Source organism: Xenopus tropicalis, chromosome 5, assembly GCF_000004195.4.
Source record: "Xenopus tropicalis strain Nigerian chromosome 5, UCB_Xtro_10.0, whole genome shotgun sequence".
NCBI lineage: Eukaryota > Metazoa > Chordata > Amphibia > Anura > Pipidae > Xenopus > Xenopus tropicalis.
In genome coordinates, this window is record NC_030681.2 from 93183253 (window position 1) to 93327431 (window position 144179).

At 38.0% G+C, this 144179-nt stretch overlaps 1 protein-coding gene across 2 annotated transcripts; it reads left to right on the forward strand.

The window, feature by feature from the left end:
• Positions 1 to 37568: 37568 nt before the first annotated feature.
• On the forward strand, positions 37569 to 117530 carry col9a1 (collagen, type IX, alpha 1). Of its 2 annotated transcripts, XM_012963497.3 has the most exons (38): positions 37569 to 37655; positions 38348 to 38421; positions 41836 to 41913; positions 43204 to 43336; positions 47014 to 47410; positions 64154 to 64237; positions 64968 to 64988; positions 66105 to 66179; positions 66577 to 66612; positions 66697 to 66759; positions 74582 to 74635; positions 74742 to 74777; positions 76100 to 76123; positions 77894 to 77947; positions 83674 to 83727; positions 85480 to 85506; positions 85595 to 85651; positions 86787 to 86840; positions 87988 to 88041; positions 89072 to 89125; positions 91665 to 91718; positions 91966 to 92019; positions 92191 to 92244; positions 93661 to 93714; positions 94514 to 94567; positions 96111 to 96155; positions 97191 to 97244; positions 97407 to 97460; positions 102307 to 102360; positions 103451 to 103522; positions 107449 to 107484; positions 108119 to 108163; positions 111048 to 111080; positions 112552 to 112698; positions 112783 to 112837; positions 113612 to 113800; positions 115157 to 115234; positions 116421 to 117530. In XM_012963497.3, exons 1-38 carry the CDS (start codon positions 37642 to 37644, stop codon positions 116615 to 116617), a joined length of 2772 nt encoding a protein of 923 aa, XP_012818951.2. In that variant the 5' UTR covers positions 37569 to 37641; the 3' UTR covers positions 116618 to 117530. The 2 variants fall into 2 exon arrangements, with proteins under 2 accessions (XP_012818951.2, XP_031758037.1); XM_031902177.1 differs by lacking the exons at positions 37569 to 37655; positions 38348 to 38421; positions 41836 to 41913; ... (2 more) ...; positions 64154 to 64237; positions 64968 to 64988 and adding an exon at positions 64753 to 64931.
• Positions 117531 to 144179: the final 26649 nt, after the last annotated feature.

Consider the following 144179-nt stretch of genomic DNA (forward strand, 5'->3'; position numbering starts at 1 on the left):
TGGACTTTAATGAATGGGCCCCTATGTGTCACCTTTGTATAATCACATAAATAGGTTATATTAATGATAATTTGTTAAAGCCTGAGTGGTCTCACTAAGATCCTGGTGATTTCTAATACCCTTTTAATTTATCTGAAAGGATGTTTTTCTGTGAATGAATCCTGTGACATAGTGCCTAATCAGCATGCAGCTGAATAGAAAGAGTGTGATATTAACTAGATAAACCTTGTATAGTAAGGATAACAATGACTATCTGATCAAACAGTGTTTAGTTAAGCAGCATGTATAGTGTACGATAAGTTTACAAATGTACATTATAATTTAATGTTAGTTATCGTAATCTGTCTGTATGAACAGCAATAATACAGGAAACTGTAAAAACAAGCATACAATATATATGCTTATTTGAGCTTTCTTTAAGCTCAAATAAGCTCAAATTACTTTGTGTACAGTTCATGCACTGTGTCATTCTGCAGGCGTTACCATGGATTTGTAAAATGATTATATGGTTGGTAATGGTAATACTATTGTGACTATAATAGAATGTGTAAAATTATATAAATTAAATGGTATATATATATATATATATATATATATATATATATATATAAAGGTTTTTATTATTTCTCTTACAGCCTGCAAATGTTTGCTACATTCTCTTAGACAATAACAATAGCTTATGCAAGATTTGAGCTGTGACAACTCACAAAGACATCCGGGAGGTATAAATATTTATTGTTTAAAAGAACTGGTTGGAGTGTAAGTCAAGGATTTCCAGTTTTTCTTGATGTGACAAGGGTTACTAAGCCTAATTAATTTGAATGTTTTGTCACAATACTTTACATGGTGAACATATGTGTTTGTTCTTGATATGGAAAAAATTAAAAAAAAAAAAACGTATTCTGTCAACTTTCATCTTAAAGCATGTTTTTTGGTTCATATTTATAAAACAGGAAAAAGCTTTGTTAAAATACATTGACACTAAAGTGATGGTGCCACGTTCCTATCAAACCGATAGACACATTTTAGTTATGAGAAGTGTCCATAAGAAGCTTCCTTCCCAGCATTACACAAAAATGTGATCTGCAGAGAGATCCAAGCCATAGAGAGAGAGAGAGACTATTCCTTCCCTTAGGCTAGGGTGTATGTAAGGCAGTACTTCCATAGTCTGGAGTACAAATATAAACAGTACTGCAGCCTAATTATGAATAGAACAGCTTCCAGTCCAACGTAAGTGATACTGTGGATCCTGCGTTCATTGGTATCTACAGTACATCATCTCAGAATAAATACTGCAGACTGGGCTGAGGGCAGCTTAGAACACAGCAGTGAAGGACATGACCATTCTTACCTATCTGTTTTAGGAAAGTGTTAGTATCACTTTAAAGCAGTGGTGCACCATGCAAAATCTCATATATTTTTAATGCTGTGTAGTTATTTTTGTGCCAGTGTAAGTTAATGGCTTCATTTTCATTGTTCATATGGCATAAATTAAACTACACACCTTTATAAATGAGCAAATGAATATTTTGTAATGGGTTACACCTAAAGCAGTCACTAGAATAATAAGTTTTACTGCATAATGGTGATTGAAAAATGGAAATGGTATAAACCTTGGAATTAATTAACCTCCCCAGATAAGTGGTGAAATGTTGTTTAGTTCATTTGGGTCAACTGGGGGCAATTTCAGATATTTTGGCACCCAAGATATTTAGTAGCTTTAGAAGAAGCCTTAAATTGCCCCATTTCCTGCAAGCATTGTTAGGCCATTGGTCTGGCCAAATGGTGCTCATTGTATGTTTGTATATGTATGTATATCTTTATTTATAAAGCGCTACTTATGTACGCAGCGCTGTACAGTAGAATACATTAATACAAACAGGGTATTAATAAGATAATAATAGATAAATACAAAGTATAACAATAAATACAGATAAATACAGTTGCAATAAGTTAAGAGTCGAGGACACAAGAGGAAGGAGGTCCCTGCCCCGTAGAGCTTACAATCTATATGGGAGGGTAACTAACAGACACAAATAGGCAAATATAAGTGCTGTAGGTCACAGTGGGTGACACTACAATATAAGTGCCAGTTCCCAGTTTAGGTGCTGGGCGAGTGCTCCAAAAGGTAGTCTTTAACTTTAGTTTTAAAAAGACTGGGGGAGGATTCTCTCCGGAAGAAATCAGGGAGGGCATTCCAAATGTAAGGGGCAGCAAGGCAGAAGGGTTTAAGGCGGGAAACCGCAGTAGTAGTGGGGGGGCGCAACCAAGCGATTGCTCTGCGAGGAACGAAGGAGTCGGCCAGGAACGTACGGAGAGACAAGGGAAGAGATGTAGTGAGGAGCAGAGGAATGGAGGGCTTTGAAGGTTAGGAGAAGAAGTTTGTAAGATATTCTTTGTTTAATAGGAAGCCACGATAAGGACTTTAGCAGGGGAAGGGCCTGAACTCTCCTGGATGAGAGGAGGAGAATTCTGGCAGCAGTAATATATTTAATATAGACTGTAGGGGGGAAAGATGGGAGTTAGGGAGGCCGGTTAATAGCAGGTTGCAGTAGTCCAGTCGTGACAGGATGAGAGCATGCATGAGCAGCTTAGCTGTTGCAGTAGAAAGAAAGGGATGAATTTTGGCAATATTGCGTAAGAAAAAGTGACAGGTTTTGACAGTGGTGTTAATGTGGTTAGAAAAGGAGAGACTGGAGTCAAAGATCACCCCCAAACAACGCGCCGAATCGACGGGGTTGATGAGGGTGCCATCAATAGAGATAGAAAAGGGGGGAGTAGGACCAGGCTTAGGCGGAAAGATCATTAGTTCAGTTTTTGTTAGGTTGAGTTTGAGGTGGCGTTGGTTCATCCAGTTAGAGATGGCCAGGAGGCAGTTAGAGATTTGAGTTTCAGTTTCAACTTTTAACGAAGGGGTCGACAGATAAATTTGGATATCATCAGCATACAGATGGTTTTTGAAGCCAAATGAACGGATAAGATCTCCCAAAGACAGCGTGTAGAGGGAGAACAACAACGGCCCAAGTACAGAGCCTTGAGGTACCCCCACATTAAGAGGAACTGGAGATGAGGTTTTGTAAGGGTAGGAGACCGTGAAAGAACGGTTAGAGAGATAAGAAGAGATCCAGGATACAGCCTGACTACGGAGACCAATCGAATGCAGAATTTGCATCAGGAGGGAGTGGTCAAACGCAGCCGATAGATCTAGGAGGATTAGTATGGAAAAGTGACCTTTGGCTTTGGCAACCTGAAGATCGATTGTAACTCTGCACAAGGCTGTTTCAGTAGAGTGTGCAGGCCGAAAACCAGATTGCAGAGGGTCTAATAGATTATGGGCATTAAGAAAGTTAGTGATACCGGAGAAGACAATACGCTCTAAGATTTTGGAGGCAAGCGGTAGAAGTGAGAAGTGAGAATACACCACTAACTGGGTCAATGCTGCATTGCTAAGAGGTGGGCACATAGGCATCCCATTTTTTCACCCCTAAGAAACCCCTAACTTATGGGTCATTAAGATTGCGCCTCCTGGTGTTGTGCCTTGCTGGTCTTTCTGGATAAAATCATTCAAGGCATGTCGTAAGTGATAAGGCGCTTGTAGACAACATGTTACTTGAACAATGGCTTCTTAGGCAAGGCCAAAACTGCAGGGTGAGCCTGTAATGCCATCACTTGCAAGAAATAAAGGCACGTGAAAATAAATGCAATCAGCTGTTACATAGTTACACAGGGTTGAAAAAAAGTCCATCAAGTTCAACCCTTTCAAGTGAACCACACACATACATACATATACTGACCTATCTTTACACTCACATTCATAAATCATATATACCAACATCGATGCTAATTGTAGATTTTGAAGCTTTGGATATTATGCTTGCTCAAGTAATCATCCAAGTCCCTCTTAAAGGCATTAACAAAATCTGCACACATAACACGGAAGGGCATTCCACAACTTCACTGCCCTCACTGCGAAAAACCACCTTCACTGCCCTTAAAATACTGAATCCTGTATTGTTCTTTAAAGGAAAACTATACCCCCAAACAATGTAGGTCTCCATAAAAATATATTGCATAAACAAGCTCATATGTAAAACCCTCCTTAATCTAAATCAGTGATCACCTCGAGAGCAACATGTTGCTCACCAACCATTTGCATGTTGCCCCCTGTGGCCTCAAAGCAGCTGCTTATTTTTTAATTTCTGATTAGGAGGCAAGTTTTGGTTGCATAAAAACCCAGTGTAATTGCTAAACAGAGCCTTCTGTGGGCTTACAGTTAACATGGGGCTATCCAATAACCAATTCTAGCTCTCACTGGCACCTCGGGTAACTTTTTCATGCCCTCCAAAACTTTTTCCATTTGAACATGGCTCATGGGTATAAAAGGTTGGGGATCCCTGATCTAAATTAACAATTTTCATAAAAATATACTTTTTTTAGTAGTATGTGCAATTGGGTAATCCTACATCGAAAATTGCTATTTTAAGAATTAAGGGCCGCCTCCTGGGATCATAGGATTCACAATGCGCACAAACAAGACAAGGCACACATACAGTACATGCCAAGCCACACCGGCCAGTCTATGGAGTTCTGCTTTTTGCCATAACCTACAAATATTACCATTTATGAACAGATGTTGCATCCTACCACAAGGTGAACATGCAGTGAATAGTACTGCTGAAAATGCTTCAGACATAAATGAAACCAGCCCTCTCTAGATAAGCTACATAGAGCAAGGCCATTATGCGCCATTTTTCTCTGCAGGTATTAGAGCTGTGAGGTTTCTCACAATGCTGACAAAGCACGTCACCAGAAGGCAGTCTGCTTATCTATAGCTTGGGTATTAGTTGCTTTAAATTATACCTTCCAGCTTAGGCTATTACCCAAAATGCTAAATGAAGCATACATTCATATGATTTCTTTAAAACATGCTTATCCTCCTTCATCCCCATTTGACTGTTGTTCAACATCCTGGACTTGAAATAACTTGTCCTTCTATTGCTGCATCGTTGCTCTAATATTACTAGTTTAAATGTGTTCTCTGCAGTTTCTTCTGATGGTGACAAGGCATACTGTGCTTTTAGTGATTGGATTTGTTGGTAATGTAAAACCATATGAAAAAGCCTTGTTGCTGAATAAAGTGAAAGTTACAGAAATCTGGCATATATTAAATTTAAGGCAGAAGGGCTTGATAAAGATAATATATATTGTGTAAAAATATAGTACATATATGTAATAGTTTAAATGTGGTTCTAATAATAATTTGAGAATTTACTTAGAATCTGAAACATGTTTCATACTTTCCAAACCTGTATTGTTGACCAGATTCATACACCCTGCTAGACAACCTTGTACATAGTAGTCTCTGCAGAACAGCAAATATAGCAAATATATTAGGGCAAAATGGAGATGGCATGATTTGTTTGCAACAGAAACACCTATGTTACCCAACATGCCACCCTTCTGTTGGTGTTGAACCTTCCCAGATCCACAGACAGCTGGGTTTTTGGGCCAGGGTGGTGCTCAAAATTATAGTTAAGCAACAGTTTAAGGACCATAAGTAAACTGCTGTCTTTTCCTGAGCTCAGTATTAATTTGCAAGCTGGCAGTGTGCCGAGAAACGAAATGCTGCTTTAATCTTTTTGGCTCGTGTGAGTTTAAAAAAAGGTTTATGGCACTTTCACTTATTCAGTAGAATGTATAAAAGGCCATAAAAAGTAAATCCTTCTCATGCAGTATCTAAAGCCTCCCAGTGCAGTTACATAATCATTGTGTGACCATGAAAATCGCAGTAACTAGTCTATTTCCAAAAAGAAAGATACTGGATTACATTTACATTACATCATACTATTACACAACAAAAGAAAACCATATCAAATAGAGTTAATTTGGACTTTCTAATACGAACAATTTAATCATCACGTCTTGGAGTGGCACTAATTTATGATGTTCACACACAAATGCCCTGTAGGAAGGGAGGTGACAGAAAGAACTGGAATTGTGAATCATCTGGATCTATGAACACTTATGCCTGTCTGCCAACAAAGCTCTATTGAAGGGAACCTAGGTGACTCTTCAGGTGACTGAATTGTAGGACTGAATCCCCTTATTTTATTTTTATAACAATTCTTTCATATACAGTGCAATACAGTAGTAATACGTGTTGCTATTTTTTAACAATTTAACTAAACAAATTGTGGTGCTTTTTCCATTGTAAATATGTAAAATAATAAACATGTGGGAATCGGGAGACTCAATTATTGACTATAATTTTATATATTTGACCATGAGGTGGGGGGGGAGTACATTTTTTATTTTTACAATAGGTGGTTATAGAGGGGTCCCTTCTTCCCATTTCCTAGTTATCAGTGTAGTAGCAGGGAATCAGGAATCATGATTGAGTCTATGCTGTCTTGAACCATGTTTTGTAGGTATGTGAGGATATTAAAATACCAATGCCATAGGGATGTATAAGGCGTTTTGTTGCCCTTGTGAAATCACCTCCTGTGTGGATGAGAAACTCTCAAAAATACCTTTGTTTTGCAGACAATGTGAAGCACCGCTTGCAAGCCAGGCCAATTGCATAATCATGTGAAAATGTAAAATGAAGTACATAGGGACTACTGAGATCTCAGTCTCTGGTACTAAATTTCACTTCTCATTCCACCTCCTGACACTACCCACAGGCTGTGACACTATATCAACTCAGGTTCTCTAAGGGGCTGATTTACTAACCCACGAATCCGACCCGAATTGGAAAAGTTCCGACTTGAAAACGAATATTTTGCGACTTTTTCGTATGTTTTGCGATTTTTTCGGATTCTGTACGAATTTTTCGGATCCAATACGATTTTTGCGTAAAAACGCGAGTTTTTCGTATCCATTACGAAAGTTGCGTAAAAAGTTGCGCATTTTGCGTAGCGTTAAAACTTAACGCTACGAAAAATGCGCAACTTTTCGCGTAAGTTTTAACGCTACGCAAAATGCGCAACTTTTTACGCAACTTTCGTAATGGATAGGAAAACTCGCGTTTTTACGCAAAAATCGTATTGGATCCGAAAAATTCGTAAAGAATCCGAAAAAATCGCAAAACATACGAAAAAATCGCAAAGTACCGATCATTACGAAAAAAACGCAATCGGACTCCATTCGACCCGTTCGTGGGTAAGTAAATCAGCCCCTAAGTGTCTCTGGATTATAATAATACTTGATTTTGAAAAGGTTCTGATAAAAAGTTTTAATAAAGCTGTGGCTGAACTTCACCCACTTTGGTCTTAGTGTGCTTGATTTCCAACTAGGTATATGTTGGAGTGGGAGGAGAAGAGATTGGGTCCCCATCTCTGCAGTCTTACATTAGTTACTCTCTACAGACAGGTTTGTGAGATATGTTTTTTTTTCATGTAAAAATCAGTTGGTTTGATGGTTAAATGGCAAATCTGTTTATTCATGGATTGAATTCTGTACTTGTCCCAAACTTATATGGTGTTGTGGATTCAGGGGAATCAGTAGCTGCCTGCAGCATAATGTAGGGGGGCAGTATACCACCCTGTTTAACATGAGTGCAATGAACAGTGCATGTGCTGAGCATATTTTAGCCTACTGTTTTTATCACGTGTATCACAAGTTTTTTGTTATAGCTTGAGCTAAATAGGTAGACTGAAGCTGCTCCATATTTGGTCCTTGCAAGAAGTCATTATATTACCAGCATAAATCCCCTTCCCTTGTTCCAAAATAACACAGTTGTTTGTGACTAATAGATTAGGCAAAAAGTATGTTCAGTAGAAGACCTATTCATTGCACACTATAATTGCCACTCCAGGAGGAGAGAAGTTTTGATTAAAACTACATTCTTATTTTACTATATTAAAGCCATTCTTGTTTCCTTACAGAAAATCATTTATAATAAATGATTGCAACCATCCACTCACACTCAGTTCAGCACTGCCTAAAAGTCTAATTTTCTAAGAGAGGGAAAAACAGTTCTGCAAAATTACTGAAGAATATCATCAATTCGTACATACCCATTTGCAAAAATCCAGATGAACAACAAAATACACTATTTTCATGTTTCTTATGTAAATATTAAAAAGCAGTGATGTCTTATTAAGCTTATTAAGTGGAATTTACCTTAAGTTTTTTAATTTATTGGTGGTCAGATGAGTTTGGTCTTGCAAAGCTTCTCTGCAGTGTTTTTTGCTTGCTTGATATGCAATTTTCATAACTTTCGCAACAGTACCCTCCCCCCCCGATGGTGGCCCTTGGCAGGCATATAAAGTTTAAATGAATTAAACACCTAATAAATTAAAACATTTAAGGTAAATTCTATGGACCTCCAATGAACTGACTGACTTATTAGCACAATAATTAATTGACCTATTTATATGAACTACTTACTATATAGTAAGACCAACTATATATTTTGGGGGCTATTTGCTTAATAATATGAGCTGTCACCTACATGAACTTTTAAGCAGTGGAATGACTAGGGGCCCCAGAGAAAATTCATTGGGCTCTTAGACTTACACACTTTACAATAAAACGTTTGTTAATTTTGTAGAAAAAGCAACATGGAGCAGCATGACAGGGGCAAGAAGGAGTGTAGAGTTGAAACTTAGGGCATACTTCACTGACCCCCAATGAATTAATTAATTTCACACTGGGGTTGCCTAACATTTTGGGACCCCCAGTAAATAAGGCTTTCATTATCCTTTAATAAATGGTTGCTATAAGTGTGCTGGTTGTTACACAGGCATATAACTAACTTAATAGTTTCGACCTCCACATAATGGAAAATCTATTAAGATAAAAAATTGTATATGTAGTACCACACATTTAATTACAGAAGATGTAATACAGTATATATATAACAAAATGTGTGTAACTTAATGTATTACTTTTTGTTTTTCTACCTACAGATGGCAGTGCCTAACAACTGGTCCCTGGAGTTAATGAAAGAGTGGGTAAGTTCTCTGTTCTAGTAGTTCACTCTTTGTAAACAGGATGACAAACCAGGCAGTTGTCTAATGATTGGGGCTGCAGACATTGACTCACTAAAAAAAAGAAGAGACAACGCACTTTTGCGTTTCACTTTGTTGGGACTTCATATTAGACAGGGGAAAATCACCTGTGTATTAGGTAGAGCTGGACAGGCTTAGAATTTTGTTTCCTGTATTTTGTTTTATTTTTTTCTTTGTAAAAAGCCTTACAAGGGCCAGTTACACTGCAATGAACTGTTATCCTGCTTTGAATTATTGGGAGGCCATCTCCCACAGACTCAATGTTAACTGAATAATTCAGATTTAAAGTCTTTTTTCTGTGAAAATAAAACTGGTGCTTGTACTCGATCCCAAATAAAATTGAATAAATCCTTATTGGTGGCAAAATAATCCTATTGGGTTTATTTAATGTTTAAAGGGATGCAAAGTTAAAATCTTTACTTAAACTCCATAATTTCTCATTTTATTTTCAAATTCAACTAAATGAGTTTTCCCAAATGTCTAATTTGCTAAAAAAATTGTTGCATGGAAAGGGTTGCAATGAGAAAAGTCATAAAAAACTTGAAAATCTCAATTTTATCACTGCAACAATTAAAAAAAGTCAATTTTTTTGCACAAAACCCAGAGAAATCTGTAAATTTTTGAGACAAAAGAGAAAAGGGAAGGGACCTTTTGCATTGACTTCTACATGAAATTGGCAAATTGAATCTGCCGAATTGTCGAATTCAGATTTTTAGCCATTTAGACGCATAGTAAATCTTAGAAAAGCCATAGCATTTTTCTCTGTAATTTTTTTTTTTTTAATTTAAATTAAAACTCAATGGTTATTAAATAAGCCCCATAATATTTATATATAGCCCTTAGATAGGAAAGGACTACAATAAACTTGTTCTAAAAAATCAGATGGCAAAGTATTTAAGATCACAGCTAATGGAGCTCTGTATTCCTCAGTGTCAGCAGCAGAATGAGGAGTGGGCATGTCACTCTTTCCTCATGTTTCACTTCCTTATCTGTGCCTGACTTGCTTATATCAGCAACTGACCAATGACAATCCAGTAAACAAACTCCTGTGTTTTTTTTATCAAGTCTGGTATAGGACAGTCCTTGTTTTTGTTTTCAAGTCTGGAAAAGAGCAGTCCCATGGTTTTTTTACATCAGGATGGCCACTAGCCCTGTAGGTTTCCAGGAGCTGTGATCAGAGCTCATTTCAGGAAAATAGCATAAGGTGCAAAATACAAAGGCTTCTAAGTAAAAGAACCGTAAAGAATTTTTAATGGCTTTATATTGCAAATGTATTTAATTTGGTCTAAATAATACATATAAGGTTTATGATATTTGACATTATATCCCCTTTAATTATTTTTAGTAGACTTAAGGGCACATTTACTAATCCACGAACGTCCGAAAAGCGTCCGAATGCGTTTTATTCGTAATGATCGGTATTTCGCGATTTTTTCGTAAATTTTCGCGACTTTTTCGTAGCCGCTACGACTTTTTCGTAAATTGTCGTGACTTTTTTGTAGCGTTACAACTTGCGCGAATTGTCGCGACTTTTTCGTAGCCATCGCGCTGAGTACGAAAGTTTTGGATTCATTCAAGCTTCAGTATCGTGACTTTCCTTGGGCCAGGTTGGAGCTGCAGAGTGCCATTGAGTCCTATGGGAGGCTTCCAAAATCATGCAAAAATCTGAAAGTTTTGCCCGCCGTTTACGAGCGCTCAATACGAAAAAGTTGCGACAATATACGAGCAAATCGTAACGGGTACGAAAAAGTCGTGACAATTCGTGCAAGTCGTAACAGCTACTAAAAAGTTGCGACAATTTAGGAAAAAGTCGTAACAGCGACGAAAAAATCGCAAAAAATACGAAAAAGTCGCAAAATGTTCGTTTCCAATCCGAATTTTTCCCATTCGGATTCGTGGATTAGTAAATCAGCCCCTAAATGTACGGTGACCAAAATTACAGGTATAAACCTTATCTGGAAATCCCCAGGTCCCAAGCATTCTGGATAACAGGTCCCATATCCAGGAAACCACTGTCCCACTACTTGAAATATACAGTGCATATAAGGCATTATTTCCTGCATATGTAAAACCGTTTGGTAGGAAATGGTCCATACAGTTAACGTGTCTGCTAAGCGTAAATAAAATGTAGAAACAGTAACTATGTAACTGAACTGTAACCCAAGCCTTTAACAGGCTTTATTATTTCCTTATTGTTGGCATGTAGTTACATGCACAGTATATCTGCTGACAACTTTGTAAACAGCTACAGTTTCAGTCTGGGTTTAATAATGAGGGAGATTTTTTGTGCATAGCTTATTAATAATTATGAGAGAGCTTATTAATTCTTTAAAGGAAGAATACTATTTTTATCTAGTTCTTTTTTCTATTGGAGCATAAAGTACCTCACTTCCATGAAGGCTGCTATCTTATTTGTGTTTGTATTATGTGGGGACAGCAGGGACATGGCCAGACTACAAGATGTTGACACAGAGGGATGCAAATCTTTTGTCTCTTGTCTAGAGATCATAAGTCAGAGCACATAACTTCTAGTACAGCCACTCTGTATTTAATATTGTAATATGGCAATGACTTTGCCAATGGATACTTGAATAGAAGAGAAGCTGCATGGGTAAAACAGAGGGGTCGCTGGCTGCATTTCCTGGAAAAATAAAAGCTTGCTGATCATAATACACACAGATCAGATTACTGTATATGTGTTTGACGAGCAGTCCTAAAATTGCTAATATGTGTTTTTACCCTATTTTGACCTAAAAGGTGTAAACAGTAGTAGTAGAAGTAGTTTTTTCACCAGTATTTTATTGAAATATTTATTGAAAACTTAAAGGAACAGTAACACCAAAAAAATGAAAGTGTATAAAAGTAACTAAAATATAATGTGCTGCTGCCCTGCACTGGTAAAAGTTGTGTGTTTACTTTAGAAAGTCTACTATAATTTATATAAATAAGCTGCTATGTAGCCATGGAGGCAGCCATTCAAAGGAGAAAAGGCACAGGCACATAGCAGATAACAGATAAAACACTATTGTATTCTGCAGAACTTATCTGTTATCTGCTATGTAACCTGTGCCTTTTCTCCTTTTTTCCAGCTTGAATGGCTGCCCCCGTGGCTACACAGCAGCTTATTATATAAATTATAGTAGTGTTACTGTAGCAAACACCCCAGTTTTACCAGTGCAGGGCAACAGTGCATTATATTTTTATTACTTTAAAGCTCTTTCATTTTTTAGTGTTACTGTTCCTTTAAGCTGGCCATACACGTGGCACGTCGCACGAAACATCGTCAGATCCGCCACACACCATTCAGGGCTGAATCGGCAGGTAAGGAGGTAGAAACAATAGGATTTCTACCTCCTTCTGCCGATTCAGCGCTGAAGGGAGATTTTGGTCAGGCGCCTTCTATGGCACCCGATCAAACTGGTCCGGTCGGCCGATATTAGCAGCTTCCTGCGATATCGGTCGACTCGCCAACATACCATACACGCACCGAATATCGTACGAAATATCGGTGCATGTATGGCCACCTTTACAGCTATAGTAAAGTTGTATTTGTACTAAAAAAAAAATAATCTGGGAACTGTATGTCTCTGTGGGAAATTTCATGATGAAATGTGAATGAAAGTTACTTTGTATTGCCGTCAAATAACTGTTTTGTTTTGTAAATTGCTCCCCCATGACCACTAGAGGCTGAAATGAACAGTAGCAAAAATGATAAACAGCTGCCTAAAGTGAGTGCTTTTTCATATATCTTATATGACATTAAAGGGGATTATTTATCAACATTCATATCTTTTCCCACAATTTAAGTTTTATTGTGTTAAAAATCAGGAAGTTGCATAATAATTAAAAACACAAATTTTTGATTTTTATAAAAAAAAAAAAAAAAAAAACAGCTGTAAAACATTGACATCTAAAAGCTTGGGAAGTCATGTAAAAGGCAGTGGGATCTAACATTTTAACTATTTAGTTAATTTGAATTTTTTTAACTACGTGAAAATTACATATTCAAGTTTTTTTTAATGGTTTTATTTATTCACATTTTTTAGTTTGGATTTTTAATATATAAGGTAACATTCATGGTTTTTTAAAATTCGAGGTTATTCAAAGTAGGAAAAAATAATTACACAAATTGGAATTTTGATGATTTACATCCCTAGCAGTTCCCAGGCCCCAATTGCATTAGCTTAGCATCATATATAGTCACCCTATAATGACTGCATGTATAAAACAAGGCTTACATGCTTTATATAAGGATAGAAATGAGCAAAAATAAAGATCCTTTCTGATGTTGTGCTCTGTTTACTCTGCAATCAAATAATGAGCTTTACAAGCTTTAAGCTGGCCATACACGTGGCGATCTCACGATGTTTCGTACGACCGTCGGTCGCACGAAACATCGTCAGATCCGCCACACACCATTCAGGGCTGAATCGGCAGGTAAGGAGGTAGAAACAATAGGATTTCTACCTCCTTCTGCCGATTCAGCTCTGAAGGGAGAATTTTGGTCAGGCGCCTTCTATGGCGCCCGATCAAAATTTCCTAACTTGGCCGATCGGCGAGCTTCCTGCGATATCGGTCGGCTCGCTGACATGCCATACACGCACCGATTATCGTACGAAACGAGGTTTCGTACGATAATATCGGTGCGTGTATGGCCACCTTAAGCCTGAATTCTGGCTGAATGTTTACCACCATAAAATAAAAGGAGTGTCTGTTGGAGGGAGGCTTGAGAAATAGTAAAGTGAGGCATTCTGAAGGCAATGTATGAAATTGCTGTAAAATATAAAAATGGTAAACCGTAGATTTATAGCAAGAAATATTTGCTTGCTGATCCCATATAATGTCTCAAATTGAAAGACAATTTCAGCAGGTTTCAAGCAGGATTTTAGGGTAAGATGCTGAGAGCAGAGCTGCTACCACAAATTACTGGCCTATATAAAGTAAACAAATTATTTATCTTGGCCCCCCCTCTTGGGGGTTCTAATGGTTAAAAAACAAAAGACACATTGGTGGGGAGGGGCTCTATTGGTTAAAAAAAGCACATGGGAACCCTAAAATATACTCAGAGCCTAGGGACCAATTAGTGGTATTATTTATGATGTTCGGTGTAAAAGTGAAGCAGGGCACTAAGGGAACTGGGGAGCTATGAATAGGTGGGAGAGAGCAGTAAAGATGGGGACATGGGGGTGAAGATGGTAAAGATTATAGCAAAAGGGAAAGAAGTGAGGGAGAGGATGAGAGAAAGGAGTTGAGCTGAAAAGAAAAAAGTGGGGGAAGAGTAGTTGTATTATGCACATGATGAGAGCAGTAATTAGAGGTAATATCACCCCCTCACCCCCCACAACCAGAGGCCACACAAACACATTAGCCACATGCTATATATATATATATATATATATATATATATATATATATATATAAATATATATATATAACACACTTTTTTATAGCCTCACCAGCACACAGAAGTCTCAGTCTCTCCTAATCACTAGGATACCTCCCTGCATTTCTTTGCCTTACACAGCTCTCTGTTCTGCTCATTGTCTTATAAAGTATAATAGAGCTGCACATTCCCCATGCTGCTCTACTGGGGCTTAAACTTCATGAGAAAACAAGCAGGGCAGAGAGCTATCTAGGGCAAAGAAGATGCCAGGACTCCTGCCGCTCCCTACCTGGTTGAACTGACGGAAAGAGGGAAAGTGAGTACAGCACGGTCCCCTTAAGACCCAAAATATGGTGAGTCTATACCAGGGTACTTGGGAGTTTCTTTTCCAGCCTTTTCTATACAGCTAACTGATAATGTCTTTTGCAACTTTGTGCATGAACATACTGTACCACAGAAAGCCAGTATCGAAGCAACTAACAAACTTGTTACATGGTTTTCACCTCTCATGCTGCATTTACTGTCACTTTACACACCTACATGAACTTCAACGCCATGCTAGTTACCCTGACCATATGTCTCAGCCCTCCCTTTTAGAATGTAAGCTCTTGCGAGCAGGGCCCTCCCCCTAGTGACTCCGATCCTCATCCAATGTAACTGCTAACCATTTTTGTGAATTGTTTCTATGTACATGTTAACTGTTCTGTCTTTTGTACCCCTCTATTCTGCCCAGCGACCACCCAAGTGGGGGGTGGTGGGCCATGGCTGCCGGCCAGTGAGCTGGGAGCGTTACTAGGCAACCCCTGTACCTATCACCATCCCTCCTCTAGTACCTCATGTCAGAGGAAAGTGATTCCTGTCAGGGAAGAAAGTTTTTCAACTTAGAAAAGTTCCCCACCCACCCACCCTTCTTCAAGTGTTGATTTGTTATTATTGTGATATGTTCTGTTTATGTTTATCGCATGCCTAGGTTCTTTATTGTCACAGCTTTTATTTGGCGGATGGCAACATCTGACAGCGTAGTCTGGAGAAATTTGGTGAGTTAAGCGGCTGGTCAGCAGCTTACGACTGGGGCCAGCTGCAGGAGACTCCTGGTACAGCGGGGTTCAATTCGTGCCTGCCGGGCCCCCCGGCAGTTGGCATATTTTGTTATGTGGTTTTTTCATATATATATGTTTAATAAAAGCTGTGGCCGCTAATTTATCCACACAAATGTTGTTGTGTCGTTATTATGAATGTTTGAGCGGCCACAGTGGCACTCCCAGCTCATCTGGCCTTTTGGCAGCCAAGCACTGTGTAAATTGATGGCGCTATATAAATAATAATAATAATACATATAACATAAAGTAGCATAAAATATGTACAAGAGAAATATTGGCAATAAAATATTAGAAGATGTGGATAGGTATGGTAGGTGTGATCAATTACACTCTTATATTCAATATTATGTAAAGTAACCAACTAATATTATAATACTTTTTTACTAAGAAGCTTAATAACATAGACTCTACATTACACAAGTGTAGTTACTCAAAGCAATTTAAAAATAGATATACATTTTCAGAAAGATGTCATACAACTGAACATTAATTCAGAACATAAACATTTTTGCATTCCCCACTCCTACCCTTTGTCTGTACAGGAGCAAAGAATGTCCTTTTTTTCATTCTGTGGTACCCACCAGTGGTGTCTGCTTCCTCCATTGCTGCATATAAATCTCTGATCCATCCTGGCTCTCAGGTAGGAGAGCAGGTGGGGATTTATAAGCAAGCGGGTAGGGAGGACAAGTCAGGGGAGGGGGACTGGGGACAGAGTCTTCTCTGCTCTGGGGGCCCAGCAAAGAATAGTTACACCACTGGTACCCAGCATGCACAGTGTTAGTGTTAGAAGGCTAACAAGTCAAGGCAGTCAAGTTCTTGGAAACAGCTTTCTCATTCTTGTGGGGAAAGGATCAATTGAAGTGATTATGCCAATTCTGTCCTGGTTTCTTTAATTGGGGGGGGGGGGGGGGGGGGGGGGAGGTAGACCAATGTGTTTACTTATCCTTTGGAGCTATAGGATCATTTTTAGAGCCCCAAGAAACAACATGCTATGAGTGGTGGAACCATGCTAGTAAACATAAGTGAACATGATTCCACCACTCAGTTGCACATAATGCACATTATTGCTGGGAACTCAATGATTGAAAATGCCATGATCTTTATCCTTTTATGACAAATCATCCCTTTATATTAATCCAGCAACCAAAATGTAAAACTGGTCCATGGTAGGAAACAATTGAAAATAACTGGCCCAAACTATGTTCAACTTTCATGTTATTTGTGACCAGTGAAAAGAGGTCTTATTCGTTTGCTATACATGGCTTTTTAGATTATGCAGAGTGCAATAATATATTTTGCTGTCATCAACTTTGGAACTTCTCAGACCTATAGGATATATATTAAGTCTAGGTAAGCAACTCTGCAGTTTTTCATAACAGCAAACACTACTGTTTCTCTGTACATCTAAAGAGAGCGTACCTTCACAAAGTGAGGCTCTGTGTGAAACCAGACAAGTTTGGAGATTTCCAAGAATTTGTTCATAAATACCACAAGCTTGGCAATTTCAGGTATGCCTGAATTCAGCATTTCATTTCTTTAAAAAAAGATATAGTAAATTATGTATAATTTTAAAATGTGTATCTTTGGTAGGCTCTAGGCTCATCAGACTGAAAAGAAGGTGTTGAGAATTTAAACAGCCCTAACAGGGCAAAATACATGTTAGATACAGATCTAGATTTTAACACAGTGGAAGGATGCTTGCATACCCCCATAGAATAGATGAAACAGATTAAAAGAGTGTGACACGACAGACAGACATAATGTGGCAGCCCAAAACATGACTTATTGCATGTTGAGGTTTATTCGGATATGTTTTTCAACATAAGCAAATTCACAAAAATACGTTCATATTTCCCACTCCAGAACAGCTTGTTATTTGGCCATCTATATATTCACAGAACTTGCTTTGAAAAATCCATAGCTACTTTTTAACTTATTTAAATCAGAACAGTATGAACATTAACTAACAATTTTCCCCTTACCTTTTTTCAGCTGCACGAGCCAAACCTCACTTCCTGCCTCCTATTTCCTGGGCAGAGAACTCACCCAGAGCCAATCCCCTTTTTTATAGTTATGCAGTCATTTATTCCAGAACTGTCTCTCCAAAAGAACACAGCTCCCGTTATGCTTCTCATCTGCTGTTTTTCATAGAGCATCCTGGGAGAGACATACCTTCTTTCTAGGGCTTTACCATCACCAAATAAATAATGTTCCATAACAGGAATCATCAAATGCCCTTACCTAGGTGACTCCTAGCTAAACAACTAACTCCTGGTTCCCTGCTTTGGTAATAATATTTGGACTACTAGCCCTCCTTTTCCCCATTTTAACTCATCTTGCTTATAGGCTTTCTTCTTGACCCTTATTGAGGCCAAATGTACAACAGGCTCTTCAAAACTCAAAAAAATAACCCTGAGCCAAAGCTTTACCACTGCCTAACCTTTTTATGTAAATTTGAATTGTATGATGTGCCATTTACAACAGTATTCCCCTCCTCCTACAACATGCCAGCCCAAAACATCTTTTGGACTATCCTAAATCTAACCCCTTAGAGCAGTGGTTCTCAGACTGTGTGCCACTGCCCTCAACCTGCTGGAGACTGGAGCAGTAGCATCATGGTTTCAGCCTGATGGCCACCTTGGATGAGATGTGGAAATAATTCCTATTTGTTCTCCTATATATACTGGAAAGCCCAGCTTGAAGGCAAAGTTGGAGTGACATTTGTGGTGCATTCTTGCTGTCCTAGATATTATTGAAACAGCTAAACTGCTGATATATTAATGTTTTCTTATATCTTTATCCTAGTTATAAGCTAAGGGTAGCCCTGCGCAAAGGTTGTACCTTCAAGGAATGTCCAAAAAGGTCTAACAACCATTGCCCTAGAAAATCCTACTACTACCTTAAAGGACATGTAAACCCCACACGCAAAAATGTAATCAGTGAACAACTTTGAAATCTTTCAATATCTGCCACTCTGATTGTCTAGAGGTTAATAGTAAGGCTGTAGCATCCCCTTAATCGCTTAGATTTCCTTCTCCTCCCGTAACCTACTCAGCCCCCTCTCTCAGAAATTTGTTTTGACTTATGGCTTGTGGGCATGCTCAGTTGTTCTAAGCTCAGATTACTAAACACACCCTCCAGTCTAGCTGCCAGTGAAGAGATGGCATTTCTGGTTTCCATGGAAACTCAGCTTTATCTGTCTGCTTCAATTTTTTTCTCCTAACTTTCTCTCCTGAACTCAGCTCAAACAAAGCAGAACTTTTATTAGACAATTCTGCCTGTGTGAGCTTGTATTCTTGATGAAATGTATGCTGAATAAGGGTCTTTGTGTGTGCATGCTGTTTGCAGATTTAAATGTATCTGATTATGTATCAGAGGAAAAATGGCCACCAGGTGAAAGCTGCTATTTCTTTTAGGAAAATGTGATGGTGCTAGCAGACAGAGGGGATATATACAGTACAAATGATGCCATTTGGGTGGGGGAGACATGCCCAACTGATATACATTGTAGGCAAATGTAGGCTTTACATGTCCTTTACTGTATTATTATCTTGTATTGATACAATGCTGGCACATTTACATTTAAACTTTTCTAGCAGGATTCTAGTCCAAACATTAAAGTAAAAGGTTTCTTCCTTCAAGCTCCCTACTACTTCATGACACATTTACAAAAAGCAAAATAGTAAAAATAAAAAGCAAGACACATCTTTACAGGTGGACACTCATTGATATTAAACTTGAGCTTTTATTTAGCTGCTGTTAAAATTAGAATAAAACTAACGAATAATCATAATTAGTAGCAGGGGAGAACAAGCTGTCAACATTTGGAAAAGTTCTCCTAAGCCAGGGTTCCCCAAACTTTTTTACCCGTGAGCCACATTCAAATGTAAAAAGAGTTGAAGAGCAACACAAGCATGAAAAATGTCCATGGGGATACACATAGGGACTCTGATTGGCTATTTGGTAGTCCCTGTGTGAGCTAGCAGCCTACATGAGGCTCTGTTTGACAGTCCACTTGCTCATTATATGCTTGCGTGTGACCAAGGAGTGGTGTATGCACCTCACTCACCTACGTCACACGCATGATCATTATGAGTGAGTTGTGGCTTGTTATGCAATGGCTTGTGGCAAAACATGGCTGCCTGCACCAGGAGCTCATTCTCAGTGCAAAAAAAATGTTGTTTCCCCCAACTGAAGTACAGGTTCTATTAGCCTCTACCTCTTTAGGGAGAAGCAATTTCTGGGTGATAGGTGCCCTTTAACAAGCTTTTTTTTTATTTGAAGGAATCTTCTTTATTGGTATGGGATCTGTTATCCAGAAACATGTAATGCAGAAAGTCCATTTTAAGAAAATAGTTAAAAATTTTTAAGAATACTTACTTTTTCTCTGTAATACGCAAACAGTACATTGTACTTGATCCCAACTAAGATATAATTAATTTACATTGATGGCAAAATAACCCAATTGGGTTTTTTCCAATAATTTCAGCAGGCTTAAGGTATGGAGATCAGAATTGTGGAAAAATTATTTTCCAGAAAACCCCTGGTCCTCAGTAATCGGGATAAAAATTTCCAAGTTCCTAGAGAAGGTAGTGTTTCTTGCCTTTCTGTGTCATTTTATATATATAACTGTCCTGCCTCTTTGTGTAAGCTGATATTACTTCCCTAAATCAGTTTACTGTATGTTTGCTAGGGAACAAATATACATCCCTTTTCTGCTTTTCACTGTAGATGTGCCAAAATCATGAATTTAACCCCAGGCCATTATTTATTTATTTTTTTCTGTTAATACAGTTTCCTAAAAAAAAAAACTCTTTGTGAGATTTCACTTAAATGCATTTATTCTCTTTGCTCTAGGACATCAGTGCACACAGAGCAGATCATTTCCTGCTGCCGCTTTCTTGCTGTCATGCAATGTAGGCATTAGCTTTGGGCAGCAGCACGCATTTGAGCTTTGAATACATTTTAAAGCTGTAAATACAGGTACATGAATGAGAAAGTAGAAAGACAAAAAAGCAGAGATAAACATGTTATTTATGTCTAGGTCCACTTAATCTCATATACTGTACACGTCTTTGAATGGTTCTTATTGTAAGGAGTGTTAAAATTATATTTTAAATGCTAGAGTGGAGTGCAAAGAGTTGTACTTTACTCTGTAGGCAGTGCTACCTGTATTTAGTAGATCTTACATACAGAATGGGGATAGATAGGTGACACAAGAACCCCCCCCCAAACACCCCTAATTTATGTGGCATTCAAAATAGTTAAGCTGGGGGAGTGATGGGGGACAGAAGGCACTAGTTACTCCTAGCAATATTATACACACTCCTCATTGTAAGGCAATTGCTATACACACTTCTTTTTATTAACTGCCTTATGACAAGTACCTTGCTGATGATTGTTTAATATCATGCAAGATATGATACAGGCAGATGTGCTTCTGTATTTAGGTTCGCCACTTGCTGGAGCCATATTATGTTTATTAGGAGAAACAAACAAAAAAAGTGGACCTTTTTATGAGATTGTGAATAGGGTGTCAATATTCTGGTCTTTGGGTACAAATCCATATGGCATCCCTTATCTAGAAATCCAAAATCCAAAACGATCTGAATTATTAGAAAGACATTTCCGACATAGTTTTAAGCAAATAATTCAAATTTTATTAGATTTATTTCTTTTTTCTCTGTCATACTAAAACAGTAACTTGTACTTGATCTTCATCTGACATGGCATCATTTGGGGAATTCTAGAATCACTGGAGGCAACAGAATCCATAATGGCGGGATGGCTGCAAGCTCCAAATGCTCAAGATACAGTATGCCTGGCACCAAGATAGTACTTTGGTTCCAAAGTTATAAATCTGCAGTAACTCTGGCTCAGAAATACATTGCTGTGTCAAACACAATCTATAAATATGTTGAGAAGCATAGAAAGTTGTGCAAGATACACAGTTTTACAAAGTTTACTAGACATCATGGCAAAAAAAATCAGGAACTGTAGGCAATGTTGAAGTCGCAATTAGAAATGTTCCCCAAAGAGGTAGCTTGCTTTCAGTTTAAAATAATTGCACCAAAAGTTTTCCTTTTTTTGTACATAATTAATTATGATGGTTTATAAATATTATTTATAGTATCTTATCCCAGTTCATGTATGATCTCCAGGTTAAACATCACTTCTTCCAGTTGATACATTATTTGCTTGGTACATAATTCAACTTTCCTCACCATTTGTTGCTAGTCAACAAAATTCTCATTTGCAAACAAACTACAGGGCAGTTTCCCAGGTCACCATAAGGGTACCCTGACACTCTGGTACAACTTCATAGGAAACCAAAGAACTCTTTTATCCTTCTACATGCAGTTCAGTTACAAGATGCTCAGGTTGCTTAACACTAACTTTTCGAAGACTGGAATTTAGCAAGGAATATGTACATAGTGCCAACAGTAGGTTCAAATGGCTGCAAGTCTTACACCAGCTTGTTAGAGTGAGATGCTGTGTTAGGTACATATTTGCTCTTCAAGTATGTATATAAAGGTTTGTTGGTCTGAGAAATTCATATTTGTTTGTCATGTTCAGGCACTTCTCTGCCTTCTGTAATACACCGGCAGAGAAAATACCCTGTGCGCCAGGATCCTTAGCTGGCAGAAGTCAGTACAGATGGATTTCTGCTGGCCTGAGGTTGGTGCAGCACAAAAAGTTCCCACTATCAGAACATTAACAAAAAATGTATTCTATATTAATGTGGAATACATAATACTAGCACAAGGTTTTCTGCATAGAAATTTATCGCCATATCTGTATTTGTTCAGATGAAAATGTGAACCAGCCAACACATTCCTATTATATATTTTATGAGACTGTCTATAATTTGTACAAAAGAGACTTATAAAAGTAAACAAATAAGGCCTTAGAAACCATCTTCATCATGGCAAACCTCCTAAAGAAGAATTTCAATATCTTGGCATGTGCCATACCTCCCACAAAGCCATCATCCCTTTGTTCACCTCTGCATTTTTCTTTAAGCCTGTGATGTGGAGTAGTGCACATCCTCCAGTCCCAAGGCATGGGGAGGAGGGTCTCATTCAGCGGGGCTAAGACATCATCATGCGTGTGAAGACACTGGGCAAACAAAAGTACAGGTTACATTGTCCTTTAATTACTCATTATGTCACATGGAGCAAGGATGGTCGCTGACTCTTCTTGTTTGCAGAACTTTTTGTATTTTCAATAACCTTGTGAATTACCCAAGTGGGGTGGTGAAAGCTATAGGAAGGTCAGCAAAACCATAAGTGACCAGTACACCCAAACAATCTTGCAATATATAAAACTACCTTATTTATCCACATGGAGGGGTACTAGTATATTGTTTTCAAAATCTGCAATTATTTAGTAAATCATTTTAACTGGAGTTGTTTTGTTGTGAGATATTTGGATGCATACCTTGCCAGATTTTGGTGCTAAAACTTAAGCATCTTTCGCTTTTTAACTGCCATATTTAACTGTGCGTGAGGAGAAAGAGAACCAATTTGCACAGTCAACCGTTATAAATATTTATCTTCACAAGTATTTACACATGCTTAATGTACTCCAAAAGTCTGACATATAAATAAAAGATTATTTAGTAAGGAGCCCTGTTTCATCCTTAAGTTATTATATAGATAATATCTGGCCTTTTAGTAGAAGAACCAATGTTATCATCATAATGACTCAAGTGTGAAACTTGTCTGCATAGTAAATAATCTCACATTTCCAAGGCAGAATGACACGTCCAAACTCTGAATTTACAGCTCTATGTGTGCCATATTAGAGCTCAGTTACCACAGAAAACACTGCTTTACAGTTTTGTTTTTGGCTCAGTCTGGAAAAAGCAGCAGTACTCGCAAAAGTTATAAAAACCACATATATCGTAAGCCATGAATTAAGCTTGACGACAGGATGTTGGTAAAAGATACATAATGCAACGGGGCACTGAATTTGGTACATCATGGAAGTATTTTTTTTTTTGTTCTATTTAAACATCTGATACATTTATTTACACATGGACAATGAATGTTCAGGAAACACATGGCAAGGATAATGCTCACCTGTGGCAAGCATGGATGTTACCCAGGAATGTGAAATTAAATTACTAAACTTAACAAAAACAAACATAAAAATGAAGTGGTTTTACAGCTGAGCAGTGAAAAAGTAAATCAGTAAAAAAAAGATCTATTTGCTTAAACAGGACGGAAAGGTGCAATCCCATATTCTAAAACTTTTTGGATAATGGGTTTCTAGATCCCATATCTGATGGAATGAGTATCCCCATGGTGTTTCCATGCTAATGTTGATTCAAGCATAGTAAAAAAAAAAGGTGGAGGGTCAGATTTTTTACACTGCATTTTCAAGCAACTGTTTTGTTACCCTTTTTTTCATCTAATTTCATTTATACAGCATAATAAATAGGCCCCTTAGTAGCACCAGAGCCCTTTAAACTGGTTAGTTAAGGAAGACATTTAATTTTTTTAAAAAGGAAAATATTATAGTTTAATCACAATCACAAGATATAAGCCGTATTTGTGACCAATTCTGATTTATTTAATTGAACTGCACATGAAAAATGCTGGTTTATGAAAAATGATATTATAGAATAAGTGATACCAGTGTTTTAGTCTAGCAATTTGTATATTTATGTACTACAGATTTTTGTCCCTTCTTGTTTTGCCAGTGGTTTTCCTTTGGGATGATCGTAACATTCCAGGGCATTAGAAAACACTAGGTTTCTGTGCAGCTCCTGTCCTACATATGCAGAATGTTTTCTTTGATTTGCAGAGAAGGAAGGAAGTTGGCTTTTAACAGATTATAGGGTTAAGGTAAAGATGTATTCAGTTTTCTACACTTTAGTAACCAATAGTAACCAATGAGATGTCTGCTTTAAAATAGGTCACAAGTAAATGCTACCTGCTTATTAGTTGTTATGGGTTACTAGGTCAGTATCTGGCCAGCTTCTTAGCTAAAGACAGTAGGAAATGGCACAAAAATAGCAATATATGAAGAATAACAATAAATCATATGGTTGTTATGTAATACATTTATTGTGAAGGAAAGCACAGAAAAGGCAGCATTTATTCAAAGGGTATACATATAGGATCAGAATCCTGATAACAGAGATCATGTAGAATACTAGGTTTATGCATTCTAGACATGGTGTAAACAAAACCATGTTTTTTGCACTTTCTCACCCTGTCCCAACTTTTGCTCTATAGGAGCAGGTTGCTGGACTGCAAAGACCTGCACTTGGGGGAAGACATGTATCCCTTTCCCTCTCCTGCCCCCTACCCATCCCCTAATTTGTACATCATTCAGAAGTGCAAGCTAGGGAACACCAGCAGGATGCAGAGATGCCCTGTACTTATCCCTGCCAATATTAGCTGTGGGCATGCATGTGATGTTACAAATTTGATGTAACTAAATACCATGATGATATAGAGTAGGCATAACCAGGCTGCTAGTGATTTCATAATTTTTAACTATTTACAATCAGATTATTAATAGATTATCAGCTGGATCTGAGGTGTATTGCATGTCTTGCAGATCTCTTTTAGAGGTTTTCCCTCTAAAATTGCCCAGTATTTGCTCCATGCATATGCCCTCAGTTCTATCCAGTTTCCTAGTCCCAGCCAGTTGAACAATAGAACATGATGCTACGGCCATAGAGACTATTTCCACATGTTTTTTCTACATCTTTAGTATGTCTCCCATATGCTTTATGGCAAACTCCAGCCTGACTTTGATATAGGATTTTTTTCAGCAATGGCTTTCTTCTTGCATATCTCCCATAAAGCCCAGCTTTGTGGATCATCTGGGTTATAGACCATGAATGTTGTTCACATCTTTGCTGTGAGTTGCTCCAGCTCTTTTTGGTTTTCTATTGGCCCCTCAGTTGTTTCTTTGCAAATTACCCTCTTTATTTGGGGGGACGTATTTACTAAAACTGGGTAAACTAGCACCTTGGCAGTAACCCATAACAACCACTTGGTGCTACTTGTTTTGACAGTTACAATGTTAATTTAGGTTTTACAAAAACAAAATTCTATCAAGTTCAACCTCTCCAAATGATACCTAGTGCATAACTGTATATCTCACTATAGTTTTGTGTATTAGGCTTGTCCTAGAGGTCATCCAAGCAACTTTTAAAAGCATCAATATAATCACAACATTACACAGAAGGTATCACACAATCCCTCTGTCCTTACCTTGAAGAACAATTTCTTCCAGAACTTTTCCCAGACTTCTTTTGATATTTTCAAGGCTTTTGTAGTGCTCTAACAAACACCGGGGCCTTTCAGAAACAGGTGTACAGTATTTATTTTAAGATCCCTTTATTAGTTAGACACAGGTAGAATTGATTTCATTGGGACTTTTGAATGCAAGAGGGTTAGTATTTATACTATGAAATTGTTTCAGTTTTATTGGTAAACCATTTTGAAAAGTGTAGATTTTTTCCACTTTAACATTATGGACTGTTTTGTGTAGATTAGTGACATTCAATTAAATCCATTTCCATTCCAGGTTCTAAAAATGTGGAAAAATTGAAGAGGTGAAACATGAATGTTGTTGTAGTAGCTCTTAAATTTTTAAATGTGCTACCATGCAGGATATTCAGGGTTACGGTTATGAGCTTACACAAGTGTAGACCATTCCAAGGGAAAATCATATTGTAGTTTATGGGGTCGTCAGGAAGGAATTCTTTCCACTCAAGGTAAACAGTCAAGAGTTATAATTGGGGATTTATCTTCATCTGGAATAGCAACAAAAAGGAAGCTTTGTGGAAGATCTAATGTGCCTTGCAGCCTAAATAATGATGTAACTTTGTACAGGAGACTGGCTCACAAAATGCCCTATTTATGCATTTACTGGCAAGAGCCTGCATTGTTCTGGTGGTGACAGCTCCAGAGATGGTTATTTTACTGCAGTTAGCAGCAACAATTTCTATTAGTTTCTAATAACAAATGTTACTGTGTAACAGTTCCAAAAAGAAAAATGGTTAATTTACCTCTATAATGTTAATATCTAAGGGGCTGATTTACTAAGACACGAATCCGAATTGGAAAAATTCCGATTGGAAAACGAACATTTTGCGACTTTTTCGTATTTTTTGCGAAATACCGATCATTACGAAAAAAACGCAATCGGACACATTCGGCCCGTTCGTGGGTTAGTAAATGTGCCCCTAAGTGTCGTAAGAAACCTATGTTGCACTATAGCAAGTAAACTAAATCTTATGCTACAGCACAGAAAGTAGTTGTTTCAATACTGCATGCAGAATAATGTTTTGGTAATTTTCCATGAGTTCCCATGCGGTGGCTTTTTATGTGTTCTACCTCATGGAAACACATGAGTTAATGCAGCCCACTGTCTTTTATAGTAGCTGTACTCACTGCGCCTTAGGAACCCAAAAAAGAAAGAAAGGAAAAAAACACCTTTGTGAATAAGCCCTAAGCCTTATTCCTCCTTTGTAACAGTAATGGCAATCTTGGTGAGCAACACCCCTTTGCTTTCCAGCTAGTCTAGACAGTATAAAAAAACAGTGGTTATTTTGCTTCAGAGAATGGTTTTGGGCATTACCAAGACAATGCAAATACCGGTAAGTATCTTAGGTACTAAACTTCTTTCTTGCAGATCCATAGTATCAACAAGTTTCTAGAACAAGCCTCTAACCCTTTGAATAAGAAGGAGTGCTTATGAAGAGAGTAGTTTTAGTCCAGCAATGGTTAATTTGTCCTTTTACAGTTAGCAAAGTAGAATACATAAAATCACAGGTACAGCAAGTTTGAAATAGCTAAAATCTGAATTAGACGATAGCAGGATCTGGCAGTTTGCAGCAAATATACTTATAGTAACCAGGGGGGGGGGGGGCACAAATTGGCCTGTACCATCAGCCTGAACATGGCAGTGATTCCAAGTTACAAACAAGGGAGTTTGTGTCAAAAAGGTACATACTGAACTTTGTATTTTTTTCATAAATGGGTCCTTGAGAGTCTATGTGGCAGCAGTAACTTCAATGATGGCAAAAAGTGTAGCCAGGTAGCTGGGAGAAAGCAGAATAGTAGGTGTGATTTACTAGAGAGAGATTTAGGCACAGAGTGGGACAGGTAGATATCTGCAATATACTGTACATAGGGAGACAGGCAGAAACAAATCCTTATACAGATTCACTAAACAATGACCTCGGCAGCCTAAAAACTATTGTACTGTTAGACTACAATTTTATTGTTATAGTTACATTTTAATACTTATTTTTCTATTCATTCCTCTTCCATTCATGTTTTGTTCATGTCCTTTCCGATTCATATACCAGTCTCTCATTCAAACCACTCTGTTGATGAACAAAAAGTGAAATAATTTAAAAAAACACAAATAATAAAAAATAAAGTACAATTGCAAATTGTCTTAGAATATTACTCTCTATACCATACTAAAAGTGAACACTTCCTTTTTTTTTCCTCCTGGGGAAAGTGTAATGCGTTGTTTTTTTCTCACAGTTTCAGAGAAATTGCAGTCCCAAGGAAGAATTGTGAACACATGTTGGTTTTCATATGCATTGGATGTAACAAAGATGAAAATAATCTTCCAGAACCCATCATTTCCAACACTTGCCATCAAAATGAAGTCTGCACCTGTTCTTTAGGTGCCAGTCTGCACAGGCCACTGTGGGAGCCCTTTAGCTACAGTTAGCTTGAAGGTTGCATTAGCTCCAGGGTTCCTTTGTGTATGCAGGCACACACAATTTGGAACATGAGATGGACGAACCAGCGCCAACCACTTTATAGAAAAGTGCATGTTAGTGTGCAAGTAATGAATGGCGTCAATAAATGCAACAACTGTGGTAGTATATGAGCCTGTTGTAACCAGTACAACTATGTTCATTTTACCCTTTACCCAGTAGCTTTAGTATTGTAGCCTAATATTGCTTCTATCTGCCATTCAGCCTTTTTAGAACAAAGATCCTTAAATAGATTTCTTGCTGGTCTCACTACAGCTCCTTAGTAAAAGGTACTTAAACATTGTTCTACTGCTTAATCACACATACTGCAAATTGCTGCTAAGGGGTTAATTCTTTTAAAATAAACCTATATATTTAGTTCAACAGTAGACAGTGTAGAACTCCCTTAAAAGAGTTTCTCCCCTAAACTATTGCATGTGAGAAACCAGAAAACCTGTCCAAGCTAGTGGCAGGCAATACTGGGGAGAGGCACGCATTTAGTTGTGGGTATAATTAACCAATTTATTCAGTTTCAGAGACAGGTACAGTAACTTGGTACCATCCATTGTCAGAGGGTGAAGGGATATACCGTATATTAACCACAGGATTGATGAATGCAACATTGGAATGATCCTAAAAAATGTGCACCACTATTCTAATGTATTGTTCTGGTTCAGTTAGTATGGATTTAAATGGGAATGTTTGGGTATGCTAGTTACTTTTTGGAATACTTTTTACCTACAGCCTGGTGCCTTTATATGGTCAGTGTCTACTATTTTCCTTACATTTAGTACAGGCGGTTGGGGGTGTGCATTATCTATATATATACATTTTCCTACAGCAAGGACTTTGTCTAGAGTCCTATTAACTTTTACACGTTTTACATTATTCATTTTTCTTTATTTTATCTGCCTATAGTTTTGCACATAAAGAACATCTGTTGTACTGGGCAGGAGTCATTTGCTGGAACTATTTTACTAACTGAGGAATAAAGTATTTAGTCACGCAGTCTACAAAGTTTCTTGAAAAATAGTTTCTTTTTGCTATGAAATGTGCATAACAAACTCCCCTCTGTCTTCAGTATAAAGTGGGCACAAATCAAGCTTGATTTTAACAATTTTCTCAATCACTTCAATTTCTTTAGATCTCCACTCTCTACCTTGCATGTAAAAGTTACCATTTCTTTTAGTAAAATGCTACTAAATTATTCCCTTCCCTGCAGCCACCTGAATGGCAGCCATAAGCTGGTTATAGCATTATGGTTTTTTCATAATTATGTAGTATGAACACATCATCATTGTTATTTTTTTTATAAGAATATGTAGTCAGTTTATTCTTCCAGGTTGATCCAATCTACTTTGTTCCTGCTTCAGGCACATTGCAAGAGTGCAAAGTATATTCTTTATTTAAAAGACCCCTAAAATCACCCACAGAATTATAACTAAATAAAATATAATGGTAACTTCTACATGAGGAAAACATAACAATGATTTGGATCTTTGTTTACTAAAAAGAATTCCGTTGCACCTGAGAGGTAAGCAATAGTTTCCTTATCACTTTTATATTTATTTGTAATGTTTTTAAATCAAATGCCTGTTTTTCTGTATTGTTTTTTGTTTTATTCCTTATTAGGGTCAGAATAAGGATGCATGCATTGATTAATTTTTCTTATTATGTACATGGACATGTTTGAGGAGGATCATTCCTATCTTTGACCCCTAATTCCATTTTGCATTTGTGTTCCATTTTGTGGTGTATTGGTCAAAGAACAGAGACAATATGCCAGCTTGAGGTAGTATAGACATGAACAACCATCCTGTAATATGACCAAAAAATTATATTGAATCAATTGAGGGTAAGCAGAGAACAACAGAAAATGTATTTCAGTGGTGTAACTGTAGAGGAAGCAGACCCCCCCAGTTGAGGGGGGCCCAGACCTCAGGTTCTGCTTCCTATATAGCTTTAAATAACATCCCCCTCTCCAGCAGCCTGCTAGCAGCAGAGAGTGGGCGGGCAGAGATAGGGTGGGTGGCTGGTAATGGTTGAGGTGCATGCCAGGCCCCTCCAAAAAATCTTTTTTTTGGTGTTGATGTATTTCCCTAATCAGGGAAAAACAACAAAGCTATAGTGACTGATCAAGGCATGGGGGGTTCGAGGGGCAATGCAGGTGCTAAATAACACTTGTGATGTTCCCAATATCATCCAATCAACAGTATTACAAGTTAGGTAAAGAAACCTAAGGTATGATTGGTTGCTATGGGTAACTGCACACCTGTTTTCATAAATCATCACCATTGTCTTTTAAGTTGAAAATTAGACAATTTGAGCACACTCTGAGGAAACCTCTGAGGATTAAGAAGTGCTGCTAACTGAGAAATGTTCTTTATTATATTTGTTGACAATTACAATGTTCTATTGGATTCTTCAACTAACATTCTAGTCCTACAATAAGTTTACACAGATTTGTGGGTAAAGTCTTGGAGTTTTGATCAAGTTAATATATTTATTTAACATTTTTGGTGCACTGCAATGCTATGACTATGAAGATTTTTATCATCCAGGTCATGGTATATCTAGTATAAATAAAAAAAGCAACTGGACTTGTTAAGTAATCATTGAATCAAAGTAATCATTTATTTATACTAGATACTGCAATGCTATATTGTTCACTACAAAGTATTTGGGTAAAGGGCCTTATAACTTGCATTAATAGCAAGTGCCAGGTATGCAAACTAAACACATTTATTAAGGCTCTGGGAATTCATTGAAAACACATTTTTACTTAACCAAGTTAATAATGGAAAAAAACAGGAAGTATAGCAGTACTTTTATAGAATTATCCACATCACATTCCTTTTTAGCGTTTCACTAAAAATTGTTACTTTGGGTTACATAACTGATTTGTAATTATCTACTCATGCAGCCAGTTCATTCTTTTCATGTCTCAGCTGTACTCCTGGAGTAAACTTTTAAAACCAAACTAAACTCTAAACCATTGTCTAACAAATATAAAATTACATTTTTATTTTCTTGAGGGACTACATTTTGGAGGAAAAAAAGAGAATTCCCTTTCAGGACTACTCATATACATGAAGAATCACGTAACAATAAGTACAAATATAAACATTTGACAGCTAAGCAGACTCTATGCTAGGAAACCCAGAGGAACCAAATAAGTAAGAAATTTCCAAGCAATTTACTACATGTATGCATTTTCTCAGTACTATTATATTTTTCTCAATACTATACCAGAATAATGGTTGCAAAGGTATGATTGTTCTCCATGAAAGATACTTACGTTTGCATTCTCTGCAGTACTTAACAGTGCTGCAGTTTCTCTGCTAGATCCTAGATCACACAACCAGTCACAAGCAGAACACTTGTAACTAGACATAAACACTATTTACAATGATAATCAAAGCTTTCAGGCTAGCTTTGTTTGTTTTCAGGAACAATCCTTACAACCCCTGACCCACAAATGGCTTCTAGGAGAAAAGAACAGATGGTGACTCCAGATGTTACTCCAAATGTGACAGAAATCTTCAACCGTATAACAGCATTGGCTAGATATATCTCAGCATTTAGGGCTCTGGCACATGGGGGAGATTAGTCGCCCGCGACAAAACTCCCTGTTCGCGGGCGCCGGAAAAGACTCGCGAGTCTTTTTCGGCGATTTCGGGAAATCGCGCCGCCGCGTGTGCCATCCCGCCGGCGACTTACATGTTCGCCGGCGGGTCATGGCAACTCGGGGAGATTAGTCGCCCGCGAACAGGGAGTTTTGTCGCGGGCGACTAATCTCCCCCGTGTGCCAGAGCCCTTAGGAGAAATTGTCTAATCTATAAGATTTCATGCTAATTATATAGTCTTAGCCTGCCTTTAGGTTTCTAAGTGGTGGCTTATGGGACTTCAGGAGGAGTTTTGTACAAAGCTAAATCCATTCTTATTCTATTAAGTATCCTGAAGCTTTATGAAAGTTTTGTGTGAAATTTGTTAAACATATAATTTTTTTTCTTGGGAAATAAGCTACAGGAATGGGGTCTGTTATCTAAAATGCTGGGAACCTTGAGTGTTCTGGATAGGGGATTTTTCTGTAATTTGGATCTCCATACCTTAAGTCTACTAAAAAATCATACCCAAAAGGATTGTTTTGCCTCCAATAAGAATTAATTAAATCTTAGTTGGGATTATGTACAAGGTACTGTTTTATTATTACAGAGAAAAAGTAATCATTAAAAAAAAACTGAATTATTTGATTAAAATGAAGTCTATGAGAGATGGCCTTACGGTTATTCTGAACTTTCTGGAGAACGGGTCTCTGGATAATGGATCCCATACCTGTACTACCGTGAAACGGCTTATCATACTATACCCAAGACATCAATGGTTAGCTAAACGTCTAATGAATAAAAAAAAAGTCACAAGCTTAGAATGTAAAATCTAGAATAGACTAGTGTATATGTAACTGTGCCACAACTGTCACAGAATGCACTTGTAGAAAAAAAGCCAATCAACCAATCTGCAGGAAGAATTAACTGGTTACCTGTTTAAAAACAAACTTCTTATTGGTTGCAATGAGTTACTGTTCCTAGGCAAACATAGAGCTTTCTTATTACATATTAAATATTGCATAAGGGGCTTTTTTCTTAAATGGCAAAAAGACACTATACAACATTGCTATAAGTCACTCACACACATTTTTTTTTTCACTGTACCACTGACCTTAAGGGGGAGATTTACTAATCCACGAATCTGTATCCCGAAAGGGAAAAAATTGTATTGGAAACGAAAATTTTGCAACTTTTTCGTCGCCGTCGCGATTTTTCGTATTTGTCGCGACTATTTCGTCGCCGTCACGATTTTTTCGTATTGAGCGATTGTAAACGGCAGAAAAACCAATCCAATTTTTTCACGATGGCGACGAAAAAGTTGCGGGAAATATACGAAAAAGTCGCGACGATGACGAAAAAGTCGCGGAACATACGAAAAAGTCGCAACAGCGACGAAAAAGTCGCAAAAATACCAATCATTGCGAAAAAACGCATTCGGACGCCTTTGGACCGTTCGTGGATTAGTAAATCTCTCCCTAAGAAGTATATTTCTTAAAGGTAAAAAAAAAGACAGTTCTATACAACAGTGCTGTCCAACTGGCGGCCCCCTCTGTGTGGCCCCCCACCTGTCTGGCTGCTTTGATGGCTTACTCTTGTGTAAGCTTTAAATGGTATCAGTACTGTGATTAACTGCCCCCCCTGCATGGTTCTCACCTCAGATTCAGGCTGTAATCCCTCTGTATTGTTTAAATATGTAATCCCCTGTACTGTTCACACCTTTTAATCTCTGCATTGTTCACCCCCTGCAGTGTTCACACCTCAGGCTCAGGCTGTAATCACCCCCATTGTTCTCCTGTTCACACCTCAGGAGCAGTAGAAACCCACAAATAATCCCTGCATACTACAAAAAGAACATATACTGAGGTGGTACTGCAATTAAAAAGTTTTTTAATATATAGTTATTGTGCAGACTGTAGGAGCAGTGCCAGCATTGTGTCACTGTAGGCTGCCTGTGTGTGCCATACACACAAGCAGCATAGGGCAAGCAGAGTATGGCACACACACGCAGAGTAGGGAAGGCAGAGTATGGCACACACAGGCAGAGTAGGGCAGGCAGAGTATGGCACACACAGGCCAAGTTTGCACAAACCAGCCAAGAATGGCACACAAAGTGAAAGTATGGCATGCAGGCAGGGTAGGGCAGGCAGAGTATGGCACACGCAGGCAGGGTAGGGAAGGCAGAGTATGGCACACACAGGCAGGGTAGGGAAGGCAGAGTATGGCACACACAGGCATGGTAGAGCAGGCAGAGTATGGCACACACAGGCCAAGTATGGCACAAACCAGCCAAGAATGGCACACAAAGTGAAAGTATGGCACGCAGGCAGGGTAGGGCAGGCAGAGTATGGCACACACAGGCAGGGTAGGGAAGGCAGAGTATGGCACACACAGGCAGGGTAGGGAAGGCAGAGTATGGCACACACAGGCAGGGTAGGGAAGGCAGAGTATGGCACACACAGGCATGGTAGAGCAGGCAGAGTATGGCACACACAGGCAGGGTAGGGAAGGCAGAGTATGGCACACACAGGCAGGGTAGGGAAGGCAGAGTATGGCACACACAGGCAGGGTAGGGAAGGCAGAGTATGGCACACACAAAGGTAGTGTAGGGCAGGCAGAGTATGGCACACACAAAGGCAGGGTAGGGCAGGCAGAGTATGGCAGGTTTTTGCTGTACTACAACCATTAATATGGGTATGGTCATGTGATAACATGGGTGTGGTTTCAAGTGGGTGCGGTTTCAAAAAGGGGAGTGGTCAAAACTGGCTTCCATTATCGGCCCTCCACCGCGTAGGTCGGAAAAATTCCGGCCCTCGGTACAACAGAAGTTGGACAGCACTGCTATACAACATTGATATAAAATACCCCAAAGTTTTCACTATACCACTACTGTGTTGGGACATTAAGATGCATATTTATTAAAGATCACACATTCATTTCTGAACAAAATAAAATACTTATAGGTCTATACTAGTGAATTTGATATGGCAATGGGAGGATACCTGTGTTTGAGAATACCTATTCCCAGGGTAAAACAAAGCAAACTCTGCTACTGCTGAGGTCCAGAAGATGTAGTGGGCCAAGTGGGCACCAACTGTACATTTTCAGTATTTGTTCCTGAAAGTTGTCTTTTTTATAAAAGTTTAGGGGAGCCCTATTATGAGTTTTATGGAGAGGGGGTGGCATGTAACCTCCAGCTATACCACAGCTTATTCACCTAAAACACCTATGCACCTATGGAAAACCTGTATGAATGATCCCTTTCCTGTAATAAAAGTTCCGATTTTTTTATGTACAGTGGGATGCCAGGGCCCAGTAGCTATTACACCCTTTTCCTCTGAATAATGACACTTCAGATATATATATAGAAAGCATTACAGAATAAACAGTACAGCACAGTTTAAAATTCTAAGCTCTGTTGTGAATTTCGACTGAGATCATACAACATTCTTTCAAAGTGCGAAAAGATGGAGACCATGCAAATATACTGAAAAATATTTGCCCTCTCAATAGAGACAACTTGCTACTTGTCTTAACACTTATGGTGCATTTAGTAGAAAGCTAGTGTTCATTTATGTCTGCAAGCATAGTGAGCAACTTGCACATTTCCCTGCATTCATTTGTTTGTAAAACCATTTTAATTAAAGATATTTGTGTCAAAATTCTCTCTCCCTATAAATGTGCTCAGCACTGCTATGTCCTTCCTGCCTTCACAAAGGGGAACCCTAGATCTGCCACCACTTCCAGAGTGTGCGCTTATTGACACATTCTGTGTCAATAAGCGCAGTCAATTGCACTGAAAGAATAGGATGCATGTCACTCACGGCACAAGTGATGCCAGACAGATATTGAAAATATTCTGCACACCAACAGTTGCCTCCATTTTGGCAAACTGGGCACAATTGCAATAGACACAGCACAATGGTGTCAAGAGAATCATTCACTTGTGTCTGCAATTCTAGGGGAAAAACATGGTGATTGCACGCAAAACTACACTTTGCTCACTGCACTTATGATATAAATAAGCCCTTGTCTTGTTGCAGCATCTGAGTTACAAAAATGAATCCATGTGTCAGGAGTTCTTGTCATACCAAGGACCAGACAACTGGTTTGTGTAGGTGGGCATTCTGAGTTATAAGGGGTAATTTACTATGACACTATACCCAAGTGCAAGAGTATGCATCTGGGGTCTGGCTGCTCTCTGAACATAGTGCTGGTCTGAATGACATACAAGTGAAGGTACAGGTAGAGGGTGAAAGGGGTGCTGCCTGAACTGCTTTAAGTAAATAACCACCATAATCAAAACCTTCTCACAGGGATGGAGGCAATTGAGTTCATTTTGTTACAGAGCCAGACGGTTAAATGATGTTATTAAGGACCAAAGCGTTTTTCCCCACACTGTGGATTTATTGTAGCCCAAACCTGTGTCCTTAAATGCTGCAGTGTATAAGGTTGTATATGATGTGGATTTATTGCTATTTGGCAATATACCCAATAAACACTTATCCAAAAGCAAGGATTGTGCGGTGTATTTATTTTTGTTCCTGCTATTCTAGTTATGCAGCAATGTGTATCAGTGATATAAAGAACAGCATTAATTTCCAGAGCACTTAAGGCTGCTGCTGAATTTCCTGAATGCTGTGCGCTGCCCATACACAAGAAAGAAACACATGGAACTTTCAGGGGAAGGCTGCAAAAATTAAAAAGCAGCTATGGGTTATTTTATATAAAATGCTATTTATCAGCTCGGTATGATCGCTAATTATTAAACACGTCTTTATTCATTTTAATGGCGATTTTAAAATGGAAAACCCAAGATGATCTTCTTTAAAGGGTTATAGCTTTTTAATGATATGTTTAATGATGATGTTTCACACCCACTAAGCACCATAGGTTAAAAAGAGTAAGCTATTTTCAATTATTTTTCTTTCTCTGTGACTCTTTGAAACGTATTTTACTTTGCCATTTTGATTTCCTAAATGACTTCCCTGTAAATAAATAAAAAAAACACAGTCTTTAATGAGAACAATCAATCAAAAGGCAGGCTGAGGACTGTTCAGCCTAAAGCAGGTGTCTAAGGAAATGTAAGCAAACTAGAGGTATGGGACCTGTTATCCAGAATGCTCAGGACCTGGGGTTTTCTGGATTAGGGATCTTTCCATAATTTGGATCTCCTATAAGTCTACAAACCCAATTGGATTGTTTTGCCCCAATAAGGATTAATTATATCTTAGTTAGGATCAAGTACAAGGTATTGTTTTATTAATACAGAAAAAAAGGAAATTAAAAAAAATGTAATTAGTTGTTTAAAATTAAGTGTATGGGAGATGGCCTTTCCATAATTCTGAACTTTCTGGATATTGGGTTTCTGGATAATGGATCCCATATCAGTATTGATAAAATAAAACAAATTCCACTTGCATTACATTTTATTTGGAACACAATTTTATAATGCATGCAGTTCAACTTTAACATATAGGGACTGTTGCTTTCCCCTGAATGTTCCCAATACTTAACATCTCTGCAGTGTAATTTCAGTTTTCCGTCCCACCATGTACTTGAGTTGCTTTTGCCAGACCCCTCAGTGAGCCTCTCTGTGACCCAGCCCATGCAAACACTGGCATACTGTACACATACACAGCTGAAAGGTGGAGTCCCATGCTAACTAAGCCCCTTCTCATTGGCAGGAGAAATGCTAGAGAACTGTACACCCTATAAATAATTAGATGCTCTCTCAGAATCCTAGTGCCTAGAGGTACGGTACCAGGATTCGGATGACCAGCAAGAAGCAGCAATGAAGGGCATTTGGTAAGTTAGCAAAATCTCTTGCTCTGAATAAGATGGTGTAGATAGCAATAAACACATTTAATAAGATTAGGAATTATTTTATGTCTTATCGAAGCAGCCTTAATGCCTTAGCAAAATGTATTGAAACCAATTGTGTAACATTAAACCCACAGGATATTATTCTATTGCACAGCCTGTTTTATTATCAAAATGATAAAATCTAATTAAGTAACTTTGCTGTGGATCCCAGTACAGCCAGCATAGTTCTGTATTGTGTGTCTCATGAAGCCAGAACTTGTCATTTTGTTGTTTACACTGATACAAAGTGTTGAATCATTTCAAATAACAAGCAAAAGTTTCCAGATGCAGCAGTTTTGAATTCAGCATCCTCTCTGGGAGCATGTGTATGTATGCACACACAATGGGCTGTGCCTGAATCGGCAAGCTCTGATGTACAACCTGTGCCTACATAACAGAGGCTGCGATTAGACACCTTTTATATAAACTCACATTTGTGATGCAGCAAACTAATCATTTCTGCTGGAAAAAGGGAAGAAAATAAAAGTTATGTTGTGATAGAAATAAGCATGTACTCTATTACACTATTTAGAAGACTTGGAAAAGTGCTAATATAGTACAAGTGTACATTTGCTTTGTTTTAGTACTTATAGAGGAAAAATAATCAAATGTTTATTAAAACCATGTTTTAACAGGAAAGCTCCGCTTGCCTTGTATATATACAGCTTGCTGGGACCTTTGGTGTCTGCAACAATAGAACATTATACAAGTAAGTGACTTGGCTGCTTGGTTGATAACCATAGAGCAAAAAGAAGGAATGAAATGTGACGGTGGTATGATCCAAGAAAGGTAGCAAGATTTGTACTGTATTGTTTGAATAATTGTTTATTTGCATTGTACACAGCGCTTTAAAGAGCATTAACAGTCAGGGTACACATAGGGGCAGATTTATCAAAATGAGTATAGAGCTTAATACTTAAAAACTCACCAATGTTCTGTTCATTCCTATGGGATTTTTAGAAGCATATTTATCAATGGGTGAAAGTTAGAACTTACCATTTGATAAATAAGCTTCCAAAAATCCCATAGGAAAGAGGTTGATAGATTATTGTTATATATAGATAACATGATTCCTGGTGAATATGCCTGTCTCAACTTCATGTGCCCTGGAAAAAGTCATGGAATTTTTTGGAGTGTCAGGTTGTTCCTATTATATGCAGTGTTATTTGTGCATAATCAGTACTTGTCATGCAAAACTTACAATCTAATAGGCAGTATCTAATAAATGCTATTGTACATGTCCTAATATAACACTAGGATAAAGGTTAGACCAAGTGTTGGGGTATGGATGCTTCTAGCAGCTGGTCAGTGATTCAGTATGGATTAGTCCTGCTTTCTTTGTTTTGTGTGTACATAAGTGTTACACAGGAGCCAGAGAAAGGCATATGACGGTTGATGAGCAGCAGAGGCGAAAGTCTGTCTGTTCAGGGACTGTAATCTCTGTGTTGCGGGTAATATGCCTATTATTCCAATGTTGGTAGGTTTCCTTCATTTCCTTTTCCAGCTCCTCGACAAGGTGATGTGTGGTTCCTACATAGCAAGCAACCTCTACAAGATGCATTCAAACAGCGTTTGGCATGAATTGCCCTTTGATCCTGGATGGCTGGGCTTCCGCCAAACCCTGTATCATATTTAATTGCAAATACAGCTCATGTCAGATGGGGCTCAGAGGTGTTTTTGCACAGCAAATGTTGTTAAAAGGAAAAGGCCTTTGCAGACGAGGGTGCTGGCTAGAAAGAGCTCTCTGTGTGCGAGTAGGTGCTTTGCCCAGAGCCCACAACTCAGATACCTTTCCTTTAAAAAAACCCAGACCTGAGTAACATTTTCCAAAAAGTCCCTGGACCATATTGAACTCGTTTGTAAAAGAAAATGTTTATTTTTCCTCCTCACAGCAGCTGCATTCAGAGAGGCAGAGCCCTGAGTGTTTAGATTAAGGTGGTCGTTTATTTGATCTCCCCTCTCTATTCCTTGTAAATGTAAATAAACCACAGCCGTCTTACAGCAAACCCTCAGTCTTCACATGCTTTCCCGCCAATGCAGGGGCAGTAATTGTCGGAAGGACAGAACTACTGTAACTCACTCAGTTCGTGCTCACCCCTCGGCAGGGCTGCCTTTATGAGATCCTTTCATGTTAGCTGAATGAAACGTTTCTTGCCCACGTAAGGGGCATGGTATGTGAGAATATGCAGTCTGACATGTCTATGAGACCTCCGGACAAAAGGAGAAGTAAAACCTTAACAACTGGGGTCTATAGTATAGTATAGAATTGTACTTTTATGTCTTTATTGCTTTACAAGTGACTGCAAGTGTATTTTTCTGATTTTTAAACTACAACATGGTTGTTAGGATGGGAAAACCTAGCAACCAGTAAATTATACATTTGAGAAACAGAGAGTAAAAATAAGATAAAAATCACTTGAGATAACAACAGGAGATACGCTGCAAATTGTATCATATCATTATCACTATACTAAATAATGGTGTAGTCCACTTTTTTTTGTATGATGCAGACAGTGCTATTCTGAGACAATTTTGGTCTTCATTTTTTATATTTAAACTAATTAGCTGTTTGTTCGGCATTTCTCCAGTTTGGGATTATTTGGTTGCTAGGGCCCAATTTATCCTAACAACTAGGCAGTGGTGTATATGTGAGACTGAAATATTAGTAATAGATGGTCTTAAAATAAAGATAAATAACAAAAATAATTGTTTTTGCTGCTGGGTTAGTGACACCATTTGAAAGTTGAAAAGAAGAGGTAGTGATGAGTGGATCTGTCCTTTTTTTGCTTCATTGAAAAATTTGATGTGACCGAGATGCATTTGCTGAGACCGCAATTTATTTGATGCGATAGCAATTTACTGACTATTTCCTAACTCTGCAAATATTTTTTGTCTGTGAATTTTTGTGCTAGTCCTGTGAAAAAAATCACCAATTATGCAGAATTTTGCAGCGAATTCATGGTAAAAAAATGAGCTCGCTTAAGGGGGAACCACTCCTTTAATAGCACTGTGTACTCCCCTTTAATATTTACAGCATATTATTGAAATGGCAAACCAAAGAGATATACATGAGGGTAAGTTAATGTGAATAATAGCAGAACAGGCATTCAGGGGTGTTACAAGCTTAAGCCGTCTAGGATAGTTCAGTCTTCTCTTTCTCCCATTGATGAGCTGCTATTAAGAATGCCCTGGTACAGCATTACTAACATGTATATGGTGTAATATACATTTAGAGGCCCATTTATCAACATTTTGATTTCAGTGGTTTTTGAAACCACAAAAAAACGTATTTACACTAAAACCACAAATGCTGTCATTTATTAAAGCAGCCTAATATAAAAAGCACCCCCCCCCCCAAAAATGCAAAATGAATCCGAATATGAAAACCCCAAATCCTTGTTTTGTAAGGATTTTAGTCATCCTAAAAAAAACGCCAAATTAAGTAAAGATTGTTATATTTTGCCTGGGACAGCTCCCATTGACTTCTACATGACCTCACCAGCTTTTAGATGGTTTTTACACTTGATAAATTACAAAAGAATTGTATTTTCGAGTAAATAGTAAAATACATGATTTTTAGCTCTAGAGACTATTATTTGTGAAAACGAAAAAAAATACAAATGTTAGTAAATCTGCCCCTAACTGTAGTAGGGGCAGCAGGCCATGTGAATGCTCGAAGGTCCATAACTAAACAGTGGGAATGGGTAAACTATATCACAAGATGTTTAGGTATAGTGTGCTGAGTGAATTTGCTTCCATTTTCATAAGAAAACTCTGATCTAGTAGGGAAAATAAAGTGCACCTTTTTTTCTCTCCTCATATATTAATTTTCACAAATGACTGGTAGTACAACCCTCTGTACTAACCAACAGCTTACAGGATAGCTGGGACTTGGAATTCAGAAACAGCTTGGGGGGGTGGGTTAGTTTAGAGCTTCCTTCTAAAACTGGTCCCCAGCCTTCCAGAATACATTTGGGTCCACCAATCTCTCATACCCTGGTGCTGGCATTGGTAGCTATGATGGCATCTCTAGGCTCTGGTAACATCCTACATTTAGATGTAAAATAAAAAAAACCTTTTCTGTGAAATGCCCATGTTATATATGTGAACTCTTTCCCACTAGGATTTCCTTTTAACATAAAGTTCAACCATGTGCAGCACAAGTGTCCACCTATTACCAAGGAGCAAGATGATCTTCCAGGTGAGTTGGCATTTCACATACAAATGTACAGAGAACAATGGAGAACCATATTAAACAGCAAAGTGTGATAAAACTGTGGGTATAACCATTAGTAAACTGACTGATTGCCATGTTAGCCACCAACCCAGGCTGTTCATTTTTCTGAAGGAAATTTACATTTAAGTTTTTGCAAGAAGTCCAGCTTGTGCCTGCTTACACCTTCCTGGTGGTTATATTTGCCTTTGCAGAATATCCAAGACATGAGCACCTGGACCCAATTTACTTGCAAATCCTGCTGTTTACTTTTTTTCAAATTTCTCTTGAAATGTTCTTTTGTTAGTCTTCAGTATGGTGGGTGTGGTGGCCCAAAACTGTATTTTTCCATATTGCAGCTTATGATTAGGAATTCCAGGCACAGTCTTTGGCTTGCAGTGAATAGTGCCACTTTACATGTGGGGTAGTTATGGAGAGGCATACATAACAAATACATCATACAACATACATAATTTTATGTTCTTTTACTATTGCATAATGTTTAACATCCACTTTTGGGTGCTTTTTGCATGTTAACAAACACTGCATAGAGGCTTAACACAACTGAACACAAACATTTAGCCATTATGGGTCCTGCTAGTAAGAGGGCCAAAAATTAATTAAATATTATTGACAAATTTCTTGCTACCTTATTTTTTTTTGTTCTTAAGCCTCTTCATAAGTTTTCCCATTGATATGAACAAAAATCCCGAAGGGGAACTTTTCTTTTTTTTACTGGCTAAGCATTATAGCTAAACTGCATAAGAGATTTCGATCAGATTTTATTTGACTCACATAATAATGTCACACAAAAGCACAAGATTTTGTGGGATCCTACAAAATCTGATCTCCACAGGCTATAATGCAAGTGGATCAGATAAAGTCAGATGGTGGTTTATTTTTTCCTGCATCTACATATGACAGTCAATGTATTTCAGTGAGAAAATAAAGTCAGATTCGCTTTGGATGACAATCCTTTCATGTAGTGTACACATCAGATTTTTATATCAGTCCCATTAAATTTTAACCCATGCAACTGCATCTGACTGTAAGATGCATTCTGTCGATCCAACACCATCCTACAAAATCTCCTGTGTAGTTTAGCTCTTAAACAAATCTTTCAACTATTCAATACATTCTACCCATCTGTCAGCCCAACTGATTTTCTATTTCTGCACATTTAAGCTTTCCATTTACATGTTCATGTACTGATTGTACTGAAGTAAAACTAAATGAAGTTTATTTAACCACCCACTGACATCTTTGTACTCATTCCAGGGTTTGACCTGATTTCTAAGTTCCAGATCGATAAAGCTGCTTCTGTGGGAGCTATTAAGACTGTTGTGGGTACATCTCCATTCCAAGTGGCTTATCAGTTAGGCACTAATGTTGATTTCAGGATTCAAACAAGGTACAGTTAAAGATATATAACTTTTATATGTATATATACTTCACACATACATTCTCAGTATATAATAACAAGCTATACTGTTATTCCCAAAGAGGTGTTACTTTACTAAAACCTGTTCAGAGGGAAAATATAGGGCTCATTTACAAATGCAAGAGCAAGTGCATCCAAGCTAAAATGAACATAAGGCTATGGATGTATTGTAGGTGTTGTTCATTAAAGGTACATCCAAATACCTCAGTATAGTGGTGGCAGCACCAGTACATCCCACTGCTGAATCAAGTTGTAGTACACCTGTTAAAGCTAGGGAAGCCTGGAGCTACGATTACCTTGAATGTACTGGAAGTTCCAAGGTTCCTTCAGCTTGCTTCATCAATAGGCACAGCAGACTTGCGCCCAAAGAATCACACCCTAACAATGTTTGAACAAAGAGCGACTGAATGATGCCATTCCAACTATTAACATTTTAGCCACAATTTAAATTCAAGCATCAATTCAAAAGCAATGAATTGCCGCAATAATGCATTTTTGGGTAACAAAACGTCAATTTGGCCTAGAAATTCAATTTTTTGCCCTGCTCTTGCAGTTCTAAACTAAACTATATCACTAACAATATCATGTATAACTGCAGGCTGGTCACAGTTTTCAGTGACGATCCATGAAATGACCCTGGTTCTTACAACTGACCAATTGCACAGAAAAGTATCAATAACTTTTAAATTTTTTTTGAATTTTTGAGTTTTTGTTAAGTTTTGGGATACTCTTGGTATATTACTAATACAAAATGCACTTCCATCCATTACCATCAGACAACCTCAATATATTAAATGTTGCACATTATGGTTTCTTTATGCTAAACTTTTAGGGTGAAAGGCCTAGCTGCAAAGTGCCTATGGATATTGTATTCGTCTCATGTAAGATGCATTCAAAAGATCAGACCATTAAAAATTATCAAATACTGTGGTATAGTGAATATTTACATGCCTTGCTGGAAAAAACAAGGTTTATTCTCTTTTGTTTGTTTTTAAGCACTTTCGGTTGTTTTTTACTGCCATCTAATGGCCAATAAGAATAGTGCATGAACTGTTCACATTGGTGTGGTGCTGAAATTAAGATTTTGATTATTGATAAAACCATTACATTAGAAATATAAAAGTTTGTATAATAGCAGTGTTGTACACACTATTAAATTATAGATCACAAGTAAGGATGTGAAGGACTTTGCAGAAATTATTTTATTTCAGCATTGCTGTAACTGAATTCACATTTTGTGTAAACTGTCAAACTCGTATGCTGGAACCCTATAGATCAGTGTTTTTCAACCTTTTTTGGGCAAAGGCACACTTGTTTCATGAAAAAAATCACGAGGCACACAACCATTAGAAAATGTTAAAAAATGTAACTCTGTGCCCAGCAGCAGTGCCCCCCTAGTACACTGGTGCCCAGCAGCAGTGCCCCCCTAGTACATTGGTGCCAAGAGCAGTGCCCCCCTAGTACATTGGTGCCCAGCAGCAGTGCCCCCCTAGTACATTGGTGCCAAGAGCAGTGCCCCCCTAGTACACTGGTGCCCAGCAGCAGTGCCCCCCTAGTACATTGGTGCCAAGAGCAGTGCCCCCCTAGTACACTGGTGCCCAGCAGCAGTGCCCCCCTAGTACATTGGTGCCAAGAGCAGTGCCCCCCTAGTACATTGGTGCCCAGCAGCAGTGCCCCCCTAGTACATTGGTGCCAAGAGCAGTGCCCCCCTAGTACACTGGTGCCCAGCAGCAGTGCCCCCCTAGTACATTGGTGCCAAGAGCAGTGCCCCCCTAGTACATTGGTGCCCAGCAGCAGTGCCCCCCTAGTACATTGGTGCCAAGAGCAGTGCCCCCCAGTACATTGGTGCCAAGAGCCAGCCCCCCTAGTACATTGGTGCCAAGAGCAGTGCCCCCCAGTACATTGGTGCCAAGAGCCAGCCCCCCTAGTACATTGGTGCCCAGCAGCATTTTACTTCTGCTCTTCGGCGGCTTCAACAGCATCTTCCCCTCACGCGCGCCGCCTCTGCACTTCTGCCTACACGCTACCGCACACAGGCCCTTTTATAATGTTGCGCCCCGTGCGTACTGACGTCACCCGTACACACGGGGCGCAACCAATGACAGGGCCGGATTTTATTAAAGGGGGCCCGAGCTACTAAGAAAAACTGTAGCATCGCCGGGCCCCCTTTGAAAGTAAAAATTGCGGCCCTGCCTACGGCACACCAGGCAACATCTCGCGGCACACTAGTGTGCCGCGGAACAGCGGTTGAAAAACGCTGCTAGAGATAACAGTAATGAAAATAAAATATATGTAGATGAATAATACAAAATATTTATGAAAAAAAAATCTTGTTTTCATTGTTGTTATCTGCAAAGTTAATTTGGAAATATAATATAAGGATACAGAAAAATTAGAATTGATATTCTATTATTAACCTACTGATTTGGAATGAAAACATTATCTTTAAAACAAGTAAAATGGGTAAATGTACTTGTTTTTCTGCATACTTGTGGTATATGTCACTCTGCCTTTTTCATGGGCAAGACAGACTCCTGTCTGGGGTGCAGTAGAGTCGGAGGCACACATGGCATCATGGCCATTGTGTTCATACAAATGAGTCAGTGGCCAGTCAGGGCCATTAAATATTTCCTAAAAGGAATAGCAACAGGCAGCTGAATAAGTTCTCAAGCATATTTGAGGCAATTATTGCCAAAGGCACACACTGACTGATGAACCTGCTTTGATATTGTTTTGCCCAGCACAGATGGGCATGCTCCATTAATTCCAGCATGCCCTTTCTGTTGGCCCAGCACATTTAAGTTTTTGCATGTGTTGCTCTAAATATGAAGGGAACTAGGGCCTGTACATACTTTCAAACAAAACAACAATTTTAGGGTTACTGAACTGAACAAATAAAAATGTAGTGTTATAGATAATAGGGCTCATTTATGACTGGGAATGCAATATGTAAGTGTACAAAAGACTGCCTTGCACCATTTTTTTTGCACTTTGTACACTCCATAAATTAATTACCTAAAGTCTCTGTGCTCTGTTTTGGAAAGCTGCACCCCTCCCCAGGAATACATCACTGCCTGCATTTGGCAACACTGTATTCATGTAGGATGGAGAGGAAAAGCATGTAGATGTCCCCTAAGTACACAGATGCAGGCTGCAATGAGGCCCTGTACTTACACCCTGCCCTATAGAAGCTGATAGGGAAAGGCCTGACCTGTGCCTGACAGTTCTTCTGTTCCTTAGTGCTATTGTGTTTGTTTCTGGGGCTAGAGTATATTTCGCCTTATGTGTTCCATAGTTAATCTTGCTTTCCACTACATTTCACATGTCCTGACCTTGTACACTGCTGATGACAAACTGGGTGCACATGTGCAATGTATGCAAACTTAAAACTCCTGGAATTGGGTTTTCAGTCACTATTGAAACCACTGAGGGAATGGGCTTGCACGGTCTAATATTTGTATTTATTTGATTCTAAAATTAAATTCTAATTGTGCCATACCATAATGCCAACAGAATGCATCAGGGGTTTTTATTAAGATGGATTATTGTCTCTCTTTCTCAGACTTTGAGTTTACCCCTTTGAGTGGAAGGCATAGAGCTAGAAATAAAAAATAATGTTTCATGTTATGTCATTGTGTGCCTTGCAGATACATCTACGCCAGTGGATTACCAGAAGTATATTCATTCATGTTTACCTTCCGAATGAGGGATGGCACACAGAACAAATACTGGAGTGTCTGGCAAATTATCGACTCTAATGGGAAACAACAGGCATCAATCAATTTCAATGGCCCAAAAAAGGCTCTAGAATTCGTATACAAGGCAACAGATGGGCAAATCCATACTGTTACCTTTCCTAATCTTCCCTTCCTATTTAACAATAAATTTCACAAGGTTATGTTCAGCGTGGAAAAGACAAAACTCACCCTGTATATCGACTGTATTAAAGTTGACACATTCACTTTGGTTCCACGAGGCAAAATCACAGTAGATGGTTATACGGTCCTGGGGAAGCTAAAGAACAACCATGAGATAGCTGTGCCGGTAAGTGTCCAGATTTTTAATATAACAAAATCAGAATACATGTTTGTATGTATTTATTGTGAATATTGCAATGGAAAGTATTCTGGCTGAACACAGGGTTTTAAATCATATTGCCAAGGACCATTATCACAGTATCAGTTTTTCTTTCTCACCGATTATTTTCTTTCTTTATATGTTCATATATACAGTATATCCAAGCACCTATTTATAAACATAGCTACATGCATTTTGCCACTAGAGGGAGCTTGCAGGGAAAACTCACAGCAAAGACACCCCTGCCTAATTCTTTGGAAAATGGCAATTCTACAAAGGCTGCAAACATTTCTGACGCTATCCAAGCCCATTCTTATCACTCCCTTCTACATAACCTACAGTACTCTGCAGTTGGCTTTATTGGCTTTACACACACTGTTAAGCTTTGAATAGGTCCTGAAGGAATATGCAAGATATTTAGTTGCTGTTTACAGGCGGCTGGGTTAAGCCTGGGCTGCCACCTTTTGCTAATGCCAAAACTAGAATGTTATTGTCAAATAAGTGGCATTGCGACTGCAATGACGTACATTTTTTGATAGGCTATGACTAAAATCTGCAGAAACAAATCACAAAAAGTACAGAGCAATGAAAGCAAAACTGTTTGCTTACATGGGATACTGCCCAGGTGCAATTGGTCATAGAATGGTCAATTCTAAGCAGCTTTTCAATTGGCCTTTTTTTTTTTAACCTTTTATAGTTTTTTAATAATTTGCTTTCTTCTTCTGACTCTTTCCAGCTTTCAAATGGGGCCACTGACCCCAGCAGCCAAAAAAACTACTGCTATGTGAAAAAGTTAATTTTCCAACAACCCCTTTAATAGAGTCTTCTGTATTGTCTGCCTGTAGAGAGTGCATGTTCAAGCAGGTCATCTAATAGGGATCTGAGCCACAGCTGGAATACATGTTGAAAACTCAAGTTCAAATGTTCACATTTTTTTTGCTGCAGTTTTCATGTATCACAAACCCTAAATTTAACATTTTATAAATGTGCTTCCTAGAGTGTGTTACTCACCACTACTAATACTGGCTTTCAAATTGCCTACTACCTGCAAGAAATCATAATAGCCTGTGTAACATTTGCATCCTGTGGTTTAAAATGAAACTGCATTGTATGACTTCCACATCCAAATATTTTCTCTCTTCCTGCTTTATGTATACATATTAGTACTGGAAATAATTTGCTGCTTTCCAAACTGGGTTTGTTCTGAAATGAAAAATACAATTTAAAGGGCCAGCAAACTAATCTGCATCATGTACAAAATGTGGGGTATTATGTCATTATTTTAAAATGTATTTTATAGGGTTTAAGGGCTCAATTGAGATACATAATTGTGCAGTTATATGCGCAATGAGACACAAAATGTAGGAACAGGAATCTATCAGGGCATTTGAAACATGAGACAAGAAGTATACTAATTACACCATTTTATCTATATGGCATTGTAACCCTGTTTATGACACTTACCTGCTGGAACTGGAAAAGAACATTAAATGTATCTATGTGATACCATAATTGGCTAGCAATAGATGTCTGCCTATCAGTATGTGCAGCAATGCAAAACTAGTTAAACAAGAAACCCAGAAAATCCACTAGGGGCACCCTCTTTAGTAGTAATGACTTTGTGCATCTGCTCTCTGATCATAGGTTTGTTTATTTGTAAATTAATAGGGGATTGACTGATTGATCATGCTGCTGTCACTAATACAGGAGATTCAGTGTAGATAAATAGATATTTATGTATTTAGGATTTTAAAACATGCTCCCTATTGGGAGGCTAAAGCTGGCCATACTGTACATTTTGTGATTTGGTCAGGCAGTTGTATCGTAACCCCGTATTCAGCTTGTAAGCTGATCAGTCAGATAAATAGAAATGTGGTTAGGCAAACCTTGATAGAAAAGGACCTAGAAGTGGATAATAAATTTAGCTGCACCAACAGCAGCAAAAGGGAAATGAAAATTATCCTCTATTAATTAGGAAGACAAATACCTTCTCTGCTATTTTTCAAAATTCCCCCATTAAATTGACCAAAGGTTATGTCCTAAACAACATGTTTGAACATCTATCAAGGCTGATGTCACACATTGTAGGTCAGATTTTGGCTTTGTACATACAAAAGACAAAGAAGACAGCAGTGAGTTGGCATGTAACACTGCAAGGAGGCTTTGGTAGCCATCATCTCTGGCTGTGTCACATTTGATTCTCTGCTAGATGGTAGCTTTATTATATTGCAGAAGAGATGGAATACGATCACTATGTGTAAATATATGATTAATTTATAATAAACGCTCTGATACCTTATTTACTAGTAGAAGACATGGCAAAACAATACAAGAGCATCACATGAGATGTTTGTGAAAAGGGTTATCGACTTTACTGCTGTGAGGTTGTTAAATTCTCTTCTTTTTAACTGCAGATTGAAGGTATATGAAATATAATATTTTGGTAAACTGGCTTTAGTTCAAAGCATGGATGATTGGGGGGCAAGGAGGTTCATCCCTTTGTAACCAATAAGCTTTGTCACAAATGAAGCAGGGGTATGGCAATAATGTTAGGTGCTGCTTTGTAGCAACCACATGCATCTTATTTATCTGTATGGTACAACTGACTGAACAGGACAGAAAGTAGGACAACCCTATCATGCCCCTCTGGGATTGGGAGTAATTATATATAAATAAATATAAGTCTCCTTGGGGGTTCCATGACCTGTATAAAATTACCTGGATCCTTGTGCCTTTATATAGACACCTGGCTCTTCAATAACATCCTTATATTGTACAACAGATGTTACATTATTCCCACTATATACTCTGGTGTGAGAAGTTGTAAAGGAACCAATAAATATTTACTGGCACCTTCCCAATGATGCGCTATAAGGGTTTGTTCCCAGACATAAGCATAGAAATTATTAGGTGAAGTAAAGTGGAACACCTTAATTCATCTCACTTATTTTGTGTCACAAACTCATTCTTGCTCCCAGTGCAATAAATCTTGGTTATGTGATATATGAGGTGTAGCACTTTTCTACTGTATATCACAATGCATATTAATAACCTGAAGTAAATCCCTCATATATAGTATATACTATATACACTTGCACACATACATAAACACACACATATACACACTCATACACTCAAATTATTTATATGTTAAAAGGTCAACATGTTGTACCTACATACAGGCCTTTCAGTAAATAAATCATTTAATACTGAGACCCTGGAGCTCATTTTGTTAGTATTAATATTTGCAAAGCTGAACCAGAGCAAATTATTGATTTGCTTTTTAAGGGTGCACCATTCCTATATTCTATATAAATACGCACACAAATTAAATGTGCTGCAAATTAAATGTGCTGTTTGTAGCAGACCTCTATACTCTGCAGTGCATTTCACTGCCATCAGCTTGTAACAAAGTGAATATCATAAATATAGATCATAAATAATAGACTTCACCCCATCTTGCATCCCAGACCATAAAATTGTTGTCAACAATTCAATAAATAGAACAGTTGAAGAAAAGTGCATCAGATACTAAATATAAATAAAATATAAATACTTTGCTAGATGCAGTCATAGCTAACTAGAAGATACTAGTCAAAGCACCACAAGCGTCACAGAGTGATTTGACAAAATTGGAAAACTGGGCAGCGAAATGGAAAATGAGATTCAATGTTGAAAAGTGCAAAATTATGCACTTTGGTAGAAATAATATAAATGTGAGTATGTTGGGGGAATCCTTAATCGGGAAGAATCTGGGGTTTTTTGAAGATAACAAGTTGACTAATTCCAGGCAATGTCATTCTGTGGCTACTAAAGCAAATAAAGTGCATGTATGCACAGGCACAGGTTATAGAGCAGATAACAGATAAAGCCCTATTATACACTCCCCTAAAGGATTATTAGGAACACCATACTAATACCCTTCTCTGACATCTAGCATCAACAAGGCATTTTCGCCCACAGGACTGCCTCATACTGGATGTTTTTCCCTTTTCACACCATTCTTTGTAAACCCTAGAAATAGTTGTGCGTGAAAATCCCAGTAACTGAGCAGATTGTGAAATACTCAGACCGGCCCGTCTGGCACCAACAACCATGCCACGCTCAAAATTGCTTAAATCACCTTTCTTTCCCATTCTGACATTCAGTTTGGAGTTCAGGAGATTGTCTTGACCAGGACCACATCCCTAAATGCATTGAAGCAACTGCCATGTGATTGGTTGATTAGATAATTGCATTAATGAGAAATTGAACAGGTGTTCCTAATAAACCTTTTGGTGAGTGTATTCTACAGAGCTTATCTGTTATCTGCTGTGTAACATGTGCCTTTTCTCCTTTTTTCCAGCTTGAATGGCTGCCCTCATGGCTACACATGAGCTTATTTTTATAAACTATAGTAGTGAATCTGTAGCAAACACACCTGTTTTACTAGTGCAGGGCAACAGTACATTATATTTTAATTACTTTAAAAGGCTTTCATTTTTTGGTGTTACTGTTTTGGATGATTTCTTGAACAAGCATAGTATCCAAGGCTACTGTGATACTAAAATCTACAAAAAGTACTAATGTTGATACGGTTTATGTATGTGAGTGTATAGATAGGTCATTATAGGTTTATGTATGTGCTGGGTTTACTTGGAAAGGTTGAACTTGATGGACTCTGGTCTTTTTTCAACCTTATGTAACTATGTAACTATATATGTAACTATGTCACAAATATTAATGACCTACCACCCAAAATGTTTTTTGCATAATGATATACATTATACATTAATATACATTCATTACATATGTTCAGTAGTTTGAAAAGTATTTGTAAATGTTATTGCTGTAATTGCTGTCTGTATGACTCCTGAAGCAATGTAGCAGAAGCCAAACTATTAAGAAACCTGGAGGAGAACTGCCTTCTGCTTGATTATTTCAAAATTAGAAACAGCAATATAGAAAGGGATAGACAAAGACTGCTTTCAAAAGCAGTAACAGTTACAAATAACCTGAAAACCACTACAGTTTTGAAGCAAATGTATATTGGAAAGTGGCTTAGAATTGCATTCTCCTTTACTATGAAAAATATAATTTTTACATTAACATAATTTTATTTACAATTATGCCTTTACTGAACTGAAGTTTTAGGCTTCTGGTTGACTAAAATTATACATCAGTTATAAATACAAAATGTAATTCACCAAATCTTAGACAAAACTCTCTGTTTTGCATCTTATCCAGAATCCCTCTTTATTCATGGGGCCCCCAGGAGCCTCTAACTTCATATATCTGTTTGATGTGCAGAACAAGTATGTTAAAGAATTAAAATAAACACTCATTGTTAAGGAGACAAACTGAATCTAGCACAAGATCCAGGGAGTAAGAACAGTAAGGACAGAACAGATAGTATGGACAGGATCCATAACACCATGCACTTATTGGCATTCCCTAACTTGCATGTTTGAATGATGCATGTTTGGGGCAGGATAGGGCCTCTATGTGCCTCCCAGCCCACATAAATACATTATTGCCTAATGCAGTGTATTCATCAGGAAGGCACAAGGCCTGTGAGAGTCTGACTTGGCCCACGGGACACCAGGAAAAACCCTGTGGGCCCACACTCGTTCCCCATGGCGCTCCCCCACTGTCTGCCCTCTCTCCCCTGATGCACCAAAGATAAGTAAGAAGGTGCACATGCTCATGGGAGGGGGTTGGGCAGGCAGAGGGGGCCCCCTAGGGGGATTGGGGAGCCATGGCGGGGGCCCCTTTGGGGGTGTGGGGGCCCCTGGGATGGTAGCCCCAGTGGGCCCTGCAGAGGCAGTCTTACCCTGAGGCATGTGTCTGTGGATAGTTACCACAGGGCAGGTAGCAAAGTATAAATTGTGTTGTGCCTGTGCTTTGCACTTCACTCTGTGCCCCTGGGGTTGTAAATGGGCCCATGCATGAACATGATCTCAGCTGAAAGGTTTCATGGATCATTTATCAAATCCCCTGTTGCAAGTACTAGAACAACTGAATAATGTGCAAGCAATGGTCATCCAAGGAGATGCCCAAACACCTTTCATGAATATGCACTGCAGAACACAGGCATTATTGTATTCATTTAGGACTGCTCCCGTGGCACTTCCAGTCTAAGGTCCCTATCACATGATTTATGGTTTCTCAGTTATAAGTTGATCCCACCACAGTACATCTTTATTGCACTCTGAAACACTGGCTGCACATAGAGCACATGAAAGAAAAGATGCCTTTGCAATTTCAGCAACAGCTGTAATTTAGCATATCTGTTTCCACACTTTATTTGACACCACTAGATGGCGACAGAGTATAAGGAAGCAGATTTTGAACGCTAACAAGAAAAGAGCTTTCATTTAATAAATGCAAAGTGCAGTGTATTACACTTTTATAGGTATTCTGTTTTTCCATGAGGTACAAAGCTGTGTAAAGAATAAGTGGTTGTGTTTTAGTTGCTCAGCCCAAAAAGAGTAAATGAGTCAATGTCTACGTGCCTAGAATAAACATCAGAGAGCTCTGGTATTCAGTAAATGAGACAAATACACCTGCGCATTCAACCTGTTCACTTTGAGTTTAGCCACAACCTTACAAAAGCATCCTGTTTTGATGTATTTTTGGGAAACCTTTAACACCATGCCTAATATTGCATCTTCTAGTCTGTCTTTCATTGGAGCCCCTGAAAAAAATCTCTTAGGTTTCACACTGTATTACATTTCTCCGGAAAGATGTGATTTTAATGATATTCTATTCTGGTTATGTGTGGGCATAGCCTTTGTTCTTCTGTGCCAGTAAATATGCGGTGACAGTCTGAAATTGACTGAAATGCTAGTTTTGATTTTGAAGGAAGAAAAAGTGCAGGATTTAGGAAGTTGAAAAGCTTAAGGTTCTTAAAAACCGGAGATTTATTCATATATATGTTCCTTATCTGTTATAGCTGATCAGTAACTCCAGTGCTTTTTTCATACCAAATACCAAGAGTTATGCTAATGGTGCCAGGCAGAACTAGCATAAGAACCCTAGAATTCTAGTTATATATGACTTAATCAACTAAGGAAAAAATAAATCAAGCCCTAATCTTAAATCTCCCCTAACTCAGGGATGTCCATCCAAAGGCTGCCAAAAGGGGATTGTAGGTTGTAGGTCAACAACAGCCTAGGGACTGCATTTTGGTCATCCCTTCCCTAAATGCTGAAGCTGGCCCCCCATAAGAAAGCAGGGCATCTCTTATTTATTATCTTTATGTAAGTGCTGCCCTCTTGTGTGATACTTGCCCCTTTAAATTGGGGTTGCTGTTTAAATCTGGCCACCTTTAGTTACAGTAGCAAATTTTCCTTTGGCATCAATTCTATATGAAAATTCACCTGTGTATTTTCCCCATACAATTGTAGTAGAGTATTTATGCCTCAAAGAAATGACGTATAAGGTATATTAACATAAAGAAGATGATGTAGATAAATGCAAAAGGGGCCACTATATCTTTATTATAGTAGTTCACCAGCCAGAATGTGACGAAATTTCTTGTGGCCTATATTCATTCTTGTGCTTTTCATTGGTGTAACCATAGAGGAAGCAGGGGGCCCAGACTACGGGTTCTACTACCTCCATAATTGTTAGAAACCCCCCTCCCCAACCACTCTCCCACCTACCGTGGCATAAGAGGACAGGGAGGTAGGTAGCAGGGGATATGTAGGGCTTGCTGTGCATGCCTTGCTGTGTAGTGAAATAAAAACATGGAAACCATTCTTGTTACAAAGCAGAACTTTTAAGGGGATGCAATGTGTAGAATGCAGAGGTCACATATAAATAATAAATGGGATGGCATCATTCCCAACCCTTCCCCCACTGGGCTGGAAAAGCAAACATTGCTAAAGCCTATTCACATCTCTGCATGGGGTGATATAACTGAACTAGAAGACCCTTCCTGTCCTTAACTCTAGTGTGAAGGGGGGCTATATAAAGTGATCTGTGACCCCCATCACTAAGCTTCAGCACAGGGTAAAGGGATCATGCTTGAAACCTCTCTTTAATCCCTGCCCATTTAGAAGCCCAAGTAACAATCTATCTATGTCATCCACTCCCTGCAGAAAGCAATGCATGAAAAATGAAAAGCACCACTTTGTCCCACTAACCCATATTCATATCTGGGGGGAATATGCAACCTATTCTCCTTATAAGCTTCCTATAAGACAACAGATATGTTTGCTCCTGAGGAATGGTAAATGAGACCTATGGACCTAAAATTTACTGACCACCAATCTGCAACTAACTAGTTTTGGTCACACTAAAAGATCAGATTAGTTTCTAAGGGCAATTACATTCTAGCAATTAAGCTTCTGTTTTTTTTTTTATTTTTGGTCAAAAACAGTGCCACTAAAATGTATTTAAAATGCTTTGAAAGATTAGTAAAAAATAGATAGAGGTGTTTTTCTCTGTACCCAAATGTGTTATTTTGGAAGAGATCTCATACAGCGTTTGCTACGCTGACAGTCTTTCACTGCTTGCCGCTTGTATAATATCTTTTGTCCCTTTATGAAATGAGACAAAACTCAGGGGTAGCTAAATTGCCTTGTATTATTGGCTCTTCACAGTAATTAGACTCTCAAGGGTGTTATATATGTTTGTTTACTGCTGATAATATTATGAGCTCCCTCTGGAGCTCCCTCTCCTTTTTAGTGGAATTGGCATCAGACTGCACAGATGATTGTTGTGAAGTAGTTCTACTGTTTGCTGTGTGGTTTGGTATTTTGTTTACAAAATGCATCCTCTGTTTGTAAAAGCATATGTATACTTTGGCTGGAGGCTGACAGACCTCACAGGGCAACTGGAAAATTCTGATTGAAATGGCAAACAACTTACATTCATTCAGAAGCAACTGCAGCTTTTCAGTTGCTAGCCCTCCACTGACATGGAGTTCTTTGGGGTAGAATTTATGTTGCATCAAGGATGTTAGGGTTGCATTCTGCCCATTGTAGTGGACTGTACACATGTTAGGGTTCTTTGCCTCTTAAGGTGGCCATACACGCACCGATAATATCGTACGAAACCTCGTTTCGTACGATATTCGGTGCGTGTATGGTATGTCGGCGAGTCAACCGATATCGCAGGAAGCTGCTGATATCGGCCGACTCGCCGATTGGACCAGTTGGAAAATTTTGATCGGGCGCCATAGAAGGCGCCTGACCAAAATCTCCCTTCAGCGCTGAATCGGCAGAAGGAGGTAGAAATCCTATTGTTTCTACCTCCTTACCTGCCGATTCAGCCCTGAATGGTGTGTGGCGGATCTGACGATGTTTCGTGCGACCGATGGTCGCACGAAACATTGTCAGATCGCCACGTGTATGGCCAGCTTTACCCAGAATAACCTTGCAGAAGGGTGAGTTCTATGTCTGTGATTGTACAGCTGCCCTCATTTTATGTATATATGTACAGTAAAACAGACTTCTTTGTATGGTACACCATATGAATATACACAAGGGACAGTATACCCACTGGTTTAACATGAGTGCAATAAATAGGGCGTATGCTGAACATACATTCAGTCTTTTGTTTTAATCACAAAAAATCTATGGCTTTTGTTATTTTTTAAGCTAAATGGGGTGATTTTTTTACTGGCAAAGATGATACATAAGGCGTTTTTCTCCTCAGGAGATAAATGTAAAGCAACATATAGAACTAGCCTGTCTACTACTACTATTATTCAGTTGTCAAAACTGTAAAACAGCATGTTGGCAAAGCAGTAGTGGCTCTGATAATTATCCTTTAACTATGTTACATGTTGGTGTTTTCTGTCATTTCTTTTAGTTGTGCATTTAGTACAGCAGCAAAAACTGGAGCTAAATTATTAAGAAAAAACTTTGCTTAGAAAGCACTCTAACTGAGAAAACACCACAATTAAAGAATTCCCCAGTGCTCATGGGCTGTACCTTAGAAAGTAATAAAATGAACTCTGTATTTCAAGTAAAATGGCTTAACAACATTACCAGCTCTGTCCTTAGAGCAACCAGAGCTGTGGGACTCAATATAAAGGCTATTTTAGACAGTGCTGCTTTAAGGTAGCAGGGGGCCCAGGGCAAAGATATCATTGGTGGGGCCCCTATGACTTCTCCAATAAATTTCTAATAGACTTACCTTCAGAACTTGAGTAAAATAAGGCTGGAAATAAAGAAAAAGAAACATTGCTTACTGAAATAGACATGAGGTCCAGGCTTGCCAGACGGTACCACAGTGTTGGGTTTTTTAATTAAAAATAAATCCTTTAGGAACAATTTTTATAATTTAAAGTAAAAATGCTGAGTTCTTCCAGTTGATTAAAATAAGTAGTCTGCCAGTTCTGGGGGGCTTCACCACTGGAGGTGGATAGTAGAGGGCCAACAGGAAGTATTAAGAAGTTTTCTGCTATAAAACTGCAACCTTTTTGCAATACTTGTTTGTTTGTAACTATGCGCACAGCAAGGGACACTCTCAGGCCCTGGAAAACTATAATGGATTGCTGTACCTACCACTGTAAAATGATTAGAGTAAGTTTTAGTAACCATAAGGCATGGTGCTCCACATTACATAAAGAAACAGGTTCTAAAAACTCCTGATAATAGGTAGATTCCAATTATTATAGTAAAGCCGTGCTATGTTATTTTATACACACTGAGCTGTTGTACATGTTTTCTGCAAAATGCACTGATGAGTAGGGGAATATAGCAAACTGGTGAGACGGGTAGACAAGCTCTGCCAATACCAGGCTTCCCCACAATGGGACAGGCCTGTAATTTTAGGGTAAATTGATAAAAATTGAATCTCAGGTCCTCTAAAAATCCCTAGACGTATGCTTTGACGTTTGCCATTGTCCCATTGGTCAGAGAGATGGGTAGGTGTCTTGCAGTTATTCTTTAGTTGTTATACAGCTGGTCCCTGAAATGTTGTTGCATTCTGTTTACAAATGAATAATATGTAGTAACTTGAAATAACACTGCAGACAGGGCCCAAAATATAGGGCCATGCATAATGTTGATGCATAAAAAGTAGTTATTGACCTCCTCCTGGATCAGAGATGGACTAAGCCACAAATGGAGCCCTCCTGTGGATTTGTTCACATTTTGTTGTTTTAAAATCTAAAACTAAAATGGATGTCAGTTTTTGTTTTACTATATTTACACACTGAACACTTAGAAGGTGCAAAATGTTATTTACTATGGCACAAAAGCTAACTAAACCATTAGCCAACATACCAATGCACATCTGGAGTTTGGCATGGGTGTGAACCAATTGCAATGTAGAAATATAGTTTGTAGTCAAATAAGACCAAGACATAGCCTTCATATTTCCAAAAGTACCACGAAATAATGAAATTTGTGAAGGCAAAGTAAAGAAAGTTTGATGTTTATCTAAAGAATGCTGATGTCTCCTGGGCCCTTGCACCTGCCAGGGCACTGTTCTTTAGTTTTTATTTTGCTGGGTTTCTAGTAGTCTGTAGAGAACATAATTAGGCATCTTTAGTGGATCTTACAACAAACACTAATGATTGTTTTAAAGCCTTATTATTAATAGGTGCTAATGAGGTATTAGAATTGTGTGCTATCTCTGAAGAACAGACGTGCTGATTGGAGCAGAGGGAACTACAGTAGAGAGCCATCTGCTGGTTTAAGTAATAAATACAGAAGTATTTTGTCCATTCGCCCTAATTTATCTAACTACATGGGTGTTAAATTTCCCTTTGTATGTTTAGGATGTTTAGTATTACACAGTATACCAAACCATTGCACTTCAGCTGCATTTGTAATTATAAAGCCCACTGCTTTCATCTGTGCATTTTTTACATGTGGGTAGTACTTATATCATCAGCCAAGCAGTATAAACCCTACACATCCTACAGCTAGGTTTGGCTTTTTCACTCTGCTTAATGAGTTGTATTATAGAAACGTTGCCAGGTAGCGAGCCGTATTTGATTTTGTATATGGATGTACAATTTTCAATGTCATTTCTCCTAAAGCCCATAAAAGCAGGAATATAGAGGATAAATTGCCTAAAACACTGCATGGTTTATCTGGAATGAAATTGAGTGCTTTAAGCAGATCACTTGAGAGCAAATTGAGTGATTTAAGTGCAAGTGGCTTCAGGTCAGATTGCCATGCATGCCAGTGTGGCCTTTGATAAACAGAGGTCAGGGATGTTGCTGAGATGGCAGTGGGATTTTACTGCTTGCTATCATTAAAAAAAGAAAGAGAGAGACTCTAAATGTGATGATTTAAAAGCATAACATTCCCATTTTTATACAACCAACAAAGGCTGAGTTTGTAAATGTCAGTTGTGTAAAAGCCAGCAGACCATAGATTTATCACACAATGAGCAACAGTGCAAGTGCACTTTATTTAAGGCTGTAATTTCCTGTACTGGGAAACTCTAATACACCCAGAGAGCAGCAAAAGTATCTACTTAACGATCAAGATTTATAAAATAATGATGTTTGGAAGCATAAACTTATCCTTTTCTCCTATAATTCACACTTTGCGGTATAAATAATGTACATAGCATTTACAGCTGCAGTGTCTTCTACCTGCTGGTTACCATAGCAACGATCATTTATGTATGAAAGGGATTCATTATCTTACATATAGCAGTTACCTTACAGCACGAAGTCGCAGGAACCTAAGCTCTTCATCATCAGTCACATTGTGGAGGCTGAGCAGAAATCTCTCACAGTGGTGTAACATTTCACAGGATCATAGCAGCCACTCACATAAAGCCTCTTCTGTGCCTTCTATTCTTCCACACATTCCATCTCCTGCAGTCTGAAGCTTCCCTTTCACTGGATCTACCCTAATTCCCTTAGATTGAAGCATATGAAAAATGAATTTGCCTTTGCCAGTGGGATAAACTTTAAATATAGTCATTACAGTCTCATTTGTGAGAAGAAGGTAACAAAAGGCAGAAGATACAATGTGCACACACCTGTGGTTATTTATTGCTAAAAGTAAAGCAGTCAACTGAACAGAAAATCTATGTCTGGATACATAAGGGAATAAAATCTTGCCTTCCCCCCAGTCCCTTACTGTTGTTGTTTGCCCTATAATTAAGCAAATCAGCGAGCCACCTAGGTGATATATTTACTTTCTAAATTGTTTACCCTGCAACTAGGATTTGCCCATCTGTGATACTGAAGAACTGCAACTGCCAACAAGCCCTGACAGCCTAAAGGCTACAGATGGCTGTTGTGAGATGTACAGTATCCTGATGATTTCCCTAATAATGATAACATAAGCTAGTGGCAAACTGTTAAATCCTCCATTGTGGCAGAAAACTGAACTCTACCTTCCATGCTATATGTCACAGGTTAATGAGAGCTTAATGAGTTGATGTTAGCATCAACGGCCCACATTGAAGGGTTCATTTACCACTGCAGTGCTGTTGAGGCTGCTCAAAAATGGATGCAGTCAGTGCACTTTTTAGCGACATACATTCTGTCATGATCTCTATGGTGCACTTTTTATTTCTAAATTACACTGTTTACATAGCAAATAATTCACTCTACCATTTAAATGTTATTCTTAAACAAACTTATTTTTTTAAGTTGTAATATTGGTGTGTAGGCGCCATGTCAGTGCATTGTGCCAGAGTCTTAGCTTTCAGGAGCCAGAGCTACACATTAGAACTGCTTTCAGATAACTTATTGTTCTCCTACTCCCATGTAACTGGAGGAGTCCCAAGCCAGACTTGGAATTCCTACTATTGATTGCTATTCTGATATCTACTGGGAGCTGCTATCTTGCTACCTTCCCATTGTTCTATTCTACTGATTGGCTGCTGGGAGGGGGGGTGATATCAGTCCAACTTGCAGCTCAGCAGTAAAGTGTGATTAAAGTTTATCAGAGCACAAGTCACATGGTTGTGGCACCCTGGGAAATAAAAAATTTGGCTAGGCCCATGTGAAATTTCAAAGTGAAATATAAAAAAAATCTGTTTGCCTTTTTGAAAAACATTTCAATGCAGGATTCTGCTAGAGAAGCTCTATTAACCGATGCGTTTTTAAAAAAAACAACATGTTTTCCCATGACAGTATTCCTTTAAGGTACTTGCAATTAAGGCCATTCATTGCAATCCTGTATAGATGTGTTCTGTGCCAGTGATTCCATCCTTACTCATTTTCCTTTAGGCACTCACTAAGTGCAAAGGTAACTACTGAGCCATGGGAACCCTGGAGCTACCTTCACCTTCCAGCTTACAGTAATTCCACCGTGGCCTACATCAATATGCGAAATGGACTTGTGCCTAAAAACACTCACAGGTTTCATTTTAACATGGGGATGACTTCCATTTATGTTGCCTTTTACAGAGAGTGTGATTGCTATGCATACAGGCCACTAGGTTCTTCTACATCTGCCTGAGGAAGCCATATTACTTGCTTACCTGAGGTATTCTCTATAGATTTTGCTAAAGCTTCCCCTCTATTTATGGCCAATTTGTTATCCAGATCTGAGACAGATGTAAGCCAGCATGTGCTGCTTTCATTTTCCCTCATTTGGCTGAATGAGCTTAGGATCTGGGCTTTGTTAAAGAGTATGCCGTTATACCATCACAGCACATAGAGTGAGTGCAGGCACTGCATCACTGACAACACTGAGATGACCCTGCTATCTGTTTACAGTGCCATATAAAAGGTTGAATTTGATGGACAAGAACCATTTTTTAATGTAAATTACTATTTTACTTTGATATGATATCTACTGTAGATATAGTGATGGAGATCAAGGGACATATATATATCAAGGAGTGAAAGAAAAGCTTGACACAGTTGGCCAGAGTGCAACCCTTTATTCATTTCTATGGGATTTTCAGTATTTATCAAAGGGTGAACTTTCACCAATGATAAATTTCACTCTTACCAACTGTGGCAAGCTCTACTTTTACTCTTTGATAAAAATGCCCCAGTTACCCTTTTATCACACTTCCCTGCTGCATCTACATACCATTTTAGACACTACACAAATTACATAGTTACATAGTTAGTTACATAGTTACATAGGGTTGAAAAAAGACCAGAGTCCATCAAGTTCAACCCATCCAAGTAAACCCAGCACACACAACCCACACCTACCAATCTATACACTCACATACATAAACTATATATACAACCACTAATACTAACTGTAGATATTAGTATCACAATAGCCTTGGATATTCTGATTGTTCAAGAACTCATCCAGGCCCCTCTTAAAGGCATTAACAGAATCTGACATTATTCTCACTAAATAAACGTTTTGCAAATTTCAATAAACGTTTTGCAAATTTCACTGCAAAATTAATACTAGGAAAATATGCACCAGGACAGTAACCCACAGCAACTAAAAAGAGATGCATTATCATTATCCTATCTTGCTCAGACTCATTGAAGCTAATTGCTGATTGGCTGCTATGAGCTAATGCACTGGTTCAGGCTTTCCAGCTATAAAGAATCTAAACTGATATTCCTTGTAGGTGCTGTTTTATTGAAACCTGTTACATTTAGTATAAGGGAGAACAAGGGTGGGGGGGTATAAGAGGGCTTGCACGCCAGATTATTATTGTTCAAAGTCTTTTATTCTCCATCAAAACATTAAAATTTGAACAATAATAATCCGGTGTGCGAGCCTTCTACAAGAAAAAAGTGTGGATTTCTCCCCTGGCTACGGGTTTGAGGCTTTTGCACCCGTACCATTATTGATATTGGGTTACTGCATTGTTAAGTTGCAATTGTGGATTGGGAATTTTCTCTATACCTCCTCGTTTGCGCAGGACTCAGGGCATGAAACACCTGGGTCATGTTATTTATGAAGTGAGCTTCAGTAAAGTCTAATACATCATCTGAGATTTAGAATTGTGGAGCATGCGTTTCTTGGCTGAGCTGTGCACTTTTTCAAAGAACTGGGGGTATAAGAGGGATAGAGAGATATACAGATATTTTGTATCTGGGCCTGACAGCCACGATATCTTCTGGTATCTACTACTATCTGATGTACCTACTAATAAACTGACTCTAGAGGTGGCTATACACGTTCAGATTTTAGTCTTCTTCCAATGAACATTCGGATATTAATCGTATGTTTAAATGCAACGATCTAAAACCAAAATTCAGACTGAAATTGTAGGATAAAGTTCTAAAAATAACAAATCAGAAGATGTTTTGTACATGAAATAGTTGGCAGACAACAATTGTATGAAAGTGACGTCCTGGAAATGCATTGTAGGTCCCCCAAGGATATTGTAAATACATGAGCATTTCATATCATTAATTTGGTGTGTATATGGCCAGCTAAGAGATGGACTGCCTAAACAAGACTTTTCTCTGGTTTATTATGTATAAATGAAGGTTAAATCATATTAACATATGTTACAAGGTACATCAGGTTTGCACATACAATTCACATACTGTATTATAATATCTGTGTAGCTTGCCAATAGAATTGACTTTGATTAAAGTGTAAATTCAAGAGGAGCTCAAGAATGAATTATGGTGCTGTAGAAAAATAAATGTTTTTATAATCGAATGCACTTATGCAGTATCAATGAGATAAAATATGGGACAGTAAATTCACCTATTTAAAAATAATGCTGTCATTGCACATTGAATTTGTACAATATATTCCCGGGTGGTGCCACATGGTTTTGCATAGTATTTATTGCTATTTGGCTCATGTTAATTATACTTTTTAAGATCTGATCAGATCCTATTTTTTTTATCAGTTTGACCTACAGTGGATGTTGATTCATTGTGATCCCTTGAGACCTCAAAGAGAAGCCTGCACTGAACTGGAGGCCAAGAGAGATGTAAGAATGCCAAGCATTAAATTGTGAGCTCTAGCTGCATAGAGGCACCCCAGGACTCTTGTATATATGTGCAACAGGAAATCATGACTGCAAAATAATACTGGAGGCAAACTCTGTCATTACCTATAATTTAGTTGCTCAGTTATAACTAACCTTAAAAACCCAAGGAAACTGGGGTGAATTATTGTATTAAATGTCATTGCTATACCAGAGTGTGAATCTCCAAATACCCAGAATCCAGATCCTGTTGGTATGCTTATTGCCTGGGAATTTCATACTGGCCCAAATAAAGGAACTGTGCCACTGAGAAAGGGGAGTGCTTAAAGGTCAGTAAGTCATTACTCAGGCTGCAAGCACAAGTAGATGTGAATTGGCAAGTGAAGCCTCTCTAGGTAAAGAGTTAAAGACCCTCTGTTTTCATACTCTCCCACCCCACAGTCCAGGCATCCTCCAATCATCACTTCCCTCCTCCCAGGTTATTAATAAACATAAGGGTCTGACGCCTACTCCAGGGCTTACCTTGCTGCTACTGTTAGCTCATTCAGTTAGGGGATTTGACTTGTGGGTCCTAAAATCGGACAGGGGGAAGGATACCTACTTTCCTTGCCTAGTCATAGGTTTTACTATGGCTAAAACTGCCAGGGATGGCGGGCCCCTACTGCTGGTGATACTGCTGCATGTCTGCCTTGCCCAAGTAAGTTGCCACTAACTTTCTTTCTTCCCCTGACAGGTCGAGATGGCCCTGCTAGAGGTAAGAGTTTCCTATCCTTCCTCAACTGACTCTTTTACTTGGTAACTGGAGGTTCTGTCTAACTGGGATTATTCTTATGGGTTCTGTTCTGAACATTTAACATTAATTAAACTGAGTAAAAGAAAGTTCATTTTCATTTATGTGCAACAATAAAAAGGTTAATCCTGGTAGCCATCAATAACACAGCTATCCATGGGACAATCTGCACTTCTAAATACTTCTTAAACTATTTCGTATCTCTCCGTTTCCTTGCAATTGCCTGGAGCTTTAACACTTCACAGAAATTGGCAGTTGCTAGTTTTATATCGTTTGTCCAATGTATTCCAATAAAGACACAGTTTGTGCTATAGCTGTACCAAAGGATGGACAGCAGCACAGTGAGAGTTAATAGTGAGGCACAGGGACACGGTGGGGTTCACCCTAGTTCAGTTCCAAGGGGTCGGACCTGCACTTCTCTCAAGCTCTGCCCCCCTTCAGCTTCCCACCAGCCCAGGAGAGGAGGAGAAAGGTACAATGTGCCCTTTGTATCAGGCCCCGCTCCCCACATGTACAAATAAAGTGAAACAAGAGAGTATTGATCAGAGCAGCCTGGGCAGCACGTTAACACATTGTTCACCCCACTCAGGAATCTGAGCTACATTTGTACTGCCGCTTTTTGGGCCCCTTACCTTTCTAACTGCGCTGCCCAGCATGCCTCCTCCGCTATGTAAAGGAAATTCAATATTTCTAAGTAAATAAAAAGAAATTAACATTAAATAAATCAGCAGTAAGTGTATTTGTTCCAAGAGGCCGGCCATCAGCTGCAGAACTACATGGTGCAGCTAGAATGACTGATTTCTTACAGCCATTAATTTAAATGTGCCTAAAGTATATAAAGTCACACTTTATCTCCGAATGGTTACAGATCGGTCTTGCAGTGAAAGGTCTGTGACTGAGTTAACTGTAAAGCCATTTAAATAAGATTTATACCGCTCGCTATGTGCCCTTGCCAACAGAATGGAGAGCAGATCAATGCGCTAATGTCTGATCCTTGAGAGATAAGCCTATGCTCATACGCACACAGTGTTTAGCAACCTGTGGCCCCTCATTTCTTTTATTGTGCTTCTTTTTCATCAGAGAGGACCACCCGGCCCTGCTGGGCCAATGGGACCCCCCGGGCCCCCAGGAGTTCCTGGCATTGACGGTATCGATGTAAGTGGCTTCTTCTCTGGTCACATTAAGCACTCAATTAATAAATATATATATGTTATATCCCCCACCTCCTCCAGTTGCAGGTGAGGTTAGTCGTCACTCGCAGCGCAGGGCAGAGATTTACATCTTTTGAACTATCGCAAGTCGCATGATATTTCGCACTCAAAGCAATACTTAGAACTATTCTACATGCGGAAAGAACATATGCACATAGATAGCTCTCTTGATATCTCACGATTTGGCCATTGATAAGCTAGTGACCGAATTTGCACTAAATAAAGCAGTAGATTAACCTTGTTACTAGCGTAGCGCTCTGCATATTGAATTAGTTACTGTAACTGTACTGTAATCTATACTGTGCCACTAATTATGTTTATTTTCGGCAAATGTCTAACAGGGAGACAGGGGTCCAGACGGTCCTCCGGGCCCACCGGTAAGTAGCTCAAATCTTTCTGACTGCATTATGGGATATTTCACCTTCCTCGCCTTCTAATTCCTTTTACTCTTGCCTCTCTAGGGTCCGGACGGCGACCCAGGCAAATCTGGATCACCGGGAATACCTGGCGAGCCCGGGGCTGATGTGAGTAGCAGTGGCAGTTTGTCTAAAAGTGCTGGGGAGGTGGGGAGATCACTTGCCCATATGAGGCGGAGAAAGAGGACCCCCTTAGTGCTACGCCCATTGCACTGTCCGGGATGGGAGATGAAGGAGTTTCGCTATAGAACTGTGGATGGTGGGGGTGGGATATTGGAAACTAAGCTCTATTCATTCGGTGCACACACTATGCCCTTCTGTATTTACTGTACATCTGTGTGCTGTTAGGCTGTGTGAGCTCTCTGAGGGGCTGGGAGCCTCAGGGAAAGTTGGTTAAACTGCTCAGAGGAATTCCAGTCTGTGCTGTTGATTTGCAAGTTTATTCTGTTCACTATAGGAGATAAACTGAGGCTGCTGTGTGTATAGAACTTTCCTGGTAGGGTTATGTTATTATTCTGTCTGTCAGGAATGGTATATAGCAGTATTGATGAGTGAGCAGTGGTATAGGGTACACAGATACAGCACAGAGCAGGGATGCCCAAATCTTACCCTGCCAGCTATGGATGATTTACTTCTGTGTTGTACAAGATGGGCCATGGGTTAATTACTTGCTATTTGGCATGTTTGGGGACTGCTTTATATGAAATAATGGCTTCATACAAATAGTTCTCTGGAGATCTTGGCATGCTGGGGGCCATAACAATCACTTGCAGGCCACATTCAATGGGGTCTAGGCAATGCTTGTATTGGTAAATATTTTCACAATTCCACAGTCATCACGCCAGACATCTGCATTTATTGCTACTGGGACCAATATAACAGACACCCTCTTATATGTTCCTGCCTTTGGGCCTAACTGTAGTGCTGTGTTATAATCTAGCATGTTTTCAGGCAATAGTAAATTTCCGAGTGCATGTTCAGTCTGTCTGGCATGTAACTCAAACAAGAAAATAATTTTAGTGTAACAGTTATTTATATCCTGTACAGGAAAAATGTTTTGTTTATAGCAGAACTCTGTTTATATATATATACATGCAGTGTTCAGCAGCCTTTTTGCTTTGCCTTTGCCCTTAAAGGGGCTGTTCATCTTCCAAACACTTTTTTGCAGTTCATTTGTTATCAGATAGTACACCAGAAATAACAACTTTCTATTTTTATTTTTGATCCATTTTTCTAAAATTGAAATTGAAACTTTAATGTTCATCTCTATGGTGTTTCAACCTGTTAGTTTATTAATCCATTGATACATTGATACATTTCTCAGTGGCATCTGTGGAATGTTGGTAACTATCAATTATAGCAGCTGCCTTTAATGAAACTCAGAAATCATCAGGGCAAAAATAAGAAATGTAACAACTATGTATGAAATGTATCGAATTAGAACAGTTCACAGCATCTACACCAGCAACAGAGATTATTAAGTTATTATTTCTAGTGGACTATTAGAACACAATGGAATCTAAATAATCTTTGGAAGGTGAACAATCCTTTTAGTGACATATTTATTTTATTTTGTACCAGCTGACATCACCAGTAAAAAACCCAAAGAGTGAAGTAGGGTGAATGGGAAGTAGTATGGGCTAAAATACACTTATGGGAAAAAATGCCATGTATCATACATCTAAAGATGTCTAGTAGTTGCTGACATGATACACACCCTTTATTTATATAACAGTTCAATGAAAGCATAAACATGTATGTAGAGAGAAAGTTATTTTGCAAAGCGTGTGTTCAGCAACTTCTGTGTAACTACAGGCTCCATCATGCTCTGTAATTTATTCTGTTGGTGGTGGGTTTCTGACAGTTGTACTTTTATAACAGAGTGTCATAGGCTGGCTGGCCTCAGAACAGGATGTGTATACCATATATTTAACCCCACCCCCAGCTCTTTTTATTTGTATAGTAAAACATCTTTTAAATATTAATTTAATTCACACAGTTCTTAACAGTTTTGGTAAAAAGTTGCAATTACCTCTAGTCTCCTGTTGCAGAAAGTATAAGATGAACTTTTAATCTCTGGCAGTGTAAAACTATAAATGAGCTGAGACAGATGTTTGGTAAATAAATCCATTTTTTAGCTTTGCAGTGTGAATCAATTAAAAATCCCAGCATGACATTTCCCATGCCTGCACTACAAGCTGAGTGAAAGGCTCCAACTTTGTCATTTGTCATATTTCAGATTTTAATGATCTTTGGCCTTTTAAGTCTGTATGTAGACTTCTTGTTTCCTGCTCACAGTCCAAGCAGAATTCATAGGCTTTGATGTACAAAAAGCACAACAGACCAGCAGGACAGGCCTAGACAGAATTGTGAGATGTTTTGTTTTCATCTGTTTTAAAATATCAAATAAGTTAATTCTAAATGCTGATATATAGGCATGGTACAAGTCATTTCTAATCTGGAATGGCAGTGTCATTTATATAGAATCAAGCCCTTTGTAATGGTCCAGAGTGGATGGATGCATTTCTTAAAGAATTGACTACGTTCACTTTCCAAAAAATAATGTAGTGCCATCATATTCAGAGGCAGGCCCAACAGCAACAGGGACATCGTTTATATGGGCCTATATCCAAAATCATACTCTGTATTTTAACTGGAAAAGGTATCTAAGTGAGCCCCTGCTTAGTATGAGAACATGGTTAGATTGCTTTTATAAATATCATTATGTTTTGGGCTAGTCTATGTAGGCTGGAAATCTAAGCCCCAATGGTCATAAACATTGTGCTAGGATATTGTGGTTTAAGTGTATGGCTATTGTTATCTATTATTCTTCTTTAATTAGTGCTGCTATATCATTCACATCACTCCCTACCCCAGAAGAGCTTACAAATTAAGGTCCCAATCACATTTACACATGCACTGTAATCACCACCAGTGTGACACACCAGCAGATGTGCCAAATTGCGCCTATAGCAACCAATCGCATACTTGCTTTCAGATCCTAACTCGTAGTTTACTGATTAAAACAAATTGCTGATTGATTGCTTTAGACAATGTCACTAGTACAATGTAACACACTTGTAAAAGAACCCTAATACATTGTGTGTTTGTCAATATGCCATAATTTTTCCCAGCATAACACACTTTAACAAGTAAGAGTTCAATTGTAGGGTATATCATGTAATTTGTCTGCAACTTTCTCCACATTTTCATTGCACTGACAGTACCAAGGGGCACAATGGTGATGCTAAACCTAGAAGTCTTAGTAAAGATTTGCAACTATCTTTTAAAATTGGTGGCACTTATGCCAAATTTGTTACTAGTGTGCAACATGTAACAATCCTGTTTGAGTAGTTATATAATAGCCACTATATCCCCAGAATTAATACTTACCTAGCAGATAGTTTATATCATATTAAGTGGCCTATTAAAGAATCTTACCAAACTGTAATATATATATCAGTAAATATTTTCCTTGTACATCTTTTACCTTGAGCCACCATTTTATGACGGGCTGTGTGCTCCCTGATCACCTGACAAGAAATAATACAGCATTGACTGTAACAGGAAAAAGTATGGGAGTAAAAGACAAAGCTTTGACCATGTGACCTAACATGTATGTGCCTTTGGTTTCTTTGTGTGCACCATGAATCGTATGTTTTCAGGGTGGTACTTAAATGGCAGTTTTGTATTTAGGATTACCCAATAACACATACACTGGGCTCAACTCCCCATGCCAAATCCCCATTGCTCTGTAAATGAGCATAAAAGGTGCACACTTGAGGCCTCATGTTTCTAGTCTGAGAAACAAATTTTCTGTGCTGTTGGTCAGTTTTTAAAGTCAGTGACATACAGTCAAAACAGTCTTTGGAAATCTTTTGGCAACTATGAAAAAGTACAGAGGCCAGAAATATTATTGATTATCTAAGCCGCCTCTTACATCTGTCTCTTTTATGGAAGAAATATACCTCTTTCCCATCCAGATGAAGTGGAACATCACATCAGGCTAGCTTTTTCACTAATGCTTAAAGTGCAGCACTTTGGCCATACCATGTGTTTACCTTCGATAATCACCCCTCAGTCACAGTTTTTCCAGCTAGGAGAAAAAAGAATAGAATATGAATGTGATTTTTTAATGCAAGACAAGTATATAGCAGAGTAGAGTACCTGTGATTATAGCATGCTGCCCTGAGATGCAAGGGGCAGGCCCTACTTTGGGTTTATGGATTCTAAATATAGGAGCAGAAATCAGTAATATCTTTTTTACCAGAACTTATCTTTATATCTCTCTTAAATATACTTTTTTTTGAAGGATTGCATGCAGCACAATAACTGTGTCATAAGCAGCAGAAAGAAGTTGTTCAGCAGTTCAATACATTTTGTAGTGCTAACATCTGTTTGAGAGACACAGTCAGACTTCAGTATATTCAGACCCTGATGTACTTCTGCTTCGTTGGATTGGCAGTGCTAAATTACATGTCATATTCCATAATACTAGTAATACATAATCTTGAGGCTGCGTTGTATATCTGAGTTCCACAATCCTTGCGTTATGTTGCTACATTTACTTTGGTGTTACCTTTTCAAGATGACTGTGTGATAAATGTATGTTTAGAATGCACGCACACACACACACACACACACACACACACACACACACACACACACACACACACACACACACACACACACACACACACACACACACACACACACACTCACTCACTCACCCCCCCCCCCCTCTCTCTCTCTGTCTCACAAACTCTCTCTCAGGTCTTTTTAGAAATCTAAGCAAAAGCAAAAATGCCTTTATTTATCAAAACTGGACCATTAAAAAGACCTAAGAGCATGGTACCCCTTTTCTCTAAGTGCACAGTAGCAAACCTGTGCTTATCCAGTATGAAGTGCTCCTTTTTAGTATATTTCAGCTCTCAAATGTCTAAAATTGCAGTGCTTAACACTAACATTTCTGCACTGAAGCAGACCTGAACTTTCCTGCTGGCTTTGATGCAGCCATATCACAAGCTCTAGGTGTTAGTACATTGTTCTCTGCTCTTCCACAGTAGCTTATTCTGTTCCTTTTGTCCAGCGAGGCTCATCTTCCCATTCCACTGACATTAGCTTGATTGCTTCAGTGTTTATGGTTTTCCTGGGAAAATATTGCAGTGAGCTGTCATTTCACACCAAGTAGGTCACATTTAATGTGACCCTTTAACTGGTAGTTGGCCATCTTGGGTATTATTGCATGTTCTGAGGTGGAGACCAATTTCTTTTTGCTCATCTCACTTTCCCACTTGTGTGTTACTCTACAACAGAAACCTGCATCATTAGGGAAGGATTTTGATAAGGATGTTGCTTTCCAGAATAGGACATTTGCTAATAGGAAAGAGCACATGTAAACAGATGTATATGGTTCATATCATTTTTTTCAAGGCAACATTAATTCACTGAATTCAATTGTAATATTTTTGCCAGCTATCATAACCATTCTAGCAGAAAAGTATGTCTTAGCATGAAGACGTACAGAGCTACTTAGTAGCAGCTACTTGTTACGGCTGCTAAATCCCAGAAAATAACCAGCCATAGACAATACTGAGAATTGCGTCTGCTAAAACACACGTAGAGACAGTTATCAGTAAATGATCAGCATTGTCTATTTTTGTAGCCGTGAGAAGTAGCTGCTACTAGTAGCTCCGTGTGTATTCACCATTAAAATTCTCTTTTCAGTGACTTTTTTTATTTTGCTTTAAGTGTAGAATTGAATGCTTGATATACTAGCGATATGAAAGCCTAAATATTATTGGGATATAAGATTTCTTTTGTTGACATGCAGAGGACAGACAAGCACTGTTAGAGGATTGGATAATAGGAAAGATTTCTCTATATAGGAGATAGATGGCGCTGTCATCATGAAGCCAAATGATTCCTTGCTTGGTAATTGGTTTCTGGCACCCAAGAGGAACTAATAGTTCTGAGAAAGGAGAAAGGGACAAAAGGAAACATAAAAGAACGTTGAGACTGTTAGAAGGTGAAGTATAGGAACTCTGTGAGGATCAATAGACTGAAGAGCCAACAGGAGAAAATAATAAAACACGTAGAGTGCAAAGAATGAGCCTGAGAAATAGAGGCAATTCTCAATTAATTTAGTGTATTGATGACAAAAATCCCACTAATGCTTATGTATAACTGATTAACAACTAAAGGGAGCAGTGTATCTTTCTGTTGCATAATAAAAGCACACTGCCCCAACCTCTATTTTAGCACCTTATTGCTGTTAGGACACATAGATATTTTCACCGCCGTGTCCGCATATCTGGTGTGCTGCCACAATATTTATTTTCTATATCAGGAATTTTCCTATATGTGTTCACTTATTAACTACTTTTAACAAACAAATATTAAAACCTCACCTTGTAAACCATGCATATACAATTTCTGGTTGGGTTTTTTGAGCAGTCCCTGAATACATGCTATCTAAGGTGCAATTGAAGACAACAGACAAGATGGGACTTCGTAGAAAATATAGCTGAACATAACTGAGCTGATTAAAACCTCAGAACAAGTAAAATCAGCACTTATTACATAATAAATGTAGAGTTTTAAAATAAATACTAAGTTAGGGAATTTTTACTATTTTGTGCTCTTGGTGCTTTCAATGTAATAGAAGCCTATGTCCTGAGCTTAGCAATATAAGAAACCAAGTTAGGATAACTATATGGCTAGTGTCTACAGCTCACAGCCCCTCCCTATATCTCTTGTCTGTTTTGTGGAAATGGCCATGCCCTTTGCAGACAACAGATTCACAAGGCAAAAAGGGTATGAAAGAAATGCTGTTGATGTAATGCCCATCTTACCATTCTAAACATCATATACTAGGACAAATATTCCTTTATTTTATGTTGTTGGTCATGGCAAATATTCAGTAAATTAAACCTTTAATTGATTTATAAATGTAGGCCCAACATCTGTACTGAGACTTAAATGGCAGCACCCATAGCTACATAGTAGCTTATTTATGCAAACTGTTTCAAACTTCTGACCCCAAAGTATGACAAAACATTATACAGGGTAACAAACCTTATATATACATTCCTAAAAATACTAAACATGCTGTTTCACCTGGAACAATTTCAAGTTAAGGACCATGGGAAAAATTGGAATCCTGGCAAAAAAAAAACCCTATCTACCCTGTCCATTAAAACCTTTATTCTGGATGAGAAAGTTTTCGTGCCTTGTGGAAATCATAGGATTTGTCTCAGAGCATTTCACACTTTGCTTTGAGATTACTATTAGACATTGAGCAGGGAGATGAGAAAACAATAAACATATCTCTCTCCCTCTTTTTAATATATTTAATATTCCAATTTAGAAATTTGCATTTCGCCGAGCAACAGCTCCAATCATGTTTGCAGGGCCATAAGCACAAAGCTCGTGACCTAATGTGATCGGAGTTATGAATATTTCTGCTCAGCAGCCCTTCTGCAATAATGTGAGCTTAATGTCAGTGTCTCCCTGGAGCCCAGAGAACTACAAACAGAAGTGGCACATAATGTTAGAGGGACGTTTAAAGTCATATCTCAGAAGGGCTCATTAATCCATCAGTAGGTTTTTTTCACAGATGTTATGAGCACAGTTTCAATTTGCCATTATTATAATATCCCTGTTAAAAGAAAAACATGCGCCACTGTTGCAAAGTTTAACTTAATAAACACCAAGGCCTCATTTACTAACATAAGTGCAGATTTGTTCAAATGCAGTTACCAGTATCAACCAATCAGTCATTTGCTTTCAATATGTTAACAGGATAAGACAGATCAAAGTTAACCGCTGATTAGCTGGTATTAATGCTGTAAATATAGGTCCATGTTTGCAAGTGATTTTCTTGTTTATTTAAAATTTTCAATACTGATAGTAAATTATATTTCTACAGGGACTGACAGGACCAATAGGATCTCCCGGCCCACTTGGACCAAGAGGGCAGAAAGTAGGTATTTTCCACAATTTACTTGTTGGGGAGGGGGTAATATATTTAAATGCTCTTTAACAGCCATAAAATTCTATTCCTTTGCTAAATCTATCACTATTTTTAGGGTGAACCCGGACTGCCAGGTCCTCGTGGATTACCAGTAAGTAATAATTACATTTTTTACTTTTAATTTCTTCTCTGCCTTTACAAACTTTCTGCAGTGTTTTACAAATAGAAAGGTTTGGTGCATATCCTTGCCACTTTTTCTAATAAAGTTTAAAAGTACAGGTATGGGACCTGGAACCCATTATCCAGAAAGCTGTGAATTACAAAAAGTCTGTTTCCCATAGTCACCAGTTTAAATCAATAATTCATATTTTTAAAAATGATTTCCTTTTTCTCTGTAATAATAAAAAAAGTACCTTGTACTTGATCCTAACTAAGGTAAACCAATCCTGGAGTCAAAACAATCTTATTGGGTTTAATTAATGTTTAAATTATTTTTTAGCAGACTTAAGGCATGGTGATCCAAATTATAGAAAGATCTCTTTAATGAAAACCCCAGGTGCCGAGCATAATGGATAGAACGTCAGTTACCTTTACCTGTATAAATATAATTACTGATAATAATATGCTATCACAGCATATAGTGGGAATTATATCCTATTAAAGTCAGCCTATACTTATGTTGTGCAAGGGCCAACAGCCTTGGCATTACCATTCTAAACTTGCCTCTGCAAAATTGTATATGCTATAAGCTTCATAGTCATACTGAGGTTTTTCCATGTCAGAAATGCATTGTATTCGTACCACTCGTAGGGTAAGATAAACAAGAATGGGGAGAAAAAATTAATGAATTTATGTATAAACATGAGTCTGCCAGAGATACTATAGTGTAGAATGTGAAGTGAAAAACACAGTGAGGGATTATTCATGGTATATTCATTTAGGGCCAGAGAAATTAGAGGGAATGGCGCAGGCTTGTTTATTTGCTAAAAAACTGATTGCTATGTTATTATACAAATAAAAGCTGTGCACAGCTCATTTGTCTGTGGGACATTGCACAGCTCAGTGGGAAGGTGCAGTGATGTGCCCTGTGTTGCTGACTGCTACCTGCCCACTTGTAACTTAAGAAAGGGAAACCAAAGTGAGATATGGACAGGTAAGCGATTGGGCAAAAGAGAAATGGGATAGGGAAGAAATTAAAAGCAAACTTGGAGCTTAGTGTTACCTTCTCCAGAAATATCATGTGTGCCATATGTGACTAGTTTTACTGTGGCGGTGGAAGAGTAAGCTATAGATATTTTAAAGTAACCAATGCTCGGGTTTCTTGTGACCATCACAGATACCCACCAAAAAGCCCACTTACAGAGGCTACACATTAAGTCAATGCAGTTGTATATAATTTATGCATTCACATAAAGCTGTGCCTTAATCTCATCCTATTTACTAAGTATTAATAAGTGATTTTTATTTTTAAAGGGCACTGGTGCTCCTGGACCAAGGGTATGTATATACAAATTGTATCAGTATGTGAATTATATTCTAGTAATGAAGGAATAAAGCAAATGCTGTATAATTAAAGGAGAAGGAAAGCTATTGATGTAGTTTCTTCCAAATAAATTTGTTACAATAGTTCAAGTTAGAACTCTTTGTGTTTGTTTTAGAAAGCAGCTGCCATATTAATTGGTGTAACATAACTTCCTCTCCTCCTGCCTATATCTCTCCCTGCTCACTGGTAGCTCTGGGTTCAGATTACAGCAAGGAGGGATGGAGGGAGATGGGAGAGGGAGAGGGAGAGAGACAAGCAGTGCAGTGCCTGGGGGGGGGGGGGGGGTTGACGTGAGAAAAGAAAATCTGATTATGGAGCTCATGTGTACACAATAGAAGCAAAGAAATTAAATTTTTCTTTATTGGTGTATTTACATAGACCTTTCTGATAAGGCTTACTTAGTTTCCTTCTCCTTTAATCCATTTTCAGATAAGTTAAGTGTTATTAGTGTTGTAAGATAGTATGAACTATAAAATTAGAAATGTGACTAAAATGGCTCTTTCATCTTTTTATGGACACCTGCTGTACGTATCCGCAAACATTATGTAATGTGCATTTGCAAGCTAGACAATCTAGAGATCCCTATACCACTGGATTGAATTTTTAGACACCCATAGTTACTGGAATCATTGGTGTAATTGCCCATGAGAAGAGTGTTAGTTTGTATTAAGATCAGTTAAACAGTTTAGGCTTGCATTCACATAGCAGTTAAAGTTTCATATTCTGTAGCATTTAATCTCAGGAACTACTGAGGATGTGGTCATAAAAATGAAAGACCCTAACCCATAATGAAATGTTGATAGGCAGTGGCTTAACTGTCAAGACAGGGAAGAGGTCCAAGGCACAGCACTGCAAGGGTTAATGAAAACATTTAAAGAACAACAGGCCAGAACCAGCAGTCATACAAGGAAAGGCTTGCGAGGGTCAAAGCAGAAACAAGTCAGGATCACCTACCATGGACAAAGTGACAAGAGCATTTGCATTAGTGGGCTTGACATTTGTGCCAATTTACATGTTTTACACTGGATTTACATGTATATTTGTTCTTACAGTAGACTGATCAAACTCAATTGCTAATTGGTTTGCTATGGGCTACTACAATGGTGCAACATGGCTTGTCATCATTCATAAGATCCTAGAGGGAACATTTACTAATGCTAATTATATGTTTTTACTCAGTATGCTATTTTGTGTGATAATTAGTTGCCAAAGGTGTGCTGTTGCCCATCATTTCCCGGGAATGTGCCGGTTATCTGGGTAACCACATTGGGGGTCATGGAGCCACGCCAGCTAAGCACTAGACCAGTGTGACCACAACACTATGTTCCAATATATTTGATATTAGCAGGCCCGAATTTGTGGAGAGGCCACAAAGGCCCGGGTCTAGGGCGGCAGAAATTTAGGGGCGGCATGCCGCCCCGCCACAACTAAATTTTTTAATTTTGCTCCCATACGGAGCAATGGGGACCTCTCCCCACTGCTCCATATGGAGTTTAAATGTATGCTTGCGCTCTCTGCCGTGGCGTGGGGGGGGTTCGCATGTTCGTGCATGCGCACTCAGTGAGGTGGGGCGACCAGCGGGGGTGGCCTAGGGGCGCCCGGAACACAAATCCGGCGCTGGATATTAGGCATAACTCCGTTCAGTATAAAAAGTATAAAGTTAAAGAATACAGGTACAATCCCAATTTCATATATCTTAATATGAATTGATTTTATTTTTGCAGGGGGCTCCAGGTGCCCCAGGACTTCCTGGAGAGTTAGGGCGTGGTGGACCAATGGTGAGTACAATCCTAGATTCTGTACAGCTCAGCTTGTTACTCCATGCTGCTTTTGTAGGATTAAAGCACTTCTAGTAGCAAAGGTCAAAGAATTAAAAATAATTAATAGTGTTTTTCCATGTTTTGTAACCTATGTAAAAAAATAAATAAATATACACAATTGCATTAAGTTATAACAACCAATCAGAGATTTACACAGTGCTGGACTGGGTTGTCCAGGGCCCACCAAGAGTGCAACTTTAACGGCCCTCTATGAGAACTAAAGGGCTCTTCTTGAACCGCTCACACCTTTTCAAGTACACGGTTGTGATGGTGGCGTGTACTTCCCTCCTCCTTAATTTGGCACTGTAATCGGGTCTGCCTGGGGGTGGGTGGGGACACTTCCTGTGTGAGAGTGGGCCTGGGCCGGCCCATAAGGCCAGGGCCTTTCAGACGTTTTCCCGGTGTTCTGCTGACCCAGTCCAACATCAGATTTACATGTTTCATTAGCTGCAAATCAGTTGGGTGTAGTTGAAACAGGTAAAGGGAATGTCAAATGGGAAGGTAGCTTGAAGATCTTAGTTCTACATGGGTTTGGCTCATCAGGATACTATGAAAATCAGTATCCTATCAGTGGGCTCCTTCTGCTTGCTCATTTTGCTTGTCTTAAACATTCCTCTTTTGTTTTTGAGAACAAAAAGGAGTAATGGAGAGAAGGATAGATGGAAGTATAGAGTACAGAAGAGACTAGGCCAATAAGGAACCTGAGTTAAGAAAAGAGAAAAAAAAATAAAGTGAATGGTTGGCCTATGGTCTGAGGTTTTCTGGTGGGCCCCTTGTATCCTAGTCCAACACTGGTTTGTGGATGAGATCCCCCCAATGGGTCAGCATGATTAATTTCTTAAAATGTAAGAGGAAGGTAACATTACAGTGTCTAACAGGGAATCTTATACACTTCTGAGTTCCAGCAAGAACAGTTAATACTATATATAGTGATTTTGAAAAAAATAAATCTCAACTTTAAGCAGAGTTTTTCAAATAAGCCCTATTCCAACTGTTTCCATCCTGCAGTGTTTCCAAGGGGTGTTTTGCTTTCAGTTATGAAAATACCACTACTCAGTCAAACTCCTTCCCTACAACTGAGATATGAGAGCTACGATAAAGTGAGCTTTAGCTGCCAGAATAAACAGACAGAATCTTCACAGAGCACCAAAGGCAGGTTTCTCCAACATTGGTTAACAAGCAGCAACTGGACTTGTGGTGCTCTGTAAAAAGTCATATCTGTATAGTTGGGCAGCTGTAGCTCTGATATAGATATTTTATATAAGTGCCATTGCCAGGATACATGGTCCTTGCGATGGCACTTCTGCATTAGTTAAATATCAGTATTAAGCTGTTAGTAGTAGCTTTGATATAGATTACATCCAGCTAGCACATCGCCATACAACATATGTGTAGATAGCTATGATGATTAATCCAAGATGGCCATCCACAAACATGCTGTAGTTACACTCATATCTGTTTAAAAGCTATATAGGCATATTACCATAGATTCTTAAAAGGTAGCTCACCTTCAGATTAGCTCTTAGTATAATCTAGACATTATTCCTAGACAATATGCATTTTGTCTTGAGTTTTTGGCAAATTTCAGTTATTTATTTACTCCTACAGCTCTGTTTTCAAATGCTATTTTGTATGCTTCACAAAGCATACATAATGAAGACTTACGGCTAATTTGCCTTAAACAGTTTGCTCTATAACATAGTAAAACTTAAATTTAAAAGGTGAACATTCACTTGAACAACCACCTTGAAAAAAAATTTAAATCTACACATCCCTTGGGCAGCTTTGGGCATGTTTACAATTTTCTAAATCCATAGCTAGCCACTATGATCTCCCTTTTCTTTTTCAATAAAATAACATTTAGGGGCATATTTATGAATCTTTATTCGTCCAGGTTTAGGAACTCACTTGCAGTTTCTGCTATTGCTTGCGTGCATAGATTCATATATCTGCCCCTTAGTCATTCATCCACTGGAGGGAAGTGGTGCCTAAAACTCTTTCTATACTGTTAGCCTAAAATATCCTCTGGCATAACAAAAAGCACCTACTGTTGCCTAACTGATCCTTGGAGCTCTCTGCGTGGCAGCCCTACAGGGACAGACAAGCACAATTCGATTGTTATGACTACACAGATTTAGAACGCTGTAGGTCAAATATCTGCCTTTCTGCATTAGCAGTGTCTTGAGAAAGATGAAATTCTGTATGTATATTTAAACAAGTAAGTAGTACAAATGATAGGCAGATTGCTAACAGCTCTGACTGCAAAGGATATGTTAAGGGTGCAACAGGCAGAAATGAGTGGGAGTTTATTTCTGGTCATATTCCTTGCACATTTCAGCTTCACTCCATCTTAAATTAAAATGCTTCAAATGATCTTTAGAGAGTTTAACATATGCTAATTTTTATAACATCTGTTGGAAAGATAAAGATGTAGAAGGGATGTTTTGGATATACATGTAGAATTTTTAGCTGTGTAATAAATAGAAGAGGTCACAATTTGTATCCCTAAACAAAACCAAAATAATGTTACAGAAAGCTTGCAAAATATCCAATTAGTCATTAAACCCCTGACTGAGCTTGTTTCAGCCTTGTGCAGGACTCCTTTGTTTCTATAGCTACACATTCCTTATTTCTCATAATCTTCCTGTAATGTGATAAACTACAGCATGGCATTGTGACCCCCCCCATTTTGCTCATAGCCTGTAGAGTAGATGAGCTATAATTTCAACATAGGTTTTTCAATTTTCATGAGGAATTTATAGTACTTTAATGTTCTCAATGATAAATACTGAATAACCTCTACAAAGAGTTATTGAAGTAAACTTGTTAAGTTCAATTAACATTCAGTGCTAAATTGTACTGTTAATAAAACAAATTAGTCACATGGACAATTTAAGATGTAGTTTACTAAAATAGAGGAGCTGTGGATCCACAGACAAACTTCTTAGACAGTGCAGCAGAAGTCGGGGCTCATTATATATATTTATACCATTATATATATATATATTTATATGAGCTTGTGTTATTCTTCTCTATTAATCATGGTGTTTGTATACAGTAAAAAGCACAATTTTAATTTATTGGTACTTCTGACCAGAATAGTGTGAGCCTTCATAAATGGGAATTATTGTCAACATTAAACAGTTACAGTTGCCTGTTCTACATGCATGATTTCATTTATTTTATATTTCAGTTTAAAGGGGGATGCTCACAATAAACTCTTAATATCACCTAGACATATGTGTACACCGTGCAGATCCTTATTTTTGGGGGCTTTTGAAAATTTGAAGATTTTGACGATTTTTTTCCCTCAGCTTTCAGTTTGCAATTTAAACTGTGGTCTAGTTGCTAGGATACCACTTACATAAAAGAATAACAGCAGGAAAAGCAGTCTGCTGGGGAACCCAGGAGTGTAAAGGGCCCTGAATGATGAGCATTATTGATTTATACAATACACGATTATTGGGAGGCCTAAAATGATTTTGAAGTCATTCCCAGTAATGTATACCCACTGCACTATATTTTAAATTATAGGCAATTGTTTATATAATAGCTTGAAAGATGAATAGGAAATTGTATAAACATAAGTGTATTTAAAAAAAAAAAAGACAATAACCTCTGCTAATGGCATCATGTCATACAATAGATGATACATTTCTCATGTTGCTGTGTGACAGTGTTTACTAAAGCTCCCGGAACATGCTTAGCAGTTGTGATGCACAAGTCAAATATTTACTGACCCACACCCAACTCTGACCCAACCTGACCCTTTTTCTGAATTCATAAGAGGGGATTGGGTGAGCAAGTATATAAACTAGCTCTGTCCCCTCATTCACAGGGTTGAAACGGCACAGAGAGATAGGTGAGTGGCTGGGTGGGTGGCAAATACGAACAGCCTCCCACTTGTCTCAGGAAGCAATTGGTCTGCCCAGTGCCACTTGACCGATTGGTTTCAGGCTGACCTGCTCAACACTACTTAGGGGCTGCAGAGGTGTAATCTTTACAATACACCAGTGGAGAAAACGTCATGTGTGTGACGTCATGTGTGTGGGGAAAAGAATCTATTTTATTTTTAAAACCTAGAAAAACAGTAAAATATATAAAACAGAAAGCAACTGAAATTTTACATTGATAACTGCAATGCATTGTATATTGGATAATGGTTGTCTACTTTCAGTCTATCAGACTCAAACCATTATAAAGGTTGCATTAGTATACTTAACCATTTTTTTATTGATTAATGTGTATATTAGTAAAGAAGTCTGTGAAATTAGGAAAGCTATTGATCTGAAGTCTAATGGTTTCATAAGAGTGACTTTACTGGGGAACCCTATTTCTTCCTGGTAAATAAAGGAATAATTTAGCTGCAAGTTTATTATTTACAAGATGCCCTATGCCCCCCAGATGCAAAACATCTTTTACACCTTGTTCCCAGATGGGCCCCTTTGGGTACATGGGCACAGGTGCAAATACTCTTTCTATGGGCCCTTTTTTGTCCCTTGGTGCTCTAGTCCTTGCTAGCACTTGAGCCTGTACCAATGATAAATATGACCTATAGCGTATACTAAAAAAGCATTTCTCTTTACACTTATACTTATAGCACTTGCATTGTATATGATGCCCTTGATTGTAAGCTGCTGGCATGATAAACTAAAGCTCTATTGCCTACAGTCAGCAGTAGCATATCTATTACATAATGGAAACCTTTTAGAAGTTGCTGAGGATGTTATTCACAAATGAGATTTTTCAATTACTCTGCTTTCCCAGAGGCCTAATGCAGCTAAGGGGTACTTGGATCTGAGCCTTTATTTTTCTTACTTTCCCTTTATGTACTTGAAAACAATGTACTTCAGTAGAAAATAATCTAAGAAAATGCCAGTAGGCAATTACACCTTAGGCCTTGCATTAATCATTCCTCTCAATAGTCTGCTTGCCATTATTTGCCTAATGAATACAGAGAAAAGTTTAAGAGTTAACCCATTCAGCTGATTATAATTTTTTATATAATTACTACTGCTTCTTGTTGAGTCTTTTGCGTTTTTAGTCTTTTTGCTGCCTTTTACTAATATGTACGCTGTTTCAAGAAATGTAATGCTTTCTATGTGTTCCCTACTGCGTCTTTTTTCTGCTGGCATAATTGTGCATAGAAAAGGTAGATCAGGACGTGTCTACACAGGAATATTTTTTGGGGGCCTGCCGGGGGGGGGGGGGGGGGGTGGTTTGGGGGGAGAAATGGCCCTACTAACAGATAGTGGTTCAGATTGGTGAAATATTTTTCAGTATATTTAGTGAAATGTAATATTATTCAATATTGGATTAGAGGTATTTATGTTTTTACATTATTTATATGCAATTGGTTCTTAGCCTTCATGGAAGTAAAAAAGTGGAATGACCCATGGTGACCCCTGCAGAACCATTCAGTGCCAGATTCATGATAAAAAAAACCCCTTAATTTTTAATTTTAATGTTTAGTAGACTAAAAGAGTGTAGCCCTCAGTTTTTAAGTGAACATATTTGATGTTTATTACAATCCTATAAATCACTGTGTGGTATAGAGAGACCATATACTTTATGGTTTATTTATTAAACTGATGAGCTGCTGGCTATTTTAGCCCCACATTAATTTATCTTCCTTATCTCTTAATTTGCATACATACTGATGTTTTTTTATTTTCCATGTTTAGGGTGATGTTGGTGCAAGAGGTGTTCCAGGACTACCAGGACCGCCAGGGCCAAGAGTAAGTTTACAAAATGGGAGCAAACAGACTCTGGGGAAAGCATGTACATGAAAAGCTACATAACAAAATGTTTTCCATCATTGAACTATCTATGAACCAAAAACAAGTAGAAAATGACACCCCATTTACCTTCCTTAACCTACAGTGTCTGTCGTAATATCCACAAATCCAACACCCTATTGCCACTCACCGCTTCACCATTACGTACCTCATGGTTTACAGCAGCATAGTTTTTTTGCAAATAAAAAGCATTCTCCATCAAAACATTCAGCACACCCAGTTCCACAGCAGTTTCCCATGACTGTATTACTTACGGAATAAACAGAATAAAGAGCATCTTGTACTGATTCAATAATCTGCACATACAGTACAGTAGCTTAAAGGGGGGCATTAATTCAGTCAGAAATGGGGAGAGAATGTACATAGCTAGAACCTAGAACACATAATATTGGTGCACATACATGAAGTGCAACAGTGGAACAATGTAGATGTTGAACAGAAGGGAGCTGTAGTGGCAGGATTCCTTATGGAATAGAAACCAAGCACTAGGGAACAGGTAGTACTTGAATGCAGCAGAAATCACATTTGCTACAGATAGAAAAAACAAATAGTTCAAGGACACCAGGTGGCTTATACATCCTACAGATGTGTCAAAAATAGCACAGTGAATACAATGTATATACACACTTTACTGAAACTGCATTCAAAACAAAGGTGAAATGCATACAGTTTGGGGACTGTGTATATACACAGAAATGGGATTGACAGCAAAGGGTAAAGCATGTCTCTTTTACCATTACTACAGATATAGGGCTAACAGCACAGGGGGAAACACACAGCATAAAGAAATCACAGAGTGCACAGTCACTCTCTATGCTACTGGCAGCACAGGGGAGTATTTCAGTTTACATATATACATGTATGTATGTGTATGCCAACAGCAGAAGCAAAATCTGCAGAGTACTGTATATGTGCAGCACAGGAGACATGTGCATACATAATTGGCAGAGAAGCTTCTGAGAGAAAACTAGAAAGAATATAGATTGCACTTGTCACATGTATTCCACTAATATACAGTATATAGATGGGGCAGAAAGAACATATATTATACTGACAGCCCTTATAAAACTATACAGTATGTAGACTGCACAGGTACCACATATATGGCACTTTTAGTTCAGGGGGTTGTATAGATAGGTCAGCTAGTGCATATATGACAGCAGATAGAAAATATACAATGTATGGATGATGTAGGTACTGCAAATATAACACTAGCCACAAAGGGAAAAGCAATCGATGTATCAGTTGCAAAGATAACACAAAATAACTCCAGAAATATATTATGATAAATGCATCCCAGATGTGGCAGTGATTCTTATGGAATCTGGTAAAGGAATGCGACAGATTGCTTTTGAATGATATAAATTACAATACGTTGTCAATGTAAAATGTATTTCCATATCCAGTCCTACCTGCATAAATGCAAATATTCACGCCTGTGCCATATCTGATATTCAGCCCATTACGTGTAAAACAATGGCCTATGAATCCACCCACAACATGAATTCTAGCTGTATTTTATGTCAGGTTCCCCAGAGTTCAAAGATTTAATTCTTCCTCCTGGTGTTTTTTACACAAAAAGATTATTAAGATAATATTTTTGCATTGCTCTTCTGTTCAGTCATATGCAAGCTTAGGAAATACCAAATTTATAACTACATAAAAATAATGAAATAAATTTCTCTTTAATAGGGTCCAACTGCCCAAGGAGAACCCCTGGTGAGTGTTGTACTTCAGTAGTGCGTAGTATTAACTATTTTACCTCACTTGCAATTGGTTTCTGTTAAGAATTCTCTTTATATTTCAGTGCCCCAATGCATGCCCACCAGGAAGACCAGGATATCCAGGCTTGCCAGGCATGAAGGTAATAACATAGTAGCAACCTTTATAAGCTAATAAAATGGTTAATGCATCCAATAGTGCATATAGAGGCCTAATAGATGGAGAAATACTGTTAATGGAACCTTAGCACTAATTTAAGTAGCAATGAGAAGGATCGCTGGCCAAGGGCATAAGTACTGAGATCCCATTGTACAAGTATCTGTCTGGATATGCCCTTTCATTTCTTAACACCCCTCTTTAAGGCTTCCTCCCACACAAATGCGCATTTCATTCACCTCTGTAATTGATTTATTTAGCAGCGATATTTATTGGTTCTGGTTTTCCAGCTTCATTACACCATATCCCTTTGTCTCTCATTAGCAATACTTTGCTTGATCTAGGTCATATCTTTAAAATACTTATAAACTGAAGCAAAGGCAGTGTTACTTATCAAAAGACATATGCTGAAAACACAATTAGGCAGACTTACCAGTCTAAATTGTCAGTTGTTGTCTTTGTAAAACTCTGAATGTAAGGACTATAGGTTATGAGCATTTTTGTATTTCTGTATAAAACAGTAAGATATATAAGAAGATTTTAAGCATAAATGGGTGTTACACCTTCCAAGATGTTAATATTTTACAAGACTAATCAATATGATTAATAAATAGTTTATTCCTTTTGGCAACCTGTATTTGATTGATGCTGAATGATAGACAGTTCAATGCTGTAATGTGCAGTTGGCTTATCGGAAATCATTCCATTAATTATGGACATTTTATTTGTCTCTATTGAGATTTGTTTACAGCTGTGATAGCACTAAAAGGGACTCACGTTCATTATTGTTGGATATTGTCCCAGTGCAATAACCTCCAACAACCAGATATTTGATTTCATCACTCTAATTGCACTTAGACCTGTTAAGCTAATTGTTGATTGTTTGTTTATGACAGTACTATTGTAGGAACTCTTAGAAAATGAGGGTTAAAAAAAAGTGCCACACAAGCCAACCGTAATTAGCCAACATAGATATGAAACACCTACTCTAGGCTAAATTGTACCTAGTACCAGTTTGTTTCTGCTGTATTGAGTCATGAATTCCATAGTACTCTAACATGTTAAATATGTTATTTAAGGAAAGTATAAACTTAATGCTCAAGTACGTGTCTGTTTTCTAGGGTCACAAAGGTGCAAAAGGAGAAGCTGGGGAGCCAGGAAAACAAGGCCATAAGGTAACAATTATTCTCATTACATTACAACCAGAAAGCACATTGGTTAAGGTTCTATAATTTTGTTATTTATCTAGCTATACAGCCACTCTTTTATTCATCTTTCTTTTTGACTTTTAAACAAATGCCAGGCTGACAAGTGCCACAAGCCTGGCACATAGCTAGCAATTTAAATTCAAAGCTATAGAAGTGGGAAAAAAAATAATTCTAAAGTCAAAGAAAATGTTAAAAAACACGTCTTAGAATGTCATAGACTTCATTAAACTAAGTGCACTTCTCTCCATGTTTATATGCATTTAGCTATTCCCTGCTAGAACAGCAGAGGAATTATCAAAGTATAGATATAGGTGTGCACACCCAAATATTTGTTTTTTTTAGTTTTTATTTATCTTTGCTGCCTGACACCATGGCACCATTCCTGTTACATAACACTACCTTCATGACCAGCATTGCACCCAACTAGATGCCTTCCTCTTTTGACTCTATTCAAAGTCAAGTTCTCTACATGTCCCTTGGCAATCATACACAATGAACTATATATACTATGATATTATAAAGTATTTTTCATGTAATGGGCTACTTTATGCCCATACATTTTGCTCATTCTTTCAGTGCAATGGTGATATTTTAAATAATAGCTGTGATCAGTCTCCCAGGTCACACATTGTAGATATCACAATGATGTTTTCCACAAATATTACAAATCAAGGTTACTGCCTGCTGCGCTTGACAAATGAGTATATAAAACTACTACACTTGTAGCATTCTTTAAAATAATAACCAAAAGATGAACTTCAGCTGGATTGTTTGTACATTTATTCAAATGAAATATATTGAAAGCCATCATCATGTTAGCTAGGAACAAATCCTTGAAACCATTGGAATTTAAAATGCAACCTGTCCCACAGGCTCCAATTTGCAAGTAGTTTCTTAAACACAGTTGAGCTGTCATTTGTTAAATTTAAAGGGCAATAAAATTAAATTAAAATGGTTTTGATCTTGTTTATACATTACTGAAGGATAATTCACGATAGTGGCATTGTAATAAAACTATTGCTTTCATTATGTTCTAGTGTTGGAAACGTAAGAGAGGATATGCCAACATTTTCTCTTGTGGGGATACTTGTAATGTATTTGTTGTTTTCCCTAGGGAGAAGAAGGTGAACAAGGAGGAGTGGGGGACATTGGTTCTCAGGGACCTCCGGTAATACATTTTTTTGTTTTGGAAACATTGTTCTTTATGCGATTACTACATTTCATAGGAAAAAATGTTCATTGTTCTTATTGAGTCTGATATGAACTTAAAGGTAGACTAATAAATAATTATAATAATAATAATAATAATAATAAGTATAATATACAGCTATTTCTAAATAAGCTCTATTCCCTGCTTTCTAACTACAATCAGTGAGAAGTAATTTCTGATTGGTTGCTGACAGAGAAACTTGTCACATAAACTGTTATTTTAGTAAAGTAATTATTAAGTTTCAGGCTTTAAAATGTATTTTAATAGTATACTTCACACTATACAAACACTGGAACATCAGCTTTTTATGATAATTATGATACACAATACCGCATGCTAGTTGCCATTACAAGTTTTTTGTTGCTGGATGTGGGCAGTCTATTCAAAATGCAAAAATCTGTCATCATTTCTTTAGAAAGGGTTGGCAGTTGGCAACTATTGCAGTTTTCTGTTTTTAATTGAACAAGTCATATAGTCTTTTTATGTATAATATACATTGTATATATACAAATTCTGCTGAACTGCACATTATGGAATTTTCAGTGACTGACTGTGATTGAATGCTGATGTAAACAATCATAGTTCAGCAATAACAATGCAAAAAATGTGTAATTCTGATCTACTGTCCAATATATTTTAATTAAAAATTTTCAGTTTTAAAGACAGTATCTGTCCCTGGCTACATGTCCCATTCAAAAAATGTTGCTATAGTCAGACATTGTGGCTGGGGAGCTGACTACTACATGGTACAAATAATCAGAATCAGCAATATAGGCAGATACCAAAAGACAAGACAGATGCTGCTTTCAATAGCAATTACAATTGTAACAACATTTGTGATAAATGTGTAGTATATATGTGTAAGAATAACATTTGCTGTCATTATGCAAACTTTTGTATTTGGGTTTACAAACCCTCTAACCTAAATATGGTCTATTCTATGCGTTATCTCCTAATAATATCCTAAAAATATGAATTGCTTTTTTAGGGGCCACAAGGTCTGAGAGGTATCACTGGCATAATGGGAGCCAAAGGCAGCAAGGTGAGTTATCAAGTTACACACTAACCTGGATATGAATAGCATGTATATGTATCTGTATTCACACTTTGAAATAGCCACTAAGATGATCAATCATCATGTATTTTCTGTATGTATGTATTTATGTATATCTTTATTTATTTATAGAGCGCTACTTATGTACTCAGGGCTGTACAGTAGAATACATTAATACAAACGGGGTTATTAAGATAATAATAGATAAATACAAAGTATAACAATAAATACAAATAAAAATAAAAAAGATTCAGTTGCAATAAGTTAAGAGTCAAAGACACAAGAGGATGGAGTTCCCTGCCCCGTAGAGCTTACAATCTATATTCACTTTTTCATCATGCATTTTTCCAGTTTAAACTGCTTGATATAAATATTTCATCTTATTGGATATGCCTCTGTCACCATCAGATTGCTTGGTCTGGCATTTTTTCTGATATTATCTTGAAAGAAATATTAGACATTTGTTTGTTTACCATGCTCAAAAGATGACAATTTGATACATGACTGGGTGAATTATAAAGGTCACCCAGTGTAATTTGAGCATTTACACTTTTAGGGTTGGGATATCAGATTTGGTTTTCCAAAAAATATGAAATATAGCTTCAAACATTTTACCTTGATCATCAACTCTTTGTGTTTGGGGTCCATTTTGACGGATCCTCTGCAAGCAATATCAGTTTCAAAATATGAATTTAAGTTCATTTCCTGCTTATTGAATAACCTTGTGATGGACATTATGTTCACATTGCACAGCTCCCCCAGTACTCATTAAAGCATTGCTGTATGACCGCTGTCCAGAAAAAGGCCATAGTAATAGGTATTGTCATTCAGCAGTGATCTATATTATTCTGTTTAGGCAGAAAACTAACAAACTAAACACCAAAAAATGAAAAATAAAAATATGGACATGTTTGGTCTCCGCTGGGATCAAAAGATTATGCTATGAAATTTATAAGGGAGAAAACTTAAAAGGAATGAAATGAGTTTGTGATAAAGCTGAGCTCTCACAGGACAAAAATAAATGGTTTTATCCTGAACTAATGGCACGTTGTGTTCTCTATCACATCCATATTGAAGGCAAATTCAACCTGTTTCCTCGTCCCCATCTGAATATGTGTTGAATGACAGTTTAGCTTTCGAACAACTCTCGCTTTCCATAAGCAGAAATACGGTCTCCTTTTTGTCCTCTAAGCAAAGAACCTTGATGTTACATTCATCTCCCTGCTTTATATTTGTCTTTGTTGGTAACATCTGTTATGCAGTGGTATAAAAGACAATCTAAGCCATACGTTTTCAGTTCGCAGTTTAAATAACCTTAAATGTCACAATCAGCGCCAGCCTTAAATAATATAGTATTTAATTGCCTTTCATTTCTTATGGCACATCACAGTACATATTGTCTATAAAGATGTCTATAAAAATGAATTCTTTAGAGAGCGTGTACATAGGTCATTGTCGCCTGTTGAAGATCAGTGTAAAATGCCTATCTCCTAGGTATTTATAGGTTAAATATGATGAAAAATACTCAGTTGGACATTTTACCTTGTTCTTTTTGAAAAGTGTTTCTTTTTCATATTCACGCCTATGCCTTTCTAGCAAACAAACACTCACTTTGCAATGATCTTTAGTTTTAGTAAACTTAACTTTTTATGATCATGAAATTTGTAAATAATAAGAAAGCCTTTACATAGTAGTGTTTATTATATGATTGCAATTCTCCTGCTACTAAAGAATCGGATGTTGCAGCATCTCCCAACAGGGCTATTGGGGGTAGATAAATAGCAGAAGTTGTAGATCAGTTGACCCTACTAACTTAGTGTAACTCAATCCAGATATAAATATTAAAAGTATCTAAAACTATTTAATTATTATTGGTGAATTACCTGTATATCAAATCTTATTTTTTTGCATCAACAAAGATTGGCCCATAACTTCAAAAAGATTTCCCTAAATTATACATAGTTAAAGGCCCTATAACAGCAAGTAAGAAATGTTACTTTTACACATTCACATATAATGTACAATTTGTCTGCACTGACAAAAGGTTTCACCTTTTTTTTTAAGCATGATATTTTTATTTTAAATTAATTTCATTTTGGGGGGATTTCTTCCTAAGTCATTACCTTGCATAATTTGGCTGTATTCAGCTGAGACATCTTGAGAAAACTACAGGTGGTGTTCATTGAGTTTTACTTGCTATTTGCTGGTGTCCATGTCTGGCCTGTGTGCAGTGCTGAGCAAAAATAAGCACTGAACAGCACTTAGATACTTGTGCCTTGCCAGCAATACTTTCCCTCTGTAACCCAACCTGAACACAATTTAATAATAACGGACCTTTCTGCCACGAGGAGGCAAATAAGCAAATGCAATAAAATTAGGACTACCATACCAGACATAAATATACCTAGCATAGTTAATGAACTATTTTCACTTTTTCTATATTTCTAAAATTAGAATATCTCCATTAAACTATAGTTGCTTTTGTGTTATTTATTTTGTGCTTATATTATTTTTTCTCATGACATAGGGTGCCCGTGGGACTGATGGAGAGCCTGGTCCTCGGGGAGTAGCTGGTGCGACTGTAAGTAAAAAATGCACAGGAAAGTAAGACTCTGCCTTGCTCTTATACAACATTTATTTCTAGTGTCCCAAATGTCAAAAACTTGCTTTCTGAAATTCATAAGATCAATATGATTCTGAATACAGCAGTTCTTTATATTAACAGATATCATATAAGCCAATGAACTGTTTTGCATTCATTAACCTACTCTTGTTAATGCGTCAGCATTTTATCTTTGTAATAAATATTCTTTGTATAAATATTTTAGGGTGATCAAGGTCAGCGTGGTGCTTTGGGAGAAACTGGGCCAAAAGGGGAACGGGTAAGCATATATTTCCTGTACACATACATTTTTCATATTCCAATCCTACACCCTTATTAAACTGTTTCAATCATTGTTACATTAGGATACCTAATTACAGTGGGAAAAAAATGTAAACTTTATAAATGCCAAGGAAGTGCTCACTAAACTCTTATGTTACTTTATTAACAGGGACCAGTTGGACCAAGGGGCATAACTGGAATGCCAGGATCTAAAGGAGAGTCGGTAGGTTTATATTATTTTTTTTATGTAAAGACTTTTTCAGTCATACTGATAGCTATAAAAGATTGTACTGGTGTATCATTTAAGACAGGGATCCCCAACCATTTAAATGGAAAAAGTGTTGGGGAGCAATAGGAAAATGGTTCCTGTGGGTGCAATTTAATAGCCCCTATGTGGATGGGCAGCCTACAGAAGGCTCTGTTTGGCATTATACTGGGTTTTTATGCAACCAAAAGTTGCCCCAAGCCAGGATTTCAAAAAGGAGCACCTGCTTTGAGGCCACTGGGAGCAACATCCAAGGGGTTGGGGAGCAACATGTTGCTCATGAGACACTGGTTGGGGATCACTGATTTAAGACAAGATTATCTGAAAAATCAGGGTATTGCATGTTGTCGGGCTGCACTTTAACCTAAATGCAGCCAGTGTAGCTTTTCTAGTTGGAATTCTGTAAGTGTCCATGATTTTTCATGTTATCTGGTGTCCTTACTATATGCTGCCTACTGTAGGTTGTGCTAAAAGGTTTGTCATTGTAAGGCTGATGGCAGGTGGGACTTTTTGCCGCTAATGCTTAATCTGTTACAGTATGGGTGAGTTACATTCCTATGGGGATTACAGTAAATCGCTGGTGGTAAAACGTCCATCAGATATGCGTCCCTTATTAGCCTGTGCTACTATCCAATGCATATGTTTTACCAGTGGTAATTTGAATGAACCTTACTTCAGATTTGTTGCCCACACTAGCAGAGATTAAGCAGTGGGTTGACAAAACATCCATTCTGCCATAGTCCTTAAGGTGGCCATAGATTCACCAATATTATTGTGCAAAATGTGCATGTGTGGTGGGAGCCGAGGTGACCGATATCATTAAAAACCTTGGATAGCAGTCATCCCACCTATTGGGCAGGACTGAAGGTGCCTTTGAGGGTGCCCTAACATCGTAACTTTATTGCTAAATCGTCAGATAGGGGTAAACAATGCCTTTGTTTTTGCCTGCATATCTGACGATTCAGTTCTTAACACTAGTAGAGTGGACAAACAATCTTTCCTACGACCAATGGTCATGAGAATGGTCATGTATGGTCACCTTTAGTGCATGATACAGCCATGTTTGACTTCTGAGTTAATATTAAAGCATACTACGATGTGTATGTAAACAAAGTTGACATGGTTTCTACCCACAATGCAATATTTTTACCCATAATTCCAGCACAAGGTGACTCAAAGTGGTAATTTACCTGAAACCATTGAAGCCATTATGTTAAACTTTAAACTTCTCATTTATTGTTATTAAATCAACCAGAATAGCAGGACATTTCTTTCTGTTCACTCATAACTATTGGCTAGCTGTGGTGACTATATAGAAACCACACTAAATTTGTGCTGTTCAGCAATGAGCATAACATTTGTATCTTTCCTTAGGGGTTGCCTGGTGTTGACGGTCGTGATGGAATTCCGGGATTGCCAGGTGGAAAGGTATACTTTATGGCACAGTATGTATGTATGTGCATCCTTACTTTGTTAGGTTAGTTAGTTACTCCAGCAGAGATATTAATATAACAGTTTTATCAATAGCAACAAAGCCCAGTTATTTGTTCCACTTCTCTTTTTCCTGATATTGATTGGTATTAATGCTGCCATCTATCATGTGCTCTGTATTAATGCCATGGAACTCATTGCGTATTTATTATCCTGTCCTATAATGTATATGCCAAACGTAATGAGTGTATTATAAAATGTGAGACATTTAATTTGGATTTCTCAAACAGGCAAGGTTAATGATAGCTTGGAATTGGCACTTTATAGATAAAACATGATTGATACGTCCCATTATTATACTATTAATTCTAATCTTTGTATTATTTGCTGATGCTAAAGATGTGAAAGAAGAATAAAGGTTTTTGTTATAGTAGTGTTACAGGATGCACAATTGGCCTGACACCTTAAGTACCCTTAAGGACTAAAAATGTCTTTCAGCTTTGGTGCATGTCAGCGAGTCCTTAAATCTGTTCTTTTTTTCATTTGTATTCATTTTAAAGGTTTTACAGATTAAACAAGACTATTGTTAAGCATTGTGCTTGTATTAGGAATGTGCTGTACAATGTAATAGCTGCAGTTTTCTGCACATAGGCAAAAGTTTGCAAGCATAAATACGCTCTACAGTGCAGACATACTTTATATTTATCTTTGTGTGGAATGTATATCTGCTCAAATGGTATCTTAGCATTAGTACATTTTTAGGATAATTTATTTATACCTAACTTTTTCATTGTAGGGTGAATCTGGAGAACCGGGAGCTCCAGGGGAAGCTGGGCTTCAGGGATTGCCGGTAAATTCATACATGATTTAGAGTATCCATGCTATCCCTGCTGTGTGTTAGTACTGAATGTGTATTATGGCATAAATCAAAGAGACATCCTAAAATGTAGTCTCTATCAACTCTGCAAACTTGCATTTTTATATGTTGGGCTTGCATATAGAAAAGTATGTAAATAACATTACTAAGCATTAATTATAATAATGATGCACTGAATCTAGAATTTGGTTTGGGATTTGACCAAATTGTAGCACTTTTTGCATTGCACCTGTTATACAAATTCTATTCCCTGGTCATGCTTGTTTAGTGTTACAGCCTCTGCAGGTGTCTTTAAATGTATGCAGAATGGAAAAATTCTGTATATTTCCAACCAAAAAAATATTATTTCATAGTTGTAAGGTATATTTAATGTCTCTTACATATTTTGTTTGTATGTTTTAACTTGTACATTTATTCAGTTTGTTAACAAAAACTTAAATGATAACCTCCAAGGTGACTTCTAATTTACAAAACATAATAACAGAATGAAATAATATATTTAAGCAGCCTTAATTCCTGATACTCTAGTTTAGGTAATGTCCTCTTTTCCGGATAATATGTCAAATACCTATGTAAGGAAGAACATGTCCCATAATATACGTTAAAAGGTCTGTGGCCTTGTGCATGAATATATGGTTGCAGAACTTTCCGGAGGCTTATACGGTAGATATCACTTATAATATACGGTAGTTTACAAGTAGCATGCATAATCTATTATTATGTCATAATATTAATAATATTATATTCATCTAACCATAATGATAATAATTTTCAGGTAGGGCAGTTCCAGCCATTTTGTCATGCTGCCATACTGCAATATTTGTTTGTTTTTGCAACCTGGACTACTATGTACTTTATGTTACTACTTAATACATAAAGAAGATTTATAAAAGCTTATTTATAAATGGGCGAAAGTTAGAGTTCCCCATTTTATAAATACGTTTCTAAAAGTCCCATAGAAATTTGTGTGTTTTTCTGTAGTGAGCCCTAATGTCACACTTCATAAATCTGCACCATAAAATTCCAAAACCAAATAAAAAAACCTCAGAGCATCTTGTACTGACATGCATTAATTTCTTATCCTGTATTGTGTAGGGTATTAAATGTAAACATTCATGTGGAAATAAAAGGTCTGACTGGATGCCTCTAAAAGGATATTATGGGACAAAAAAGAGATTAGAAAACTATCAGTGTGCTGAAGCCTCATACACGCTTGAGTGTTTACCCATGAGAGCCGTGTAAGAAATTGTATTGATTCAGGGGTCCAATAATATCCTTTGAGAATCATCGGACCAAAGCAATGATATCCTACGGCTGCAATTCTATTTCTCAATTGTTTGATTGCATTCAAACTTAGTGTTAAAAACACCCATATTGGCGAGAAGTAAGTTTGCTGTGAAAAGATTTTCAAGGCTAAATTTAATGCCCTCTTACAGGTGAGGCTGGTCTTTTCAAGTTTTCAATAAACATAATACTGTCTATAGATATAAATCTGTCTTTCACCTGTTTTGTTTAGGGTATGCCAGGCAATCCTGGTGCCAAGGGAGCAGCTGGAGAGAAGGTAAGAATTATGAAAACCAAAGCAGAATATGCTTTTTAAAATTATGCTCTTTTGATTTTTTCAGTGTAGCAAAAGCTTCTTCTTTTTCCCCCTAATACTCCATGAGCAATTTATGTAGTGACATTCAGTTTAGTGGCATTAGCATAATTTAAATTTATAGCCATCTATTCCATAGGATTGTGCATATATAATAATTAGCTTGCATTGAACCGGTGGTAAAAGGAGATGGTGAGAATAAAGGACACATACTGAATGGTACTAAGCCATAAAATACCTTACGGCTAATTAAACAGAATGGGCAGTAAGATATATTACTGCTTCGGCTTATGCTATACCGACATTCCATAAAAATGGCATATATGTCTTTTGTAGCATTAGAGGGTGTTTTGTACCTTGTAAGTTTCTAGCAAATATGATAATTTTTTCACCTAACACCTAACTTAATGGGCACCTGGTATATTAAATTAAACTTGGGGTTAAATGAGCAACCCCAGGTCCTCAAAATAGTTACTTGTGGCTGAATCTGCATAGAAACAGCAACAAACAAAAGCAACACTACTAATCTAGGAAAATTCCTTCCAAATAATAGGCTCAGAACAGGCAATTGTAAGTGCCTTTATTTCCAATGAAGTTTTAAACTGTACTTTACTCATATTTTGTCATGTGCTCTGAATTGCATTCCACTGCATTGCCAATATATATAAGTATATAAAGTCTATACGTCACCTTTGCACCATATCTTGGCAAATAAAATAACAAATACAGTTCCCTAATAGAGCTTGTTGAAGTGTTAGCAACATTTTGTGCAATACATTACAAGCAGGGTAGTTCAATAAGCCTGTATTAATTGAAAGCAGGAATGTTGTTCCCATGTTGTAGCCTAATTGACCAGCATTCCAGGCCTCTTTGGAAGACTAGGCCATAAGATCTGTTCAGCAGGCCTTTAGTTTGGTATGAAAGCAATTAACTACAGAAAGCAAGTGAAAACCATATAAATAAATATTGGCTTAAAACCTTTTTTTCTGTTTTCAACAGGGCAACACTGGAGCTCCAGGAGTACCTGGCCTAATGGGAAACTCTGGTAAACCTGTAAGATGTAATTTTATTTTTCTAAAATGAATATTTTTTTATTTTTTACTCTGTCCTAAAGGGAAATGTAGAAATACACAACAATAATTTAATGTGATATAAATATGATACACTTTTTTAAAAATTCATAATATTATTGTTGTTCTATTCTTACACAAACAGGGTGATCAAGGACCACAAGGGGAAGTTGGCCCAAGAGGACCTGTTGGTCCACCGGTAAGTCACCAAAATGTCTTAGATTACATTTTTATTTGCTGTATGTTAGAAAGTTTTTGGTAAAATGTTTTTGTAAATGGAAATTGCAAATATGTTACACAGTTTACAAGTTTATGTCTCTTCCATTATGCATTGTATAGGCAATGCTCTTATATTTTGTTTTGATAAATGCTAATTTTTTTTTTCCATTTATTAAGCCAGAAATGAATTTTATAAATGTCATCTCTCATATCTAATAGGCTATATTATTTGCTTTAGCAAGTCCTTAGCCACATGCTTTCATTTTGTTTTTGGTCATGTAAGATGGTGCTGTTCTAAATTAGTCTTGACAAAAAGCAAAATGGTAGCTTCCATTCATATGCAGGTCTGTTTTTTGCACCTAATACAGCATATATAATGTTTCATTATTTCTACTATTCAGTAAAGAGTACATCATTAGGCATTAGTATTTATGCAAAATACAAGAAGGCTAAACACTACTAAAATATTGTATAATTTACACTATGTCATGACTAGTCTACAGTCTGGAGTTAAAAAGGAGTATGGTTGCAGTGAGGCTTCATCTGAATACAGACAGTTGATGTTTATAAGGGTAGGAATAAGTTTCTGGTAGAACTGGTGAATGGTGTGTTTTATTACAGTTTCTAAATTGTTTACCTGTTTGCAGTAAAGTTCCCCTTGGTACTAGCTACACTCACCATGGTCACTAACTACTGTTAGAGCATTTAATTGTTGAAGTCTCTGTGCACATTTATTTAATTAACATAACTGCATCAACAGTTTTGGCCTTGCTACCATTTGGATTGAGGCTTTTCTGTCCTGACAACTTTTCCCTATTAGGCTGAAAGGAAGTGAAAAACAGCTACTGCTACCCTTTATTTTCTGCTGTTCCAGTTAAGATCAAATCAAGGGAATAATAGAAATGTGTGTATACAATATGACTCCTCATAAGATATTGATCCATTTGTTGTGGGCCAGTTGGTCAGAGTACAGGCTGCTGTCCAGGTCAACTCATTTAAGGCCACCTTAAGGCAAGTAAGTGATATCCAAAGAAGCTCTGATCTGACATGAGATGAGGAGGATTGTTTAGACAAACATTTCATTATGTAATCATAAGTGCAGAGAATCTAATTTGTGGGGTTTTTTTGGGCCCATACATAGGCCAGTTGGTTGCTCATTTGGTCAAGTTGGCTGTGAATGTTTGATGCCATGCCTTTTTGTACGCACACGAGGGATGGACAGAAGCAGATCAGCCTTTCTCCACTGGTGCAGATACACCAGCAGAGAAAACATGTGAGCTGTTAAGCTACATATAAAAGTAATTGGACTTCTAGGATAACGCTGCCATATTTCTGACTTTGCACTTAGGTTATGTAGGGAAAAATTAACCCAGCAACATGCTATCGATATAGCCTAGAAATCCTAACAATGCTTCAACAACGTTTTAAACATTATATAATTGCAAAATAAATATATCTTTAGTATTAGAGTTTAACAACTCATTATACTGATTCTGATGGCTACACACTTCTAGAGTTGTGCTAACTCTGTGATCCCTGAAACACAGAAAGGGCAACTTGAAAGATTTCATGGCTAATTCATTAAAGGAAAGGTGTGTCACTACTGGTTAAACATGTCAGAATGAACACTGGTAATGATCTTAATTTCTTTTAATGATCAAAAGAACAGCAGGATCTTGTCAAAATGGTGCAATATAATAGTGCTGACTTGCTTACTTTAAATCTCCTTGAGTATTTGGAGTCAGCTGCTATTTAATTCCTGTTGGAAAACTGACTTTGCTTAATACAATATCCCCTAGAAACTCATTAAAATCTATAAAATCTGAGACTTGCGTCTCATTTTACCCTTTAGAAACAACATAGTAAGATAAAGCTGGTACTTAAGACAGGAAATGCAGCTCTCAGAAAGCGCTGTTTAGTTTCTAACCGTAGACATAACTTTTGACATGGGTATTCTCCCATCCGGGCACAGCCATGTTTCTCGTCCGAGATCATATTTTCTAACAGACTTGAGTTTTTACTAATAGTCTTATGGTTTACGGCCTATACCATGGACAGCTATCCAACTACCAAACCACTCTGGAGCTTCAGTTGCTTGTGCTACCTATTCTGATTGTACTTATGTTCCTAGAGCATCTTACAGGCTCTAGCCTCTACCAGATTTTGAGCTTCAAACTCCTTTAACCATGAAGAGAAGATGTGCAGCTGGTAAAAGATCATTTTTCATCAGCTGTTTTTATGTTAGGGTAGATATTTTTTGAGCATTACAGTCATAGGAAAAAAGTCCTATATTCAACACCAAGGCACTCTGCTTCCTGGAAGAAGACCTGTAGTATGCAATACGGGTGTGTTTGTACACTCAGCAGTTACCATCTTGGATACAGATTAGGCAAAATGACAATGTCTTTGCTGTGACTGCTGGGCATTTTCTCATGTGCTTTATTTCTGTTTGTTATTTCTGAAGTGGCATGCATGAACCATGTGCGCCACTTCTATGCCCCTTTATTCTTTGTCCCTGACAGGAAGAGATTAAAACACCTGGATGATCATGCCACTGTTTTGTATAGCTAGTGTACCTCTAAGACAACATTAATGATTCATCCTTTGTGTAAATGCCATTGAATGGCTCAGTTATTCTGGATAAATAAATGATGTTCTTGATGTGCATGCTTATGCCATTATATTATTGTGAGAATCATTTATAAGTCAGAGCTTAATGAAGCAAATATGAACATTTGTAGAAAATGCAAATTCACAAATTGCATATATCTGATCTTGATGAACTAATCCTTAAATTCTCTTTCAACCATATTACATATAAAACCGTCTTAATATGCACAAATATTATCTTCTTGCAGTAGCTTTCATTCAGCATTAAGAGTAATTGGTTTAGGTAACATTTGTGAATATGATTATTGTTTTATCTGTACAAATGGTATCAGGCAGACATGGACTTCTTAGGGCATAATTCAGTGCAGAAACTTTGGAAAAAGTGTTTGTTTTTTTCGTGTCTTGCGTTTCTCTAATACTTTTTTGTTGGTCTTGCTAAGATTTGACAACAATGGAAAACTAACTTTAAAGGGGAACTAGAGCAGATTACAGCTCACTGGTTTAGCTGTTTTGAGCAGTTCCATAACTTTCCCATCTCTGGAGGTACAAGAATCACATTGCTATAATCTATTTAAAGGAGCAACAGGCTGCTTTTGGCATCTCACTGTGGTTATATACAGTGGAGGGAGCGTCCTGTCTTTTTAGTAACCAACCAACCACCCAGTGAAATTTTAAATTATATTCACAACTAAGCTGTCAGTCATAAAGTGGTGGACTCATTACAAAGATGACTATACAGATGACTGTACCTGATTATCATACGGCAAACTGTGGAAGACATCTCAAATACTTATCACAAGCTGCAAATGAAACTTGCCACTCCACTCTACAGTTACTTGTTAGGTGATACTGTAATACTTTGGGACAAAATGTTGATCTTCTATATTCTACATCAGTAATTTATATAATCCTTAATATAAGGATTAATTTTCAGTCCTGTGGTGCACCAAAAACCTTTGCTATTGGATATTCCAGTGGGTGAATATAATAAAAGGCAATTTCCACACTGTGAACTGTTTTCCTTTATATATATTATATTATAGAATGTTTATTAGATATACTGTACATGTACATTGTGTAAACCCAGTAATATTTAACAATATTTATCTGATTGCTTGGGCTTTTGAATTAACTAGTTTGCTAGTTATATGTGAAGAAGTAAATAATCTTGACTACAAGTGGCTGACTTATTTTTCAACAGGTTTTGGATTCAGCTGAATCAATGTCAGAAAATCCAAAATAGAGTTTTAACTTGCTTGTGTTTTCTGTCATTGATTGCTTTTTCAACAGAGGAATTTTTTTTAACCAAACATATGTATATATATATATGCACTCCATTGCCCTTGTGCTAAAAGACATACAATAAAGAAGAATGAGTACTCACTCAGGGAGCCTTCTATTAATATCAGATCATTTAATAATGAAAAAAGTTTAATGTTTTGGTCACAAAAATATGTGCTTCCTTAGGCAGATGTACACAAACAAACAAAACTGCTTATGTAAAAATGCTTATCTTATCTTGGCATTCATACGTCTTGTAAATGCACCCTGGGTGCTTACCAAAATCAGTACATAATCAGTTCAACATTAAAGCACTCCCAGATCCCTAGATCTTCTCAACAGCTTTAATATTTCATTTTTCATCCTCTAGTGAAGACATGTCTGCCTGTTTTGATGCACGAAGGAACTGTCACCAGTGTGTTACTATATATAAACATATATGTAAACACCTCCATCTTACATGAGCCAGCACTGCCAGTTCAGTGGCAGTTTGCCTGCATGTTGTTAAAGTTTTTGATTTTAAATAACTATTGCCAGATGGATAGTTCCCTAGCCAGAATAACTAGATATGTTAATATGATAGATTGGATTTTGGTTATCTGGTTACTGCTCAACTACAACTACTAAAGTAAATGCAGCACCAGTAGAGTCCCCCAGATAGACATTCACTGTGTGCTAAAAACTTGTAGGGAGTCTTCAGCACTGATCAAGGACAGACCTGCATGCTTGTTCTATATAATGCCATTATATGTTGACTGCCACGTTAAATTGCAGCATAAAGATGTTTCAAATGCATTCTAACATTTTTGACATTTGAAATCATATGTGGGAAGAAATACTAATGAAATAACATGCATTTTTTATATTGCTCAGACATTCTGTATCTGCAACACAGTCCATTACACATATTTCCTTTTGTCTCTGTTTTTATAAAGGGTTCAAGAGGAGAAGGGGGCCCTACTGGTCCCCTTGGACCACCTGGGAAACAAGTAAGTATGACATTTAAGGGTATATTGATTAAAGGATTAACTTGTGTGTTTTCACCTACAATTTTTGATTATTTCTTATTTAATTAAGTCACACAAATAAGCATAAGTTATCAGCGGCAATAAAGATACCCCCTGTCACTGCTTATCTTAGTCATCTAAACTCAGTGCATGTAGAAGTAACAAATGGACAGATCTCTTCACAAAAATGCTTTAGCAAGCTTTCTGAACAGAGAGCTGCCAGTCATCACTGCATGTCCATCAGGCTCTGTGTTTTCAAGAGATTTCTATGGGAAGTGGAGACAGGCGGAACATTTTTTTAGGGTTAGACAGAAAATGGGGCTTATTCTGTGACAATAGATTGTTAAACATTAAAGGGGAACCCCAACCCATACAAATGGCATTGCAACAGAAAGCAGTTTTTTTTGTCCATTTCTGCATTGTTGGTTTCGACTTTTAAAACAATATAGCAGAAACCAGCTTTGCTGTATCTCCCACAATGCCTTGCTTGCATTTTCATAGATCTATTAATTAGCTGTGGAATTCCCCTTTAATATATCTCTTATTTAAACCCAGTGTTTAGTAAACAGATCCATTAATATTGATTCTAAAATGAATATTAACTAATGTTTGTCCAGCTACTTCTCAGTGTAAATAGTATACAAAGAACATAGGTGAAAAATAATATTAATAGAACAGGAAAGATCAATTGCAGTCACTGCATAAACTATTCAGTTAAAAAATGCAAAGCCAGTAGTGGCAATGAAAAAGATGTGCTGTGTCTGGAAGTAATGAGCAGCACTATGAATAACCTCTTTCAGTGTTGCGGAGACACTATTTACACAGTAGCAGGCGAGAGCATATACAAGGGACTGCCTGAAAGAAAGCACTGTTCAAAAGGAATGTAAACCTTGGGGATTGTAAGTCGCAAAGGAAGCAAAGAATAAATGGCAGGCAGTGTTGTTTGATGATATTTGGTTCCTTTAAAAATAACACAATCTGTAACCCAGCATAGTGAATCTAGTGCATTGAGGATGCAGTCACACACATATATGCTCAGTGTTGAAAGTCATTATGCTTGTTCGTTTTTAAGGGCCCTCAAGGAGATCCTGGTTTTATTGGTCTGCCTGGTCCTCCTGGCCTTCCGGGACTTAAAGGTGACAGGGTAAGAGATCACATATTGTGTTGTTTATGTTACATTGTGATGTCTGGTCCTTGGGGAGCACTTGGTAAAAACTTCACTGCAGAAAAGGCCAAATTCATTATTTTAAATTTCATTAGTAATCTCTGCAGAGACACAGAGCTAAGAAATTCTCATACTGATCTAGCTAAAGTATAGGTTTGCGTACAGATAGGTTTCCTTTCTTTGTATTTCATGTCAGAATCAGATACAGTAGCTTACTGAAAAGCTGCACATAAAAATGCTCACTAATTGTGTGTACTGGCTGTAGCCTGCAAATACCTGCAAATGTATTGCTTGAGGGAACAATAGGAAAAAAGCCTATTCATAGGAATTAAATGCCCATCAAAGAGTTACAAAAATGCCATGTTCACAGTACTCACTCAAGCAATCGAGTATTATTAATGAAACCAAATGGTCATTTTTTAACCCTTTCATAACAATCAGTGTTATCCCAAGGAGTTCTGGCACCAAAGGCAAACCTTGTAAATTGTGCCCCCCCACCACCATTTCATGAATTTACAGAGAGGTAGATAACCAATTAAAAAGGTTATCTGGTTTGCCACTGTGGCAACTATATTTCATATAAACTGAACCCAACATTATGCCCCATTATTGTTTTTCTTCTGGACCAGTCCTATTTCCCACAATTCTCTACTTTTTTCTCTTGATTTTGGATATTCTCTCTACATTCAATATGTTTCTTTCATTCTACCTTCCTGTATAGGACAATATTTCAACCTGTCTTCCTCCCACTTTGGCAAAAAGCCATTCTCGCATCTTGTCACCTTTTCCTCATTTCCATGTACCATAGTTACATAGTTAGTTACATAGTTACATAGGGTTGAAAAAAGACCTGTGTCCATCAAGTTCAACCCATCCAAGTAAACCCAGCACACCTAACCCACACCTACCAATCTATACACTCACATACATAAACTATAAATACAACCACTAGTACTAACTGTAGATATTAGTATCACAATAGCCTTGGATATTCTGATTGATCAAGAACTCATCCAGGCCCCTCTTAAAGGCATTAACAGAATCTGCCATTACCACATCACTAGGAAGGGCATTCCATAACCTCACTGCCCTCACCGTGAAAAACCACCTACGCTGCTTCAAATGGAAACTCCTTTCCTCTAATCTAAAGGGGTGACCTCTGGTGCGTTGATTGTTTTTATGGGAAAAAAGAACATCCCCCAACTGCCTATAATCCCCTCTAATGTACTTGTACAGAGTAATCATGTCCCCTCGCAAGCGCCTCTTTTCCAGAGAAAACAACCCCAACCTCGACAGTCTAACCTCATAGTTTAAATCTTCCATCCCCTTAACCAGTTTAGTTGCACGTCTCTGCACTTTCTCCAGCTCATTAATATCCTTCTTAAGGACTGGAGCCCAAAACTGCACTGCATACTCAAGGTGAGGCCTTACCAGGGACCTATAAAGGGGCAAAATGTGTCACTCTCTCCTCCATCTTTCCTGTCTCCATGGGCTATACTATATCTATCATGTGTCATGTACTGTACTACTCTATCTGTACTATCCTATGTGCCATTTTTCTGTTTTCTCCACCCCCTAACACTCCTATTTTCCTATTTATTCCAAGTTTCCATTCCATTTTACTCAGTATCACACACAAAGCAAAAGTGGTATTAGTTACCCACAATGCACATCCCATGAAGAATGACCCACAGATGTCTTGCCTATCTATTTCTTTTTCCTGCCCTGGTGACAGTGGTCTCTATTAATATTAACAATATATTTTATGGAAATCTCATGATCACTCTATGGAGATGTTGTACTACTTTCAGTCATGTTCTTAGCTACATGTCTATATGTGCTTCTTTTTAGAATTCAAATGGTCAATCCATGGAGATGTTACATTTTTAAAGTTCAGTTATTGGTAAACTATTATAAGGAGCATGTATTACAGCTACATTCTGCTCCTCCTCTTAATTGCACATGCAATTGTATATAGCATAGACAGAAACTGAAAGCAAAAAGGCAAATGTAAATAAAGTAATATCTGTAGAGATAGGCCAAGAAAATGGAAATGACAGATGGCAGACATTTGTTGATAGGTATTTAATAGATATACACGAGGTATAAAGAGACAGAAAGAGGGATAATCAATACAAAAAGACTTGAAAGATAAATTAGATAAATGGCTAGTTAGATAGAAAAATGATAGATAACACAAAGACAGAGACAGATTATATACAAAGGTATAAAGAAGCAGCAAAAACAGTTACTCAGTTGATGGATACATTAGAAAAGAAATTAATAGCTAGCTAGAAATATAACCCAAATAGATGATTTGTTATACAGACTGACAGTGTCAATAAACATGGTTTATTTTTACAAAAGGTATTCGGCCTTAATGGTTCTGAAATGCACTCAGTACAACAAAAACAAAGAAATCCTTTCAGGGCCTTTTAGCAGAGCAATTTTATTTCTGCTGGCTGAAATGAAACATAGACATTACCTATAACTGAGAAGCTTTATTTTACGTCAAAAAATGTTCAATTTAGAGATTTAGAGATTAACATTAGTGATATTTAAATAATTTATTAGAAATTCACATTTACATATGAAAGTTCCATCTAATAATAATAATTATAATAATCTTGCTGTTTTATTTATTTTATAGAAATAAAATGCAGTTTATCCCCTTTACAGCTTATAGCACAAATGACTTACACTAATACATTAACCTATGTAATCAATGTTGTTGACGAATTGAAAATATGGCTTGACTTTGCCTAGGACAACTCCCATTGACTTCTATAGAAATGCACATGCTTTTAGATGGTGAAGCTTTACATTCGAGTTTTTGGGGATTTTTTGCACTTAATAATTTGAGTTTTTGAACCATAATTCAAATTCAAGTTTTTTTTTAGCACAAAAAACCCTCAAATCATGAAAACTCGAAAGTTGATAAATCACCCCCTAAAAGTAACTACCGAGTTTTGCACTCTTGCAGGACTTCAAATGAGCCCTAGTTTATTTTTTTCCATTCATTTTTATATTAGGACTTCTCTGGAATAGAAGTGCTTTTGGCGCTGCTTTGAAAGGGGAACTCCTCCCAATATTCTTACATAATGATATTATGTGTCATTTAGTTGAGCAGCTAGCACCCTAAATAATGATATAATATATGTATATGTATTTCAGCCTGTGCAGAGTGCTGACCAGTTTGATAGCATATGTGGAAGAACTCTCTTCTCACCAAAACCATTATTAGAAACAATGACCCCATTTGCCCTGTGAGGGATAATATCATGAGGGTCCTTCTACTGTCAAGGTCTCTTTCAGAGCCGGGCAACCAAGGCGAGCACAAAGTGTCACCCACCCCTTCCATACTCCCATCCCCTTCCTTTGTCAACTTTCATTCCTCCTCGACCCTCCTCATATTCATCACTCTCAAACTCCTCCACCATCCTGCTGCTTACTGCCTCTTTTCTACTGACATTTTCCCTGTCCCTTTCACAATCCTCAACTAAGATCAGGGCCAGAGTTGCATCCTAGGCACATGACTCGTCTTCTGCCTTCCCCTAGTTCTGGCACTGATCTCTTTCCTACAATACAGGATCTAACCAGTTAGCACTTTAAATTCCACACAAGAAAAAATAAATAAACATATCTTACTTAGAACATTTGTCTCAGTGGATCCTTTTTCCACATCGTACTTAATTAGTTAATTTTAAGATGATCCTTTCCTGTAATATGTTAGAAAATACATATTTTGAATATTGTGTATAAATATTGAGTCTGTGATCATAAACGAAAGAGTCCTGTGGGCAATAACAGGATGCAATTGGCACCCATGATGCATTATACCCTACTGCAATACAACTAACAATATGTTTATCTTTATATTACCTTGTTTATTTTATTTAACTTAGGGTACAGTTGGTGAGACTGGACCTAAAGGTGAGCAGGTGAGAAATGTTCATTAACTTTTTACAAGGATTTGTTTTATATTTTCATGTTAAAATGTTTAAAGAATGCAAGGTAGATTTACTAAAATTCAAACTGGAGAATTCTGAAGGATCCCGTCTCTTTTTCATGACTCTCAGGAAAGATCTGTAAATTGGTTAAAGTAGATGAGATTTTCTCTTGTGCACAGCACTAAATTTTAACACCCTATTGATTACAAATGTGGCTGGAAAACAAGTGAGCATTGTATTAAATTGAATCCAGTGCTCATCTATAGGCTATTTCCGATTTAGTGAAATGAACTGTAAATATGAACAACTTGTTTTACAGTTGCATAACAAAGGATCTCTAGTCAGCCCCTTTGTTTTAACTTGCTATAAGAGCGTTTTATGAAGCCCTCCTATATATTGCAATTGAATTGTGAGTGAGAAATGTGCTCTCTAAGCTGAGCAATGGCTGACAGCCTTCACTTATTAATAAGATCATATAAGCTGCTCCAGATTTACACTTCATATTATTAATATTAATTCTTTAGTCTAAGAGAAACTAGTTATTAAGTATTATCACAGCACTCAGGCTTATTATAGTGGTATGGATGGCATGGTTTTTTCTAACATCATCTATTATTTAATGCAGGGTCCTGGTGGAGAAGAAGGGTTTTCGGGAGAAAAGGGAGAGCTGGTGAGACAATTTTTACCTATTTTTAATATTTCCACTTTTGTGGCAGAGATTTCTTTCTAGAAGACCTGTTGTTGTTAATAAGGTACATTAAGCCACATTTATCAATAATCTGTATAAACTAACTGCAACTTTTTCACACAATGGTGGCTTTTTGTTTTACAATTTTGTTCAGATTTTGTGCAGATTTTCACACAATGGTGGCTTTTTGTTTTACAATATTGTGCAGATTTTGTGTGAATTTACAGAGAAAAATTCACAAACCACATTTTTCAGTTTTAGAAAATGGATCAATTTCAAATTAAACAAAATCTTAGAATGAAAATGTGATTATAAACTTCCTTTAGTGGTGAAAATAGACTTCACATTGAATTCTGCGATGTTCAACAAGTTTTAGGGTATCATTTTAATTTTTCATGTTTTTAAATACATCATGCAAAATAGTGGTAAAAAATTGTGATTGTGGTAAAAGACGCAGTGATGATTTTTTTCAGTGATTTTGTTTGAACTAAAATTGCAACCAGGATGATTGATAAACTGGCCTCATACAATTATGTAATAAAAGGTGCAAAGTTTGCTACAGGTCTAATCGCCTGAAGTGACCAATTAGCAGGTAGCATTTACTCTTTAAGAGAAATCAGTACTCATTTACATGTGCAAGTACATTGAGCAAAGTGCAATTTTGAGTGCAACTGGCATGTTGTTTTCCCCACAGGGCAGTATTTTACAATTGTGCATGAACTTATTGCAAATGTGATGTTGTTGTGCTGAATGTTTTAAAAGTCTTTCAGATGTCATTTCTGGTGTTCGGCATGTGAGTGACTTTATTTTTTTGGTGCAACTGTGCTGCAGCGGCTGATGCTGGACTCTGTGGGAACCCTGGAGCTACTGTCTGGTCAGGAGGTGACAGTAGCTTTAGGGTTTCCCTGCGTCAATAGGTCTAGCAGCACCAGATTTGGTACTGGAAGCAGAAAGGACTGAGCAGTGCCACATGCAACTATACAGAAGTGGAAAGAGTGCATATTGGCACAAGTACCTTTAATGAAAGTGGTTTCAAATGCAACTCACTGCGGGGAAAGTTCACTGGGGGTATTAAATACGCCCTAACATCTAATTGGTTGCTATGGTTACTGTACCTGGCCCAAATTTGCACCTTTTATTACATGCAGGGGAGATAAAAAAATGACTTACAGGTTAATAAGGTTGGATGTGATATATATTATTTTAGATGTTAAATGGAAAACATTATGTTGGCTACTTCTATAAACCTTTGAACGTAATCACTAGTCCAAACCCAATTGCAACAGATGCCTTAGAGCAGTGCTGTCTAACTGGCGGCCCATGGGCCACATCCAGCCCGCAGCCCCCCTGCATTGCATTATCACACCTATACTCTGCCTGACCTACACTGCCTGTGTGTGCCATACTCTGCATGCCCTATGCTGTTTGTGTGTACCATACTCTACCTGCCCTATGCTGCCTGTGTGTGCCATACTCTGCCTGCCCTACCCTGCCTGTGTGTGCTAAACTCTGCCTGACCTACCCTGCCTGTGTGTGCCATACTCTACCTGCCCTATGCTGCCTGTGTGTGCCATACACTGCCTACCCTACCCTGCCTGTGTGTGCCATACTCTGCTTGCCCTACCCTGCCTGTGTGTGCCATACTCTGCCTGCCCTACCCTGCCTGTGTGTGCTATACTCTGCCTGACCTACCTTGCCTGTTTGTGCCATACTCTGCCTGCCCTACCCTGCTTGTGTGCCATAATCTGCCTGCCCTACCCTGCCTGTGTGTGCTATACTCTGCCTGCCCTACCCTGCCTGTGTGTTCCATACTCTGCCTGCCTATGCTGCCTGTGTGTACCATACTCTGCTTACCCTGCGATGCCTGTATGTGCCATACACTGCCTGCCCTATGATGCCTGTGTTTGCCATACTTTGCCTGCCCTACCCTGCTTGTGTGAGTTATACTGTGCCTGCCCTTTGCTGTCTGTGTGTTCCATTCTCTGCCTGCCCTATGCTGCCTGTGAGAGGTGAACCTGGCAGGGGTTTGTTCTGGGAGTTTGTTAGCATTTGGAAATTGTCATTATATGGTCCCTAAGGTGTGTAATTAAATGCAGGGGTTGCTGTGCTATCCACAAGGGAGGATGAGGCATTTGGAATTAAGGTGTCTTAATATGACATAATTCTTTTATGTATGAATGAAGGGTCATATCCCTGCAGTGAGCACCAACCATATGGGTTTTTGCTGCACTACCACCATTAATGTGGTGGCGGTCTTAAAAGTTCTTGGGATAACATGGGTGTGGTTTAAAAATGGAAGCGATCAAAACCGGCTTCAAATATCGACCCTCTACCATGTAGACCAGAAAATTTCCGGCCCTTGGTACCACAGAAGTTGGACAGCACTGCCTTAGAATATTTAAAAATATGTGTACTTTAACATCACATTACTTTTAAATATTGCTAGTGTTGCACTAGAGCTCATGTTATACAGGATATGCATTGTACTCTATATATTTACATTCTGCATCATTATTTTTAAGGCAGGTAACAAATAAAAGCAACAGACTGATCAGGTCCCTGGACGCAGTGCTAAGCCCCAAAAGAATCAATATTTATTTGAATGCTTACCGTTATTTGGTCCCTGTGATTAGTTATTAATTATGGCAAAATAAGGCAGCAAAGAAACCAATTTAAACTCACAGTGTTCCTAACTGACAATGGAAGTAAACGAAAATATTGGCAGCCATAAAAAATACAAATATTACAATGGATTCTGGTTTAGGGTATGCCCTATACAACATCTCTTTGTGTAACTTCTCCCAGAAGTACCCATCCTTACAAACCCCAGATCTTAACATCTTTTAACATTGTTTCTTTTATTTAGGGTGAATTTGGAAAGCCTGGTGCAAAAGGATCTGTAAGTATAAGGAATCACTTTGTATATTATGTATATGTTCATGGCACACATTACTTAGTAAACTGATGCTGGGCCCACTGGAAGAAAGAAAGCAAATTTACAGTTTACTAAAATATGTTATTGGCTGACTTGGTTTTCCCTATTTGCTTGTCAACTATTGTGCAGCCAAACAATGGTTTGAATACAAAATTTCTTGTTTCAGCTAGTTTGGTATGAGGGCTTAAGGAGAGAAATTCTGGGATGGTTGCTGCATTCCCACTAATACCAATTAAGGTTTCTAAAATACTTAAACATAGAAAAACAAATAGCATTTTCCTTCTGGCCTTAGACCTTTGGTTTTTCAAAAATATAACATTAGCTAGCATACAAAAAAGGGTTATACCAGATCAAACAAAGGGAGACTTATGAAATGTGGGATGAATGCTACTGTGTCTGCATTATTTAAAGTTCCAAGATAATATATGATAATATAAACGCACATGTTGCATGGCTAATCAGCAAGGATACTGTAGCAGTCACTCCCTCCCAAGGTGCATCTCGATTTAGAACACACTTTTAGCCATAGAATTTACAGTGTGCTTAGATGCTCTATGCCAGAAACCTTACAGACACCAAGAAAAGTGTGCCACTGAAACCAGCAAACCTACAACATACTGGCAACTTTCAAGGAGCAAAATATATAAAAACACCAGTATCACAAACTCTCCAATGTGTTGAGTGGAATGGAGCATTAAAGACTGCTCTCTGTGTACACTTTCAGGTAAAAAAAGTGTACACAGAGAGCATATTGAAGAGATTGGGGTGGTTATGAATTACATTTCAGTTGTAGCCCTTCCACATTTAATCAACAGTGCTTTCCTATTACTTGCTCCTGGGTCATTTGTTATAGATCATATTTATTTACTATAGATTCCTTTTTTCCAATATTTTCAAAAATGACCAGATTGTAATGTTAATGTAAAAAATGGTTTTAAGTAGTAGCTTTGATTATATTTTTACAAGGAAATAAACAAATACTGCAGATCCATGAATATTTTTGGAATAAATACTCACAATGGACCCAAATGGACCAGTCATTTACAAATGCACCTGCAACTGTGGGTTCCCCAAAACAAATGCAAAAAAACACACTACTCAGTTCGGCAGGCTTTGTTTATAGCACAGAACAACATTTCCCCGTGAATTTAAACCAGTTCTTAGATTTGCATAAGCCTCTTTTGCTTTACATGTTTAAACCATGATGAGTAAGCAGTCTTCAAAAGTGGAAGGTCCAGTATGCCTAAAGGAGCAGATACTCGATTTCTGGGCTAATTTATACAATAAACAGATATACTACAGCTAAATTTTTAACTGTACCTTCTGAAGAAAAGAAGTGGGTAAAAATCATGGCAGGGGCCAAGTGCAGTCAAGATCAGTGCAGTGTGTTAATCACATGGAAATTAACCAATATAAATCAATTCTTTATGCTTAGACTGGAAGCCCTGGGGAGTCAGGTAATCGTGGCCCAGAAGGAAGCCGTGGACTGCCTGGAGTAGAAGGTCCTCAGGGATCAGCTGGTCCTCGGGGTATGCAGGGGGAGCAAGGTGCACCTGGATTACCTGGAAGCCAAGGACCTGCTGTAAGTAACTGGCCCTATATGTTTATTTGTATGTGAAATATTATTTCATATAGAAGTAAACAATAACAACATCTTTCATTTCAGGGTAGAGAACCAACTGATCAACACATTAAGCAAGTCTGCATGAGGGTTCTTCAGGGTAAGGAAATGTCCATCATTTGACCAGCATCTGTATTATGCAGACTCATTCCACATATGTAACTTGGGTTTATTTATTTGTACTGCCTTTTTGAGAAAACAAACTCGTTTAACTGAGACTTATAGGGGCCGATTTACTAAAGGTCATAATAGTTTTATGCATTAAAAAGTGTTAGTTAATTAAGTACCGATTCATCAAAGTAATTTTGCATGTGTTACTACTCATATCGCATGTGCAATAACCCCAATTATCTCAAAGCATTATTTTCATCGCATTGCGGTAATTATCGAATAGAAATAATACTAACGCATAATTCACAGACATATTTGAAGCGTTAAAAGCATAAAATGTGGCGATAATTACTGTGAAACTTAACGCCTCCCAGGAGTAGGCATTACTAAACAAAATTGTAGCTGGTGATTGTCTGTGGTGAAGAGAATCAAGTATGTGTTCGCCCTAGAGTGTTGCATCCTCCAGTTTTTAGGGAAATAATAATTTTCAGAACAGTAGTTTTCAGAAAGTAATGGTTAAGTGGGTAATAGCGTGCGCTAATATCCCGTGCTACGAAATAACGCAAAAATATATTGAATGGTTTAAAATATCGCTTAAAAATACGTCATCACAATCTAAATAAGGACAATAAAATCGCTTCTTAATTCAGACAAGTGTCTTTTTTGTGAATCGATCATTAGAACCATACTGACAGTAAGGGTAAGCTTCCTAAAGTGTTTTTTTTTTTTAATTTTAAAAGTGTTTTTCATTTTATTCCTATAGAACAATTAGCCCAGTTGGCAGCCAGTCTACGTAGACCTGAATCTGGGGCTGCAGGTCTTCCTGGACGACCAGGTCCACCAGGACCTCAAGGGTCACCAGGTGATAATGGCTTACCTGGGCATGCTGGCCCTAGAGGACTTCCAGGACTCAAAGGACCTTCTGGTGAGATTGGTCTTAAAGGTCCAAAAGGTAAGTTTTGTTATTATAATCAGAATGTCACCTATAGCCACATTGAAAATATTCCTACCATGTGTATATGCAAAGTTGCTAAAATCATACATATAATATAGTACATGGGAGATGACCTTTTCATAATTCTGACTTTCTGTATAATGGGTTTCCAGATAATGCATCCTATACCTGTATATGAATATCGTAAATGGAAAATATACCTTTTTGCCATTAACTCATTCAATTGGGCTTAAGTAGAAAAGGTGTATACAACTCTGTCTGAAAATAAACATAAATATTGTGTTTTTGCACAGGCACAGGCTACCTGATTTCACAGATTGAAAGGAAACCATGATACCGTTTCCCCACCCCCCTTAGGCTCACAGTGTAATGCAGCCTCACCCTATATTTTTCCCACTGTAAAATAATGGATTCTGGCAACTGATTTAGGTAGTGGGTGGTGCACAAGTATTCTGGAAAGCAGAGGGACCTCAAGTCCCAGAATCCATCACCTCAAAATAAAACAAGAGAGGGAGGGGTTAGATCACTTTGTGTAGGGAACTGGTTCCTGCAGCCTGTGGAATCAGGTATGTCTGTGTAAAAAAATACACATTATTATACACAAAATACTTATTTTTGGAAGTTCAGTGTTAATGCATTATTTCTACATAAGCCCAACTGAATGAGCTCCTTTCCTTTTAATGCCTCTGCCCTGCGGTCTTGATGGCTTTACCAAGATTTTGTGTCTAATCCCACTATTTCTCTGCTCAACATGCACATTATTTAACCGGTTTTTCTGTATAATACCCCCAGTTTGGTATAAAAAGAGATATGTGTTTAGTTGAAAAATACAGCTGTAATGGTTTTTACCCAGCTACATCTCACAAATCCTGCTATTCAAGTGAACGGCAGTTACAGTTCAATCAGCAGAAACAGCAGTATTACACATTCATATATCAGCTTTCAAGTGTTAATGCATCATTATTATTACACTTTAACTGGTGGAAAGAATCACTCAACGGTGAGTGTTTGTTGTCAGGCTGTTTACAGTTGAAAGATGGTGAAAATCAGAATACATTCCTTTTTCAGCATAGTTCTTAATGTATAACCTCACCTGTAGTTTTGCTTATTAAGAAAAAGGGGAATCTCTCTGATTACATTTATATGCCACTGTTGTTACCAACCAATGTGTGGGACTAAAAAAAAGACTGCATTTAAGTAGTCTAATAAGAAGAAAAAGAACAACATCAGAGTACTTGAGTAAAACACTATTATAAATTAATGGGCTGACCAACTGAGTTGCTTGAAAAATGATTTGTTTCTGTACGTTTTTTTTAGAATGTTGTGTAAGCTAAACATCTGTACTTTCTTTAGGTGATGCAGGAGAAAGAGGTGAAAGAGGATTACCAGGAAGAGGTCCAAAGGGAGCACCTGGTTTGCCAGGTCTTCAAGGTATGTTATTAAATAATTTCCTATGTGAAACTCACAGTTTCTGTTTAGTCCTGGGAAGGTTTACTATCAGAAGTCAAGGAAAGCACTACATCTACATCTCTGTTTTTACTACCTGCATAATGTAAACTGAAAATAACTAGGAATTCTGAGCAGAATTAGAGATTTGAAGCCTAATTTACACCAAAATAGTTGCAATATTGAGCATAAAACATGGTGCTAATTAGCGTATGTATCATCATATTGTGCACAAGTTGTGACAGATGCAGCTTAGCAGACACCCACTTGATGTTCGAAGTTGTCATTGTGGGTTAAAAAATGACATTTAAAGTTTGTACTATGTGCCACTTTAGTAAACGAGGCTTTAGAAGTTAGAGCAGAGATTTAATAAAACATAAACCTTCAAGTAACAGAGAAAGTATCTCAGTTAGTGATTTCCAGTAAAAGCATCTCATATTGAACTAGGGGTAAGCAAAAAGAAGGGGAACCTCCCTAGCGCCTCCGTGCACCATTGAGACCTAGGCATGTGCCTCTTCTGCTTACCCCTATTTCTCTCCCTGCCTGTCTAAAAGTTCTAACTTCAACACGATCATTTAACAATGTTATTCTCAAACTTATATGCACATTGTATGAGTGACAGATAAAGGGATTGCTGTGTTTGTGTTTTTTTAAGACATCTAAATTCTTATACGTTTGCACCCCTATTTATTTGTCATTGGAAAATGTGTAATTTGTAAGTAATTTCTACTGAAAGGGACAGTGTGTAGTTGTGGTTCAGTTCTCCTCAAATAGTTCTCTTTTACTGTTCTTTTAGCTCTAAGGCCTGTGGAACATCATTGGCATAAATACCATACAGCAGATAGTATGCTCTATGGGAGTCCCCCACACCAATGACATATAACCAGTCGATCAGGGGTTGGGGATTAGGGGGAGGGACGGCGTGTGAGCATGGCTGAGGGCACGTGAAAGGCCCCCCCCCCCGTTTCATGGGGGGGAGCCAGGTAGATCATAGTTATGCCACTGTGGCACACATTGTAATAAATAAGCTAATTTTTGCAATTAGTGACTGAAAATGTAGCACTGATGAAAATACAATCTGTAATGAAGTCAAATTAAGTAAACCAAATTACAGTGTGAAGATCAATTTATAACAGTCCACACATTTCACAAAACCTTTCTTTTTTAACAGGGGAACAAGGGAAACCAAGCTATGGTCGAGAAGGGCGTGATGGAGAAAGAGGCCCACCTGGCCCTGCTGGTTCACCAGGAATACCTGGACCACCTGGCGCTGCTGGTCCAGCAGGATATTGTGATCCATCCTCTTGCAGCCTTCAAGCAATTGCTGCTCCTCAGTCTGGTAAAGACTCCAACATGAAAGGGCCTTGAACTCACTCTTAATGCTGTACAACGTTGCTGCCTGCACTTACAACATGACATTACAGGATGGAATCATTTGTAAAGGATAATAAACAAGGCTTTCATTCTGAACAGCAGGCATTAACTTACTTTGTACATGGGAACCAAAAGGAAACAACATATTTTGGAGAATATGGTGCTTATCAAACTACTGCAAGGAGCCCTTCGAAATCTCACAAGCAGTAAAGAAAAGAAATAATTGTTTAAATAAAGAAATATATCTCACTCTCCTGAGCCACCATATAAATCCCAAGGAACAAGAAATCTTTTGTCTTCACCTCAACTTTTAGCCACCGCCTTAGTCATTGTTTAAGAACCCACTGACTGTCCAGCAAAGATATAAGCAAGACGCTTAGAAGATCATCCTAATATAAGGCAGCAGAAAAATCAACCATGAAAGCACCAGCATGTTTTGCAAGCAGAAGCCGCAGTGCCACAACAGCAAGCGACCAAAAATTGAAATTAGCCATTTGCAACTAAGTGCCCCAGCTAATTAATAACCCTCTGTTTTGCATTCTGATCACTGTAAATGAATTCACATAAAATGGAGAAACACTTTCTGTAAAATCTTGCTACACTGAGTATAAGTATGCTGTAAATCTGTAAATGTGTGATGTGGGTCATTCTGACAATCGATATGCCATGAAAATGATTAAATGGGTAGAACATTAGCAACACATTGCCTTAGGCTTGCATTGTCTTTATAAAACCGTTTATACCGACACTTCTTCTTTGTGACATCAGCATTGCAATGTGATCTTAAAAACAAGAAATTTTCAATATCCCCATAATAAAAATTGTTTTGTAGCTGAGAATATTTATTTTCATGTGGCATCTCTGGTTGTACAAAGGAAAGAAATAAATACTGTTTTGTAACCCTGTGCATGTTTTTCTCTGATTACTTGAACAAAATGAAAAGGAGAGTCGGAGTTGGACCACCTAAGGAGACATCTGGATGCCTTTTCACAGATTCACCGTCTAAATGTGACATGCGAAGTTTAGATGGAAGTCCAAGTTAACCTATTTTCCATAACAAACTGCAGGAGGTTATTTATCAAGCTAATGATATTAGCGTTAATTACTGTTAAGAGACCTATTATGAACAGACTGTAGATATGTTCCCATCTGTCTTGTTTACCCTGATTTGTTTGAAAGTGATTTTTGTGGGGGTGGTTATACAGATAAAAAGAACATGGAAAAAAATGAAAAAAGTATATTAAATATGTGGTTGGATTTTGCATTAAATCATCAAGTGGAATTATTATCATTTTCTACAGAAGCTCGAATAATATCTTTATGTTAGAGAAGTAAATAACCATTTGTTCTTCATATTCTTTTCCTTTTTACCGACCATAACAAATAACTGTACTTTTTACTGCTAGGTAAGATATTTTCTTGCCATAGACTGTCATGAGATAATGCATAAAGATGCATAAATAGAACACCACTTAACAGATACATTTGTTCACATATTTGCACCTACAAGTCACTGCATTGCGACCCCATTAAAGGGACATTTTCTTTTCATTTTCTGAACATCAGCTGGATATGCAGTAGGTGGGCAGATTAAATGGGCTCACTTGGATCCGAGTTGAGTTTACACTTAAAGGCCTAGCACATACAGTGCTTTATCTGCTACCATGCCTCCAGGGAGAACTGTGCAGGCATACTTGGTCCCCTGTGGATTTATTATCTGAAATGCTTGAGGCCTGGAGTTTCCAAAAATTTGGGTTAACATATCATAAGCCTGCAAAAAAACCCAAAACTCTAAAAACCCCAGTAAGATTGCTTAGCCACCAATATTAATTTATGTAGTGTAGTTAGGATCAAGTACAAGGCACTGTTATTTTTACAGAGAAACAGGAGATCATTTTAAAAAATGGACTCTATTAGAGATGGCCTCCCTGTAAGTTGGAGCTTTTTCTGGATATTGGGTTTCCAGATAAGATATCCCATACCTGTAGATGCTGCTTGTCAACCTATTGCTATCTGAATTTTCCATGGGAACATCTTTTCCTATTTTTGTAATAGGAGATTGTGCCAGGTCAATATTGCTTTAAAAAACTGGAAGTCTTGCCTGCACCTGGAAGCATTGCTTTGGCCCGGGAGCAATTCATGTAGATGCATGCTGCACAGTTGCAAATAAATCAGTTCAGTCTACAGCAGGCGTCTAAATTAATTACTAATTAGCCATGCTAGATGTGGATTCAATACGTGGCCAGTATTAAAGGGGTGAGGTGGCAACCCTACAGCCATCAGAGAAGCACCCAAATCTGCTACTACTGCTGTACTGTCATTCAGATGCATGGGAGATGACAGCAGTAGTTTGGGGTTCTTCTCTGTCTGCTAAAAACACATCTGCAAAAAATATGCACCATAGCAAACGCCCATTAAGATGTTAAATCTAAATAACAAGTTCTTACATAAAGACGATTCAAAATCACAGTCTGTGAAGATAGTAGCTGTGGAAAATAACCCATTCAGAAATGGAAATGAAATGATAGGGAGAGTGCAAGTTCTGATAATCTGGAAAACAGAATCTGTGTGATTAAAATCATTGTGGAGTTACTTAATGGTGGGAAAGCATTGTGTGATCTACAAATCATTTGCATAAAATCTTGCAGGAAACTGTTCAGGCATCCCACATAATTAGCCCCACTAATGTGCTGAAACCCACCAGAAAGGGAAATACATTATAGCAATCCCAGGTGTTTGTTTTGATGTAGTCGCTCTTTTATTATATTGATTCACAATTGTTATGACAGCTTTTCAGGTCTTATCAATTATAATCAGGTGTTCCAATTTTCTATTTATTTTCTATGTTTATTAGCCAAAACCAATTAGCATGTAAGCAACGCAGTGCAAATGCTGAAAGATATCTGCTGGGAATATACAGCACTTTGTTGAAATGCATATCTACATTAAGGCTATAATGTATTTTTTCAGGCTTAATTCTTTTAAGCAGCAAGACATTTTTTTTTCCTGAAAACTTTATGAGAAGCAGCAGCTTTTGCAACATGGCATAAAATGTCTTATAACTTGACAAAATGTTTGATTTTGATTCTGAGAACTTTATAGGTTTTTGTACACTTCCTGTTATGGCACATTTAGGTTGAAGACACATGGAGCTACTAGTAGCTCAGGTTTTTTTGGTCTCGCAACAAACTATCACTGACCGTGGACTACTCCTCATTGGGGAGGGGGGATGGTTTAGTAAGAGAAAGGAAAGATTTTTCTAGGAGAAAACAATGGCTTTCAATGGCAAGGCTGAAGCTGTTAATTGAGTTAGAAATATAGGGAGGGAAACCCTATTCCATAAATGTTATTATGCATAAAATATACATACAATACATAAAATATAAAAGAGAGATACTAGATAAAGCAAAAATATTTGATAGGGCCATCATCATTTTTCTAGCTGAGAAAAAGTACACACTGTGCCAAATCTGCAGTTACTAACAATCAGTTTTTTAGTCTGATTTTCTTATTTAGCCATTCGGGGCTGATGGAATTTAAACTATGGTGTGCTGCACAATTAATAGTGAACCTACAATTAACCACAAAATATTTTGGAAATTCCTGCAGCTGGGTTGAGTTGCATATTTTATAATCAACTATTAAACTTTATCAGTAGAGGTAGTAAAAGGGTAGTCAGATGCACAGCCTACATCTGAACCAGTAGTTAGTTAAATGGAGTTTCATATGACTGCAAATGGGAAAAGCACAAAAACACAATGGTGGGCCATGCAACCCAACAGAATGACTGACTAAACCTGTCACAACAACTCTACTTTAAGGGTAAAATCTACCAGCATCATAAGATCAGCATCAAGTAATGGGCCAGATTAATTGATGAGATAATCATATCTCTGTTTCTCATCTGAAAACTCCATTGTTGTTATAAAGTCTTGATTTGAATCAGATCGTTTTCTCATTAAAATTAATTTGGCCCAATATGTTGGACCTCTATAAATAAAGAATAAAAGCACAAACAAAAAGTACAGTAACATGTTTGTGGACTTTGTCTCTTACTAGGCCTTCCAAAATTGAGATGTAATGCTTTGGGCCTGCCTTACTAGGTCCCGTTAACCAACTTACAGGTAAAGGTAGAATTCACTCCAGTGCAGTTACCTATAGCCACCTGCTAGTAATTAGTCACAGCTCTACTGCACTGGTGCTAATTCCTTTCTTAGTGAATTAAAATTTTTGAATGAAAATTGCATCTACAAATTTCATGTTTCTGCAAAATTACCTCCAGTCTACCTTTCACTCCCTGTATGTTATGCTGTATCAAATGCAGGTTTAGCAGAGGAAGCTCTAATGCCTGGCCACGACAGGGTGCCATTAAAGAGCATACTCTTCAAGTAAGCATCTTTGAACCATTAGCCTACCAATGTTTTACTCAGCGAAAGCCATACAATTATTTCTTGTTCTTCCTAATCCATAATTAGCCTGTATAAAGAGATATCCCTGTCTGCCTAATTCATTATCATTTCCCAAAGTAAGTTGTGGTAGAACCTATGTCATTTCTGATTCATCTGATGACATGTGGCCCAATATTTTCAAATTAGAGTTATGTGTGTTTTATAAATCAGACCTATTTCACACCATAGTACGCTGAAGTTGGAAGTCTTATGGACAGCAACAGCTTTCAGTGACTCGATCCAACAATGGCATCAAGAGCTAATGAGGCAGCTGTCAGAAATTCAGCAGTGTGTGGGAGGAATAAAATGTTTCGATCACCAGATGAGATGAAAGCAAATCAGAAAAGATCTATTTGACATGTAGCTCTTAGTTTGTCTTGTATGTCAAGAGGCCTGTTTTTATTCAGGAGAAGTGCACAGTAAAAGCTCATTCCTTACTCTCACTATTTAGTTTATGCAGTCTGAAAATTTTCTTTAAAAGAAGACTAAATATAAATATATAAATACTTTTTACCTGGCGAAAAACAAAGTAATTAAAGTTTGGATTTGGGTGGGCTAGTGGGCACAGGTTTTTGATTGCTGGTGCTTTGGTCCGCATATGTAAGATACTTATTGTACAGTGCTGCGGAATATGTTGGCGCTATATAAATAAATGGTAATAATAATAATAAGATACAGTTTCACTAGGGACAGCTCTTTATACTGGAGATTTAGGACACTGTGGCAAAATCCTTTTGGTTTGTGCATTTGTCCACCAACAGTCTTTCTGGAGTATATAGAGTGTTAGTGCGGAGAAATGCAGTATCACCACTGATGCTGAGAGCAAATAGCTCTTTATTGGCTTTACAGAACTGGATCAGTATTTCCAGTGCTTTTTTGATAACTATGACTGCATATTTTACTGTGACTGCAGGTTTTACTGTGAAAAAATGCCTATAGACTCCAATGGCCACTAAAAAAAGTCACGCAGTAAAAAAAAATGTTGCTTTGTATGGAAAAAGTTACAGCAAAACAAAAACCCTTTGACCAATGCATTTTGTGAGATTTTTCAGGGAAGCAAAATGGAACATATTCATCCATCACTACTCGTGCTTTATAAGTGTAGAATCAGATGTTTTTTTATAATGCTACATTTAAATTATATTGTATTCTATAAAACAACTGCTCTCTTTCAGTGCTTTAATAATATAAAAACCTCTCAGAGTGAGTAAAAATGTCACCCTAGTAATTTCTGTTATCAGTCCGCTATCAGTCCTGGCCTTGACAAAGGTCACAAGAGGGGCTGAAATGTTGGATCACATAAATAAAGAGATAATAATATAAAGATATTGATGTGACCTGGTGTGCTGGTCCTTCTTATAGGTATTTACATGTTTAGACCAAGCACCCAATTATTGTACTGTTTTAGAGTGTGGACACAAAACTTGACTTTATATATATATATATATATATATATATAAAGACTCAAAAGATCAGGCACTCACGTATCAAAAAGCAACGAATGCCTGGGTGCAGAATGTCCAAGAGCATAGATACTGTAAATAAATATCCCGCACTCACAGGGCTTATGAAAACAAAAAATATTATTTATTGGCAAGTGACTAACGTTTCGGCTGACACAGCAGCCTTTCTCAAAGTGAGAAAGGCTGCTGTGTCAGCCGAAACGTTAGTCACTTGCCAATAAATAATATTTTTTGTTTTCATAAGCCCTGTGAGTGCGGGATATTTATTTACAGTATATATATATATATATATATATAAATGTGTGTGTGTGTATATACAGTGCTTAAATTGGGGTGGTGAAAAAATGTAGAGATGCCATGAGCCATCATACCAAAAAATAAGCTACACCCACAATTATAAGTCCCACCCACAAATACAATAGGCCTCACCCACCAACACTTTTTTGTTTCACCTACTTTAAAGCATTTGCCATTCAATTTTGCTATTTCCATCTACTGAACAGTTTGATTCATAGATTTACCAAAATATGTGGCTTTTAGGGACCCTAAAATGAAAATTGTTAATATAATTAATATCATAATCCCTGTGTGGCTGTATGGGCACTTACATTTTGAGAAAATCTATGATCCATTAAAAGGAACAGTAACACCAAAAAATGAAAATATAATGTACTGCTGCCCTGCACTGGTAAAGGTTTTGTGTTTACTTCAGCAACACTACTATAGTACTATAGTACTACTATAGTGGCTTTGTAGCCACAGAGGCAGCCATTCAAACTAAAAAGACGAAAAGGCACTGATTACAGATACACTCTGTAATAGATTACAGAAGTATTACAGTAGTATTCTATGTAACCTGTGCCTTTTCTCCTTTTTTCAAACTTGAATGGCTGCCCTCGTGGCTACACAGCAGCTAATTTCTATAAACTAGTGCAAACACACCCGTGTTATCAACAATGGGCAGCAGTATATTTTAATTGCCTTAAAGCACTTTCATTTTTTGGTGCTACTGTTCCCTTATTCTCAGGTTACAAAATGCCAACTACGCATGTGAAAGCAGAGAGGAGCAAAAGAAAGCTCAGGTATTACAAAAAAAAAAGTTCTGACATGCAAAACTATTTCATCCCTACTGAGGGGGTGGTATTTTACAAAAATAAAGTAGTGCCATCCATCCCCAATTCTAGCACTGTGTATGTAGGTTTATAAAGCCTTGTAATTCGGTAATGGGGCCTGTAGAAATGTTGGGCATAAAGGGTGCTTCTTTTTCACAAAATGTCTGATGACTGTAAAAAATGAGATTACATTTTAGCTGTATTCTCTTACATTCTGACCAGCATGCATCCCAGATTCAATTTCTTTGTAATGTTAAGGGTTGAATTATTATAGCTCAATTGTCACATTTCTATCACAATTACAATAATAAGAATCAAGTAATATCAAGAACATTTCACATGTGGTATAAAAGGTATGTACCCTGGTGTGAACAATCTATGCCCCTGAATGCCGAGCTTTGGAAGGTCATAAATTATTTTACTAGAATCAACCAGAATGTGATTTATTTGGATAATAGGATACACATCATTATCTGTTATACAGTGAGTGAAAAATGCTATGAAGATTAATATATGGTCAGAACACACAGAGACTGCAAGCTAGGAATGAGGTAACAAAGGGTAAGACATACATATCTATGTACTTTAGGGCTATAACATTTCACATACAATTCCACTGTTTCGGCATGAAGCTCAGAAAGGCAAATGATTACCTGTCAGTCAAATCAAGTACATAAATATAAGGCACAATAATTCTTACTGGTGTTGATATTTTGACATATAATTTCATATCTGAAAATGACTGTCTAGGTGGAGGTATAGGGTATATTAGACTGGAGCAAAGGAAAATAAACTAGGAGGCAGAACACACTTTTCTTCTGATTGTGATGGACGCATGTTTGGGCCTCCTGGTGTATTAAATATTATCCTAATTAAACTGTGTGTCCACTCTTGGTCTCTGACGCTAGAACAAAGTGGTCTGACTTGTGTACATTCCTTAAAATATTGAATTTGTTTTGGAAACCAAAAAATGTGGGCACAAGTTGGTACAACAAAAAGCAAAGAAAATTCTCTTATAACAAAAATATTGCTATTTTGCATGACTTACTTGCAGCTTTCTAACAAACAACTTCCTTCATTGCCTAGGGTCATTTGGCACTTACTAGAGTTCAGAGGCAATAGACATCCCAGTGGGTTCCAGCAAAAATTGTGGAAAAAATGTTGTTCAGCAGAGAAGAGAAAGCCAGAAACAGAAGTTTATCTAAAAAATAACTGGACCCAGAACTAAAAGATCCAATATCAATATAAAGACAGCATACACACAGCACACCATAATGCATATAACAATATACATTCCTACCAAGAAAGAAAACCCCTGAAGTGGGGCCCCGGCAGGGTCTGCTTTCTCGTTAGTAAACTGCAATAATGTGAGGTGGGAGGATTCAGCCATGATTTTGCTCCTGTTGTGGGTCACCAGTGCAAAGGGAGCCCAGAAAAAAATTTTTGCGGGAGGGGCCAGGGATCGCAAATTTACACCCCTATTCAGCTATTTCGATATTGGGGAACAGATTGTTGGAATATATAAGATTTTTTAACTGAATGCTAAATGAAGATGTAAAGCAAGTGTATAACAAGAATACTTTGCACAGTTTAATGCACTGAAGCATTTTATATTGTGATGAACTGAAGCATGTCAGATTGCACAGCAATACACAGATTGTGTGAACATTATAATAATAATTGAATACACTGTAAATCTCCCTCCCCCCATTTTTACGCAAAGTGTTTCTATTTTTTTCATTTTTTGTCCCTTGTTTTCTTTCTCGCACTTTGTTGCCCTTCATTTTTGTTTCTTTTCTATTTTTTTTTAAACTTCTCCCTTTTTTCCAGCTTTTCTGTCTATTTTTACCTCTTCCTTTCTTTTCTTTTTTCTTGTTATTCAAGTGTGATAGTTTTCCCAGAAGGGGGCGCTCCAATCTCATAAAGAATGCCAAATAACCTCTATTTTATTTTATGTCTGAACCTTTGTCAGCACCAGAATATTTATGTTATTGCAATTTTGTTATGTTAGGCCACAGATGTAGTGATATCAGATCTCGCTCTGGTATGTTTTAAGGCAATTATACTTTAGCAACAAAGATGTAGGAGGTGGTGAGCAAGTTAACACTCCCCATAGCTTTAAATCCTACACTTCCTTATTGCACTGTTTCTGGGCAGAGACCCATGTAACATTAGCCTATTTACATATTGTACATTATTGGCCCATAGGTAGACCACTCCCTTTCACATTCTAACATTGTGTTTAGCAAAGGGGAGGATCTTCCTCTTTGGCCTACATCTGTTGAACCAGATGGATGTTCCATTGAGCCTGGGATCAACAGGGCCCAGTAAAGCCATCTGCCTTAGAGAATCATTTAACTCAGTGCTGTCCAACTTCTGTGGTATCGAGGGGCAGAATTTTTTTAGGTGGAGGGCCACTAACGGAAGCCAGTTTTGACTACACCCCCTTTTTAAAACCACACCCATGTTGTCACAAGAGCTTTTAAGGCCAAACCCACATTAATGGTGGTAGTGCAGCAAAAACCTAAATAGTTGGTGCTCACTGTAGGGATATCACCCTTCATTAATGTGTGAAAAAGTTATATTATATCATATTAAGACACTCCCTTAAATCCATATGCCTCCCATGTGAATAGCACAGCAACCCCCGGCATATAATTACACACCTTAGGGAACATATAATGACTATTTCCAAATGCTATCAAACCCCCAGAACAAATTTGCTGTCTCTCACTCTCCTTCCCAACCTGCTCCTTCCCTCACTGTATTAATTCAAAATACACGTGACATAGACCTCCCGACCTTAGCTCACTCTTTCAGGTCCAGACTCTCCTCCTTTAACGACATATCTGACCCTGATACACTGGTTAGCGAGTACAACAGCATCCACCATTGACTCATTTGCTCCCCTTCAGCCTAAACGTATTCAGACTCAAAACCCACGCCCCTGTGCGAGGTCTGCAGAACGTATGTGGAGGAAATCCCCTATGCAAGCAGAATTTATCCATTACAAATTCCTATTGGCCTGCCTCAACTCTGCCTTGTCAAAGGCTAAACAGGAAGGCCAAACAGGAATACTACAATACCCTTATAAATAATAATAAATCCAACCTGCAACGCCTGTTTTCTATATTCAATACCCTTCGTTCCTTAACTGACTTCATTACTAGAGATGTAGCGAACTGTTCGCCGGAGAACTAATTCGCACGAAAATCGGGTGTTCGCAAGTTCGCAAACTTTTAGCGAAGTTCGCAATTTTGGGTTCGCCTTAGCTGGAGCCAAATTTTGACCTCTCACCCCAGAGTCAGCAGATACATGGCAGCCAATCAGGCAACTCTCCCTCCTGGACCACCCCCGGACCACTCCCTTCCATATATAAACCGAAGCCCAGCAGCCATTTTACATTCTGCCTGTGTGTGCTTGATGAGTTAGCATATGGGAGAGCTGTGCAGGGATTTGAGGGACAGTTTCGGTAGCTTTGCTGACTAGTAATCTACTTTCTACTGCTCTGTATATAGCTGCTGTGGGCAGGCAGCTGTCCTGCTGATCTCATCTGCTGTAACCCAATAGTCCTTGGAAGGACTGCTTTTATTTTCTGATTACTGTTACTCTTCTTTTCATTGTGTACTGCAGCTCCGTCTGTGTGTGTTGGAGACAGGTGTGCTGCTCATAGTAGTGCACTAAGCACCAACCACACATTCACATAATTTTTTTTTATTTGTGTTTTTTTACTTTGCCCAGTGCTATTAGTCTAGCTGTGTTGGGGACTGGTGTGCTGCTCCTAGTAGTTCACCCCCAGCACCAACCAAACACGTTACACATAGTAGTGACATTGCATTGCAATAAAATCACCTGAGCGATGTTTTTCCACCAGCAATAATATATTCCGTATCCACTACTGCGGCGTTTTGTCTTTGCGTGTGAACCAGCCGTAACCTTTACACGACTTGATTGGCATGTAGACGCCGGACGTTTTAAAGCAGTTTATTACACAAGTTTAGAAATGTAGTGTGATTTCTGCCCTTTACAGCACAAAACGCAACGCTGTGCCAACAACGTATTTTTCAGAGAAATTTTTGCCCTTGATCCCCCTCCTGCATGCCACTGTCCAGGTCGTGGCACCCTTTAAACAACTTTAAAATCAGTTTTCTGGCCAGAAATGGCTTTTCTAGGTTTTAAAGTTCGCCTTCCCATTGAAGTCTATGGGGTTCGCAAAAGTTCGCACTTTCTGGCGGAAGTTCGCGAACGGGTTCGCAAACTTTTTTTGTGAGGTTCGCTACATCTCTATTCATTACCTAACTTTATGCACTCTTCCCAGAACTTTGCTGATTTCTTCAGGAACAAAGTGGAGTCCATCCGCAATCAGATTTCCCCCTCAAATAATAATAACCAGCTCCTCCTTCCTCAGCCCCCTTCTGCATGTCTTAGCTCTTTTGGTCCCGTAATTGCCTCCGAAGTCTCCCGGCTTCTATTGTCAGCTCCGCTCATCACTTCCTCTCTTGACCATATGCCTTCTTCTCTGCTCAAACACTGTGCTGCTGAGCTTACTCCAGTTCTTACTCACATCTTCAACTCTTCTCTGGCTTCTGGAAGCTTCAGGCCTGTGTCAATCCTATCCTTAAAAAGGATAGAGCAGGCAGAGTATTGCAAACACAGGCAGCATAAGGCAGACAGAGTATGGCACACACAGACAGCATAGGGCAGGCAGAGTATGGCACCTAACAAAAAATGAACTAATGATATTTCAACCTAAGCCTGGTAATCCCCACCCCTTTACTATCTCTATCGATGGCACCCTCATCAACCCTGTAGATTCGGCACGTTGTTTGGGGGTGATCTTTAACTCCTGTCTCTCCTTCTCTGACGATATTTACACCACTGTCAAAACCTGTCACTTTTTCTTACGCAATACAGGTATAGGACCCGTTATCCAGAATGCTCGGGACCAAGGCTATTCCGGATAAGGGGTCTTTCCGTAATTTGGATCTTTATACCCTAAGTCTGCTAAAAAATCAATAAAACATTAATTAATCCCAATAGGATTGTTTTGCATCCAATAAGGATTAGTTGGGATCAATTACAAGGTACTGTTTTATTACTACAGAAAAATAGGAAATCAGTTTTAAAATTTTGAATTATTTGATTAAAATGGATTCTATGGGAAAAGGGCTTTCCGTAATTCGGAGCTTTCTGGATAACAGGTTTCCGGATAAGGGGTCCAATACCTGTATTGCCAAAATCCTTTCTTTCTACTGCAACAGCTAGGCTGCTCATGTATGCTCTCATCATATCCCGACTTGACTATTGTACTCTGCTACTAACCGGTCTCCCTAACTCCCATCTCCCCCCCTACAGTCTATATTAAATACTTCTGCCAGAATTCATCTCCTCTCATCCAGGAGAGTTCAGGCCCTTCCACTGCTAAAGTCCTTATTGTGGCTTCCTATTAAACAAAGAATATCTTAAAAACTCCTTCTCTTAACCTTCAAAGCTCTCCATTCCTCTGCTCCTCACTACATCTCTTCCCTTGTGTCTCCGTATGGTCCTGGCCGACTCCTTCGTTCCTCGCAGAGCAACCGCTTGTTTGCGCCCCCCACTACTACTGCGGTTTCCCGCCTTAAACCTTTCTGCCTTGCTGCCCCTTACATTTGGAATGCCCTCCCTGATTTCCTCCGGAGAGAATCCTCCCTCAGTCTTTTTAAAACTAAACTTAAAGACTACCTTTTGGAGCACTCGCCCAGCACCTGATCTGGGAACCAGCACTTATATTGTAGTGTCACCCAGCACTTATATTTGCCTATTTGTGTCTGTAAGTTACCCTCCCATCTAGACTGTAAGCTCTATGGGGCAGGGAACTCCATCCTCTTGTGTCTTTGACTCTTAACTTATTGCAACTGTATCTTGTATTTATTTGTATTTATAGTTATACTGTGTATTTATCTATTATTATCTTTAACAGGCTGTTTGTATTAATGTATTCTACTGTACAGCACTGTGTACATAAGTAGCGCTTCATAAATAAAGATATACATACATACATACAAACCCCTGCCACGTTCACATCCAACAGGCAGCATAGGGCAGGCAGAGTATGGCACACAAAGGCAGCATAGGGCAGGCAAAGTATACCACAAGGCAGGGTATGGCAGGGAGAGTATGACAAACACAGGCAGCATAGGGCAGGTAGAGTATGGCACATATAGGCAGCATAGGGCAGGCAGAGTATGGCACACATAGGCAGCATAGGGTAGTATAGGGCATGAAGAATACTGCCTGTGTGTGCCATACTCTGCCTGCTAATCATTTTATTTATTTAATTTTTACACATCCTAAGTGAGTTATACCTCCCTCTGGATCTTTCCACATAGTGAAAGCCCATCTTGTGTGTTAGAGTCTAGTGTACCCATGCTTTATGGCCTATCTAGCTAGTCTTTGTCTGATTAAAGCCACAAAGGGGTTACAAAATCTAACAGTGGAAATCTATTCTAATCTAGTCTAAGGACAGAAGGGGTCATGACTCTTGGGGGCCCAAGTGAATAGGCACTAATGGGTGCAAGATCTAGGTGTCTCCCCCCACCTGCCCTTCACTAATACGACATTGACTGATGCAGTTACCGCTGTATTAATGAAGGGAGCCACAGGTCTCTGCACTCCTAAACAGAGGCCTGTGGCTGTTTGCACACACCCAAATGTTAAAAAATGGTCAATTTCAGACTTTTTTTTGCTCTTTTCATGCTGCACTAGAGCATTAGAATCTCTGGGCAGATTCAGAATTACCTTTAAAAAGCCTTATACTAGATCCCTATTATACAAAGGAATACAGTAGAAAAATATAAAGACAAATAAGAGTTGGTATTATGGTCCTATTGCAGTAGCTCCAAATAGCTCAATATTATCATTCCATTTTTTTTTTAAATTGAAAACTCACCATTTCTATTTTACCATTTCTTAAGCTAATAAATGTCCAGAAAGTCCATCTCAAACTTTCTAATCTCATCTCAGCCATTTAACAGTGATTTTAATTCCTTGTGTGAGCCTAATGCAATTGTTTACAGGCAGATTCCTCAGCCATAAAAAAAATCACTGGGGGTCAATTATCAAACATGTGCATCAAATCTCTTATTATTGGGTAAATGAACCTAAAGTAATCAATGCACCATAATAGGAGGTTGATAAATGACTCCTCTGTTTATGTTTGCCTTGTTGTTATCTTGCTGTAAATGTGCGGTGTGGCACAACATAAAACGCTCAGCATTTTACAAGCATATTAATATTAATAATACTAATGATAATAAAGTATGAAATTCTTCGGTCTAATCACTTCTGTTCTGATGAGAAAGATCACCAATAATCATGACATGAGAGACTGACCTTGAATGCTGAGGAGGCTAGGTGTTTTATATTGGCTCTCTGCTTGACATTTTCATACTAATCAAAAGTATTTTTTCAGCTGTTTTTTAATGATTTTGTAATAATACTGGGTCAACTTTTTATTCAGGCATCCTCAGCTCATATTATCTTTATTGGCATTATCTGTCTGTGCAGCAGCACCAAATGACAAAAGACTTCATTAGTGACTGCAGTTCACCTTTAGCCCTGTTGGTCAATGGGAAATGTTATGCATTTCCCTACAGATCTCCAATATCACTAACATACTGCAAGCAAATTAACTCAATACTGAATCATTAGAAGCCATAGATGGAAAAAGTACCAAATCAGCAACCCAGTTTGGCATTATGGTATTTATTACTTGCGATGGTGTGTAAAGAGCATAAAACGCAGATGTCAAGAAAAAAATAGGGAGCAAGGAAGGAGACAGAAACATTTAAGGAAAAAAGCCTGAAAGAAGTAAAATATGCTGCATTGTACTGGAGAGACTGGGAAGATAATTGCAGCCAATTTTGATCTATAGTATTGTATAGACATACAGCATAGCAATTAGCTTTGTACAACAAAAAGAAAATGCATTCTGCCTTTTCCACTACATTTCTTCTTATTTTTTCACATTATACCAGAAATCTATATACAGTATACAGAACAGAGGAGCCTACTTATGATGCTGTGTAAAACAAAATTTGCTAAAAAAAATGCTCCTAAAAGCTGTGAGAAATTGCTAATTTATCAAGGTGCGTTTTATTTTACACAGTCTAAATGCCAGATTTGATGCCAGTAATTACGGCAGAAATTGCCAAAGAAAAAACATGTAAAAACTTTTGCTGTTTTTAACGCAGCAAAGCCTGACAATATGAGGCAACTTTGTTATTACTGTTTCGATAAAAGAGGTGAAATTAAGATGCAAGTCTCAGTTCCCCCAAGAGACCTTAGGGTTGATTCACTAAAGTGCGTTAAAACGAGCGCTATTTATAGCATGCGGTAAAAATTTTATCGCGTCTAATTTTTCACGTCTTAACGCACAATTCACTAAAAGGATATTTACGTTAATTTAGACGCGATGCTGTTTGCGTTATTTAAGTCGCGAAGACTATTTTCATGCGGTATTTGATGCAATGCACACTAATTAACGCAGCACGCTACTTGTCGCACGCTAATTAACGCAAGCGTGCGTACTTTTCGCGCACGCCATATTAGCCATACACACCATTACGTTCGTAAAACTACTTTTTTGAAAATGACCATTTCCCTGCAAACTGGAGGCTGCATCACTCTAGGGCCAACACAGACTTGAATAAATCCCACTGCAAAGTCCTTATTGTGTTGCCAAAAGCTCATGAACTGTACTTTTCTATAATTACCGCCTGGCCCAAGTAGGTGTTATTTTTCGCACAGACTAATGCGATATGTAGCGCGCCTAAGTGTTTGTGAATCATGCGTTAGTATTATTTCTGCGCGCTAATTAACGCAATGCGGTAAAATTAACGCAATGCGGTAAAATTAACGCAATGCGGTAAAATTAACGCAATGCGGTAAAATTAACGCATGCGATTGCACGCTAATTAACACACGTGATATGCGACTTAACGCATACGATAATACTTTAGCGAATTGCGTTTTTTTCGCGTCAAATTTTAACGCCAAAAAGCATGTGATAACGCTTATCGCACTTTAGTGAATCGACCCTCTGTTATCTTATTGCTATTAGTTACAGTTGTATCTAAGCGCAGGTGTTGAGTATTCTGGGCTCTCTGCCAAAACCCTACTTATCTAATTAAGTTTGAGAAACTTTGTATCTTTTTTTGCATTCAGTGCAGGAGATCAAAGGGAAATGAGGGACTTTTCAATAAAAATCGGCACTGCAGGCTGAGCTGTTAAAATCAGGACAGTTGGGAGGCATGTACTTCACATTCATGTTGGAATTCAATCATTTAGATCTAAAATCAAATGGGCATGCCCATATATATTGCCCCATAAAGCATAACAGGATACCTGTTTTGGTGGAATATTGAAACATATTTGCCAAGGGATTTGGTATGAGATGGTTTTCTAACATTAATAAACCTTTAGCCTTTGTGCTAACTTTACTTTTGTGAATTCCCTCCAGATCCAGTGAGCTATGGAAATTGGTCAGTAGGCAGCATTTAATTGTAACCTGTTTTAAACAAACATTATTATGCTTTATTTATATAGCACCAACATATTTCTCAGCAATGTTTACAGATTACACATTATTCCCATCAGTCCCAGTGGAGTTTACAACCTAAGGTCCCTATCACATTCATACACACAGTAGGGCTAGTTTTATCAGGAGTCAATTAACCTCTGTGTATGTGTTTGGAGAGTGGGAGGCAACCCACACAATGGTGGGGGGAACATCTAAACACCTTGCAGTTAGTGCCCATGGCTACAAAGTTTGCACTTGGTTACTGTGGTTTGCTACAACTGGCAAAAAGTGTTCTATTTACACCAAATGTGACTAAGAAATTCTGAAATATACCATGTTAAAATGAGCAGAACTTAGAGACAAAAAGCATTTATAGTAGTGCTTCTTATCCTCTATTTTTATTGCTACTTTACCTTGAATGAAGATGAAATATATTTAATGTGGGCAGCATCAGTATATGGACATGCCATTGTCATTCTGCGATTTCAAATATTAAAGAACATGAAAAATTAATTTGATTCAGCATATTTGCAATTATAAAATTGTATAATTTGGGAATAAAAGCAGCTTCATGCGTGAAGAGCAAAAATATTAAAGCAGCATGCAGTTGAAAGTGATGCCAGCAGATGGCAATGTTCCCCTGAGAATGGTAAAATGATTTAAAATTCTGTGTAACAACCAAAGGCATTTGCTCTTGTCCTCAAAGGATATCAAGGGCTGATTAAATTGAAACAACTACTTTCTTAAAAAAAATGCTGATTTGCAGGCATTAATAAATAAGCAGTGCATGTTTCTCGTCCAAACAGCCACCGAGCAGAAAACAATATGACAAATGTAAATATATGATACGTGTGATGGATATGGACACAGAATTAACATATGCTGTTTTTGCTTATTATTACTTGCAGTCATTTTATTTGTCAACCTGCTCTATGCCCATATGTTTATATTCATGTTTCAGACTAATATATTGCTTTTTTTAATTCTATACGCACTGCTTGCAGACACTCCCAGATATTCTGCGTAGTCAGGAACCGTGTACAAATTGATTCATGCAAAAACCATGTAACAGCTGTGTTTTCTAATTGTCCGTTGTGCCTGTTTTTATGTACAAGCTGTGTGATGCAAGCGGCTGGAATTTCCGAAGACTGATATATAAATGAGTTACAGGCCTCCTATTGTGCTCATCTGAATGTCACTAACAAGGATCCTTGTAGAGAGATTAACTTCTGTGGTGTGTGGCCCCCTCCAGTGATTCACAGGCATCACCTGTGCCAGCTCAAGCTGCACAATAGGAGATGGACTGCAATAAATGCCTAGATGCATTGCTGCCCTTTCAGATCATTCAGCAAGTGCTCAGCCTTCTTAGTAAGGCTATTTGTTTCGTTTGTTTCTAAAAGGCAGCAAGACCATATAATTGCTTAGTATGATCGCTGCTTTTATTTTAAAGGACATGGAAAGGCATTTTGATATTTTACTGCCAATAGATTAGTCACAATAGTGTAAGCTAGAATGCTATATTTATTCTGTAGAAAGCTTTACCATACCTGAGTAAACAGCCCTAGAAGCTCCCTCTGCTTGTTTAAGATAGCAGCTACCATTTTAGCTTTATCTCAGTAGCTTCCGTGCTGCAGCTCTAGCTGCTGGTAGCTCAGATTATACAGAGTTAGCAAATCCTTATGGGAGGGGGAGGGGGAAACGGTAGGGGGAAAGGGAGAGAGGAGCAAATTGAGCAGGCTCCTGCCCTGCCCTAAAGGATATTTCTGAGAGTTGTAAGGCTGACACAGAAGAACATGTATACACAAAATAAGACAAGGAATCCTGTGTTTCTTTTGATAGTGCAGCGTTTCTGTGAGTGCTTATGGCTGTATTTACATAGACCTTTCTAATAAAGCTTACTTGGTTTTTACCTTTCCTTCTCCTTTAAGTAGAGGTATGGTGCCCTTTATCCACAATATTCTTTGAATTAGTGGAAAGCCATCTCTCATAGAGTCCATTTTAATTAAATAATTCTAATTTGTAAAAATGATTTTCTTTTACTTTGTAAATAAAACTGTAACTTTTATGCTACTAAGTTACAAATAACCCTTAATGGAGGCCATGCAATCCTATTGGGTTAATTTAATGTTCAAATGATTTTTTAGTAGTAAGTATGGTGATTCAAATTATGACCCCTCTGTAAAGCCTCAGGTCCAGAGCACTGTGGTTATCATGTCCCATACCTGTATATGCAAGTGCAGCAGGCTTACGTTGGCTCTCAGGTAACCCACACCAACAATTCACAATTCACAAATCCTCATCTCAATTATTTTTCTTATGGGGGGGTCTAGGTAGGGGTAATATCTGATTCTTTGCAGTTTGATTACACCCTGTCCCTTGTTCTTTTTTTTTCCCCTGTTCTCTCTTCTTCTGGCCTGCTGGTCTTTCTCCTTTTTTTTTTTACCACTTATCCCATCTTTTTACCTACCACCTCTTCTCTAATTGCTTTCCACCCCTACCTCTCTTCTCTCCCTTCCTCTTTGTCTCTTGATTATCTTTTACAATGCTTTTCTATGCTTCTCTTTGATCTTCTCCTGTACCCATTCCTTTTCTGCTGTGCAAGTGTCTACCACTGCATTTTCCTTTTCTTAATCCTTCCCAAAACTTCAAGTCTCTGCTGCCTTCCATTCCAGTCTTTTCTTGTCTTTACCTCTCTGCTATACTTTTTTACTTTTTTCCTCTTTTTCCTTTCACTGTCCCTGCGGCTCTCAATTTGTAACGTTGTTGCACTGCTGCCACCCCCAATGAACATTACAAGCCTCTCTGTAAAATACGGCATTTTTCTCTGCTGGTGTGGGACAGCTGCTGTAGGTTACATGCATTCCCCCTTGTAATCTTCTTATATGGCAGATTATTGCCTGTAATCATTATTAATTTGATGCACTAGAATTTCCTCGGCCCCTTTAGTATTAGGCTGTCATGTGCCACGTGTAAATTGAACATTCGATGGGCGCTTCCATCTTGATCTCTCCATTAGCATTATCCTCATTTCTTACTGCAGTTGAATACTAAACACTATAAAGAAGTCTTAGTATACATAGTTAATGAGCATTATTGGCCACAGCCGCATCAGTTAAAAGGGTGGGTGACGTTTCAATATGATTACATTTTAAAAAGATTTAAAATACAGAAATATATTTGGAGTCTGAGATGAAGTCAAGTTTCCCTTTATTGAAAATATTGCAAACAATATTTAGCCTTTCAAATCATGCAGAGGGAATGCTAGGTTTTCTCTTTGGGTGTCACAGATTATGCCACACAACAGGGTGCGAGAAACCAATTCTGTTCCAAAATTAAATACATCCAGTTATAGCACTAATAGATGTTTTAATTAGTTAGGCATTATTATCTCTCTGGTGCTTCAGCCTTTATAGAGGGTTGCAAAAACCATTCCTATATGTACAGTTTCTACTGTGTATATATACTACATGACTGATCATTATCTATACGGACACTTGATACAGGCTGGCATGCAAAGTTCCCTCTAATTTCCTTTTAGGTATTTGCGCAAAATATATCTTGCAACCAACATGCATAAATGACCTTTCCGTGTGTGCTGAGAGGTCGGTGGCAAAATGATGTTTGTTTGTGGATTAGAGGGAGCATTGCTTGCAAAGATCTACTAACACATCATATTTCCTTTCCTGCCAGTTGTGTGTTGTGTGAGGAGCCCAGTTTAGGCATGTCGGTGATTATATCTTGTTTCTAATTAATAGGTTGTGGTGACCTTCATGCTATGAAGTTTAGGGGGGCAATGTTTTTTTAACAACTCATCTGTACTGAGTAAGTTATTGATTATGTATTTTTGTGTTGATGGCACATTGATATATGTGATACTATACCAAGGCTGATACGACAGGTTTCACCTTTTCAACAAAATTGACATAACATCTGTGTTGCCTTTCTGTCTGTATTGGCAAGATTTATTACTGCTCAAGAGCTCAAGGCAATGCTTTACAGGTGCATTATCACTTAACACAATTAACTATGTTACAGAAACACCATTTACTGGACTGAAAAGTGGGTGTTTTGTCATGGGCAAAATGCATCAAATAGAAATATAGCAAACCTATGGTAAAAATGCAGACAAAACATATATTTTGAACAGTGCACTGTTGGCAATCTCTCATGCCCCATGCGTTAGAAAATTATACATGATTGTCCACTTATCTGGTCCTGCTAAATCATTAAAGTTAATTTACTTTACAGATCCTGATATGATATTTAGTGAAAATTGTACAGGATCTGTTGTCTAGAATGCTCGGAACCTGGGGTTTTCCGGATAAGAGATAATTTAAACATTAAAAAAAAAAACAATAGGATTGTTTTGCTTCCAATGAGGATTCAGAATATCTTAGTTAGGGTCAAGTATTAAAGAGTAAAAGGAAATCAATTGTAAAAATTTGAATTTTTAAAAAAAAAATAAGTCTATGGGAGATGGCCATACCCTAATTCAAAGCTTTCTGGATAATAGGCAGGATATAAAATAGAAATAAATCTCTCTAGTCCACTCCCAACAATAATTTCCTGATAATACTGCAATGCATTCTGGTACATTAAACACAAAGTGAGCACAGCGTATGCGCTGTATATAGTATGCTTGGTATGTCAGTTCCCAGTGCTTGGGGGCCACATTGTGCAATGTGGGGGCAATGGAACAAGAGAAAGAGAGGTGAAAAGGCAGAGTTACAACATCAGCCACAGAGCAAGACTCTTGTGTAGGGGGCCCGCCAAATGGTCCCAACTGGGCCCCGCAGTTTCACTGACTCTGATAACAGGTTTCCAGATAACTGATCCCATACCTGTATAGAAATGTACATTAAATTTCAGAGTAAATTATGCAAAATCATGATTTTCAAAGTTAATTACTAAGTGTTCTGCTATTCCATCCCTTCTTCATATGATGAGCTGCACTCGCTTCCACTTGTTTGTGGTTTAAAATGATGTTAGTGGTTTTCAAATGACATGTCACCATCTGGTCAGAATTATTGGCAGATCTGAGACCTCAGATGTTTTCAGTGCTGTCAACCTGTCTGTTATTTTAATGAAAAACAAGAGAACCTCTGGACATGACCTCAGACCACTGACCATCAGCAAATACTTGTCAATGAGGTGGGAGCCCTTAAGGGCAAGTTATATTTAACTGTAATGAAGGACACATGATTAGAGTTTGGAGAAACCAGATTCACTCAGGATATTAACCAGACATCTTTATTTGAGGTATACATAAATACAGAGTATTACTGTAAAGAGTACTGAAAGCTTGTGAGGACACTGGGGGCCCTTAGTAAAATATTTACAAAACATATTCTTTCTCAAGACCTTGATATTTGTGCATTGCAAAGTGGTCCAAATATAAAGGCTTCCTAGCTTGTTAGCAGATATCATTCCAGGTTGCATTTACTGGTCACATTCGTTGGGGCTTTATGTTGTCTCAAATATCAGGGGCTTTGATATGTGGGTGACTGCATTCTCAGAGGTATGTTAGTAGGCAAATCCCATAACTTGGTGTGACAGTTAATAGGGTGGTACTGTGTGATCGTGTGCTGCCTCCTCATAAGAACAACCCTCCCTTTTTAGATGGGTCTCAGATGTGTGTAATCGTGTTGATGGAAGTGCATGGAATTAGAGAAAAACAAAAGCAAAACTAGTGCAATACGTACAAAACTTTCTTTGTGACTAAAACGCTAAAAGATTTTTAGCGTTCTAATTTGGTGCAAAATTTGCAAATATATTAAGTGAATCGAACAATCAAAAATACTTATACATCAGCCCAATGCAGTGTATCACACCCACACGATGTGTCCAAAGTAAATGCTCACCAAAAAGGCTTTTTGTTGTGTCTGATATACTGCTTCACACTGTAAGTAGCCTGCATTGTGCAGGGGCTTTATTTTATATATTAAATGATTTTATACTATTTTCGATTCCTCTTCATTCCATATACTCTGAGGACTAAGGATACACTGCAATCAGTAGCCGAATTGACTTCTCTACATGCTCTTACTTTAATCAAATCTGGTGAGCATTTACTTTGGACACATCGTGTGGGTGTGATACACTGCATTGGGCTGATGTATAAGTATTTTTGATTGTTCGATTCACTTAATATATTTGCACATTTTGCACCAAATTAGAACGCTAAAAATCTTTTAGCATTTTAGTCACAAAGAAAGTTTTGTACGTATTGCACTAGTTTTGCTTTTGTTTTTCTCTAATTCCATGCGCTTCCATCAACACGATTACACACAAACCCCATAACTTGCAGTGCATGTCATTTCACACCTAACAATGAAACACATTGCCTTTTTAGGATACAGAAAACATCTCCAGATATTATATATGTGCATAAATTATAGTATATGTAATTATTGCTGCAAATGTAACATTTCCTCCTGCTGTAATTCCCAGAACCATTCCACCGAACCCTTCAGAATGAAACATCAGAAAAGGTTTGTATAGTGCTAAAAGGAAGAGTTTGACGTCTGTTACAGAAGGTTTCAGCTGGTATTTTTATTATAACTTAAATATTCATGGTTTTCTGGACCTCTGAATGAAGAAACAGTATCTGCACTGCATTTTGTTTGACCATTATGGTAATCAAGTTCTTCTGCCACAATTTGATGTTGATATTTGATATGCACTTTCCAAATCACGAAAGCATCAAATAACACCATAATGGTAATACATTTTTATTCTTTACATAGCATTGACATAATTCACTGGTTTCTGTTACCTTTAATTGGACTTAGGTGACATAATCAGATGCTTAACATACTAAATGTATGTTAACAGCTTTGCCGCGGTGATAATTTACACTCAGTCATCATTATAATTCTCATTTACTATCTTTTTTTTTTCAATATATTTCCTTTAAATTATTCCATTAGTAGCTTTGATGTCTCACCTGTAAATGGACTGATTGATCCTGTCAGCGTCTTCCTCCACTGGCTTATGTGTACCAACATGTAAGTTTAAAGAGTTTAGTGGTTACAAGTACAGTATATATTATACGGAATACTTGGGACCTGGGGTTTTCCAGATAAAGGGTACTGTAATTTGGATGGACTCTATGGAAACATCTTTCCTTTAATTTGGAGGTTTCATGTATAAACCACCTTAACCTAACCGATTATGTTCAAAACCCTAGCTTAACTCTGCTAATTGTTATATCGCATAAACATAGGTTGACTCCAAGATGGCAATCGGACCAGTCCCTGGATCAACTAGTACTAAGAGCTATCTCCCATAACCCTGTATTCCCTCACTTGTACTGAGAGCTATCTCCCATACCCCTGTATTCCCTCACTTGTACTGAGAGCTATCTCCCATACCCCTGTATTCCCTCACTTGTACTGAGAGCTATCTCCCCTACCCCTGTATTCCCTCACTTGTACTGAGAGCTATCTCCCATAACCCTGTATTCCCTCACTTGTACTAAGAGCTATCTCCCATAACCCTGTATTCCCTCACTTGTACTGAGAGCTATCTCCCCTACCCCTGTATTCCCTCACTTGTACTGAGAGCTATCTCCCATAACCCTGTATTCCCTCACTTGTACTGAGAGCTATCTCCCATAACCCTGTATTCCCTCACTTGTACTGAGAGCTATCTCCCATAACCCTGTAATCCCTCACTTGTACTGAGAGCTATCTCCCCTACCCCTGTATTCCCTCACTTGTACTGAGAGCTATCTCCCCTACCCCTGTATTCCCTCACTTGTACTGAGAGCTATCTCCCATAACCCTGTATTCCCTCACTTGTACTGAGAGCTATCTCCCATAACCCTGTATTCCCTCACTTGTACTGAGAGCTATCTCCCATAACCCTGTATTCCCTCACTTGTACTGAGAGCTATCTCCCATAACCCTGTATTCCCTCACTTGTACTGAGAGCTATCTCCCATAACCCTGTATTCCCTCACTTGCTAAAAAGCCATCCAACCCCCTTGAAGCTATATAACAAAATTGTAGTGCTAGGTAGAAACTGTAGAATCCACTGTTCACGTCTTTTTGAGATCACTGTAGCTCTCCTGTTTTCTTAGAAATTCTCCATTGGATACTTTAGAAATACAATTACCGGTATTAGTATCTCTGAAACTTCCAGAAGTGATGCACAACATTGCAGCTGAAGCCAAAATTCTACCTGCACATGTGCCAATGCATCAAATGACGTCACCAAACTCTAACTGCACATGCATCTCAAAATTCACCACAGGAATTTGTGAAACTTCGGAAAAATTGCAAGAATGGGGGAGAGCCACCAAATTCAGGTAACTTTGAAGAAATTGGGTGGGGGGTGAGAGTTGACAGCTCTGTGGTATATAAACACTGCTGCTCCACCACATTCTATGCATTAACAAGTCGTTTTGCTCTACCACACATTTCCCAGTAGATTTAAACATTTTATAAAAGGTTAAAAAGCATACTGGGAGCTGTAGTTCTGCAATATTAGTGTGGTATTGTTAAAGTTATATTGCTTTATGAAACATTTCCCCAGCTCTATGGATCAGTGACACCATTAAAATGCATGAAAATCCTCCAATGAGGATGCCTCTTTATTTGCACACCTAGATTTGTGGCGAGGCCCCAAAGGCCCGGGCATAGGGGGCATACATTTTTGTGGCGGCATGCCGCCCAGCCGCATGTGGCATTTCCTCCCATATGGAGTACTGGGGGCGGGACATGCAGAAAACGTCAGCGCATCCTGTCCCCAGTGCTCTGTTTGCGAACTTCAAGGATGTGTGCAATCCTGAGGGGGACGGAGAAAGGGGGTGGCCTCTGGGTGTCCGAAATAGAAATCCAGGGCTGTTTATCTGTGTAAATCTGGCTCCATGTTCATCGTTCCTACAACTGAAGAAGCAATCTGTCAGCATAGTTTAGCACAACTTATGATGACAACCTTCTGATGCTTTCATTACAGTGTATGTGTTAATATCATGAAGCCTAAATAACAAAATATTCCACATAAGTAAAATAACAGCAAGCTGATCAATGCAGTGCTGGTAGGAGCATTTTCACTGGTGAATTCTCTTGCATCTGTAATTAAGTTTTTGGTTGTTTCTTTAGAGAACAAGGAGAGCACAACGGCAAAGTGTTATGGAGAATCTAGGTCCCCTTCAACTTTTAGGCTAATGTCTGACTGAAAAACGCTTGCCGAAAATAGCGCCATACGCCTCCTACCTGTGCCTGCACTTGAATGAATGAAATACGCTTGGGTGCAGGCACATGTAGCCGATATCCGCCAAAGATATGAAGTCTTGCGTTTTTTGGCGCATATCAGCTACATGTGCCTGCACCCGAGCGTGTTTCATTCACCACATCTGACATTAGCCTTATATGCTTGTAATCTGTGCTGTGGATTTTTGGCACCACTGTCTGATGTAATGAAAAGATGGCAAATTATTTAAAAGGGCAATAAATATTATGCTCTAGTTTTATAACAGATTTAAACCATGACCTTTTCACTGGAAATGGGACTTGCTTCACGTTTTGCTTCAAGTTCTCTGTTTCTGTATGTGCATATCCTATCCTTATCCTATCTTACCATCCTCATGCGTTGATGTCCTTGCATACTTCTGCTGCTCTTTAGTAAACAGTGGGATATTTTTTCTTTTTTGCCTCATTTGGGTTTCCAACAAGCACTTATGGGACAAGGCACGCAAGAAAGGTGACATTAGCATTAACATGCTTCCTAGTCAGCTATAGATCTGCATGAACATTTCACCCGTTACAAACTTCTGTCATAAATCCAGCAATCATCATGCCTGCCACATTTTTATAGTTTTATCACTCAGTCCAATAAAAGGAAAATGGTAAAAAGAAAATGGCCAGTTCTTAATTTCCTGGAGATATTTTTAGCTAAATGCAGAACATTCCCTTCAAATTTAATTGCTGGAAATTTTAATGCTGCACGCAGATGATTTCTAATACATCTTAGTGATTGCAAATCATTATTTCACAAAAGTTATCGCTTCTGGCCTTGTCAAACCTCAAGAGTTACACTGACCCTTTTCATCCTCATCCTCAATCTTACTGGGAATGCTTTTCAATCTCTCATTTTAGACTTTATCACTCTTGTATAGTGGACTTTTTCACATCTAGTTTTCATGCTGTACCTTATTTAACAGCCTTACTACACAGTTTACATTTGTCAGCAAGCATCTGTCTATATTTCCACGGCCACAAATACAACATTTACTACATTTTAGCCTAAAAGGGAGCAGGATAGTCACTGTCTGAGCAAGATTGATCCCTGTGTATGAAGAAATATTTTTTCTACTGCTGGAAATTTCAGTCATATATTGTACTTCATTAATTCATGGCCAAAGTCAGGACTCAGACAGCTTTTAGTGCACGTACTCGTTCTTGGTAATCATTACCATGAAGCTTTAGACAGGATGTATTGCAGCCAAATATGGCAGTTGCTAAACCCACTGCATGGTTCTGCATTTAGCACACCAATAGTGTACAAATGGGTTCACCATTTGGAGTCTGGATAATGTGTTGGGGAGGAATCAGGATGCTGTAGTTAAATCCTTTGGGGCGAAGTTTTATTCACCTTATATCCCAACAATATACAGAGTATAATGTATGTATACCTCCACTGTAGAATCAGAAAAGTCATTTAGGATTTCCACCGCAGGCTGAGTGCTAGAGGTAGGCAAATAGAGGTACGTGCCAAGTGCCTTCCCTTATGCCCTAGCCACTTGCCTCCTCAGCCTACCCCTAGGTCCGGCCATGTTTATAACTAACAACATGATTAAGCACCATTTACAAATGATTGTTTTGCAGGTTATTCATGATTTATCTGTTGGAATCTAAATATTTCTTTAGCTGATTTTTAATGATGTGCCTTAATACAAAAGTATACACCACCGTTACGACTTACAGTTATTGTATGTTTAAATACATATTGTTACTTTTTTTGTATATA

Coding starts and splice junctions, on each gene's coding strand:
- col9a1 (XM_012963497.3), top strand. Junction 43,337..47,013: donor GATTTCAGGATTCAAACAAG/GTACAGTTAAAG, acceptor TGTGCCTTGCAG/ATACATCTACGCCAGTGGAT. Junction 113,801..115,156: donor TGGTCTTAAAGGTCCAAAAG/GTAAGTTTTGTT, acceptor TACTTTCTTTAG/GTGATGCAGGAGAAAGAGGT.